Genomic DNA, 103266 nt, shown 5'->3' on the forward strand with positions numbered 1-103266 from the left:
ATCTGCAAATTTCCCCATTGTGGAACAAATAAATATCATCTTATCTTATCTTGAATTTTTTTTGAAATGTAAAAAAATAAAAATAATAATAATAATAATAATAAAAAATAAAAATAAAATAAAAATAAAAAATATGTATATATTAAAAAAATGTTTTAAAATAACATGTGCTTTCCGTGTACAGATTCCCACACTAGCAGACTGAAGCATTTGACACATGAACGACGCTAACAGCTGCACACCTGATCCCTCAATCCTCCACACGAGAAGAAAAAAATAGTGGCAGTGATAAAAAACTCAGCAGTGATATTTGCAGCCTTTTGTGGAGCTGGCTAACGCTGTTTCCTTCTTCTTCTTTCATTTTTTTTTTGTGGGGGGGGGGGGGGGGGTGGGGGCAATAAGAGCCTCTGAACCCTGCGCAGTCATGTCAGTGACTGATGTCCAACTTCCAAGTGTGTCTGTGGGCCACAGGGCGCCCGGGTGATTTACAGCAGCTCTGCTTTAGTCATCACGGGGTGCGAAGGAGCCCCTCGAGAGCGGGAATTTGTCCAAAAGGAGTGGTTATGAAATGGGATATATTTATGATTTAGTGCTCCTGGAGGGGGCACCAGTTGTTCAGTTCACATCGTGATGGCTGTCAGGACAAATACTGAAGAAGATAAACCCTTAGACTAATAGCATAATAGCGTTAGTCTTTTTTTTTTTTCAAATCTCAAGCATAACTGTTTTTATTTGTTAATTATGTTATTACTGTATGTTTTTATATTATAGAGTGTTATTTATTTTCTATGATATAAACACATTGCAAAAAATTTGGTTGGGTTTTTGAGGGACACCAGAACTGATTAATGGCATTTCCATTTCATTCAATGGGGATACATGTCAGATACAAATATATATATATATATATATATATATATATATATATATATATATATATATATATATATATATATATATATATATATATATATATATATATATATATATAATATATATATATATATATATATATATAATATATATATATATATATATATACAATATATATATATATATTATATGTATATTATATATTTTATATATATATATAATATATATATATATATATATACAATATATATATATATTATATATATATATATATATATATATATATATATATATATATATATATATATATATATACAAACGATAAACTGCGATAAAGGGGTAACAATGTACATGTAAAATATCCACTCATAAAGTCACAACTTCTTCGACATTTTTTATTATAAATAGTAAATAGTGCTGTATTGTACACAAAAGGTCTTCAAACAAAATCATCTATAAGCCAAACGAGAATGATACAAAAATCATTTGAGGAAAAAAAAATAACACATGAATAATGAACTTTTTTTTTTATAAGACTTAAGCACTTGTGGTTATGTAATGATAGAAGACACCAAGCATGTAAGCAAAACTAAATAAATAAGGAATGGAACAAAAATCCTGATGAAAATGAATTCAATACATGAGGGGAAAAAAAACGTTCGTATGTGTTCACCTGTAGAGACATTTTTTTTTTCTTCCATTTTTGGCTTAGTGACTATTTACGTCAATTTTAACAAGTTCCCCTGATTGGTCATGCACACAACCCAAAATGAATAACGCTTAAAAAAATCCAAGGAGCATTTCTTGCAGGACACCAATCGTGAACATGTGGTCTTGCGCCCATTTATGAGGTATGAAGGTATTGCACTTTCTTTGGGTTGTCTCCTCATCTCGTTTCACACATGACGTGTTTAAATCGTCTTCAACGAGAAACCACATCAGGGTAGATTTATGTCTTTTCCATCGTTGTCAGCCTTCACAAGAACATCTGGCCTGTTTCGCCGCGGGAAAAAAAAAAAATCCATTCGTCCTTGGTCAACTTGGTCCCAGAGAGCCCAAAAAATAAAATATTAATCATTTTTTTTAAAAAAAGGGGAAAAAAACAGTTGTTTAAATGGGATGTTGATTCTGTTGTGTCAGGCAACGCCCTCCGTCATAGTGCACCAAGTGTTATTCTACAAACTTTTGACAATGCACCGCTTGGAGGAAAAGGGCCTAAAGTCCGCCTCACGTTTCAAAAATCAAGTATAGAATCTTGAATTTATTAAGGATCCACCACCGCCCCCACTTCCCAATCCTGCTTTTCCTTATCCTCTCCAAACTCGGTCCTCGGAGGTAACTGGAGAGGCTGCATGCAGCTTTGGTCCTAATTACTGCCCGTCCAGCCCGCCATCGAGTCCACGATGAAAACCCCTCCACCGGCATCGCTCGCCATCACTTTCACACCGTGGAAGTCCTCTGGTCAGCCTTGGGGTGGTTGGCAAAAGCGGCGGTTGGGTGTGGGGTGACGATGGGGGGGGGCTTTAGAGAATAAAAGGCACCTGAGGATGAGAAGGGAAGACAAAATGAGGGTTAAATGGTGAATGATGTTTTGGGGTGGGAAGAGTACAACAGTGGTACATTATGGCTCCTTCGTAGGGTTGTTAAAAAAAAAAAAATAGATTCGGCAATATATCGCGATATTACAGCACGCAATTCTCAAATCGATTCGATATCAATATTTTATGGGAATATTCAACAAAATGTCTTACTTAGGGTTAGGATTCACACGTTAAGCATGGAAACATGTTATATTAACTCTTTGACTGCCAAACATTATCCAAAAAACAACTCTGAGAATGCCAGCCGATTTCGAGTATTTTAACTCATCTTTCAAGCCAAACAGAATATTGTGTGTTTTGACTATATAAACATGGTGGGCACCAAATGGAAAATCGTGTTCCATTCTTTCATTAGAAAAAAAGGTATGATTTTACCTTATTCCGTTCTTTAGTAATCATCATTTGAAAATACCGGTAGGTAATTTGAATGACATTGAGCAAAAATTGAAAAGATAAGGAGAAAATGAGCTTTTTGTGAAAAGATACATTTTCTGCACAACAGTGACTTTGACACTAATATTTTTTGTTTAGTGACCTTCTGTGAATTAGATTGAATGTGACAAAGGCTTTGATCATTCACGTCATCCTTGAAAACGTTCTATTTCGTCAGATTTATCATGTCTTTGTAATTCCACACACCGGGAGCCCATTGAAAAGAGATACAATGCTGCCATCTGCTGGTGATAGTTAGTGGCTGTTTTGGGATTTTACAACCCCCAATGACAAGGCAGTGCTGCACAAGACGTCGCACTACTCATAAAAAAAATAAATAAAACGTAGTTGACGTCAATTGACGTTATTGGCGGCATTCGTTAGGATTTTAGCATACGTCATTAAACGTTTTGGGCGGTCAAAGAGTTAATGGAACATTAAGCCATAATATTTTATTTCAATGCTGTTCAAACATGAAACAGATTGCAACAGATTGTTTGTTAAATAAAGTGGCTCACAGTTATAAGCCTAAAGTTTCAGATAAATAAATACATTTTCATACAAATCTTACAGTGTACATGTACAAGTTTGCGGATTAGTATTTTCTAAATTTGAGTTTGAAAAAAAAATCGCAATAATCAACTTATAGATTTGTATCGGGATTAATCGGTATTGAATCGAATCGTGACCTATGGATCGTGATACGAATCGAATCGCCAGGTACCTGGCAATTCACAGCCCTATTCCGTTGGGCGTGCCGCTTGGCCACCAAATAGTCACGCAGGCAAACGGAGAAGACATTCACTCAACCGCATTTTCACGTGGACACACAAATTCCGTAAAACGATTCCATGTTTAGATTGGCTCAGTTTATGTGGTGGACAATGCCGAATAAAGATAGATGTCTGAACTTTCTTCTCTTTATTTGGTCAGAATAAGGTTGTTAGTGTTTTTTCCAATCTCCATTGGTTGATGTCAAAATGTAATAAATAATTAACTGTGGTTGAGATCTTGATTCAGATTTTTACGACCAGTGAGTTAGCATCAGCTAACTTATGCTATCAGTTAACTGCGTTAGTAAAGCTACAGGAACATGTTTTGATAACATCAGTCGGGCGAGAAGTTAGCCAGATTAAGAAAATCATTAGCTAATTTAGCTTTTTTGGTTATCACATCAGTTAACATTGTTAGCCAAGCTACAACGTCAAAGTTGGGCAAGCTCTTCAACATTTGTTACATATGTTTTTTTTTCGTTCTACGAACATTATGTAATCATTAAAGGGGGGTGGAAGTTGTGTATAGAAAAGTTAGCCAGTTTGGCAAAAAATATTAGCTAATTAGCATTTTTGGTTATCCGTTAACATTGTTGGCCAAGCTACCGTAATATGTTATTTTCATAACATCAAAGTCAGGCAAGCTCTTCAGCAGCATAATGTTAACATGTAATATATATATATATATATATATATATATATATATATATATATATTCATTGTGTTAACATGATTGAATAATAAAAGGGTGGAAATGTGTGTGTGTAGAAGCTAGCAAATTTAGCAAAAAAGATTAGCTAACTAGCTAGCATTTTTTGGTTATCAGTTAACAGTGTTAGTTAGCCAAGCTAACGTAATATGTTATTTTGATAACATCAAAGTCAGGCAAGTTCTTCAGCAGCATTATGTTACATCTAATATATATATATATATTTTCATTCTGTTAGCATAATTGAATAATAAAAGGGTGGAAATGTGTGTGTGGAGAAGCTAGCAAATTTAGCAAAAAGGATTAGCTAACTAGCTAGCATTTTTGGGTTATCAGTTAACATTGTTAGCAAAGCTACAGCAAGCTCTTAAACAGCAATATGTTACATGTAACATTTTAGTTTTTATTCTATGAACATTACTGTATGTAAGGTAATAAAAAAGGAATCATCAAGTTAGCCAAGCTATCAAAAAAGGGTATTGTTGTTAAATAACAGTAAATCATTACTAAGTACAGAACGTGATTGCTTTTGCCACCTCCGTTCTGAGAAGTGTGAAGCTGAGCAAAAAAAAAAAAAGTGTTTAAGAGCAGGTGAGAATGGAAAGCAGGGTCGTGGGTTGAACAATAAAGCTCCTACAAAAACAGGTGAAGAGCTTTGGGGGATCTCTTGAGACCCCCTTTGAACCCAACGTGGTTGGTAGAGCGAAGCCTCCGCCTGGATCTCTCTAGTTCTGCTCCGTTGATCAATAACTAAATCTGACCTCCTGTTGGACACATGGTTTCAATACGGACCTGCCAAGGGTCATAATCGCCCCCCGTTAAAGAGCCCCTTCCTTAACACATGCACACACATACATGCCTCTCCTGCTCCAAAAGCTACATGCGGTTCTCTCCCAGGACGGGCTAAATTAATGAGATCAAGATGTAGCCACTGATGGGCCAGTCAACATGTGCTAGCGAACCCTCGCGAGGAGCCGCCCGCTCTCCTCCCTCCTGTCAAACACACTTTTTGCTAAGTGGCTCCTTTCTTTGAGTCAGGCCAACACGGGGGTCATTACATGGATAGGTGAGCCGCGCTCGAGTCCGATGGGCCAGCTCATCATCACGGGGGTCATGAAAGGACAAGCAAGGGAATCCCCCCACCCCCCACCCACCCACCGAAATGCTTCAGCGTCAAGCTACGTGGCTGGTTTGATGAGCGTAATGTAAACGGAGGTAAGCAGGCCAGCAATGTACGTGGTACATGTAATTGCGGCGCGGGGCCAGCCCATTTGAGACGGTCACTCATCAGAAGGGTCGCCGCAATTAACATGGTTTATGTTAGTCAGAAATCCTAAACCAAATTGCTCAATCCAGCCGGAGATAAACGAATAGACAAGTTTACGTATAGGATAAAAAGAGGATAGATATTTGTAAAAATAGAATGCGGCTTGTTTTAACAGCAGTTCCTTTCCTAAAGTATAACATTTGTATGGATCTCGTTACATGAATCTCAGTGAGTAGGCATTAAAAAAAAATAAAATAAACAAAAGACAACAGTGCCTAAATTGAGTCAGCTAACTTGTTAGCTAGCTGGCTAGCTATTGAGTTAGCTATCTAACTATGGCAGTAGTTAGCTAACTTGTTAGGTAGCGAGCTAGCTAGTTTTTGAGTTAGCTATCTAGCTATGGCTGTATCTGTCTCTGTCTATCTATCCATCCATGTATCCATGTATCTATCTATCTATCTATCTATCTATCTATCTATCTATCTATCTATCTATCTATCTATCTATCTATCTATCTATCTATCTATCTATCTATCTATCTATCTATCTATCTATCTATCTATCCATCCATGTATCCATCTATCTATCTATCCATCCATGTATCCATCTATCTATCTATCTATCTATCTATCTATCTATCTATCTATCTATCTATCTATCTATCTATCTATCTATCTATCTATCTATCTATCCATCCATCCATCTATCTATCTATCTATCTATCCATCTATCTATCTATCTATCTATCTATCCATCCATCCATCTATCTATCTATCTATCACTATATACAGTATGTGTGTGTTAAGTGCGTTTGTCAAATTGACTCATCATCCTGTCGTTCTAAGTGATGTAAAATGTTAATTCATCCATTTCTTTAGTCATTGTCATGTATTTTTTTTTTTAAATTTTGTTTTCTGGATGTAAAATTTTCACCATAACACGTATTGTTTGTTAAATGATCTTTGTGCAGTTTGTCACTTTTGTTTTACTCGTGACTGCCACCTCTGGCCCAAAACGTAACTGCAGCAACTGTGGAAAGTTAGCAACTCATGCGTGCAGTGTCGTATGCTGGCTAACACCACAGGCTAATGCTAGCACAACGCCACATGTCCGCTATTCTGCGGGGACGCACATGACGTCAATCTCCAACACTCCACCCCTCCCCAAAGAAATAGTATAGAGTCCGTACACTCTACTGTAAAGGGAAAATAAAAGCTAATAGGCGTAGTCAGAGTAAAACAGCCAGGGCACTTCGTACTCATGTGAGCATGCATGATGTAGAAAAAGCTTTAATATTATCTTTTTAAACGGCACAATGCACTTTAATAATTTTGGATTTCTGTAACAGATTAATTCGACTTACATGATTTCCTATGGGAAATATTGCTTTGGTTTTCACACAAATTGGTTTTACTCTAATCTTGCCAGCAAGCTGAATTCTCGTGTTAATAATGATAATAATGCATCAGATTTATAAAGCACTTTTCTAGACACTCGAAGAGGCAATGTGTGTGAAGTGCCTTGCCCAAGGACACAACGACACATGACATGGTGAGAGCGGGGATCGAACAGCCGACCTTCTGGTTACTGAACGACCGTCTCTTTACCCTGAGCCGCGGCCGCCATCATTAACAAATACTACGAGAATCCATCTTGTGCTGCTCCTGCTATCCGTTCGCAACACACCTTTTTTTAGGTCGGACCAATCAGGTGTTGTTTAGGGCGGGATATGGACGCTAAAATTAATTCAGAATAATTACTCACCGTTGCACAGCATTTTTATCTGGCAAAGATGTTCGCGCTTTTTAATTTTTTTTCTAAGACGAGATCGAAGACGACATTTTCATCCGTTGCCGTGATTGGTCAAAACAAACATGCATGAGATGCCGCATCGTCCAATCAGCTCAAAGTATAGTACAGAATGTCTCGAGTTTCTCTTTTGATGGATTTCAAGCCTACCTTGCTCTGACTGTATTGTCCATATTGGTACGACGGATGGTGGTCGACAGCATAGGCCGGCGAGGCGTAGGAGGGCGGGCAGTACGACTGAGTGCTGGGCAGGGCGGGCATGCCGGTCAGACCCGGTAAAGCCTCCAGCCGTTGGGAGCCGTGACAGCTGGCGGCCATGCCGGCGTTTGGCTCCAAGCCTCCGGTCAGAGGGGAGAGAGCGAAGTCGCTCTGGGGCTGATGAGGCACTCCGCCTGGGTTCAAAAGGCCCATCACCTGTGGGGAGACACAGAAGGAAGCTAAGGGGATTAGAATCAGGAAGAAAAGACATTCAATCAAGTCTACTCAGGTGGGCTCGGAGAAGCGGAGGCGCCGTCATTGTTCATTGTCAGACCTCATACATGTGGTTTCTTTTTATTTGGCTTCATATAAGGAGGAATTTATTCAACGTCAGACTTGTGGACAGAGCAAACCTCATTTCTTCGTCGCTGGTCACAATTATAGAAGATTTGATTAGATTCAACTTTATTCACATATCACAAAGAAAAAGGAATGCGGTTTGCTTCAAGCAGTAATTAATTCGATCATACTGTAGATCAGTGTGTAAAACGTGCGCCGTTATATGAATACTGTACACAGTATGTCAACACGAGTGTCTGTTTCTACGATTTCTACGATATCGTTGGGTTACGGAAGACGAGTCATCGGTCCCCAAAGACTGAGCTAGCCGTCCTTTTATTAACTCTTTGACTGCCAGACGTTTTCAGAAAAGGGATGCCGTGGGTGCCAGCCGATTTTAAGCATTTTGACTGATCTTTCAAGGTCCATAGAAAATTATGTGTTTAGACTATGGAAACACACATACTGCCAAAACAAGATTGGACTCTCATCTTCCATCAGAAAAAAAAGAGTTTGTTTCTACCTTATTCCGTTTTTGAAAATGGTTAGTTTCACCTGTTTTGAAAAAAAAAAAAAACGTCTTTTAACGTCTTTGGCACTCGTCCATAGGATTTTGCGAAACGTTATTTAACGTTTTTGGCAGTCAAAGAGTTAAAGCTACTGAACGTAGAATATGCCATTTCAAATCGCTACTGCCACCTGCTGATGAAAAATGAAACTGCACATACCGTTCTTCACATACACACCACGCACATGACGGCAACATCCGCAGACAGGGCGCGGGAAATTCGAACCCGAATCCAGTCTGAAAACTATTGGCCAGAGGCTTGCAGGAGTACCCATTGTGAACAGCTAAGGTGTTAATCTACTAATTAGAAGGCATTTCACTCATTATTGGTCAAATAAAAAGCTTATTGTAAAGTTATTTTTACTATTTTACTTTAACTGTACTTCAAAAATAATTTCAGAATTTGGTCAAACAAGTGCAAAAATACATTCCCAAATGTTAACTCGTTCACTGCCATTGACGGCTATAGACGTCAAAAATTTATTTTAACTATTTCTATCAGTTTAACACTTTGTCCACTTTTGTTAATAAGAGTATGAAAATACATTTAGAACAGATATAAAATTATTGAATAATCGTGAGTTAATTATTGAAGTCCTGTGATTAATTCCATTTTTTTTATTATCGCCTGACGCAATTAAAAAAAAAAAGATTAATAAAAAATTAGGGGCATCAGGCAAAAGTGGAATTTTTTATTTTTTTTTAATAGAAATAGTTCAAATAAATTTTTGACGTCTATAGCCGTCAATGGCAGTGAATGAGTTAATAATAATATGTAGAAAATATAAAGATTGTTTTGTTTGTTTTGTTTTTGGACCAATATATCAACGACAACAGAATGCCTCATAAAAATTTAATTTAAAAGCTACTGAGACATTTTCTTGATAATAACCAAAATCACTTCACAAGTTCTTACATAAATTGCTAAAAATTTTGCTTTTAGGCATTTCTGGTGTCACTTCTTTTGTTTGTTTGTTTGTTTGTTTATTTACACAGGCTTAAAAAAATACAAATATGGCAGTTAAAAAATTTAAATAAATACAAGGTAGAAACCCATTACGGGCTTTTCAAGGACCTCGCCTAAGAATAATAAAATAACATTTTAATAACAAAAATATACCAATGCTGTATATATATTATATCTTCAACATAACTAAAATAATTCCATAGCAGCACACATATTAAACTCATTCACTGCCATTGACGGTTATAGACGTCAAAAATTCATTTTAACTATTTCTATCAGCTTAACTTCTTTTTTTTCTTCGTTTTTGCTAACAAGAGTAGAACAGATATAAAATTTGTGATTATTCGTGAGTTAACTAGAGAAGTCATGCAATTAATTACAATTAAAACAATTAATCACCTGACGCCCTTAATTTTTAATAATCTTTTCTTTTTATCGGTGATTAAATTTTTTGAATTGTAATTAATCGCATGACTTCAATAGTTAAGTCATGATTAATTACAAATTTTATATCTGTTTAAAATGTACAATACATTTTTTTCTAGGCTTTTATATTCTTGTTAACAAAAGTGGGAAAAATTTTAAACTAATAGAAATTGTTAAAATGAATTTTTGACGTCTATAGCCGTCAATGGCAGTGAATGAGTTAATTACTGTATATACAGTACAATCAGGCAGCTTCTGCAGCGCCAAATCTCTTTGACATTAAAGTTTCCTTAAGTTTCACATTATATTTTATAGATAAAGACATAGAATCGGTTAACAATTGTGAATTTGTATGACATCATTTGGCCCCACGGTATGTCAATGAAAACTGACAAACAGTACAAATTGTTGACTTGTCTAGTTGAATAAAAATTAACTTGAAAATTACAAATAAGAATTGTTTGAAAACTTTGAGGCAAGTCTGAACCCACGTACGTCAATTTGAAAATAAATATACACATTTGAAGAATATTTACATCAAATATTGTCAATACATTACTTTTTTTTTTTTTTTTTTTTTTTAAGTAGAGCGATTGGGGCAAATGACTTAAAAAAAAGTAGCCAATCTGACAAAAGACTTTTGCAGCCGTAAAATTTTATGAAGATACGTAGGAAAAGTACTGACCCACCCAATATTACAATAAGTAAGATATGGATAAACTAAACTATAATATAACGTTAAAAAACAAGATGAATATACAAACGTACCCATTTTCCTATTAAATCCCCAGAGATTTAGTTACTTTATTTCAAACAAAGCTAATATGCTGTTACTTCTTTAGTCACTTGATACACTTTTAGTGGCAAAAATAAACAAGAAATTGAAGAAAACATGGCCCTCTCTTCTCTTTTTCCCATAGCTGTATATATAATAATAATAATTTAAAAAATGAAACATATAAATATAAAGATATATAGATAGAGAGAGAAATAGAAATAGGAAACAAGCTGGAGATGAGAGTGATAAGAATGATAGAGAAAGCAAGTGAGAGAGAGAGAGAGAGAGAGAGAGAGAGAGAAACAGACAGAAAGACAGAAGGATGGAGAGTTAAAGAGAAATAGAGAATGATAGAAAGATAAACATAGAGAGAAAGACAGAAGAGTGCTACAGAGAGAGAGAGAGCAAAAAAGAAAGAGAAAATAAGAGATAAAGCATTAGAGAGGGAGGGAGAGAGAGAGAGAGAAAATAAGAGATAAAGCATTAGAGAGGGAGGGAGAGAGAGAGAGAGAGAGAGAGAGAAAATAAGAGATAAAGCATTAGAGAGGGAGGGAGAGAGAGAGAGAGAAAATAAGAGATAAAGCATTAGAGAGGGAGGGAGAGAGAGAGAGAGAGAGAGAGAGAAAATAAGAGATAAAGCATTAGAGAGGGAGGGAGAGAGAGAGAGAGAGAGAGAGAGAGAGAAAATAAGAGATAAAGCATTAGAGAGGGAGGGAGAGAGAGAGAGAAAGCTATAGAGAGATTGAAAGAGTTAAAACAAAGAAGAGAGAGAGTTAGAGTGAGAGAAAGAGAGAGATAGCAAAAGAGAGCTTGAAAGCAATAGAGAGAGCGATAACGAGATATAGCAGGAGAGAGAGAGAGAGAGAGAGAGAGAAAGTGAGAAACAGAAAGGTACGACACAAAGACAGAAGGATGGAGAGTAAAAGAGAAATAGAGAGTGACAGAGAGATCAATGGAGAAAGATAAACGCAGAAAGAAAGACAGAAAAGTGCTGGAGAGAGGGAGCAATAAAGAAAGAGAAAATAAGAGGGATAAAGCATTAGAGAGGGGGGGAGAGAGAGAAAGAAAGCTGGAGAGAGATTGAAAGAGTTAAAACAAAGAAGAGAGAGAGTTAGAGTGAGAGAAAGAGAGAGATAGCAATAGAGAGCTTGAAAATGATAGAGAGAGCGATAATGAGATATAGCAGGAGAGAGAAAGAGAGAGAGAGAGAGAGAGAGAGAGAGAGAGAGAGCTGGCAAAGTAGAGAGAAAAAAATAGCAAGATACTTTATTCATACTCAGGAGAAATTCCCTAATTTTTAGGACTGTTAAATACGCCACGTCTGCAACTTTGAAGTGTCCGAAATGTATGTTTATGTCTGCGCTCAGACTGGTGCGTCTGTTCAAAGACACGCCCTCTTTCACAATCTCTTGATGCCCGAAAATCACCGTGTCCTCGTGAGGCCTAGAGGCCAAAAGGGTACGTGGGAACGAGGGGCAAGGGTTTGTGTGTGTGTGTGTGTGTGTGTGAGACATCGCCAATGTGTCGAACCCGTAGTTGTGCGTGTTTTTTCTTTGCACTTTTTGCTCTGATGTCAACCGGCGGTGATACATCACGAACAGCTGCGCGCAGGTTTGCGTGAGAAACAAAGTCATGAAATTGTCTTATAAAAAAAAGGCGGCGGTGGGGGGGGGGGGGGGGGGTGCATCGAACAAGACTTACAAGGGAAAGAGTTACAGTTTGTGTAATGTAAAGAAGAGGTGAGAGAGGCAATCAAAAAAGATTTCAGGTTGTAAGATGCAGAAAACACGAAGCTTCCAAAACTGGCGGCCAGCTGGCGACGTCGGCTGTCAATGATCGGACATATTGTCGCCTCGCGTTCACCTCCATTTCACTCATAAAGATCGCTGCAATTCAATAAAAGAGGCAACATTACCAGCTCACAATAAGGTATGATCACAATATTTCACCAACGATAACGCAGGCGTCAATCATACAAAACTGCTTTTGTCCAATTTGACTCATTCACTGCCATTGACGACTATAGACGTTTTATTCATCTCATTTTTTTAAATGAAAACCTAGATTTTTTTATTGTACATTTATAACAGATATAAAATTATCATGCAATTAATTACGATTAAACGCCCCTTATTTATTTTTATTTTTTTAAGGTCAGGCGGTTATTTTTTTTTATTGTAATTAATCACATGACTTCACTTGTTAACTAACGATTAATCACAAATTTTATATCTGTTCTAAATTTACAATAATTTTTTTCTAGGTTTTCATACTCTTGTTAGCAAAAGTGGAAAAAATGTTAAACTAATAGAAATAGTTCAAATGAATTTTGAAAAGGAAAACAAACATATGACACTACATCTTGTATTAGTTTAAGTTTTGTTTTAATATATGTTTTAATATATGGAGTATTGTGCAATAAAGAAACTGCCATTGACGACTATAGACGTCATAAATTCATTTGAACTATTTCTATTGGTTTAACATTTTTTCCCACTTTCGTTAACAAGAGTATGAAAATCTAGATTTTTTTTTTTGTACATTTAGAGCAGATAGAAAATGTGTGATTAATTGTGAGTTAATTAGTGGAGTCATGCGATTAATTACGATTTAAAAAAATAATAATTGCCTGACGCCCCTAATTTTTTAAATATTTTCCTCTTTTTTTTAATAAATAAAAAAAAAAATTCAAATTTTATTTTTTTTTAAAGAAAAGATTATTAATTCCAAAAAATTTAAAATTTAAAACATTTTTTTAAAGAATAAAAAAAATAAAATAAAAAAATAAAAAAAGAGCAATGATGATGACATGTCAAATCGGTAATATTACCGAATGAACAATACTGAGCTTTCCAGAAAAAAAAAAGATATGTGCTTTTTCTAATCAACTGATTGTGCACAAATGTAAGTCTGTTTGGCCAAATGAGCTTACAGTTTTGAAAATGTCAACTCAGTTTCAAAAAATGTGCCAAACCTACGGAGAAAAATCTTTTTTGTTTATGGATACGATTGATGACTACATAGATAAGTGCCGGTAGATGTCTAAATAGATAGATAGATAGAGAGATAGAGAGAGAGAGAGAGAGAGAGAGAGAGAGAGAGAGGTTTTTCTTGGTCTGTAGATCCTTGCCACATTTCATTTCATTTTTATTTTTGTTTCAGGCAATAACAAAGCACACAGCCGGTGTCAGGTTCCACAAGGAGAAAAAAAACGAGAGAGAGAGAGAGAGAGAGAGAGAGAGAAAACCAACAACAAAAAGATAAAGTCCAATTCTGCCTGAAAGGGAGTGGGAAGAAGAAAACTTAGCATTGACATATTAAACTATTAAACTCGATATTAGAAGTATAAACCTGATTCCATGTAAATAAAAATAATAATAATAATTACCACCAAATTGATCAAATTTAAATTAAAAGTAAGGGATTTTAATTCATTATAAATAGCATGGAAACATTTTGGAGGCAGTAATACGCCTTGTTTGAGTGTACGACTTCCTCTCCTCAAGTGGCCATGTAGAGTTAAGAAATACCAACGCGGCGGCCTTCCGACATTTCTCGGCCAGCAGTTGGCAATGGCGTGTCTGTTTTGAGGTTGTTCCGGGGATTAGGTCTCAGCGGGGTGCAAATCCCAACCGCCCGCTTCCTTGATGAGAACGGATGGCTTCGGTATGCACCAGATCAGCAGAAGGATGCCGGAGACCTCGCGCCCAAAGACGGGGGCCGCGACCGGTCCGATCGCTGCCGCTCTAATTTCTCCGACAACAATCTCCCTCATCTAAAGTCGACCTTATCCATATCAGCCACTTGGTCCTGATATGACCATATCTGGAGTTAAGTGAACATGCGAATCTCCTCACGGGTGGAAAGAAACGACAAGTCCGGCTCACTCGCAAAATTGGAGGTCAGATGAGCAAATAATTTACCCCTAGGCGTTATTGTGACCATTTTTTGGCTTTTTGTTGGTTCTGACCAAGCCATTTCAAAATAAAATACTGCCCACGGGTAGAGATTTAAATTTATTATTATTATTATTATTATTTAATCATGTTTTGTCATATTTATAAAATGAACCATGAAAAATGGACATTTATCATACCGCTATCAAGTCGTGATGACAGAAAACGAGCCAAACTGTGAACTTCTTCAAGTCTTCATTAACTCTCAATGTCATCGACCGTAATCGCTCCTGCTCTCTTATTTAGCCCAAATCGGAAAATTAATGATTTCCTAATCGGAAATGAAGCGAATGGCGTTATGCGGTATGCATTCAAACAGCTGCAATGAATATACGAATTAAAAGATATTAGCCAACAAAGTAGCTCATTTGCATAAATTACACAGCGCGTTACAAGAGGATAGATGACTTGATTCCCTTCAATTAAGACAGCGGGCGAATACGTGATTGCAATTCCAGACTGACATTCCTGGCACGTCGTATCCACGCAAGACCTCGTGTGCGGAGCCGCCTGCTAAAGGTTAATGCTGAAAACAGCCAATAGGCCGCATGACCTTTGGCCTTTTTTTACGGGCATGCCGGTCGCTTGGTGACCCTGTGAGTGTATGAGTTCATCCTAAAGGACAGCCCACAAGTTTGAATCCGCCAAAATCCGTCTAATGCAGACAAACAATTTGCAGCATAAAGGTTTATCACACATCATCATCTTTTATCTTACGCTATCGCTAACGAATTAAGCAAAAACTCATTTTGCGGTCCCACCTGCTACATTGCAAACTCTTTGGAGTAACAAACCAGCTTGAGGCACTTGTGTTTATCTGCGCCTGACAGGACGCTGAGATTCCCTCTCATGGGAATTAGTACCCAGCATGCATTGCATCTGGGCCCGGCCACCCTTTGTGGAGGCTAAAAGCTCGTTTTCCGCCTGTTAGGCCATCTTCGGGCCTGGTAGGGAGCCACTGATGGAGCCTGATGACTGTGTAATCGCTCATAATTGTCTTTTCACTTTTGATTTGTGTCATCACGCCGCAGCCGTACTCAAAGCGCACGTCTATCTGCCGCCGTCTTGGAAACACTGACATTTGCCGCATTGCAAATTCATCGAGAAATGAGACGCACCCTTATTTCAATGCCAACAAGAATCTGGTCAATGTCAAGGCGACAACATGTCAGACCGACCTGAGGTGAGAGGCTGTTTCCGATGGCGGCGGGGTTGACGGCGTTGGCGTGACCGGTCGAGGCCACAAAGCCGTCCGAGTATCCTGAGAAGCCGTGACGGCCGGAGGACAGGCAGTACGGCGAGCCGCCGTCCTGAACGCCGGACGACGAGCTGAGCCCGCTCTGGTGCACGGATGTGGGCGGCAGAGGCTGCGGTCGATGGACCGTGCTGGCTTGCTCGGAGGCTGTTGACGGTAAAGGAAACTGCTCACAACCGTATTCAAGTTCAAGGAGAGCGGATTATGAAAAACAATGACTTTTTGCTGGGGAGAGGTAGATCTTTTTTTTTTAGTTACTACACGCCGGGAGTTGAATACACAAAAATGAATCTGCCTTTCCTTCACTTTATGACTGATTATCTTCTGCACCAAAGTATGACTATTATTTTTAGCCAAACAGGTTTACTCAAATGTAACCTAACTATTTTAGGGCTGTCACTATCGATTATTTTTAGAATTCATTATTCTATCGATTATTCAAATGATGGGATACAATTTTTTTTTCACATTACAGTGGTACCTTGGAGTTTGAACATAATTTGTTCCTGCGAAGTGTTCAAAGTCTGAATTGTTCAACCTCCGAAACATGTTTTCCCATAGGAAATAATGTAAATGCAATTAATCCGTTCCTAAGCTCCAAAAACAGAAAATTCCTATTATAATTTCTATTCATGTTTTTTTACATTTACACCATGTACAGTATTTAAACAATGAAAAAATACCTTTTTTGTTGTGGTGTGATGGCATCAGTGGATGATAAATGCTATTTTAATGCTAGCTTTAGCTCAGTGCTGAGTTTGTGTATTTTACATTGGGCATATTGTTAGATTACTAAGCGGTCCTTGCGTGCGTTGTTTAACATCAGGCACGTTGTTGAACAGCTAAGAGGGGTCCTCATGCGTATTCACGGTCTGACTGGATTATTATTATTATTATTATTATGGAATATGAATTAAGCAGCAAAATCCACCTATTTTTTAAATCCATCTCAGTGGGGCGGACATTTTGTCACTTGTCGACGACATCGCACTTGCTCGGGGTTCAGTTAACGACCAATCACAGCTCAGCTTGCAAACATCACATTCGCAAACTCAGAAAACAGATGAGCTGTGATTGGTCGCTACTTGAGCCCTGAGCAACTGTGATGTCATTTTCAGTCGACAGTAAGTGACAACATGGCCGCCGCCCCCTTAGATGGTAAAAAGTGGGTTTATTTTTTCTGCTTAATTCATATCATGAAAATCTTGTTCTTGCTATGTACGCTGTGTGTATGAATGAACTTGTGCTTGTTGCATTTGCAAAGGACTGTTTTTACCAGATCGCATACTAAATCTGATGTGCAGGTGTACCTAATTACAATTAATTTCTGGAAAAAAAAAACAGGTACTGACCTTGAGCTATGGAAGTAGCAGGATAAGGACTCTCAGGCAGCTGATAATGCTGCAGGCCCGACATGGCTGATGGCGGGAAGCCGCCCGGGATGAGGTGGTTGAACGCCATCAGCTGATCGGCTCCCGCTTGCTTCCTCCACCGGGCTCTTCTGTTGCTGAACCACACCTGAGAGTAGGAAAAAACTGTGTTGAGTGGCCATGCCACAGTCGAGAGATGAAAGTTTGAAATTTACAATGGAGCAGCATCAGACACTCCCCCACACATCCTCATTGAAAAAAAAACGCAATTGACGAGAATACTCGTCAATGGCAGTGAATGTATTCATTTCTCAAAAATATTGATCATCTTTCTTCAACTATTTTTGTCAGTGACGTATGACAGGAAAAACAATTAAATGCCTTTCGGTAGTCGCTTTTCAGCACTCCGAGATCCTACATAAGAAAGAAGACGCTAGAGATGGGAGGGAAAAAAGGGGAGCATAGTGTGAGCCAGGAAAAAAAATCTTGCACATAAATTTACATTTACAACAGATCTTGGGATGGGGAGGATGGATTGGGGCATGGACGTAACCACCCATTGCCATTCATATAAAAGAATAAATCATGTCTTCCTGCGAGTTTATCCACTTTTTGCTGAATTAAGCTTTCACGGTAATTTGTGATTAAATTGCGACGACATCATCACTAATTCAATCATAATCTTTGTGACATTTTTGTTTGGTCGTGTGCCATGAGGTTTTTCTAAATGGGCGCCTTGGCTCAATAAAGGTTAGAAAAAAGGGATTTATCTGATGACCTAACTAAAGAAAAGTCGATTTTTTTCCCAGCACTTCATAAAAAAAAGCCTTTGTGTCATTACAGGGAGCTGAACTGATAGAGATCTTAACATGTGGAGCGTGCAGTGAAACCACAGACATCTTTGTGTACTGCGGCCAGTCACCAGGTTCGAATAAAGCCAGAGGGCTGTTCCAGCTGTTAAAGCCTCTATCAGCACACCATCTGAACTAGCCGTGATGTATTTTGGGGATCTTTACATTGCCGCTGACAAAAATAGGAAGCTGTCCTCACATATAGTGGTGCAGTGTGTCTGAGGTTTTGGGGAGGGGGGGTCGAGGGTTTGAGGATTTAACACATGTCTAGAGGCTGTATGGAATGCGTGGCCATTTAACACCCGCATGATCCATAACAGAGCCACTCATCGCCTGGCAGAAGAAGTAGTGCAGCGGATCGTTCGGATCCGGCCCCACGGTTCGGATTGTGCACGATCCGCGGATTGGTTGGTGAAAAAAAAAATTTAAAAAAAGTGTTCATTCACAGTCGACACCATTCAGACATGTCAAGGAAGCTGAAACATACACGACGTAACACGCCGCCTACGCTTATGCTAACTTCCAAATAAAGTTTACCAAATAACACATTGACGGCAATGCAAATAGCCTCAGTAGACTTTTACTTTGAAGTTGGCCAGCTTGACTTCCCTTTTAGACCTTTAGGATTTCTTTATCGTAGTTGATTGACATTGTAGTTGTGAGCAACATCAACACAACGCTATCGCAAACTAGCTAACCAAATAGCGCTAATTAATTACGCCGTCGTTGTATGATACGGCAGAAGTCTCCCACGTAAGTGGCTAGCAGCTAGCTGTTAGCATTACCAACGAGTGCCTGGCTGGCAGAGGTGGGTAGTAACGGGGTTACATTTACTCCGTTACATTTACTTGAGTAACTTTTTGAAAGAAATGTACTTCTAAGAGTAGTTTTACCACACAATACATTTTACTTTTACTTTTACTTGAGTAGATGTGTGAAGAAGTAATGCTACTCTTACTCCGCTATATACAATAGATTCGTTACCCGCCGCCCCATTCATACATAGATTTACCGTATTTTCGCGTAAGGTCTTTTCATTATTAAAAAAAAAAAAACGATAAATAGAACTTTGACTTCTTTTATTTTATAAAACACTTTGCCCATTAACTCATTCACTGCCGTTGACGGTTATAGACGTAAAAAAAAAATCATTTTAACTATTTCTATTAGTTTAACTTTTTTTTTTTACGTATGAAAACCTAGACTTTTTTTTTTTACTGTACATTTAGAACAAATATAAAATTAGTGATTAATCGTGAGTTAACTATTGAAGTTGTGCGATTAATTACGATTAAAAATTTGAATCGCCTGACGCCCGTAATTTTTAGTAATCATCTCGTCAGGCGATTACATTTTTTAATTGTAATTAATCGCATGACTTTACTAGTTAACTCACGATTAATCACAAAATTTTATATCTGTTCTAAATGTACATTTTCATACTCTTGTTAACAAAAGTGGGGGATTTTTTTTTTAATTAATATAAATTATTCAAATGAATTTTTGACGTTTATAGCCGTCAATGGCAGTGAATGAGTTAAAAGAAAACATTCAACTCAAAATGTTTAGATTTTAGGAACACAACTTTAAGCTATTAATACCTTATTTTACACATGGACCATGTATAAAATAAGAATGTTTATGCTTCATATTGCACTTAAAGTTATGTTCCTATATCCTAAATGGCTACATTAGACAGTTTGAATAGATTTTTTAAAATTTAATGGGAAAAAGCTTTTTACAAAATAAATGAGATATTATTTCTTTTTTTTCTTTTTTTTTTTGCTGATCCAAAAAACAATCTAATCCGTGACTCAAATCCGCGATCCGAACCGTGATTTTTGTGATCCGTTGCACCACTACAGTCGAGATTGGATCTCCGCGCGCGGGGGTGGGGGGGGGGGGGGTACGACGGGTGAGCGCCAACCTGAACACGAGCCTCGGTCAGTTTGGCCCTCTGGGCCAGTTCCTCCCGCGTGTAGATGTCAGGATAGTGCGTGCGCTCGAAGGCCCGCTCCAGCTCCTCCAGCTGCTCGGCCGTGAAGGTGGTCCGACTGCGCCGCTGCTTCCTCTTGAGGGGCAGGCCCGGCTCGGAGTCCACGTCGGAGCCCTCGTCCGAGTGACTGGCTGGAAAACAAATAAAGTGTTACTCCAAGGAGTCCTGCAGGGGTGCGCTAAGCCGTGATACAAAAGCCAGATCAGAGACAAAAAGGATTGGCTGAATGCAGGGCATGGTACCGAGCCACTTTAAATTGTCTTGGCCTGCTTCTTTTAAACTCCTCGGTGGTTCCTGAAGGGATCAAAAGCCGGAGATTGCTTGAACACGGATTAAAGAGGGCTGGATCTCACCGGGGCTTCCTTTCCCCGGGACACTGTGTCTCTCCCGGTCTTAGCCATGCTGTGCGCTATCCCGATAGGGTCCCGGAGTTGGAGGTGCTCGGCCCTTTGCAGGTGCTTCTTAATCTGTTTGTTCAGTTGAAGGCGAGTGGGCGACGGAGGGACGGCTTTTGGGGTCTAATTCAGCAGAAGACTTGAATCAATGAAGGCCTTCAAGTAGAGGACGGGGACGACTGCATTGTTCGGGGAGGGGAGGTTACCCGTCTATTAAATAATGATTAGGCTTCGCAAACTAGCGTGACAGCCCGCCATTGTCCCCGATTACACGTATGCGGTCGGCCTTCTCTTTCTCAGTCACAAACATGCATCTGCTACGTCTCAGCCTTTGCAGGCTTTCGCTCAAAGACAGTCTGGCACAATGTGTCCGACACAGATGGACTCCAGAGAGAAAGAATCCACTCCCAAATCCACTCCGGAGGGACCTCTTCAAGCTCATGAGGAGGGTTCACTGCACCTTTTTTTGGGACATTGCAAGACAAGAAGTGAGAAGGTTAGCCCAAGCACCGGGACAGAGGCTTGTCTGTTTCGCTCCTCGCTTTGGTTCTGCCCTCCAGATTGAAAGCTTTCATTAAAAAAAAAAAAAACTGCAAAGTCAGACGTAGACGAAGGAGAGGGGGCTCGCGGAGATCTCCCCTTGCCGCTGGAGCCAAGCAGGAAATGTTTGCGCCGGTTGCTAGTGTGCGTCTGACCAGGCATTACACACGGATTTGGGCCCTGGGAAGTCTGCGGTGATGCGAACTGCCGGCGCAGAAGATCCTGATGTTGGGAAGAGGTCTTTGTTACTAGGGCTGTCATTTCGTTTTTAAAAAGAGTGGGTTTGTTACTTTTTATAAAATTGAGTTTTTTTCAAAAACTTAAGTTTTTTTTAGTTTTAGTATTAGTTTTATCATTTTCTTTTTTTTTTTTATTGTGTGTCTTTCTTGTGTGCAAGATTGTTAAAATAAAAATTGCGTAGTAAAAACTTTTTCTTTTTTTTTATTTGTACAATTTGTGTTTCTAAAATTAGACGTGTCCCAACTTTAAAGTATTAAAGCTCGGATGGTTACATTTTTCATCCCTTAGTTGGCCAAGTTTCCTACATCTAAAGTGGATTTGTGCTTGAATTCCTGTTGAGAAGGATTAAACCCGGTCATGCTGTGTACTATATTTTTTATAAATATTATTTTTTTCACATATAAATGAAGAAAAAAAAGAGAGAGCATTTGTTACCTAGTGTCACGTTAAATATTATTTCACAGTGATTTATTTTTTCTTGATAGGATTTGCTTTCATTTCATTGTTGATGGTTCTGACAACATGATGCCGAGGAATTTCTGAGTAGCACGCCGAGATACACCTTATAAAACAGGGGTGTCAAACTCCTTTTTATGGCAGGCCACTTTTTAGTTACGGCTTCGCTCATTGGGCCGTTATTATCATCAAAATACAGAAATGTTTAATCGTCTTATTATATTATTCTATACAGTATGCACAACAAATTGATGACTTAGTAGTTTTTATAATTAGAAGGCAAGTATATAAAATTATTTTTCAAGCAACCGTAAAAAGTAGGGGTGTTTCGATTCGGCAATATATCGCAATATTACAGCACGCAATTCTCGAATCGATTCGATATGCGGCCGAATCGATTTTTAAACATCATTTTTTTATGAGAATATTCAACAAAACGTCTTACTTGGGGTTAGGATTCACACATTAAGCATGGAAGAATGTTATATTAATGGAACATTAAGCCTTTATATTATATTTCAGTGCTGTTCAAACATGAAACAGACTGCAACCTGTTTGTTAAATGCAGTGGCTCAGTTATGAATCAGCCTGAATTTTCAGATAAATAAATACATTTTCATACAAATCTTACAGATTACATGTACAAGTTTACTGATTAGTATTTTCGAAATTTGAGTAAAAAAAAAAAAAAATGCAATAATCAATTTATAGATTTGTATCGGGATTAATCGGTATCTAATCGAATCGTGATCTATGAATCGTGATACGAATCGAATCACCAGGTACTAGGCAATTCACACCCCTAGTAAAAAGGGTAACCAAAAAAACTATTGCAAAATCTTAACATTATTATTTATTACACATGACAATAAAAAAAATTGGTAGAGGTTTTAGCAAGGGTCATTGAAGTTGACGCATGATTTGCTTTTACGGGCCACATAAAAAGATGTGGCGGGCCATATCTGGCCCCCAGGCCACAAAAAGAGAACATTTATAAATCAGATTTTTACTGATGCTATGTGCATGTAGCGCTACTTCCAGATGTATTGGTAAAACTGTACGCCATACAATCATACAATGTAGCATTTTCGGTGTGAAGACAGAAAATAAAGTGAATTTTCCCCGTGGAGAAATCAGTGTTTTTGATTTAGGCGCACTTAACAAATGGCAACACAAGATGGCCGCCAGTGGCTTTAACTCTCACTACAGTGAGTAGGCGGCATTGTGAGTCTATCTTTTACATCCATGTAACAAACATTTAAGTTTGTCTTCAGGAATGCCGAAAACAAAGATTTTTTTTTTGCTATATATTAGTTTATTTAAAAAAAAAATGGCAACACAAGATGGCCGCCAGTGGCTTTAAATCTCACTACAGTGAGTAGGCGGCACTGTGAGTCTATCTTTTTCATCCATGTAACAAACATTTAAGTTTGTCGTCTAGAATGCCGAAAACAAAGATTTTTTTTTTTGCTATATATTAGTTTATTTATTTTTTTAAATGGCAACACAAGATGGCCGCCAGTGGCTTTAAATCTCACTACAGTGAGTAGGCAGCATTGTGAGTCTATCTTTTACATCCATGTAACAAACATTTAAGTTTGTCGTCTAGAATGCCGAAAACAATTTTTTTTTTTTTTTGCTATATATTAGTTGTTTTTTTTTTTTTAAATGGCAACACAAGATGGCCGCCAGTGGCTTTAAATTTCACTACAGTGAGTAGGCAGCACTGTGAGTCTATCTTTTTCATCCATGTAACAAACATTCAAGTTTGTCGTCTAGGAATGCCGAAAACAATTTTTTTTTTGCTATATATTAGTTTATTTAAAAAAAAAAATGGCAACACAAGATGGCCGCCAGTGGCTTTAAATCTCACTACAGTGAGTAGGCGGCATTGTGAGTCTATCTTTTACATCCATGTAACAAACATTTAAGTTTGTCGTCTAGGAATGAGGAAAAATATATATTTTTTTGCTATATATTAGTTTATTTAAAAAAAAAATGGCAACACAAGATGGCCGCAAGTGGCTTTAAATCTCACTACAGTGAGTAGGCGGCATTGTGAGTCTATCTTTTACATCCATGTAACAAACATTTAAGTTTGTCGTCTAGGAATGCTGAAAACAAAGAAATTTTTTTGCTAAAAAAAAAAAAGTTTTATTAATTAAATGTGTTTTTAATTTCAATTATTTTGTTCATTTTTGTTGGGGTTTATTACATAGGTTGAAAAATAGCGCCGCGCGAGCACGAGGCCATCGAGGCTGAATGCCGAAACGCACCCCGACTACGAAGTTGTGGTTTGTTGATGCGGCCTGCAGGAAAACATTACTTGATACTCTTCAAACATTAGCCTTGCTTTGCTGGGGATTTGCAACATTCCTTAATTAGCAGCAAACAAAAAAGTCCGAAAAGTAAGGACGGCGCAGAATGGATTCCTGGAGGAGCTCATAAAGCTCCCCATTGGCACAGTAAGTCATGTAAACTGCAGGGTGGGGGTGGATCCTGCCTCCTTTGCCCCCCCCGCCCTTTTTTTTTTCTCATCCCCTCTTGTTACTTGTTTTTATTATTAGAAACGAGAGAAAACACTCCATCACAGATGGAATCCTAATGGCGGATGACAGTGTTGCTTTTGTCATCTTTTGCTTTGCGCTCTCTTTTGCACTCTTCCTCTCACTCACTCTGTCTTTTTTTTTTTTTTTTTTTTTTGTGGAAGTGATGTGGCCGAGCCTTTTGTATCTTCGCAGGGAAAAGCCCGTGGCAGGCCTCCATTGGACCGATTACCACGCTCCATCTGTAGGAGCCATCAGGGACGCCCGGGCCCGCATTCAGGGGCCTGTCACCTGCCCAGCAGGGGAGTGAGTGGGAGGAGGAGGGGTGGGGGTGTGGGTGGGGGGGGGGGGCTGCAGTGGGGGAATGAAGGGTGGAAGGGAGGGCTGGGCCACAAAGGGGTCCGAGAAGGGCCACTGGGGGATGCAGAGGGGCACAGCAGGGGAGCAGTCCTTCACCCCCCCCCCCCCCCTCCACTGCCTGAGGGGCATCGGCTTTTTTTTTCTCTTTTTTTTTTAAGGGGGTGGGGGTGAACTCGGAGAGGAGGCTGGTGGCACCTGAAGATACGGGCGCCGAGCTCTCACCCCGCTGCGTGGCCACCTTCCCAACGAGACCACTTTGGATGGCGCGCAGTGGCAAATTTGTTCCCACACATTCCCCATAACAAGCAGCAGAAGAGGACACTAAACACACAAAGGGAGGCCTCGCCCTCCTTCCTTAAACACCCAAATCAAATTTTACGCTGCAGCTAAAGCTCTGGGGAGCTGAAAATACTTCATGCCCCGCTCACAGTTTGGCCGACAAGAATCTTAATAGAAAGATAGATTATTACTGCGGGGGCGGAAATTGGGACTGCTGCGGAATTAGCCGTAAAACAGACATTTATAAGATGCGGGTTAATCGGCTCATTACAAGCATGCAACAACTGGATTGATCGTGGAGACTTTGGCTCATGTTTCACATTTGTGAATTCAACAGGTTAGCAAGTTGTTAGGGCCCCGATACATATATTTATATATATTCCTGAAAAAGGGAGGGATTATGTTACTGAGCGACCACTAAAGCTTCGACACTGATCAGACCGGGGGAGATTATCTCCTGAGGGTTAATTAGGATAATTGGGGGGAACATCCACTTCCTTTAGATGCACCTGTAGCATTGACGCACCCCGCAGAGAATAAACAACAGGAAATAAAGGCGTGCAAAGAAATGGGACCTTATGGAATGGTATACTTACATTATGTAAAAATTCTGTATTCAATTTTCTTTTTGTTATTAATGCTGATACTACCAGAGACAAATTCCGTGCGTGTTTTGACATACTTGGCCAATAAAGATGTTTCTGACTCTACAGATGAGGGGAGAGTTCAAATACAGACGGGTGGATGTAAGAAGTGTCCGTCTGTTTCTGCACACATGAACAGGTGTTATCTGGTTCATGCAGCTTGATGCCCCACAACCTAAGTCTACTTTCTTGTCCTCGCGCTAAAGCAAAAGATGATATGAATTTATAATTTAGGCGAGTAGATTTTATAAATGCAAAGGTACAGCAGAAGAGGTCAAATTGTTTTTGTGTATCTTGTTAATGAGGAGATAAGGACATCAACATTTATTCAATACTTTGTAGTATATATATATTTATATATATATATATATATATATTCTGAGTAATTTATATTGGGCCTTTTTTCAAGTTTCTGTTTTTCAAAGGGTTTCTTTTTTCAGAATCATTCTTTTCTAATTTAAGAAAAATTTAAAAAAATTTTTCCTGTTAAATAAAATAATCTTTAGAATTTTTTTCAGATTTTTTTCCTAGTTTTTGGGGGATTTTTTTCCCCTGCTTAATGGAATAATAGTTTCTGTTTTACAGAATACTTTTTCTTTTTCTTTTTTTTTAATACAACATTTTTTGAAATATTTGTTCAATTTTGGGGGGATTTTTTTAAAAGGTTTTTTGAAATAATTGTATTTCCTATTTAATAGAACATTAATTTCTGTTTTTCAAAATATTTTTTTTATATGACAAACAAAAAAGAATCAAAAAAACTGAAAAACAAAATTATTATTTTTTTAAATGGGGGGAATTATAACAGACATAATAATAAAAAAATAAAAAAATATATATATGTATATATATATATATATATATATATATATATATATATAAGCCCCCCAAAGCTTAGAAAAACAGGATATATTTTTTATAAAAGTGACTGCAATATACATCCATACAGCAGAGTATAAGGGTTATATTGAGGATAAAAAGTGAAATAAAGTGAAATTTTAATATTCCTGACTGACTGATTCCTGACAGTTTTTACGAGCATAAATGTGGAGCTTTTCCACAATTCCTTTCGTCAAAGCACCCGATAAACCGACAACACAGTGGAGGCTTTTCTATTCTATATAGTAATATGAAAGCAAGCGTCCCGTACGACTCGGGTACAATAAGGAGAAACAGTGAGAGTGAAAATGAAAAGTGATCGTGACGGAAAGGAAAAGAGAAGTGCAGCATATGGGCCGCTTTACAGCCTTTGCCTTGGTAGGGGCCGGCTTGCCCTTCCTCCAAGGGTTGTTAATAGAGAAGGTAATTGAGCCTGTGACATGTGTTGGCAGTGCAAAACAAAGGGCAGAAGAGACAAATGAACTAGTTATTTGCCTAGGGAAGTAGATCTGGCCCTTTTCACAGCGCGGCTCATGGTGCGAGTCGGCACCCTGAATAAAATATTGGCAGGCCCACATAGAAGCCGAGCGAGCAGATGCATGGGAGGAAAAGAATAGTTAACTGACAGCTTATAGGCTCAGCTGGGGTTAACAGTTAAGGGGGGGGGGGGGGGGGTTAAAAATGGGAGTGAGCGGGCTGCTCACTTGACTTGCTAAAGAGCCCCCATGCAGGAACCTGCAGCTGCCTGCATGGGAAAAGCGCTAGGGGGATGTTGTTGGTGATGATGGACATAAAAAGATGGAGTGAAAAAGCCCAAAGACGGTTAGCGCTTTACAAAAGAGCTAGCGGGTGACGCGACATTGAAAGATGCGTCTCCGTCGCGTACCCGTGACAAACAAAGTCCGCCAATGTCACCGCGTGAGCGTTATACGCTTATTATTTCGTTCCACTTGTGGTGCGGTTAGGTGACACTTTCACGGTGGCGCGTCCACCCTCGGGGCACGGACAAAGCGAGCGGCGGAGGGGCCCGCGCGGGATGTGCAGCAACAGGCGGCATGTTGCGTTCAAATGGACGCTAACTAGCTGGCTTGCGCTAGCGTAAGACAGACGACTTGGAATCATCGCAACAAAGCTTCTAAAGTCGTTACATAATGAGATTTGGAGGGGATGTTTACGTGACAAACTATAGTTAGACTCTTTCTGTCGTCAAAACAAAATTTGTTGTGATCTGAAAAAAATGTTCAATGAAATCATTTAGCGTATTTTTCTAGATTTTCATGAAGAAGCAAAAAATAATAATTCTTAAGTCACACTGACTATAAATTGCATTCTTAGGGGAAATTTATTCCGCAAAAATCAAGACCGAGAACAGTAGAGTTCTAATCTTGTTCTGATTATATTCGATACTTCCGCTTCTAACTAGAGATTTTTGTCTTTTTAGTTTAAAATGGCTTACCTTAATATAATCTAACGTCACATTGTGGCCAAAGTTATAATCCTAGTCAGTTATTGTTGTGCTTTTGGTGCTGTAAATAGTAAATCCTTGTTGTGGTGGAAGCTACATGCTAAACTAGCGAGCTAGCTGTATACGTCGCATTTGTTGCCACTACTACTTCTTCTTCTTTCTTTTGGCGGTTGGCAAATACTTCTGGTGCATTAGCACCACTTTAACCTTAAGGTACGCCATTATAAACTACAAAGAAAAACTTTCCCATAGTTAGAAGTGGAAGTTTTGAATCCAACAACAACTCGTTCACTGCTGTCAATGCGATTGGGTGCTATTCCGATTTTCAGATTTTCATATAAACAAGTTGGACTTGAGGTTAAGTCGCAGGACCAGCCAACAAGTGACAAAAAGAGTGATTTCTAGTCCAAAAAAATATATGGTAATTTCATCTAACAAAAGGCCATTAGCGTAATGCTAACATATCTTGTGACACGCCATAGAGGAGCTAATGTAAATTAGCATAGATTTTGCAGTAATTCTAAAAGTTTCATTATGACGGGAAATTAATTTCTTCAATCTTTTTGCTCTTAGGTACAAACTGCATCTCTTCCAGTAGACCCTCGTGCTGACTAGCATTTTATGACAAAGCGTAATACTACACGGAAGATAAGGAACTCTATAAATTGGGACTTCTGTATACAGTGAACAGTAAAAACCCATTTTTAAAACTAACAATCACGACACACACACTCCTATAAAATATTTTTTTTTACATGTGTTTTTCTCCTTCTCAAATTCTGTCAATCATACTGAAGATTTTTTGCAATGTAACCATGCTAATGCTAATGCTAATGCTAATGCTAATGCTAATGTTAATGCTAATGCTAGTTCAAACACGAAAACACAGCAAAGCTGATGAAAAATAGCATTTGAGTCATCGTCATTGCTTTTAGCTCACATCTGTGGACTGCATTTTGTGCATGTAATGTAAGTCAGTGTAGCCATTTTTGTTTTTTTCAGTCCCTAAAGAAAGAAAGTGACACTGATATACCTGATTTGACTCATACGTGCCCGATGTAAACGGCCTCCGTCATGAGACATGCATCCCGGTCTTCCTTTCCCTAAACATTATTCTAACCTCCTCCATGGGGCCTGATAGTTTTAACAGTCAAGTGACCCTCGCTTAGCCCCTGACCTTTTCACAGCTCTTGCGCACTTTTGCTGCAAAGATCACCTCGCTGCTGACCCTCCAAGTCCACTTCACACAGAAGCAGAAGCAACCTTCACATTCCTGCACTTTTCCCTCCCGGTCACTTTTATTCAACAGTTATAAAGGCTCGTACGTGTTTAAATCATGACACGTTTTATGGATTTTACAGTATCTTCATACGCCCACCACAATTGATTTGAATGAAAACAATTGAGTAGACTTTTCATTTAGGAATCGAATGCATGCTCATTTTGTTTTCGCGTTCAGGTGTTTATAAGAATTTAGTCACAGATGTTTACATATTTGTAATTATAACCATTTTTTTTTAGATATTAGTCAATCTCATACACTTTTTTTTTTTTAGACAATATATTTTGAGTTTCTGCCCTTTTTATTTTTTAACTGTGAAGAGTTACAGAATTAAGAATTACAAAACCCAACTACGCGCATAAGATGATGAACGTTGTAAAAGTGTAAATATTTATACAAAACCATCCAATAGTTTCTTAAAGGGGCAGTTACTCAAAAATGACAGGGTGGACAGAAATTTCAGGGACACATGCAAAATGTTCATTCACTAACATGATTAATATGAAGTTATCAAATAACTTACTAGGGACATTACAACCGCATGAAAAAAAAAAACTTTGTATCATTTAGCCTCTTGTTGCACACTGTAATTAGCAAAGCAGTGTGTGGAATGTACCAAAATAATGTATATTCAATCGTTATGATTACTATTATTTTTTTAAGATTTCAAGCTCATTTTCAGAGTCGTATCATTTTACTGGTATGTGTTGACTTATAATAAGACAGCATTTTTTGTGGTGACTGAGTGAGTCTGCTTAGGACAGAAAAGGCACTTTAAAGGTGAACTAAAATGATGCTAATTGGTTATTGGACTTAAATTAAAGCTGAAATTTATTTGTGAACTTCAATTTCAAATTGATTGTTTTATTTGGTGGTGTATAAAGGTAAATCGTACAATCTTAAAACTGCTGGGTCAAAGCAGTAAAAACTGGGTCAAAATGGACAAACCCTTTACTTGTCATTTTGACCCAACTTGTTGGTGGTTTTGGATAAAAACATTTTTTTTGTTTAAAAAAAAAAACTTAAAAAAATAATCAAACATTAAGAAAATAAAATAAAAAAATAAGTAAAGTTGGGTCGAATTGACATTGCCAATTTTTGTCATAAATTATTTTTTGAACCAACAGTTTTAAGACCACAAACAACAACAACAAAAACAATTTGGGTCAAAAAGGGACCGACCTGCTACTTGGGTAAATTTGACCCATTTTTCTGGGTTGTTTTGTACAAAACGAGCCAATTTATTGGGGTTGTTATGACCCATTTGAGAGGGTTGTTTTGTACCAAAAAACTGCGTTCTTTTGTATAAAAACCCAATAGCGGGTCAAGTCCAATTTCGATCCATATTGATTTTTTTATTTTTTTTATTTTATCCAGCAGTTTTAAGAGTTTTAAAAACAATCAGGTCAAAAATAACCTGATTTGGGTCATAAATGGACTGACCTTCTACTTGGGTCAATTTGACCCAACTTTCTGGGTTGTTTTTACAAAATGACCCAATTTTTGGGGGTTGTTATGTTACCCATTTCTGGGGTGTTGTTTTGTACAAAAAAAATGAGGTTGGTTTTGTTTAAGTGTACAAGTGTGTGAGTGGGTCGGTCCATTTTTTAAAAACTCATTGTTGTTGTTATTTGTATGTTTTTTTTTTCAAGACTAAAACAAATGGAGGGGGGAAAAAAATCACCCAACCTGCTACTTGGGTCAGTTCGACCCAACTTCCTGGGATGTTTTGTACAGATCGACCCAATTGTTGTTTTAGGCAATACTACCCAAAAAGTTGCATCAAATTGACCCAAGTAGTTAATCTGACTTTTTTTTTTTTATAACCCAAATTGGGTTATTTTTTTACCGAACTATTTTTATAGTGCAAAAAACTTGGCCACTGTCCAAATACTTCTCATTGTATGAGCCTGCAAACTTCCACCATCCATTTATTCCTCAGTATTTTTGAAACGTTAAGGACTGAATCAAAAAGGCATAACTCAAAACATGAGCCCAGCGGTGCTGGCATGTCCATAATGTGCAATGTGCCCAGTAATAAAAAGGGCAAAAAGGGAGAGAGAGAAAAAGACGGGAGGCTAAACAAAGTTAAGTGATTGACAACGCTGTCTGGCTTTAGTCAATTAACTATCCCATTGTGCTCCTCTTTGCAGAGTCTCCTCGCCCCCCGACCCCCTTTTTTCTCTTCCCACTCCTTTATCCTCCCCATCACAGAGTTTTGCTTGGCTAATACTTGCAAGGAAATAGAGAGCTCCTTTTCTACTGGGGCTCCTCTCCTTGACCTTCCATTGCTCATGGCTTCTCTTTCAGCCACTTCACGGTGTCTCTGGGGTTAGTGGGGAGAATGCGGAGGAGAGTACATCAGTGTTCAGGGGGCCGGCACAGGGCAAGACCCCGGCCCATTACTTCAAAGTTGGCCTGAATTCATTAATTGTCCTTTGAATTAATATTGGGAGGATCACAATGCCGGTGCCAACAGAGAAAGAGGCTTTAATGAAGCATAGAGTGGCATTCAGTTGCAGATCAGCTCGAGTGGATTTGCTTCTTCTTTTTTTTCTCTCTCTTTCTTTTTTGGGGGGCGGGAGAGTCTTGAGAATCATTCCAATGAAAGTGTTAAGTGTGTTTAGATAGGAGGAGAGAGACAGTGAGAAGGCATTCCATCACTCTGTATACATACAGTGATGTGCAAAAGTCAGAGTTGTTGTTTTTGCAATGGTATGCAGTAATTCAGCAATTAATTCCTTTTGGGTTAATATAATAAGCATTCAATGTTGAGCACAAAAGCATTTTACTGGTAAAGGTTTGAAGGTTTTTATAATAATAATAATAATAATAATAATAAGAATGATAACAATGCAAAGAAATATTTATTTAACTTTTAAAAATCATTATTATTATTTTCTTTTTTATGAAAATAACATTTAAAATATATTTCAAAATAATAATAATAATAATGATATTAACAATAATAATAATAATGATAATAATAATAATAATAATAATGCAAAAATATATTTATTTGATTTTTTAAAATCATTATTATTATTATCTTTTTTTTTACATTTCTAAAATTATTAATATCATCAATTGGACTATACGCCAAAGGTCCTGCCAATGATCGAGTTTCTTAAACTTTTTTACATTGAGTACAGTACCACATTAAAAAAAAAATACTTACAACTCAGTATTCATCATAAATGAGACTCAAGTTTTATTCCTAAAAAGTATTTTATATTGTAAGCCACTGTAACATAATGTAGAGTTTGAAGCTGAACATCAACAATGTGCTTAAGTATAGGCACACATTTACAAATAGACTCAAATAACGATTCGGTTAAAATAAGATCAATCAAAATTGTAACTATATGTTTAAACAAATAGTTCTTAAAAATTAAGTGCAAATCAATTAAACATAAAAGTTAAATACAACTGAACTGTACTGAGGCAGTGGAGTATTGTAAATGTCTGGACTGAGAGATGTATGGGGTATAAACATTTTTGTTAAAATCGTTTTCTAAATTTAAAAAAAAAAAGGGATTTGGCAAAAATATTGCACAGCGTAAATATCACAACCATTCTTGTATTTGCAAATAACGATAACTACCGGTAAAAATCAAATTGCTGGAATTTGCCTTTACTGTTTTACTATGTCAACATGAAAGCTGTTGTGAAAAAATGACACGAAAACAACAAAGCTTAATAGCGGCCTGTGCTAGTAGCGGCCTAACTTTTGCCCAATCCCTGCAAACTATTTTCAACTCGGCTTCTTATTTCCCATCAGCCCGCCGCCATCATAAGCCCCATAAACGCAGCGAGTGAGGCCCGCATCTGAATTTCTTCATTACTTTTGCCCCGAGAGGAAAAACGGAAACTGCAGCCGTAGTGCAGACATTCCACCGGCCGACCGTCTTGCTAAACATCCCATATTAAAACACATTGACCGTGGAAACGCCATCACCCCTTAACAAGGTTGCGGCCCTGCTAGAAAAACGCTGCTGTTTATATTCTCGGATGTTAAGAAAGCTTTGGAAACGGATTACGATTCGGCCTGGCTTGCTCCGAGTTTACCTCACGCCGAAGCGACGGGGGAGCCGGCGTATTTACACAAATAAAGCCCCCGCTCGGCTCCTTAGCCACAAAAGCGTTGCGATCTTTCATGTTTTTTGTCAAAGCTTGATTTCTCCCGGCCCCCGGGCCCACTGGCCTGGCCCGCCGCACAATTGAGGCAGCAGAATGGCGGCAGATTGCTGCCGGAATGCGCCTGAATGAGGGCAATTATTACATGTTGACTGCGTTCACCATGGCACGTTCGAAAGAAGCGGGCGCTCATTCAACGTGGCACGGCAGGACTCCCTTGAAAAGAAAAAGTTATCCCTTTGACTGTTTGCATTTCTGAGCTTTTCTTTTTTGCTCCCCCGCTGCCATAAATGGATATTTGCAAGAGTTGCGACTCCTCTTGAGTGGTTGGCCTGCTTGAATTAGTTCAATGAGGCTAAAGTGCAAACAGAAGTAAACAGAAGCCAGGATGCTATCACTTAAAGTGTCTATAAAGTGAAAATAAATGTCTTCTGTCAGGCCATTCCATTTTTTTAATTTGTGATTAATCACGAGTTAACTATTGAAGTCATGCCATTAATTACAATTAATCTTTTCTTTTTTTGAAAAAAGTACTTTTTCTTTTCTTTTCTTTTCTTTTTTCTTTTTGAAAAAAGCTTATTTGAAAAAATAAAAGAAAAGATTATTAAAAATTAGGTTGTCAGGCGATTACAATTTTTAATTGTAATTAATCGCATGACTTCAAAAGTTAACTCACGATTAATCGCTAATTTCATATCGGTTCTAAATGTACAATAAAATGAACAATATTTTTTTTTAAAGTTTGTATACTCTTGTTAACATAAAAGTGGAAACAAATCAACTAATAGAAATATGGCTGCATCTTTTAGTAATTTCATAATTCATAAAATTGATAGGGCTGGGTTTAAAAAGTCGAATAATCAATATCAAAAAGGTTTTGCTTTTCAAGCCCGATATCGATTCATAAAACCATGAATTAATTATTCTCTTTTTCCCATAAATTCTTAAGAAAATAGAATTTTAAAGGCTAAAATTATTTTTGTATCTTACTGTTTTTTTTTTATTTACTGCTCACGTGAATTAAAAGTATTTTCTTACATCAATTAAAGAGCTGACTTATTGCACATAAAGACAATTCCGAATCTTTTTAATTTATATTTACATTTATTAAATTATATTACAAAAATATTTTCATCTCATCCTTGCTGATGTCAATGTTGGTCTAACACGTGATTATAACAAGTGATTACTTTCATTAATAAACCAGTTACTGCCTCTGCAAAATTTACTTTGATTGATTCGCTATAATTAATTGATATCAGATTGAATTGAATTGAAGTGAATTGAATCGGGGGGAAATCTAAATCGAATCGAACTGAATCGAAATCGAATTGATTGAAGAAATTTTAATCGATACCCAGCCCTAAAAATTGAGTTAAAATTAAAAAGATGTACTGTACTGTAAAAAAACGAGTATGATTTTGATTTGCGTTAAGGTCATTTTTCTGCCACTAGATGGCATAATTGCATTTGTAAGACACTGGTGACAGCTCAGTGCATTTTTCTTTTCATATTAAGAGCTATCTAATCTTTAACATGAAGTACCTTGTGAAATTGTGCAATTTTTTTTTAATTGTCAAATACAACTTGACCCAGTCTCCAAGACTAGATGCATTATTATTAAATTTATGACTGCTAAATTTTGCTGTGGACAATCTGCTCTGTTGCGACTGGAATTCCCCCACTACAGGCTTTCCAAGTAAGGAGTGGTCATCAATTGTGCGTTAAAAAAAATTTGTGGCATCAAAGGAACTTTAAATTAACTCAAAATTAACGCACACAACAGAGAAAAGTGTTAACAACACTAGTCAAAAAAAATGGGAACTATGAATGCTACATCATCTAGCGTGCTAGCACAACGTCGTAAACACCAGCTAGCACGCAAGCTAACATGACAGGCCATCATAATTCAAACTCAAAATTGTACTGGATAACCACTAATGCATATGATGGTGCCCAAAAAATCAGGAACACTGAAATGGTGAAAAACAGTTTAACACGATATCGCCATAATTTAGTGCTACGTAGCAACAATTAGCAACACATCTCTTCACTGTGAATTGCAACGCTTCATGCGATAAACAGACCCAAAGAACTAACTCCAGCGCTGCTGTTGAAATTCTACACACGCTTAACGTCCAAAACACAAACAACAGCTCCACAGCCCCACTTGCTAATGCCATGCAGACCCCAGGGCAAATCGAACCGGCACTTTGGACGCATCTCCCAAACTTTTTTTTGCCGTCCTTTTCCCAGACAAATAAATCTAAATGAGTCCGCTTTGATGTGAGCACTTAAGGAAAGGCAACAATGGCGCTGGAGGAGAAAAGGGGCAGAGAGCAACAGGCCTCTCCGCGCCGCAACAATGGCCTCTGCAAACACCTACTTAATCAATATTTGGCCAGAAGACACTCTCCTCGAGTCCCTCTAACCCGAACTCACCCCTCCCCGACCAAAAGCTGCCTTTTCACATTCTAATGAGGCGCCATAAAAGGGAAAAACAACAACTACTTCCACAAAGAGACGCAAGAAAGATATACTGCTGTTCTGTATATGAATGGGAGGAAAAGCTTGTGAGCTGTTTGTAGGATGTCATCTATTTGATGTAAATACTTCATATGAGGAGTTCATCATTACATTACAGGCTCTAAAAAGTTCGACATTTTATCAGCATAGATTAACTTGATTGATGTATATTTTTTTAAACCATGCACCTTTGAGCCTTTAAGTTGTTTTTTTTTAGTTGTTTTTTTTATTTTTATCATTGAACTTTATTTAGTGTGCGTGCACGTGCGTGCGCGTGCGTGCGTGCGCGCCTGTGAATGTATCTACATATCGTAGCTGGCTTCTTAGCTAGTTAGCTTGCTAGTTAGCTTCTTGTTAGCCAACTATAATGATCTAGCTAGATAAGGCTTTACTTATCTATCTATTAATACATATATTTTATATATTTTTAATGTTTGTATTTTCTCGACATTTTATTAAACACAAGTGCTTGCTTCATTTTTATTTGTCATATTTTTGTTTATGTATCTAGCTTGCTCCTTAGCTAGGGAAATAGCAAGTTAGCTAACTCGTTACCTAGCTAGCTAGCTACTGCTTTACCGATCTATCAATTTTTGTACAGATATTTAATGTATTTTTATTACTGTATAGGCCTATGTTTATATTTATATACCAAGTTAGCGAGCTCTATCTATCTATCTATCCAAATATTGTATGTGATTTAATAAGAATATTCTGCATATGTTTATATTTTTTCATAATTTTAGTAAACACAAATGCTGGCGTTGTTCTTATTTATCATGTTTCATTTTAATTTGCATATTGACGTTTTGCACTTTGCCATACACTTTTGATTTTATCTTTTTTTTAAATATAGGAAATAAAGAACTAATGAGGGGGAAAAAATAGTCTGAATCTTAAATTAAGGTGAATATGATAACAACAAATCGTATATACGACCATTTATTTTTATATATGAAATGTGCTTTAAAAATAACTTACAACGTTGTTATTTGGGATAAATAGGTTGCATGCACGTATGTTATTTCAACTGTTTATTTGCAATGTAGTCAAACTCATTTGTGAAGTTGAGGGATGCGGCGTGCCCCCCAGATCATGCGTGACTGAGGACGCCCGAGGCAGAGAGGAAAAAGGGGTTGGGGGTGGGGGGGGGCAATTGTGAGAGATGAAAGTGAAGAAAAGAAAAGGTATAGGGATTGTAATCTAGTGGCGAGAAGCGCGTTTCCTTGCGCACGCAACCGTGACAAAAGCGCTAAACGCGCAATTTGAACGCGCAAAGTTGAGCGCAAATTGACATTTTAGTAAATATCTCAAACATTGAAAAGGGAAATTAACTCGCGTGAACGTGCGTGATTTGACATGCAAGCGCAGGCAGTTACAGTCGTCATCAATCATTAACTCCATCGAGTCTCCCCGAGCCAAAAAGACAATCCAACAGGTCTTAAATCAACAGGTGTCAACTGGCTGCGCTCCATCTCCGTCAACCCGACCGCGCTTTTTTTGCGTCCAAAACCCGAATAATTCATCACTACTCTTTTTCAAGGAACGTCCATTAATTTTATTTCATTTTTGCCCATCATTGAGCTTTGTTTAAAAAAATAATAATAATTCCTTTATCGGCCTCAAACGGAAGTGTGAGTTTCAACCGACGTCATCCTCAATTGTTTCCAAAAGGTTTTGCTCATGATTTGAAATTATAGGAAAAAAGTATATAAAAAAAAATAATAACGAAAGAAGCTTTAAAAAATGGTGCAACATGATGCAAACAAAAAATAATGAAATCGACTTACATCTATCACCCAGGATGCCATCGATGCTGTGTTTAGTCCTGGGTTCGTTCTCCTCCATCTCCCTCTTCACCACCTCATCACTATCTTCCTCATCGTCACCCAAACCGCCGAATTTGGACCTCATGACGCGACTGATGGCGCTCACTTGAATTTGGAATTGGAGGAAGAAAAAATAAACATGGAAGGGCAAAATTTAAAACGTTACAAAAGCAGAAAGAATCTTTATCAGTGACCAAAACATCGAGCGCGGAGGTATAGTCTCATTTATTATTATTATTATTTTTGTACCTGAAGGAACGCTGTTTCTGTCACAAATGCCATCTTTCAATAACTTGTCCCTGATTTCCCAGCTGAACATTCCCGGGTTTTCCCTCTTGTATTCTTCAATCTTCTTGTCCAATTCTGGAGAAGCGCTTTGCTTTATGAGGAAAGAATGATTTGAAAATAAATAAATAAATAAAACATGATCACGTTTTTATAACAATTCTGTTTGTGCTCACATTTCTGCCCCCCAAAAAATGTAAATTATAGACTATCATTCTTTTTTTCTTAGCTTATCAAAAGTATAAACACTTACTGATAAAAATATGATCACTTTTTTATATTTTGCGTTTTTTTTTAGTTGAGGTTCACATTTCGGCAAAAAAAAAAAAATCTTATTTGTATCTTATTTCTACAAGCATGCAACTGATACTGTAAAAGAAACAATAAAATAAAATTAAAACAAGATGACTTTTTAAACAGCATTTTTTAGCTCACATTTCTGTAAAAAGCATGCTTATTTTCAATGTGTTATAACAAATAAAAACAGAGGAAATAAATAAAAAACGATCACTTTTTTTTTAATTTAGATTCTTTAATCTTAAAAACAAAAATGCTGTTGGTTTTCCCATTTCGGGGGAAAACGCTTTCTTATTCCTACAGGCATGCATGCAATAATGATTCAAAAGAAAACAATTTTTTTTTAAACTTTTTTCGTTTTTTTAATGCAGCATTTTTTAAATGCTGCAAAATCCCCCCCCCCCCAAAAAAAATGCATTATTATAAGATATAGGCATGTAATAATAAGAATAAAAATGTGACACTTTTTATACGCAGCATTTTTTAAATGCTATTTATGCTCACATTTCCGCAGAAAAACGCCGATTTCGATATGCATTAAATAAAAATAAAAATAAAAGATTATTATCCAGCACATAGCTCACATTTAAATAAAGCTTCTCAACTTTGACACATTTGATCGAAAAACAACTCCAATCAATTCCCTGCTTACTTTGGGCTTGCTCCCTCCGATGGCTCCGGGCCGAATGGAGCCGGTCTCCTGGTAGCGGCACAAGATCTTGGACACGCAGCCGTGGGAGACCCGCAGCTGGCGGGAGATGACGCAGGGCCGAACCCCGTGATGGGCCATCTCCACGATCTTGTGGCGGATGTGGTTGGGCAGAGGCCGGCCGTTGATGAACACGCCGCCGAGCTGGTTGACGCGACCCTGGCCCAGGGGAGTGGACACTGCGTGTACGTGCGCGCGCGGGGACACAGAAAGCTCAAGAGTGTGGCGAAATATGTGCGTTTTGTTATGTTTTTTTAGTTTCAATGGCCTTACCCTCCAGCGAGTAGCCTCCCCGTGCGAAATTCTGGTGCGGACCGGGTCTCATCATTCTCGTTAAACCTCCTGCCAGTGCTGTCATGCCTGTCGACCGTCTGTCAGGCAAGAAAAAACACCCCCAAAAAAAAGTTCGCCCCCAAACTGCTTGTCCTCTCGTTTTTAATACCACCCAGCACAAGAAAAAAAAAAGTGCTTGTTTCGCTCAACACGTTGCTGTTCGGGTTTTGAGTCCAACTTCGCAAGCCGTCCTGTGAGGATTGAGAGGATGTTTTTGGGAGGATGGAGGATAGTCAAACATTTTTATCAGTGGTGGCTGTCCCCCTCCGAGTCGCAGGCGAGCCCGCTGATTGGTTCCGGCTCCGGACGTCCAGAGGCTCCGAGGTGTTCTGATTGGACGCTGAGTTTGCGCCTCTGGAGGGTGCATTGACCTCGAGAAGGGTCATCTGGCTGCGATGTCACAAGCGTGCAACTTTTTCACAGGTTTTAAAAAGCCATTGAGCGGGTGATTTTACCTGATTGCTGTCTTGTAGGCTCAGAACATTACTACTCATTGTTTTGTGATGATCGTAATTTCCCTCGAGGGATTTCAGAGTAATGGATTCTCTAAATGAGTGGTTAGCGACCTCGGAAAAGACTTTGCTCTCATGACAAGCATACAATAAATACAGTAGTGTAGTAGGTCTATGTGTTTAAAAAAAAAAGGTATTATTTTGCTGCGCATATATATATAGGTTAAAAAAAGGTATCAAAAACTTGAATAATTATTAAAAACTCATTCACTGCTATTGACGGCTATAGACGTCAAAAATTCATTTGAACTATTTCTATTAGTTTAACTTTTTTTTCACTTTTGTTAACAAGAGTATGAAAACCTAGGAAAAAATGTATTGTACATATAGAACAGATATAACATTTTTGATTAATCTTGAGTTAAAATAATTAAGTAATCAAACAAAAAAGAAAAATATTTCATACTCTTGTTAACAAAAGTGGGAAAAATGTGAAACTATTAGAAATAGTTTAAATGGATTTTTACCTCTATAGCTGTCAATGGCAGTGAATGAGTTAAATTATTATTATATATATAACAATTACTAAATTAAATCCAAATGTTTTATCGGGTACTAAGAAGTTAAATACAACACAAGTGTACTGCAGTGATTCTTTTGTTTGCCAGTAGAGGGAGCCTGGACCAAACTTGAAGAATTTTAATGCATAGATTTAAAAAGTAGTACTGTAAAATACAAACTGAACACTTTTTTTTTTTTAGCACCACTACTGTCCAAAAGTTTTGGGTCAGACAGACACATTTGACTAAAAATGTGGGGTCACTTAGTGGCCTTATTTTTTAAAGTTTTTTTCTTTTTTGGGGGGGGGGGGGGGCATGTTAACGATGTTGAAACAGCATATATCATTTAATTGAATGCTTTTCTTCTAAAAAAACATGATGAAAAAAGCATGAATATAGGTTTTACATTAAAGAAAATAAACGGACAAATGTACTTTTACAAAGTTCGAATAAATGTACAAAATTGTAAACATATTCATAAAATGTGAAATATGAACTAAACAACAACGAATCATACCAAAAAAAAGTATGTTACAGATAGTGGTGATCCTAACCAATAAAAACAAATTTTATAGAGACAAGTTGATAACTAGCATTTCTGTTGACCAAAAGATGTAGCCTTGAAATGAACACATTTGCATTAGGCCACACCTCCAATTATAAGCAGCATTGGATTATGAATGATATTTTTTGATCTTAGAATAAAAAGTATAGTTACACTCAACCATGGGGGTGCCTGATGAATGTATGAAGTAACATTTTTTTTTTTTAAATAACTAAAATAATGGTGTTTGCACAAGTCTGCACACCCTCTAATAACTGGGATGGGGTTGTGTTCATGAATGAATGAATCAATCAATTCAATTCAATTTCAACTCACCTGCTGCCATTTTAAGTGCCTCTGCTGAACCCAAAATGCATTTCAGATGTTCTAGCAGGCTTTTCCTGACTTTTTTTTTTTTTTTTGCTTTTTAGCAGAAGACTGAACTAACTACTTAATTATTATTATTTTGACTGTTGTGATGTGGCTTTGGTCAGAATGAAGCAATCACATTCAAACGCATGTTAAATGAGAGTCAGTGGTACAGCTGCCACCATTTAACCTCCACCAAATGAATTTCAGATGTTCTAGTAGGCTTTTTCCTGATTTTTATTTTTTGTTTTGCTTTCTAGCACGTACCCTTAAGGCAGTGGCTGCCATTTTCAAATGTCAATAATTCCCTCTGCGTTGTCTTAAGCCCCAGTTCCAGCAGAAGAAAAACGATTACTGATGAAATGATTCATCTTGTTGTCATTATTATTTGCATCACAATAAAAAAATGGCATTTAGCAGGGGTGTGCAGACTTTTTTTTTTCTATCCACCATAAATGCATTGGTTTGATGACATGATGAGCTCTGTGCATCATGTTTTCCTTTTGTTTCCTTCCAAGCTGAGAAGAACTTCAAGAGTAAAAAACAGCAGAGCCATTTCTATGTTTTGATGTAAAAGCATAATTGCTCAAATCATTTTTGAACATTGTGTGAAAACAAGAAAAAAAAAATCAATGTGAGTCCAGTTGCGTCAGTTCAATCTGACCTGGATGACTGAGAATCTGCACAGACATTAACTCATTCACTGCCGTTGACGGCTATAGACGTCAAAAATTCATTCTATCTATTTCTATTAGTTCAACATTTTTTTCTACTTTTGTTAACAAGAGTATGAAAACCTAGAAAAAAAAACATTGTACATTTAGACCAGATATAAAATTTGTGATAAATCATGAGTTAACTATTGAAGTCATGCAATTAATTACAATTAAAAAATTGAATCGCCTGACAAGCTTATTTTTAATAATCTTTTCTTTTCTATTTTAAATAATCTTTTTTCAAAAAGAAAAAAAGAAAAGAAAAGAAAAGAAAAAAATATTTTTTCAAAAAAAGAAAAGATTAATGTAATTAATCGCATGACTTCAATAGTTAACTCATGATTAATCACAAATTTTATATATGGTCTAAATGTACAATCATTTTTGCTAGGTTTTCATATTCTTGTTAACAAAAGTGGGAAAAAAATGGTAAACTAATAGAAATAGTCAAAATTAAGTTTTGACGTCTATAGCCGTCAATGGCAGTGAATGAGTTAAGGAAAAAAAACAACTTTTTTTTGTAAGCACATTGTACATTATCCTTTTTTTTAATTTTTAAATGCCACTCAACAGATAGCTATATGTTCTTATGCTAAATGTGTCTAATAAACATTGTTTGGGGTAGCTATACTGTAAAACAACTTGGGCGTAGGAATGTGACACGGTATGCAAATATCAGTCATATCCTCTTAATCGTATCTGTGCAACATGATCTGAAAAAACAAAACACTCTACAGGCTAAAGTAGGGATAAAAACAATCAGCCCGACAAAGCCATTTCTCCCTCTGAAGGTCATAACATTATGAGCTTAAACTCATAAAAATCAAGGATCTGCTTACCCCCATATTGTGTTACATTTTTGTTTTTTTTTGGTCAATTTTAGCAGTAGGCTATAATGCAGATTATCTACACTAGTTGCTTTTCCTCTTAATTCAGAACGAATATGTTACATGCTCCGTGTTACGACGAGGCAGTAAACACCTTACAAAGTGCTGCCATGTTGTTCACATGAAATGCCCCAAAAGGCACATACAATAACTGCAATAAGATGTAGTCTTTTTTTTTCTTCTAAAACCCCCCACCCCACCCTTGAAAAAAAAACCAAAAAAAACAATCTCCATCAAATAGTTTTAGCAACAATAGGAGCTGCGTGGGCATGTGGTGGAGACACACGGCGGTGTAACACAGCCGTGCAAATGCTCCATTAGGGACACATAGAAGCACATGAGGGATTATTTGACTTACTGAAGCCTTGTCAAGTCGTGATAATTATCATAATTAGGCGTGTTTAACAGACCGATACCATTTTTGGCCCCTTCTCCCCCAGGAATAAGACAATAGGCCCGCATCCCGAACATAGAACTGGTCATGACCCCCGCAGGACAAAACACAGCATTGTTATAACTACACATAGTAAATTCTGTAAAGTCAATTTTACTCTAAATAGAGTCTATTTGGTCCCACTCTAAAATTGGAAGAGAGTAAAATATTAACTCATTCACTCCCAGTCATTTTCACTGAAGCAATTCCCTTCGCTCCCGGCTGTTTTACTGGATTTTGACAGATTTTGCAAAACCCGCAGAATATTGTGTTCTATTGCTATAAAAACATGGAACCTACCAAAAGAAAGATTCGAGTCTCTTCTTTCATCAGGGAAAAAAAAAGCATATTTGTATCTGTTTCCGTTTTGCAGCAATTAGTATTAGAATATAGCTAAGTTTCATCATTATTCACAAACCTGTTGAAAACACTGGCAAAAGGAGCTTTTTGCAACATGGCCCTGGTTGATCTCTTATACTCTGCTGCCACCTGCTGGCCGTTTTTGTAATAACTACAATTTTTCAAGTGTCCCTCGTCAGTTCAGAGGCTGCATCAAAGCCTTCTGTATGCTCTAGCATAATTATTTTTTTTTTTTAAACGTAAAAATACGTCTGCCTTTGGGACACTTGAAACATTTAAAATACAACGTATTTATACGTTTTTGGGAGCAAATGAGTTAAGAGTAACATTTTCTCAATGTATTTTTAGTGTGTACAAGATAATTTGCCTATCCCATGTAAAAAAAAAAAAACTATTATTTTCCACTGAGAAATTTAAAGTACATTTTGCAAGGAGCGACTTTGACTAATTTTACTCGTTTATTTGCTTGCATCCTAAAGGAGAGTTTTGCTCCTCAACCAAATAATCTTGTTTAGAGGAAAATTTATTCGACAGAATTTACTGTGTAACATTCTCTAATGTGACTAGTAATAGAGATTAAATCACTTTGAAGGGAATAGATGAATAAAAAAAGAATTTTTGCATTCCTTTTCTCTGTTACATTCAATATTAGTATAGCATTTTGCTTTGGGCAGGCCAAAAAAGAAAAAAGACAGAGGACATGTGGAAACATTATATGTCCATAAAAGTCATAGTAAAGTTTGACTATCATGAAAAGGACATTGGATCCAGCGTGTCAAATCAATTAGCAGAGCAAGCTGAGTCAGAAATGTTCTGTGGCGGCCGACGAAACGCATTCAAAATCGAGTACAAAATGTCCCTGAAAAGAAACAGTGTGTTGCCTTCACTGAACACAAGAAGACGACGAAGCCATTCGGGCCTTCAAAGCGCACACTTTGCAAGAAGTGGTCATTTAAAAGTTAAAGTTAGTCGGTGGCTCTCGGACAGACGATGTGGATTTTGGCGTGGAAAGCGATAAGCGCGACGAGAACGCCTCATTTATTGTATCGCTCAGCGTGTACAAATTTGGATTGTCGTTGTGGTTGTCCGCCTCACACCAAAGGAATTTGCGTCGGAAACTAAAATGGACATTGTGCATATGAGGGAAGGCGGAAAAGTGATTATATTCAAATGTGGGTAAATATTTGGCTTTAGAAGTGCATGTCGTTATACAGTTAAAAAATCCAGTGAATAATACGCCTCCTCCAAAATCACCGGAAAAAGCGTTTTTTTTTTTTTTCACTATTTCTCTTATTCTCTATACTTGTGCACGATACGGTCCCCATAAGTGAAGATTCAAAACATACCAGTAAAGTATTTTATGAATCTGGGTTAAAAAACGATGCTCTTTCCCCATGATTAAGGTCTTTCAAATGATTTTTAAAATCATGTTTTCAAAAATCATTTTCTTGCACTGTACGCAATTTTTGATGTATTTATTTTCTTTGCTTTTAGATCTCTAACTCTGTTAGCAACGGCTTTTAAAACTCATTCACTGCCATTTAATTCATTAAAAAAAAAAAAAATTAAAATTAGGGGCGACAGGCGATTCCAATTTTAATCGTGATTAATCGCATGACTTCACTAGTTAACTACTTAACTAGATTTTGTGTTCTAAATGTACAATAAAAACAAGTCTAGGTTTTCATACTCTTGTTAACAAAAGTGGGAAAAAAACAAAAAAAAACTAATAGAAATAGTTCAAATGGATTTTTTACGTTTATAGCCATTAATGGCAGTGAATGAATTAAAAAAATATATATTAAAAAATGGAGGCGTCAGGCAATTCAAATTTCAATCGTAATTAATGCATGACTTCAATAGTTAACTCACGATTAATCACAAATTTTATATTTGTTAACTCTTTCACTGCCAGACGTTTTCAGAAACGTGATGTCGCCAGTGCCAGCCGATTTAAGCATTTTGACTGATCTTTCAAGGTCGACAGAAAATATTGTGTTTGGACTATGGAAACACACATACTACCAAATGAAAGATTGGACTTCTACCTTATTCCGTTCTTCAGTAATCAACAATAGAAAATGGTTAGTTTCACCAAAATGCTCTGTTTTGAAACAAAAAGCGGAGAAAAAGAGCTTTTTGTGAAACGATGTTATTTCATGCACTCTAGTGAATTGTACACTTCTTTTTGTCCATGAATGATGCCACAAACACCTAAACAGTGCTTTACTTCTGTAAAACGCTATCACCGACAATGAAAAAGTGTTTTTAGATTGCAAAATACGTTTATTTCCATTCAACAGTGTAACAATTTGACAAAACAATTTCGCAAACTATTTACAAATGTGTGCAACTGTGGTACTACTTACAATTATGTGGATGTTTCAAATACAGTTTTTCTTTTTGTAACGCTCTCCTGCGTGCAAGGAGACGCAGCAGGATTCGCACAACAGATACGTTTCACTTTCGATTGTCCGTTTCGCGTGCAGACGTTACACTTTTTTGACGGCCTTTTTTTCCGGCGAATAAATAGCAAGTAGCAGACTGTACCCACTTCTCCGATGAATATGCATTGGACTCGGGGCACTCTTCGTCCTCCGATTGAACGTCCGCCTGAGCGTGCTCGGTTGTGCTCCGCGTTTTCCGGTGTTAGCATCGCTAGCCCGTGAACCTTTATGACGTCGTCATAGCCGCCGCGTCAGCGCTTCCAACTTCGGCGTCAACCTCGGAGTCACCATCATCATCATCGATGATGATCATCGTCGTCATCAATGTGCTCTTTAGCGTTGGTCGATGCCTTTCGTCTTTGAAAAAAATTCCCAAGTGTGAGCTGCTTGCAACCGCCATTGTTCGCTTTAGCGCCGCCTCACGTCTTCTACTGCCGCGTCAACGCTTCCAACGTCGGAGTCACCATTATCATCATCGATGATGATCATCGTCGTCATAAATGTGCTCTTTAGCGTTGGTCGATGCTTTTCGTCTTTGAAAAAAAATGCTCGAGCGTGAGCTGCTTGCAAACCGGTCGCCATGTTCTCTTCCCTTCCCCAGCCATTGTCCCCTCTAGCTCCGCCTCACGTCTTCTACTGACGCCTACCCAATCCTGTTAAAAGAGAGTCATCGCTGCCCTCTAGGGGCCAAAAATAGTCATTAGGCTCACTAGACCTGCTTGAAACTTTCACCACAGCTGGGCAAGGCTTTACTCCACCCGTTTCAAAAAAAAAAAAAATAAAATAAAATGGGTGGACGTCTTTTAACGTCTTTGGCGCTCCTCCGTAGGTTTTTGCAGAACGTCATTTAACGTCTTTGGCAGTAAAAGAGTTAATATCTGTAAATAATGTAAAAAAAAAAATCAATTTATTACTAAGCCCCCTGTATAATACCACTCTCTTGATTTGGGATTATTTATAAAAAAAAAATGTAAAAAAATTAATTAATGAAATTAAAAAAGTAAACAAAAAATTATTATTATTGACGGATTTGACAGTACGGTACATGTTTTTTAATTGTCTTTTTAAAATTATTTTTATGTATATTACTTATGCCCCCTTTATTTTATTATATAATTCCCTCGTTTATCGCTGGGTTTACGTTAAAAAAATTACCCATGATGGGTGAAATTGGCGAAGCTGTCATCTTGATTTTTTTTTTACATTTATTATACGTTTAAAGGCTGCAAAACCCCCTACCAGACATTTATACACTTTTCTGACAGGCATTAACATTTTCTCACATTTGTCTCTTGTTTAAACACTCAATGTGCAAACCTTCATAGATTTAAATAAATAATAATAATATAATAATAATAATAATAATAATAATAAATAAATAAATAAATAAATAAATAAATAAATAAATAAATAAATAAATAAATAAATAAATAAATAAATAAGGTACACCACCCAAAAAAAGAAAAGCACTAATCGACAATATATCGTCGTCGTCATGTCACGATATTAAAAGCAGCACACCTTTTCAAAAAAAGTCAAGTTGATTTCCATTTGTGCAGTTCTAGCACCCTCTGGTGGCTAGTTTTTTTTGGGGGTGAAGTTTAATTTTCATTAGGGATGTTTTGGCCCTTCTATGTTTAAAATCCACGCTAATGGTCAATATGTGTGCGTACATTAGAAAGTAAGTGCTTCAATTATGAAGTGTTGTTAGGATTGTAGGTTGTTTATATGCATTGCTGTAACGTACAAAAGCACAATATTGTGTTTTTTTTTTTGCATGAGCTCTTTTTTTTTAATCTTGTGACCTTTTTTTGTATCGCCAACCTCCCCACAAAATCGTAATAATTATCGCATCGTGACCTTCATATCGTGATAATATGTATCGTGATGTTTGGATATCGTTACTAATAGTGAGGGAACACTGTTTACATATTTTTTTTCTTTAACATTTGTATCAAGTGGAGTGTAGCTCGAATTTCATTGCTCAGTGTTATCGTTGTGTTTTTACTGTTCACGTGACTGATAAGGATCTTGATTCTTTCGAATAATATCACTGCTTCGAGGAAATTGGAAAGAGTAACAGAAATATTTAGTATGCAGTCAAACAGCGCAGTTATTATTGGCATGCAAGTAATAACAAAATGTTAGCCTAATTGCATTTTTGAAAGTTTTTTTTGGGAAGAGTCAACAAACAAGACGAGTCTAGTTGCCTGGATTGGACTTATGCGTGTTACTATGACCTGGATGACTGACAATCTACACAGACGTAAGGGGAAAAAAACAATATTTAGCATATTTGTATTTTATATTGATAAAAATGCAATAATGCTAAGAAATGCTATTAATAATAAAAATGTGGCTTTCTATGTCTGTATCTGAATTTGTGTTGACAGTCTGACTTCCGCAGAAAGAAACATTCAATTCAATTCCATTGAATTGAATTCTATTCAAGTATATTTCATGTCAACATAAAATAAAATAAAAATAAATGATTGATAAAATGAATGTTGAATATTTGAATGTTTTGATTGCCATCCAATCTGAATCTACATGATGCTTTAGGGCTGTTTGTCTCATCCGAAACGGAATTATGAACAGTTCAAAATTAGGGGTGCACCGATTCACGATCTTTTAAAAAGTCTGACCTGCCGATCCCGATTTTTTCCATAACAAGCAGCATACACATTTTGTTTCAGTGGAAAACATTGAACAATAGCCGTGAAATAATACAAACGGGTTGTTTTAACTGCACATGAAATAGTTCTCCCAAATAAAAATGAAAAGCCAATTTGTCATCTCAGCAGAAGAGGACAGTGGCAGAGATGAGATCGGTGAAAAAGATCGTTTTATTTTTAAGGGATCTGCCGATCACCGATCCCCCAAAATTAAGGAAATCGGGGGCCGATAAATCGGCTGGCCGATCAATCGGTACGCCCCTATTCAAAATAGCACAAAACTTTTGGAAAACAAAATAAAATGTCAGAAAAAGCCTACTAGAACATCTTGAACTCTGGGATTAATCAGAGGCACTTTAAATGGTGGCAGGTGTGTGCTAGCTTCCATTTAACATGCAACATGAACGTGATTGGTTAATTCTGAACGCAGCCGCATCCCGTTATGAGGGTGTGCACACTTTTGCAACCACATCATTCCGGTGGATTTTTCTCTATCAAAAATATTTCGTTTTTAATTCAATGGAGTTGCACAGGTCACATTAATGGTGGAAAAAAGTTTTGAAGTCATTTATTTATTTATTTACCTAGCATTTGAACAGGGGTGTGTAGACTTTCAGGAGATGACGCTCCATTACTGTAAATTTGCATTTGACATACTGTACGTTGGATGATCTCTGTCAACATCTCCAGTGGGGTTTTCCACCATAAAGCGGACATTGTTGGAAAGGGGGACGACATTCAGGAAGAAAACCACTTTGGCCTGGAGGGTGTGTGTGTGGGGGGGGGTCATCGTTACGACAGCCGGGCCGAGAAGAGGGCCCGTTTTTTCAGATGCGTTTGATGAGATCAAATACGCACCACCCACAACGGCCGCGGGCTTGAGCTCAAACCGAGCGGCGTTATCATGACAAAAGGCGTCCACGAGGTGAAGCCAGGTGAGCTGCGTGGAAGAAGCAGAATTTGTTAACGGTCGTGCCTGTGGTCATGCGGGGACGTTTAATAGTTGAGCAAATGACGAGTGGAAGCGGTCGGCTAATAGTTTACGATCCCATGATGAAAACAGGTGAGGGCAGATTCTTATCTACAGTAGTTGAGGTGGCATAAGCTTCCCACAGAGCATGCGGTGTGCGTGCGTGCGTGCACGTGTGACACCTTAAATGCTCTTTTCAACACTCCCAAGGGCGCTCGACGCAATCAATACAAATTCAGTGCAAAGCAAAACATACTGCATTACGGAGTCACAATTAACTCATTCACTGCCATCGACGGCTATAGAGGTCAAAAATTAATTTGAACTGTTTCAATTAGGTAAAGAAAAATTCCACTTTTGTTAACAAGAGTATGAAAACCTAGGAAAAAATGTTATCGTACATTTAGAAGATTCTTTGTGAGTTAACTATTGAAGTCATGCGATTAATTACAATCGCAATACGCCTGACGTGATTTTTAAAAAAAGATTACTAAAAATTAGGGGTGTCAGTTGATTAAATTTTTTAATCTTAATTAATCACATTGATTCACTAGTTAACTCACGATTAATCACAAATTTTATATCTGTTCTAAATGTACAATAAAAAAATTATAGGTTATCATACTCTTGTTAACAAAAGTGGAAAAAAATGTTAAACTAATAGAAATAGTTCAAATGAAATTTTGACGTCTATAGCCGTCAATGGCATTGAACGAGTTAACATGGGCCAGACTGAATTTTTGTCATTTGCGTGCCAAGAAAATCTTATTTTGAGTTTGCAGTCCTGCCATAGCGCAGATTATTATTTTTTGGAATAGTTACTCTACTTTGCTCTGCCTCCCGTTTAACTATAAATGTCAAAAATTAATTTGAACTATTTCTATTAGTTCAAAATTGTTTCCACTTTTCTTAAGAGTACAAAAACTTATTTTTTTTATTTTATTTTACAATTAGAACAGATGTAAAATTTATGATTAATCGTGAGTTAACTATTGAAGTTGTGCGATTCATTACAATTAAACATTTTAATCGCCTGACGTGATTAAAGAAAAGAAAAGATTATTAAAAAATTAGGAGCGTCCGGCGATTACAATTTTTAATAGTAATTAGTTGCATGACTTCACGAGTTAACTCACGATTAATCACAAATTTTATATTTGTTCTGAATGTACAATAAAAAATCATAGGTTTCCATACTCTTGTTAACAAAAATGGGAAAAAAATAAACTAATAGAAATAGTTAAAATGAATATTTGACGTCTAAAACCGTCAAAGGCAGCGAATGAGTTAATTTGGGTGCAATTCCACAGTTGACCACTAGGTGGTGGCACGCTATTCTGTCTGACAATAAATTTGACTAAAGAAGAATGAAAACAGGAAGTATTTGCTGGAGATTTTGTCTTTTTTCCTTTTATTTTCTATGTTCAACTATATTGTTAGGATGCTAATGCTCAATCTATGTCAAGTGATGATACACGAGTGGCTTGTTTGTTTGCGTATAATTGTTTAATTAACTCTTTCACTGCCATTGATGGCTATAGACGTCAAAAATTCATTTGAACTATTTCTATTAGTTTAACATTTTTTCCACTTTTGTTAACAAGAGTATGAAAACCTAGAGAAAAAAAATTGTACATTTAGAACAGATATAAAATGATGTGATTAATTAGTTAACTAGTGAAGTCATGCAGTTAATTAACATCAAAAATTTAAATCGGCTGACACCATTTAAAAAAAAAGAAAAAGGAAAACATTATTAAAAATGATGGACGTCAGGCGATTAATTTTTTTATCGTAATTAATTGCATGATTTCACCAGTTAACTCACTATTAATCACAAATTTTATATCACTATATCACACAAAAATGTTTCACTTTTGTTAACAAGAGCATGAAAACCAAGAATTTTTTTTATTGTACATTTAGAACAGATATAAAATCTCATTATATTATGAGTGTTAAAATTTTTGTTTTTGTATTTTTTTTTTACAATACATACATCCTATAAAAACATGCCTAAGGTGTATTTAATTAAATATTTCTATATTGCAGATTTTACTTATTGTTGGGGTGGTCTGGATTGCTGCAAATGCATGATCAAATTAACTGTAAAATGTGTTTTATTATCAAAAAGAGAGACCTGCACATTGATGTGATTGCTTTTATCACAACTGAGTACAGAGTGTGAGTACTTTTGCCACATGTGATGAAAGAATTTTATGAAATTCACTGCCCTCAAATAATGACCACTTCCAATACAATAGAACTGTATAAAACATTTGCTCTTTCCAAACGGTAATAATGCTTGAGAGGTATTTAATATTGTGGTTGTTGGCTGGAACTGGATTGCATCATAACAGTGTTGTTTCACCTTATTTTTATTTTATTTTTTTTATTAATAATTGCATAGAAGAGTTAACAGCTCTCAATACTGTGGCTGCTTGTCAAACTGTGCCCAACAAAACTCTGACAATATTTATTATCTCTCAATAGCTGTGACTCATTGCAGTTTCCACACTTTATTTCATGGAATGAAGTGCCATCACGAGTTGTGCACTTCTGCAAGACAGCTGCAGTGATGAATTCAGCCACAAGAGGGCACAAGTTCACTCAATGCACTAAATATCATTCAGTGCTTTCCAGCCTCATGTTAACTCAAATGTACTCACTCTGAGGCCTGGTTAGTTGAACACAATGCTATTATTTAGTTGTATGAAAGCTAACAGGTGTATTCTACGAACCTAGTGGAAGAACATTTAATTGTTGTCCTGTCATTATATGTTACTAGCGCCAACAGTCAGACAAAGAAATAAACTACTAAAAACCACTACAGCACAGTGAGTGATGGTTTATTTTGAATATGTATGAGTAAGCTACAGACAAATGAGGTCACATAATCATGGGGGAAAAAATCAAAATAATCAGATAGTAAATTTTAGTCTGATTAAGGCGAGCCCCTTAAACTAGGGATAGACCGAAATAATAATAATCGGCGCTGATATTTAGGATTTTATGAATATCGGCATCAGCCTCTTTTTTTGTTTTGATGGCCGATAGATTAAAAACTGTTATTTTTGCTCCGATGGGCGCTTTTCTCCTCTGTCTGCTCTGAGTCAGCGGCTGTTGACTCCATGCAGCATTGGCCCAGCCACAGCACCATCTGATTGGTTGCTCGTGCAGTGCTAACAGCCAATAAACAGCAATTAGCGGCTGTTAGACCGCGAGCTAACGGCTAGCTCGCGGGATTAACGGCTATTAGGTTAGCCTGCGTTTTTAGCGGCTATTTGGGAGTTATGCCGGGGTTAGCGTGAGGGTGAAGGGTTAGCCCGCAAACTAACAGTTAGCTCGCGAATTAGCGGCTATTAGCCCGCGAGCGAACCGGCTAGCGCGCGAATTAACGACTATTAGGTTAGCCTGCGTTTTTCAGCGGCTATTTGAGAGTTATCCCAGGGTTAGCGTGTGGGTGAACAGTTAGCCCATGAGCTAACAGGTAGCTCACGAATTGGCGGCTATTAGCCCGCGAGCTAACGGCTAGCTCACGGATTAACGGCTATTAGGTTAGCCTGCGTTTTTTAGCGGCTATTTGGGAGTTATCCCAGGGTTAGCGTGTGGGTGAACAGTTAGCCCACAAGCTAACAGTTAGCTCGCGAATTAGCGGCTATTAACCCGCGAGCGAACCGCAAATTAATGGCTGTTAGGTTAGCCTTTGAGCTAACCTAATAACCGTTTTTAGCGGCTATTTGGGAGTTATACCGGGGTTAGCGTGTGGGTGAAGGGTTAGCCCGCGAGCTAACAGTTAGCCCACAAATTAGTGGCTATTTGGGAGTTAGCATTATAGTTGGTGCAAAAGTTTGGGGGTCCAATAATTTGCATTAATTTATTGTAGTATCAATTAATACAGAGTATACCTGCATGTGGGAATTGGCATGTCAATAAATTTAGCATAATAAACCAACTCTTACTCCCGTCCCTACCTTTGGGCCATTTAAAAACACTAATATGATTGTGATGTATCATCACATAAATCTTTTACAATTAACGTAAGTGTGACTGGGTAAATTGCAATATTAGTCAATTTCCGCAGAGTATAAAGAATATATGCTTGTGAGTATTGTTTTTTTTGTCTGTCTACATGTGTTGTTGCACTGTTTGATGCTATTTGGTTACCCTGACTATGGCATTTGCATTGTATGTATGTTAGCATCAAGCTAACAGAAGTCATCTTTGTGGTTGTTTTAAATACACAAGTGCAATTCTCTCTCTTTTGTCTTTAGTTTGGCAGTAAACGTCAACTGGAGCAAACAGTTTAAAGCCTCATTTTAGTCAGATCACTTCTACCTCAATGCACCACTGTATGACTTTCCTTCAATAGCATTACAATTTTTCTTGCACAAAAAAATACATTTCTTATCTTAACAAGTTTCTTTTTGAAAATAGGACTTTTAGGACTAAACGTAGTAGTTAAGTTTGATGAGTATAAGATAACTAATTAGCCTTATAATTCTGAGGCAGGAAAATTTCCCTGGACCCAAAAAGTTGTGTTGGTGTCATTAACGGAAACACTTAATGGCGCTGTCCATTGTTGTGGTGCTGAATTGCAGAAGAGGGGGGAAAAAATGGCTGCGGGCATTCGGCATTCTTCCATTGGTTCCATCTACTGTAAGCACATGACGCCAACTTGTGACAAATTGGGGAAGAGATTTGGAAATCAATTTCATGGCATCCATCAACAGGATTAGGACGGCGGTTAGTTCTGGTGTGAATTCCGAGTCCACAGTTTGCGCCTTGAGCTGCTTCAGCGAGTACGTCGCGCTAATAAATGCTGGCATCCAAAAAGCAGAAGCCTCTTTTGTATTTCGAGGTGTAAACGGTACAATGGTGCGAGTGACTGGGACGGGTTTGGAACTGGCTCACGTATCTGTGACCATGGCAGCTTAAAGAAGTTTTGTTGTCATTTTTAAAGGGGGAGTCAACCCAAAGTTTTTCTTTACAATAATATTTTCTATGCATATTTTGTTTGGGGAATATGAGATAAGCAGCAAAATCCACCCATTTCTATCCATTCCAGGCAGTGGCCATTTTGTCACTTGCTGTCGACTGAAGATGACATCACAGTTGCCCAGAGAGAGAGAGAGAGAAATAGGTAGGGAGAAAGAGAGAGAGTGGCGTTAGGGAGGGATGGGGAGAGAGGGAAACAGCGGGGGGATAGTATGAGGAAGAGAGGCAGAGAGAGCAAGAGAGAATTAGAGAGAGATAAAGAGAGAGGGAGAGAGAGGCAGAGCGAGAGAAAGAGAAAGAGAGAGAGAGTGCGAGAGGGAGAGATGAAGAGAGAAACCGAAAGAAAGGGGGAGAGGGAGAGAGTGAAAGAGAGAGAGACAGACACAGAGAAGAGAAAGAAAGAGAGAGAGGGTGAGAGAGAAGAGGGAGAGAGAGAGAGAGAAAGACAGAGAGAGAGAGAGGCAGAGACAGAGAGAGAGAAAGGGAGTGTGAGAGGGAGAGATGAAGGGAGAAACAGAAAAAGAGGGGGAGAGGGAGAGAGAGAAAGAGAGAGAGAGACAGAGAAGAGAAAGGGAAAGAGGGTGAGAGAGAAGAGGGAGAGAGCGTGAGAGAGAAGAGGGACCGAGAGAGAGAGGGTGGGAGAGAGATAGAAAAGAAAGCAAGAGAATGATCAGAGGAGAGTGAGAGAGAGAGAGAGGGAGCGAGACAGAAGGGGAGCGAATGAGTGGAAGAGAAAGAGAGGGAAAAGAAAGGAGAAGAGAAAGAGAAAGGGAGATAGCGAGACAGAGAGACAATAAGAGAAAGAGAGAAAGGTAGAGAGGAGAGAGTAGAGAGAGGGGAGAGAGAAAGGGAGAAAAGGAGTGGAAGGGAGAAGAGAGGGGGAAGCGAGGGGCGAGAAGAGGGGGAGAGAGAAAGGGAGGAAGAGGGAAAGAGTTGCATTTGAGTGAAAATGCCATCTTCGCTAGAAGTTGGAATGTTGTGTTTGTAACGATATTTGATCAAGACGTGATCACATTTGCAAGATATAATCCCATCATCATGTATCGGTATTTGGTATGGGACTTCCGATTTATACACATTAGCGCCGTTTCCGGCCACTGCTGGCCGCGTTCCAACACTCGCACTCCCACCCCTGCTTCCCCCAACCGCGCGCTCCCGCTCATCGGCGGGAGGGCGTCTCGGTTATCTGAAATGCTTCGGCCACGGAGACAGACACTACACATTCGCAGCCTCGCACCCGTCGACCGGAACGCGCAACCGAGGGGCACAAAGGCGGAAGCGCAAGTACTGGGACGCGGCCCACACGTCGCAAACCGGAAACGGAAACAAAGTTGATGGGTGAAAACCCCCAAGTCCCGCCTCCTCCGTGGCCTATAGTCCATAGGTGAGCGCTCAAATGTAAGTACTTGACAACCCGCCAACTCTGTTTTAAAGGCGGGTACACATACACGCATGGCCGCCTGTCTACCGATGTGCGGAAAACGCCTCTTTCAGCGTGTGCGCGTGAGGACGCAGGAAGATGGCTTCACACGCTCGCTGGCCGTGCACTCCTCGTTGAGAAATATGACGCGCGAAGTGTCATATGGAACTTTTTTTTTTTTACCTGTCCGACAGCCACTACAAGCCAACCGACATGACGTTTTGTAACAAGTGCAAATGTTTTTCGCGGTGAAAACAGCAGAAAAAGCAACAATCACTCCTGGCCCTGCAGTGGACTCAAGGTGCGTTCAATGAACAGGCACACAGTAGGAAATCACATGCATGCATAGAAAAAGCCCAGATGGCTGACAGAGCGACAGGTTGTGACGCATTTTTGAAACGTCCCTTGAAAAATAAGTCGAGTGTGAATTATTTTGTTCCCAGTTTGTAGAATTTGATGACGCATTCGACTAATTGGGAGCGAAATGGAGAAGAACAGAGACATGCACGCACACTCTAGCAACGCTACATTGACTCATGGGAGTGCCACGGTATTACCAATATTTAAAACGGATGACATCAAATGCAGTCAAATACAATACTTCAAGAATATGGCATGCAATGTGAAAGCGCATACAGTATATACATAAATACATACAGTATTTACATAAATTAACATGTATACATCCTAATATTTTGAATTACCGGTAATAAAAAATAACAATAATTTTGCCACTTTTGCTGATGTTTTAAAATTTTGTCGAGGTACTGGTATTGAGGTATTTTATGCAGGTATAGGACCATGCAGGTATAGGACCAAAGTCAAAATTTTGTGACAACATTAGTACTTTTCTTGTACAGTTGCATGGGAATATCCACGCTGTGATCCAATTATTGATCAAAAAGTGACCAACTCGTGTCAAAGTATGATTGACGTACGTGCCACCACTTTTTCTTCCAACAAGATCTATTGTACCGATGGCTCGCTCCCCATGGTGGAATGACCCGGCGGGGGGTTCCGAGCCAATGACCCTGAGGGGACGTGCGCCTTCACAAGATGAGAGAAATAACTTTGGGGCAGGGGGCCAAAATAAGTCGTGTTGTAAAGTAAGCAGGACAAAGAAGGTGCAGATGACCTCCCGGGGCTTTGAAATCATCTCACGGCCTTAAGTTTGTTTTCCAAGTCATATAACCGGCAAGAATATAACAACTCCACTAACGATCTGCTTCATGCCCACATGGCAGGATCAGCTCACACTGTCTTAACTCTTTCACTGCCAGACGTTTTCAGAATCGGGATGTCCCCAGTGCCAGCCGATTTAAGCATTTTGACTGATCTTTCAAGGTCCACAGAAAATGTTGTGTTTGGACTATGGAAACACACATACTACCAAATGAAAGATTGGACTCTCATCTTTCAACAGAAAAAAAAGTTTGTTTCTACCTTATTCCGTTCTTCAGTAATCAACAATAGAAAATGGTTACTTTCACCGAATTCATGCACTCTAGTGAATTCTACAAACACCTGAATAGTGCTTTACTTCTGTAAAACGCTTTCACCAACAATGAAAAAGTGTTTTTTGATTGCAAAATACGTTTATTTCCATTCAACAGTGTAACAATTTGACAAAACAATTTCGCAAACTATTTACAAATGTGTGCAACTGTGGTACTACTTACAATTATGTGGATGTTTCAAATACAGTTTTTCTTTTTATAACGCTCCCCTGCGTGCAAGGAGAGGGAGCAGAATTCGCACAACAGATTACTTTCACTTTCATTGTCCGTTTCGCGTGCAGACGTTACACTTTCTTGATGGCCTTTTTTTCCGGGGAATAAATAGCAAGTAGCAGACTGTACACACTTCCTCCGATGAATATGCATTGGACTCGGGGCACTCTTCGTCGTCCGATCGAACGTCCGCCTGTGCGTGCTCGGCTGTGCTCCGCGTTATGACGCCGTCATAGCCGCCGCGTCAGCGGTTCCAATTTCGCCGTCAAGCTCGGATTCACCTTCATCATCATCGATGATGATCATCGTCGTCATCAATGTGCTCTTTTAGCATTGGTCGATGCCTTTCGTCTTGTAAGTGTAGAGCTGCTTGCAACCGCTCGCTGCTTGCAACTGCTCGCTGCTTGCAACCGCTCGCCTCCTCAGCCATCTAGCTCCGCCCACCTAACGTATTCTACTGCCGCGTCAATGCTTTCCATCCACGGAGTCACCATCACCATCATCATCATCATCATCGATGATGATCATCGTCGTCATCAATGTGCTCTTTTAGCGTTGGTCGATGCTTTTGGACTTTGAAAAAAACAGCTCGGGCGTGAGCTCCTCGCAACCGGTCGCCATTTTTCCTTTTTTTTTCCATTCTGATCTCCTGCTCGACGCTCTAGCTCCGCCTCTACTGACGCCCACCCGATCTTGTCAAAAGAGAGTCATCGCTGCCCTCTAGGGGCCAAAAATAGTCCTTAGGCACAACAGACCTAATTGAAACTTTCACCACAGATGCGGAAGGGTTCCCTCTACCCGTTACAAAAAACAAAAAAAAAAATTGGATGACGTCTTTTGACGTCATTGGCAGCCCTCCGTAGGTTTTTACTTGACGTCTTTAAGTGGCAGTGGCAGTGAAAGAGTTAACTAATTATAAATGTAAAAAAATAAAAATAAAATTGGAGACATTGTTGTGCGGCAGGTGAGATGAGGGCCACACTGATGTGATTGATGTGCTCAACAAGGATTGAGAAGATGTTAAGAATGGAAATGAAATGAAAAGATTGAGTACAGAGCAAGAAAATTCATCTAACACTTTCAACCCATCCAAAAGACATAAAAAAATAATGGCCAGCAGAGGGAGACAGAACGGGAAGCCTGACAGCTCGCCAGATGGCGTCACCAATTTCTTAGATGAAAAAGAAAAACATAAGGGGGGGATGACCGAAACTATGCGCCTATAAGGAAGGGGCACAATATGAGTTATGGGGGGGAAACATGACGACAGAAAAAAAGCCCAAAATAAAAGATCTAAAAAATGTACACATGTGGGTGGGAGAGTGGGGATGAACTTTCGAAGGTTCAACCTAAGTACCAGTTCTACCTGGATCCAACATTCTTTCATCATCTCCTTTGTATCTGCCAGGACTCCATGGTGACTTGGAGGAAATCTTTCTTACCATCTGCAAATTTAGAAATGAGCAGAGGTGTACACAAACAAGAGACTGTTACATTGAAAGAATACAACTTCCATCCATCCATCCATTTTCTTGGCCGCTTTTTCCTCACAAGGGTCGCGGGGGTGCTGGAGCCTATCCCAGCTGGCTTCGGGCAGTAGGCGGGGTACACCCTGAACTGGTTGCCAGCCAATCGCAGAGAATACAACTTAAGAAAACAAATCAAATGAACTGCTACAAATAAATAATTGAGTAAGTATTCATTCAAAAATGTGAGTACAAAGTGGTAATTTGATGCTCCAATGTGTTCAAATATTGATAGCTTAAAGCATTGTGATACTGCAACACCAATGCTATTCATTAGCATTTTGCGCTGTTAGCTAGCATTAAGCTAAATGAACTTTCTTCTTAAGGCAAAGTTAGAGGGTTGGTTTAAATACACAAAGTGTGATTCTGTTTTTCATATGGTTGGACAGCAAACGTTAACTGGGAGTGTCTTTTTGGCTGGGGGGTAAAATTTTAAGTTGACTATCTGCCAAATTGCTGCTTGTTGTAAAGCGTTTGTATCTAAAAAAAAAATATATATATATATATATTTAATTGCTTGCATGTCAAAACAAACAAACAATGACTGAACAATGGATCGTGTCTTGAAAAACAGAATTCTAAGTCGGGTCACTCCATGTCCACGAAGAACACTAAAAATGTCTCTCACTCATTATTGCTGATGTGTATGAAACAGTAAAGCAACGAGTTTCGTGTTATCACAAGTCACAAAGATGTCTCCTTTTGGATTAAGAGTCGGTGGAATCCAACTAACACAGTGGGCATTCATCTGGGCTTAGTGTTGTTTTAAGAGGCGACACTGGTCTCGGGAGCCCAAAAAAAAAAAAAAATAAAATCCACCTCTTTCAGGTTTTCATAGACACCCCTTCATTTGGTCATCCAGTCAGTGAGTAATACCACTTAAATGCCACCGTGACTAAAGCTGCAGAGAAAAGGAGGGGTGGCAGCCTACCACTGGGAGCCACAGGCAACACAGTGTCTGGGCCCGCCAGCTTCATTTCATAGGGGACCGCAGGGCTTAAAGTTAAAGATTACTTTGAAAGCTGCATCCCCGCCATCAAACTCCTCCGCTGCAGCCCTCCCTCCCGCCTTCCCTCCAGCCGTCACTCCCCTCTCCCGAAAGAAAAAAAAAAAGCTGTCGCCACGGAGCAGGGGATGAGTTGGGAGCCGATCCTCTTTGATGACAGAGAAGGATCCTTTTGTTCCCTAATCCCCACACAAGCCCCCCCCCCCTTTCTCTCTCTTTCTGGAAGTCCAACTGGACGTCAAGGGGCTTCATTATTAGGCGGCAAGTTATGAGTTTACCTGTTAGGCTTTGATTGGAGTCTACGTAACAAGGTTGCCTTGTTGCCAAGGTTAACAAGTCGTCTTTCCTCTTCTCTAACAATCTGCTGCTTTCACATCATTGAGAGAAAGCCCCAAAAGTCACATGGCACGGGTCACTTCAGTCAAAGGTGTTTCCCCAAGTAACAGCTATTAGCCCTTCAGGAAGAAGAGGTCAGCCAGACACAGACGCTGACGGGGTTGCATTTCCTGTCTGCCCGTGTCGCTCTTAAGATGTGGCCCGAGCGTGCACATCTTAGTGTCATTATCAGATTGGACACACATTTCACATGGGGGATGAAAGTGTTCTTCTCGATATAAACATCTGCCCCCGTCAAAGACCATCTCAGAGGCATAGCCCCAAGGAGCGCCATTATCTATTACGCACCCGCTTTGACTCGTCATGTGATCGCAAGTTCTATCCCTGTGTGTTCGTTGGAGTTCTTGTCCGCATGCATCTGAGGGAAGACGGACCCACAAGCGGACATACGGCCGAACAAGGAGCAGCGAGGAAGGGATCAATGTCCATGATCAAAGGGTCAAACATGGCTAACCTGGCGCTTTCAATGTGCCCGATGACAGATGTGGAAGAAATCCTACGCACATCTACCGTCTAGGTGTAGTGGTTCTTTTGGTACGTGGGTTCAGACAGTTTGTTTGTTTGTAGCTTGCCTTTCACCTGACGTCAGTTCCCCGCGACCAGGAAACAGAACAAGCAGTTGCAAAAAATGGATGAAGTCAATCAAATCAAATAGTTCTGAGATGAGAGACCAGACAAAGCACGGCTCAAATGATGTTTCCCTTGCCCGGATGTGGGTCACCAGGGTCCGAGGTGGGGATCAAAGGTGAGCGTCTGGTGCCACCCATGGGGCCTGGCCGGGCTCAACCTGAAGGAACGAGATGGGTCTCCCTTGCCATGGGCTCACACCCTGTGAGAGGGCCCAAAGGGGTCAGGTGCAAGGTGGGTAATGGCCAAAGGCCTTGGCAGTCCGATCCCCAGCTACAGAAAGTGGCGTTAGGAATGTGGAATGTCACCTCTCTGGAAGGAACCCAAGCTGTTGTGCGAGGTTGAGAAGTTCCAACTAGACATATTCAGGTTCGCCTCAACACACAGCTTGAGCTCTATACTACTAGTCCTCTTGAGAGGGGTGGGACTCTCTTCCACTCTGGGGCTGCCCACGGAGAGAGGCACCAAGCAGGTGTGGGCATACAGTACTTATTTTCCCCTAGCTCGGTACCTGTACATTGGGGGTTCACGCCGGTGGATGAGAGGGTAGCCTCCTTCCTGTTCCGGGTGTGGCGATGGGTCCTGACTGTTGTTTGTCCTTATGCACCAAACAACAGTTCAGAGTACCCATCTTTTTTGGAGTCTTAGGAGGGGGTCCCAAAGATTGTTCATGCTGGGAACTTCATCATTTTTCTGGGGGACTTCAACACTCACGTGGGCCATGACAGTGAGACCTGGAGGGGCGTGATTGGGAGGAACGGCACCCAGATCAGAACCCAACTGGTGTTCTGTTATTGGACTTCTGTGCTCGTCACTGATTGTCTATAATGAACATAAACAGGATAAGGGCGTCCATGCGTGCTTGGCTCAAGGACAGTCTAGGCCGCAGTTCGATGATTGACTTTTGGACTCTTGGACATTCGGGTGAAAAGTGGGGGGCGGAGATGTCAATTGACACCTGTGTGTGTTTGTTCAGACAAACGTGTTGTGAGGGTCTGCTGGGAACGCCTAGCAGAGTTCCCTATCAGAGGGAGTTTCAACTCCCACGTCTGGCAGAACTTCACTCACATCCCGTGTGAGGTGTGGGAGATTGAGTCTGAGAGATTCCCCAACCCGTTGGTGGACAAGGAGTCAGCGATACTGTCAAGTTAAAGTAGGAGTTCAATCAGGACTTTTAGGCCTGCGGGATTCTAAAAGTAGCTGATGGGTACCGGTTGGCCAAGCAGAAACGCAGCTTCATGGTCCTCATTTGGAAAAGGGTGGGGTGCCCTCTCCAGGTCGGGGTTGAGATCCTGAACCAAGTGGAAGAGTTCAGATATCTTGGGGATGAAGTGGGATATCCAGAGGAGTGATGCGGACTCTGTGTCAGTCCGCCGTGGTGAAGAAGCGGCGGAGCTGAAAGGTGCTGCGATCTATGTCCCCTACGTTGACTTTTAGTCACAAGCTCTGCATTGTGACTGAAAGAACAAGATCCCAGATACGAGCAGCAAAAATGAGTTTCCTCGACAATATGTTTGGGCTCTCCCTTAGTGTGAGAAGCTCGGTCAACTGGGAAGGACTCAGAGTCGCGCTGCTCTTCCTCCGCATCGAGAGGAGCACGGACATCTGCTTCCTGGACGCCTCTGGTGAGGTGTTCCAAGCACATACTACCGGGAGGAGGCCCCAGCTGGCCTGGGAACGCCTTGGGATTCCACTGTAAGAGCTGGACGAAGCGGCTGGGGAGAGGGAAGGAAGTCTGGGCTTCCTTGCTTTAAAGGTGCATTGTGCCGTTTAAAAAGGTAATATTAAAGCTTTTTCTGCATCATGCAAGCTCCACCAATGCCAAGATGAGTACAAAAAGCCCTGACTGTTTTACTCTGACTGCACCTATTAGATTTTATCTTCCGTTTATAGTAGAGTATGCGGACCCTGCACACGGCACAGTTTCTTTGGGGAGGGGAGGGGAGGGGCGGAGTTTCTCTTACCTCATTTGAAGTCATGCCTTCGTTTGTCAACTGTGGCTGTCACTTTAAGATCGCGCACGTACTTGCACGTGCACCATGAACGAGCCTGACACAGATGCTGCAGTTATGCTTTGGGCCAGAGGTGGCAGTCATGAGTAAACAAGTGACAAAACTGCACAAAGATCCTTTAAGCTACTGCCCTCATGACTCAAACCCGGGCAGAAAATGGAAGAAATGGTTGGATGGACATCTGCTGAATTTTTACGGCATACAGCTGTCTAATGACATCCATGCAACTTTGCAAGTTGTATAAACTATTCTACCTTCATAAAATTAATCTTTCAACATTAAAGCGATACTTGACTCATTGAGCAATTTTCAGCAGTAAAAAGTTCCTATTTTGTCCAGAATGAATGAGATAACTTCATAATTTTTAAAAACTAATTTTCCCACTTGTTGTCAACTGAAAATGACATCACCTGTGCTGAGGAAGTAGGTAACGGCCAATCATGGCTCAGTTTGCTGACCAAAATCCAGAAAACAGGTGAGCCATGATTGGTCGTTACTTACTTCCTCAGCACAGGTAATGTCATTTTCAGTCGACAGCAAGTGGGAAAATTAGTTTTTAAAGTTATTAATTGAACAAGAAAAATAATGACGTTATCAAATTAATTCTGGATAAAATAAGAACATTTTACTGCTAAAAATGGCTCAATGGTTCAAGTATTCCTTTAAACTTGTCCAGTAATCGGTTGTGTATTGTTTTAGCATATATTTCTGAATGTGAATGCATATATTTATGTAATTGTACTATCTATTCTTTTCACTTTAAGTGTTGTTCTTAATAGAGGTAGAAGAAATATTACATACGTTTCCAGCAATGGTGTAGTGGTTCACTAGCCTGTCTTCTGCGCAGACAGGTTCAGTCGCTTTGTTTACAATCCACACAAAGTCAGCTGAAATAGGCTTCACGACCCTGTAGGATGAGTGGTAACAGAAAATGGTTGGATCATGGATAACCATTGACTGCAAAACCAAAACAATTTGCTCACTGCCCCCTAGTGTGCAAAAGAGAGAATGCACAGCATCAACAGCAATGGCATAAGAAGCATTCACTGGCCATTTCATTAGGTACACAATTCAGTGACATCCTCGCAAGGTTGTGTAGTAAAAGTATGATATATTTTTTTATTATAACGTTAGTCTCTCAACAATCTGCTTAACATAATATACTTCATTTCCAAATATTGTAATGTAGCATGCATTTATGAGTGGGTATGATTGTATTGTATTTACAAACTGTATATATCTGTTTCTGAAAATTCACGAGAGCCACTGCACACCTACATTGCACATGATCCTTCTCTTATTTTTCACAACACTGCACAATTTATCCTCTCATACTCACACATTTCCCTATTCAATGAACTATTTTTCTGATTTAATTTTTTTTCTTTTTCATTATTACTTCAGCTTCAACTTATGTCTTGAATATTCTGCATTTGTATAACTGACTGGCTGCTTCAATAAGGCAATTACCTGAAAAAGATAAATAAACACTAATTATTTTTAAAAGTCTATTCATTGCATTATATTATCCGACATTAGATTATTGAAAGTTTTTTATTTTATTATTTTTATTTAAGTCTACGCATCATGCTCAAACGGCATAAGGTCGCTCATATCAAGAGATAAAATGCATAAAACAAGTTTGGGTTTAATACATATTAATGAATGCGAAATAAATGAGGTTAATAAACAGCGTCTCATCATTTTTGCTTTTGTCTCTGACAAATTGACCGATAGTAACCCGACTGACGTCCCCACTCCCCCGAGCACGCGCCACCTACAGTCCTCCAATCACAGGCCGCCAAAGGCTACGACGTCACCCAGTCGCTTCCGGGCTGGGATGCAACCCTGACTGATGCTAAAATGTACCGTTTTTTATACAATTTCATACGGCTTTAATAAAATACTTGAAATATTGACTTGAAGCCGGATAGACAGTGCTTTTCAACAGCTTCATCATAATGTGGCAACTTTGCACTGAAGGATAACGGTACCTGAATCAATCCGGCAGAAGCTCAGACGTAGCGGATGAGGTGAGAATGTATTGAACGCTCTGCAATTACTGCCGATTGTTAGCAACCGGGATGCTAAGGCGCGCGGCATTCCGCGAATACACCACTTGCAATTCCAAAATACAACTCACGCCCACATTGATTTATTCGTATGCATTTCGCCGTTTTTTTTAATCACATGAACAGCTGCCGTGAGTGTGAATGAAAATCGATTAAAAAAAAAATTGCTTCCTCTTTTGCTAGCGCATGTCCAAGCTAGTTGCGTGCTTCTAAGCTGTAGGCTTTTTTTTTCTTAATGTAAACCGTATGTAGCTTTAGACGCCATATGTTGTATTTTTACTAAAATCATTTTTTCATATCGTTCTATTTTGGGGGTGAAAATGCAATCAAAGTTATCAATCTGTAGTCGTGTGCCTTGATCTCGTCAAGTGGTATCTGTGGGTAAGGCCAAAGTAATCGATACTTGATCACAATCTCTCCACTTGAAGCCAAATGTATTTACGTAGTAGCTCTTAATCGTAAAAAGGGCTTCACGTGCCAACAGTTCAAGGAGATTGATGACGTCCTCTTGTTTACACCCCATAACCAGGCATCAGCCATGGGGGGGAAAAAGAAACTTTGAGAAGAGACCACAAATGGAGCAATCCCCTTTCTTGTCCCGATCAATCGATGCAGAATACAGGACAGCAACGGCAACGAAGATGTGGTCTACCTCAGATCTTGTCCCGGTCGGTTTTTGCAGACTCATTACTACAGCCAAAGCCTCTCACATCGATCATCGGCAACTCGTCACTTCTCAGGAGAGGAAAGGGGAGGCAAAAGGAGAAGTGGCAGTAAAACAGGCCAAAATCTAGATGTCAGGGTGTGAAGAGGCGTTTTTGCTTACTCGCTGCCGTTTAACTAATGTGAGAATGTAAAAATAAGTCATAAGTCTAGATTTCTCAAAACGTAGCTGTTCTATTTTCGCTAGTAAGTACTGGAGCCTAAATGCTCTCGATCCTGCAGATTTCTTTGGAGCTCTTGTAGTCACCAAATGGACATGCAGGTTGCGAGCATAGGTCTCGGGATGGGACTTGCGGTATTTGTTTTCATTAACAGAACATTTCATTACACCATTACAGAGAGATAGTTTGCATTGCATCATGTTGACACAAACATTCTCATTGTCCAGTGTTACATTCTGCTCGACCCTGTCACATTAACTCGCTGAAAGAATGCATTTAAGAGGTTAAACCCGTTTTTAGCTGCATTGCAGCATAAAAAATAGGGTCAAACTTCTCTTTTGTGATTTTTCCATTCATTCTTTTATTTATTTATTTTTGCTTACTAGTATGGCCTGACTAATAAGGAATTTATGAGGCTGATCGTGATTCCGATATTTGTGAGAGAAAAAAAACAAATAACCGATTAATCAACAGATTATATATATATATATATATATGTATATATATATATGTATATATATGTATATGCATATATATATTTATTTATATGTTTATATTTATATATTTATATTTATATATATATATATATATATATATATATGGGGTGTGCCAAAAAATCGATTCTCATTTAGTACGATTACATTTAAATTATTTTATACTGTCTTCCCTTTGCTTGTGTGTGCCTTTATTGGGAGCGCTGTTCATGTTGTACCCGATTTGGCCACTTGGCAGTGTGGTTCCACGCGGTCTGGCACACTGTTAAGTTGTGGCCACATTAGAGAGTAGAAGGAAAAAGTCACGATCAAGTTATTCCTATAAAAGTAGTTTTTTTTTGCAGCGTGGAGTCGTTCTTTTGAGTGCTAAAAGTGCCGCGGGTAGAACACTAATTAGCATTAGCGAGTCAGACTGGAGTAGATCATTACAATTCCTTGAACATCTATAAATTGAAGCAAAAATCAGTCAATTAAATCATTTTGAATCAAAATCGATTCTGAATCCAATCGCACACCCAAAAATCAGAATCGAATCGTGAGACATTGAAAGATTCCCATCTCTAATATATATATATATATATATATATATATATATGGTTCCTTAATGCATTCAACAATATATACAGAATGTGAATTACTCTTTAACTTTACAACGGAGAGGAAATGAACGTTTGAACAGCCATGCACGTCCATTACTTTCTGCCCATACATACTGAACAGTACTGTTTTGAAGTTTTCTTTAGGAAAGTAGGATGATAATGGCGTTTAATCTGCAAAACTGCAGACGATTATTATTGTTTTGAAAAGGCCTAGTATTGGCTGATAAATCGGCAACTTTGAGGTGTGCTATGATAAATGTTGCTGACTGAGAGAATGTGCTAAAAATAGACCGAGGTGGGCTTCAGGCACGAAAGGATTCATTTCCCGTTGTCTGCAGGATTGTATAGATTTTCTGCTTTTCCATTTTGCTGATGCAGGCTGCGTTTTCTAAGGTTCATGTTCCCTGTGTTGCAGGTCGGATTGACTGGCTCACAGAAATCAAGCACACCCACCAATCTTTCGCCGTTTCTGTCAGACCAGTTTTTGTAGACGTCTCCTGGTCCGCTTCTTCTCCTAAAGTGACTTTTTTCAAGATGAAGTTGAAGGAGGACATCAACCCCCTCCTCCTGCAGGTCTTCCGATCTGTCGTGTGGGTCTACTCTGTCATCACCTTCATACCCTGGTACTTCCTCTCCGGGGCCGGCACCAACTTGGAACGGGCACGCCGCATCAAAGCGCGCTCAATTAGCCGACACCCCGCCGGCCCGTACAGGGCCATCAACAGCCAACGGGAGCTGGTGGCGTGGCTGCACCCCGGGGTGGACACGCTGGATAAAGTCTTTGAATATGCGGCCAAGAGGTTTCCCCGGAGGGACTGTCTGGGCACCAGGGAAGTGCTGAGCGAGGAGGATGAGCTCCAACCCAACGGGAAAGTCTTTAAAAAGGTGAGAGGGACTTGCTAGTTTGTTTTAATACTCGGATATGTTCATGGTTATGTGCTATTCATTTGTTCCAGCACCATGTTGTTCTCTTTATAGTATATAGTGTGCCTTGGCCACCAGGGGGCAGTATTCACAAGTAAGATATGATATAAGTTGGACATATGGTGTATGAAAACTAGGGGTGTCGAAATTAGTGAGTTCATTTTGCGTTAATATGAACTTCCTTTAACAGCTCTAAAAAAAAAAAAATTAACGTGCGAATAATGACCGCCCCTTACTTGGAAATCCTGTACCGGGGGAATTGCAGTCGCAACGCAGCAGACACGACCACGTCAAAATTTAGCAGTAATACATTTAATACTAATGCATATATTTGTGGAGACTGGGGTCAAGTTGTATTTTACAATTTTTAAAATGTGCAGAATTTCACCAGTGTCAAAGATTAGATAGCTCTTAATATGAAAAGAAAAATACACTGAGCCATCACCAACATTTTACAAATGCAATTATGCCATCTAGTGGCAGAAAAATGACCAACACAAATCAATATCACACTCGTTTTTTTACAGTATAGTACATCTTTTTGATTTTAACTCAATGTTATGAATTATTGTGAAAGTATTGTATCAATGACTAAAATATGCAGACATATTTATATTAATTTAACATTTTTCCCACTTTTATGTTAACAAGAGTATGAAAACCTAGAAGAAAAAAATTCTACATTTAGAACAGACCTAAAATTTGCGATTAATCATGAGTTAACTATAGAAGTCATGCGATTAATTACGATTAAAAAAAAATGTGATCGTCTGACTCCCCTACTGAAAACATTCGACTTCATGCATCACACTTTTAACCGTCATTGCAAAGTAAAATGTTTTCCGCCATTAATTTAGCAGGCCTATGCAAACAAAAAGAACACTGGGATCCTTTTCAACAAGTGACAACAAAAGACGTTTTGTGCACTGAGCGAGTCCGTGCCATAGCAGCGAGGACTCTGCATGTGGCACTATTTCATGAGATATGAATGAAGTGAGACCATCTCAGTAGCCTTAAAGGGCAAGTCAGCCCCCCCCCAAAAAAAATTATTGACAACAATATGTTCTATGCAGCCCCACTATTCTAAATACGGTATTCTGGTTAATATTGCATGAGTGGAATACAAGTTCAGCAGCAAAATCCAGCCGTTTTTATCTCAAGGGGCGGCCATTTTGTCACTTGCTGTCGAGTGAAAATGACATCACAATTGCTCAGGTCTCAGGTAACAACCACAGCGCACCTGTTTTCTGAAACTGAGCTGTGATTGGTTGTTACCTGAGCAACTGTGATGTCATCTTCAGTCGACAGCAAGTGGCAAAATGGCCGCCCCTTGAGTTGGATAAAAGCGGCTGGATTTTGCTTCATAACTCGTATTTCCCAAATGTATTATTGATCAGAATGTCAGGTTTAGACAAGTGAGGTCATATATAACATGTTGTTGTCAAGAAATGTTTACAGTTGACTTCCTCTTTAACTCATTCACTGCCATTGACAGCAATAGACGTCAAAAATTTATTTGAACTATTTCTATTAGTTTAACATTTTTTCCACATTCTACAACATTTTTTTGATTTTTTTTTTGTACATTTAGAACAGATATAAAATTTGTGATTAATTGTGAGTTAACTAGTAAAGTCATGCGATTAATTATGATTACAAATTTTAATCGCCTGACGCCCCTAATTTCTAATAATCTTTTCTTTTCTTTTTTTTTTTTAAAAAAAGAAAAGAAAAGATTATTAGAAATTAGGGGCGTCAGGCGATTACATTTTTTTATTGTAATTAATCGCATGACTTCACTAGTTGTTTTTTTAATAAAAGAAAAGATTAAAAAAAGAAAACATTGTTAATAATTAGGGGCATCAGGCGATTACAATTTTTAATCAATTTTTAATCTTCAACTAGTTGACTTCACTAGTTAACTCACGATTAATCACAAATTTTAAATCTGTTCTAATGCAATAAAAAAAATCTAGGTTTTCATAATCTTGATAACAAAAGTGGAAAAAAAAAGTTAAATTAATAGAAATAGTTCAAATGAATTTTTGACGTCTATAGCCGTGAATGAGTTGTTAAGAAAGATTGCATCTAATGTAGAACATACAAGCACAGTTGTTTCTTTATTGACTAAAAGAGACGTGAGCAAACAGCGTCGTCATTTACGCGGCGTGCGCAGGTCATTCTCGGGAACTACAACTGGCTGTCGTACGACGAGACCTACCAGGCGGCCAGGATGTTCGGCAGCGGTCTGGCGGCTCTGGGCCAGAAACCTCAGCGCAACATCGCCATCTTCTGCGAGACCAGAGCCGAGTGGATCGTGGCGGCGCAAGCTTGCTTCATGTACAATTTCCCACGTGAGTCCCATTTACGCCATTGACGACGACAGAATGTAAACATCCGACAGTGAATGAGTTAAAGTAGTCCGTCTGATTTGTGATTTTTCTCAATGATTTGACAGTCGTCACTCTGTACGCCACCCTCGGACCCATGGCCATCGCCCACGGTCTGAACGAGACTGAGGTCACGCACATCATCACCAGTAATGACCTGCTGCAGAGTCGCCTCAAGGTACCTGATGGCAGCCTGTCATATTACTAGCGTCACACCTGGTAATTAGCCGATGCCTAATCAAAGCCAATTAAAAAAAAATACTAAATACGGTATTCTGGTTAATATTGTCTTAAAGGAATATGAGTTAAGCAGCAAAATACAGCAGTTGTTTTTTTTTTTTTTTAACCAATCTCAGAAGGCGGCCATTTTGTCACTTGCTGTCGAGTGAAAATGACATCACAGTTGCTCAGGCAACGACCAATCACAGCTCACCTGTTTTCTAAATCGGAGCTTTGATTGGTTGTTCCCTGAGACCTGAGCAACTGTGATGTCATCTTTACTTGACAGCAAGTGGCAAAATGGCCGCCCCCCCTGACATGGATAAAAACGGCTGGATTTTGCTTCATAACTCATATTCCACAAATGTAATTAACTCTTTCACTGCCACTGACGTTAAAAGACGTCAAGTAAAAACCTACGGAGGGCCGCCAATGACGTTAAAAGACGTCATCCAATTTTTTTTAAATTTTTTTTTTTTGAAACGGGTGCAGGGAACCCTTCCCCAGCTGTGTTGAAAGTTTCAAGCAGGTCTAGTGAGCCTAATGACTATTTTTGGCCCCTAGATGGCAGCAATGACTCTCTTTTGACAAGATTGGGTGGGCGTCAGCAGAAGACGTGAGGCGGGGCTAGAGTGTTGAGGGGACAATGGCTGAAGAAGCCATAATGGCGACCGGTTTGCAAGCAGCTCACGCTCGAGCAGTTTATTTCAAAGACGAAAAGCATCGACCAACGCTAAAGAGCACATTGATGACGACGATGATCATCATCGATGATGATGATGGTGACTCCGAGGTTGACGCCGAAGTTGGAAGCGTTGACGCGGCGGCTATGACGACGTCATAAAAGGTTCACGGGCTAGCGATGCCAACACTGGAAGACGCGGAGCACAACCGAGCACGCTCAGGCGGACGTTCAATCGGACGACGAAGAGTGCCCCGAGTCCAATGCATATTCATCGGAGGAGTGGGTACAGTCTGCTACTTGCTATATATATATATAAAAAGGCCGTCTGCACGCGAAACGGACAATGGAAAGTGAAAGTAATCTGTTGTGCAAACCCCGCTCCCTCTCCTTGCACGCAGGAGAGCGTTACAAAAAGAAAAACTGTATTTGATACATCCACATAATTGTAAATAGTAACACAGTTGCACACATTTGTAAATAGTTTGCGAAATTGTTTTGTCAAATTGTTACACTGTTGAATGAAAATAAACGTATTTTGCAATCTAAAAACACTTTTTCATTGTTGGTGAAAGCGTTTTACAGAAGTAAAGCACTATTTAGGTGTTTGTGGCATCATTCATGGACAAAAGGAAGTGTACAATTCACTAGAGTGCATGAAATAACATCGTTTCACAAAAAGCTCTTTTTCTCCGCTTTTTGTTTCAAAACAGAGCATTTCGGTGAAAGTAACCATTTTCTATTGTTGATTACTGAAGAACGGAATAAGGTAGAAACAAACTTTTTTTTCTGATGAAAGCTGAGAGTCCAATCTTTCATTTGGTAGTATGTGTGTTTCCATAGTCCAAACACAACATTTTCTGTGGACCTTGAAAGATCACTCAAAATGCTTAAATCGGCTGGCACTGGCGACATCTCGTTTCTGAAAACGTCTGGCAGTCAAAGAGTTAATATTAATCAGAATGTCATGTTTACAATAGTGAGTTCACATATAATTTTGTCAAGAAATGTTTAAGGTTGATTTCCCTTTTAAAAATCTGTTCATTCTGATATTTGGAAGTACTACTTTAAGTGAAATTTTTGTATTTGTCTCAAAGGGGACGTGACAATAATATTTTTTATTTAGCCCCACTCGTCTAAATATGGTATTCTGGTTAATATTGTGCTAGTAGAATATGAGTTAAGCAGCAAAATCCAGCCGTTTTTATCCATCTCAGGGGGCGGCCATTTTGCCACTTGCTTTCGACTCAAGGTGACATCAATGTTGCTCAGGTAACATCCAATCACAGCGCTGCTTCAGAAAACAGGTGAGCTGTGATTGGTTGTTGCCTGAGCAACATTGATGTCATCTTCAGTCGACAAACGGTGGCAAAATGGCCGCCCCCTGAAATGGATAAAAACATAATTCATATTCCACAAATGTAATATTCATCAGAATGTCACAGTTAAACTAGTGAGGTCACATATAACATGTTATTGTCAAGAACGGTTGACTAAGTTCCACTTTTAATACCTTGCTCCTCCCACCAGGCGATATTATGCGACATTCCCAGGCTGCAATACGTCATCGTTGTTGACAAGAAGCTGTCGAGCTGGCAGGACATCCCCAGAGGCATCAGCATCCACAACATGGACGCCGTCAAAGAGATGGGAGCCAGGCCTGAAAACTGTGAGCGTTCGTGAAAAAGTTTTTTCATTTGGCCGCCGGGGAAGTGCGCAACCCACATCCGCCATCTTGTCTGCGTACGCACAGTAGCGAGCGACCGCAGGCAGCCGCAGCCGTCAGACATCGCCGTCATCATGTACACCAGCGGCTCCACCGGCATCCCCAAGGGGGTGATGATCTCCCATGGCAACATCATCGCCGGCATCACCGGGATGGCGCAGCGAATCCCCAACCTCAAGTATGCAAATTGACCGCCGGATCTCCGAGACTTCCGCCGTGTAATTAGTGCCGGCTAATGCACTGCGCCGCAGAGCTAAATGGCCTCACGTAATGGCTGACAATCACGTGTGGCCATTTGATGTGCACACTAAATGACTTGTACTGGAAGTGAAACTGGATACCAGTTTTGTAGCTCCTTCAACAAATTAATTAATGTGAAGGCCACGATTTGCAAAAAAAAAAAAAAAAAATGCTGAGTCAGATTAACTAAGCAGTTGTTGTTTTTGTGCTGGCAGTGAAACGGACACCTACATTGGCTACCTGCCGTTGGCCCATGTTTTAGAGCTCAGCGCCGAGCTGGTGTGCATCTCTAACGGCTGTCGCATCGGTTACTCCTCCCCGCAGACTCTCGCCGACCAGGTCAGTGTATACACGCACACCCGTGATCATTCCATTACGCAGATTTAACCGTCAAGTCACATTATATTAGGGGTGTGCCCCAAAAAAATCGATTCTCATTTAGTACAATTCAGAATCGATTTTAAATGTCCCAAAATCGATTTGATTTCAATTATTTTATACTGTCTTGCCTTTGTTTGTGTGTGCCTTTATTGGGAGCGCTGTTCATGCTGTACCTGATTTGGCCACTGAGGGGCAGTGTGGTTCCACACGGTCTAATACACTGTTAAGTTGTAGCCACATTAGAGAGAAGGAAAAAGTCACGATCAAGTTATTCCAATGAAAGTGGGGTTTTTTTGCAGCGTGGAGCCGTTCTTTTGAGTGATAAAAGTGCCGCGAGTAGCGCGCTAATTAGCATTAGCGAGTCAGACTGGAGTAGATCATTACAATTCCTTGAACATCTATAAATTGGAGCAAAAATCATTGTCAATCAAATCATTTTGAATCAAAAAGCGCTCTTGATCGAAAATCGATTCTGAATCGAACCGTGAGACATTCAAAGATTCCCCACCCCCTACATTATATGTTCTATTGTGACGTGTTGTTTAATTGTTACAGTCCACCAAAATCAAAAAAGGCAGCAAAGGGGACACCAGCATGTTGAGACCAACGCTGATGGCAGCCGTACCAGTGAGTGTTCAAACGCTGCTTTTTAAACATGCTGAATGTGGACTAATGTACTTTCTGCACCGCACACAGGAAATAATGGACCGTATTTATAAGAACGTGATGACAAAAGTGGAAGGCATGAGCAAATTCCAGAAGACGCTGTTTGTGCTGGCGTACAACTACAAGATGGAGCAGATCTCCAAAGGCTACAGCACGCCTCTTTGCGACAGGTGACGCACGCGCCGCACGATAAACAACGCACGAAAACGGCATCTTAACGCCAAATGTCTTTTAGTTTGGTGTTCAAGCGGGTCCGCACGCTGCTGGGCGGCAACACGCGGGTGCTGCTCTCGGGCGGAGCCCCGCTGTCGGCCGCCACGCAGCGCTTCATGAACATCTGTCTGTGCTGCCCCGTGGGCCAAGGCTACGGCCTGACGGAGACCTGCGGAGCCGGCACCATCAGTGAGGGTAACGACACAAACGTTCTTTGCTTCCATCGACAGTAAACGCACCTTTTTGCTGGTGGGTTTTCAAATCCACCTATTTTTTGTTTCTTTTCTCTTTTTGTATTTGTATTTTTTAGTTATTATTTATTTTTTTTGCTTTGACGTGAGCACATATTTGAGATACGAGCACTTTATGGTAGAAGATTTTAGTTTAACTCATTCACTGCCATTGACGGCTAAAGACGTCAAAAATTCATTTGAACTATTTCTATAAGTTTCACATTTCTTTCCACTTTTGATAACAAGAGTATGAAAACCTAGGGGAAAAAATATTGTACATTTAGAACAGATATAAAATTCATGATTAATTTTGAGTTAACTAGTGAAGTCATGTGATTAATTACAATTAAAAAAAAATGAATCGCCTGATGCCCATAAGAAAAAAGAAAAGGAAAGATTATTAAAAATTAGGGGCGTCAGACTATTATATTTTTTAATTGTAATTAAGCGCATGACTTCAATTATTCAGTATTTAAAAAAAAAAAATACTGGCGGAAATTGGCTTCTTACTGTTTAAAACAAAAACTAAAAAAAGAAAAATACAGTTTTTCTGTGTGTGTTTTTTTTACTGACGGAAATAGGCTTCTGATAAATAAAAAATAATAAGAATTAAATAAATAAAAGCCACTGGTGGAAACTGGCTTCTCACTGTTAATTTTGTTTCTTTTTTTCCCCTTTTTGGAAATGGGCTTCTGACATTAAAAAATAATAAATAAAATCCACTGGTGAAAACGGGCTTCTGACGTTCAAAAAAAAAAAAAAGTGCAATGTTTGATACCATTTTTCTGGGGCAGATTCTAGTACTCGTACTAAACTCTTGAGTAGTCACCGATACTGATACCAGGTACCAATTCTACTATTACTTTTGATACATAAAATTTCTCTCCAATAAACCAATGAAACATAATTATTAAAAAAAAAAGGAAGACCTACTGTATATATCCCAATATGGCAATTTTCCTTAAAGCTGCATGAAATGTCATTTTCTATTCTTCTCATTTCTAATTTCTGATCGTAAAACAGCCGCGGTATCGACTAACATCGCGAGAACCGATACCTTAGAATCACTCGCCCATCCCTACCATTTATCTCGTGAATTTTCCTACAACCCATACTTCAGGGATGTGATTTTTCCGCTAATTCGCGGAATTCCGCTTTTTTTTATCTCCCCCCCCCCCCCCAAATTTTTTTTTTTTTTTTTTTTTTTTTGTAGTTCATTGTGTATGCACATGACTCCGACAGATAACATCTTCTGCTATAACAAAGACATTTGTGGTATGCTCTAATATGAGTTACTTTTCATTTGGTCATGATACAATTATTTGTTCATGAAATTTGAACTCTTCAACATTATTTATGTGTTAACTTAGTAATCACATTAGTTAGATATGATGATATTCTCAGTGATAGTTTTTAAAAGCAAAGGCAGTCCAATGTTTTTGAATGTGACTGATTTTGAGTTGACTAAATGTTAAAAATAAAAACTAAACTAAAAAATGTTGCCATTTTATATGGGATAGTTCAATATACATTGAAAATTTATGCTGTTGTTTTGTCTATTTCTTTGTCATGTGAGTGCATTGAAAGTACTTAAAAACACGGAAAACCCATGAGCTCCGGGGGGCTTTGCCCTCCGTGTCCCCCCACCAGGGCACTGCCCTGGACCTAGCTGGGTGCCAGCGGCAATTTTCAGATAATTTCACTTTGGTCAAATCACATCCCTGATACTTGTGCTTTAATGTATTCATCTTTGGCAGGAAATGCCGTCATTCACCATTCTTTGATGTTTTGCAGTTTGGGACTACAGCACCGGACGTGTGGGCGCACCGCTTGTCTGCTCAGAAATCATGCTCAAGGACTGGGAAGAGGGTAAGTCCAGCAAAGCAACTTTCGAGTCAAAGTATGCCGGTTTGGCCGGTCTTGAAGATGTGGCTTCTTTGTGTGTCCGTCGTTAGGAGGCTATTACAGCACGGACAAGCCCAACCCGCGTGGCGAGATCTTGATTGGCGGACCCAATGTGACGATGGGCTATTACAAAAACGAAGCCAAGAACCGCGAGGACTTTTTCGTGGACGCCAAAGGCCAGCGCTGGTTCTGCACCGGAGACATCGGAGAGTTTCACCCTGACGGATGCCTCAAGATCATCGGTGAGAGACGGTCTAACAATTAGGAAAAAAAAAAAAATGGGTGTTTGAATAGAAATGTAAGATGACATTTTATGTTGAATTGGATGTGTGAATCTTCAAAAAACGCATACAACGTAATGGAATTGAATGTAAATAGTTTGCGCGTAATGCGTATTTCATTGCGACTCCTTCTGCTGTGCACCACTTGGCCACCTGGGGGCAGTGTAATACAGGCATGCAGAGACACCACTGCTCAAGTAACATCTCAAATGACTTTTTTTTTTTTTTTTAAGGGACACCACTACATAGATGCTGTTCATTAGACAATATATTTGTTCGTATTAAGTTAAGCGGAAATTTTGTGGTCGTTTCAAATACACATACATGTAATTCTCTTTGTTTGTTTAGTTTGACAGTAAACGCCAACTGGGAGTGGCAATAAACCTTTAAAAAAAAAATGTTTTTTTAAATAATTGTTATAGCTGAAGTGCTGCTTGGTTAAAGTGAGTTGAGTTCACTGCCAGCACAATTTGTATTTCCTGTCCAGTGTCGAAATGGTGCTTTGCCACCATTTTGTGACATCTGGACATTACAAATGTTTTTAGGGGATTTCTGCTATTTAACCACACAATAAAGGATATTGAGGGAGGGGCCTTTTGGGATAGTGACATGTTATCTTTCCACAGACCGCAAAAAGGACTTGGTAAAGTTACAGGCTGGCGAGTACGTCTCTTTGGGAAAAGTGGAGGCCGTTCTGAAGAACTGCCCGCTAATAGACAACATCTGTGCCTATGCCAACAGGTAAGTGCTTTGACAAAAGGCTGATTATAATTATTTTATACATATTTTTAACTGTCTTTGTGTTGGCTTGCAGTGACCAGTCGTACGTGATCAGCTTTGTGGTGCCCAACCAGAAACTGCTGATGGCACTGGCGGAGCGGTTGCAGGTGCGGGGCACGTGGGAAGAGCTCTGCAACAATCCCCAGATGGAGAAGGAAGTGCTCCGCATTCTCACAGAGGCTGCTATCTCATGTAGGGAGTTTTCGACCGTCGAACCGCAACAAATAATCTAAGAGCTTGATTAAAAAGAAGAATTTAATTTTTTTATTTTTTTAAACATAACAGGGATGTGATTTTTCCGCTAATTCGCGGAATTCCGCTTTTTTTATCCCCCCCCAAAAAAAAAAAAATCGATTTTTTTTTTTTTTTTTTTTTTTTTTTTTAGTAGTTCATTGTGTATGCACATGACTCCGACAGATAACATCTTCTGCTATAACAAAGACATTTGTGGTATGCTCTAATATGAGTTACTTTTCATTTGGTCATGATACAATTATTTGTTCATGCTCCCCCCCCCCCCCCCCACTGGGCACTGCCCTGGACCCCCGGCTAAATTTTCAGATAATTTCACTTTGGTCAAATCACATCCCTGACATAAGATTCAGTTTTTTTTTTTTTTTTTATATATTCCTGAGGTTATTTAGTTAGTTTTTAACTTGTGTTCAAAACTAGCCATTGAAAAGCATAACTAAATGCCAAATGGGTAATTACTAATTGCATGATATGAATTTGAATTTGATTTATTTAAAAGGGGACAGTGCAATTTAATAAAATGCATAGAAATTCATGAGTTAAAAAAAGCCAGAATTAGCCAGAAGGCTATTTTCCATCTGTAGTCCCCTGGCCATGTTGTTAAAAAAAAGCAATAAAATACAAAAATAGAAGTACAGAGTAGACACACAATTGGTAAAAACACATAATTGGACTAAACAGGTCCTGACACAAGACTACAGAACTTTGCTGTTAAGAATAGAAACAATACAGTACATTTTCAGAACAGATTCAGACAAGCAATACAAAATGTAATATTACTCTTCATAGCAAAATAATTCACTCTGTTCAAACCGAACAACAAAAAAAAGATGATCATGAAGTATCGAGCTTCTAGCTAGCATGTACACAAACATGAACCCATGTTACATAGTGCTACGTAATAAAAAAGAAAAAGGAAAAAAAAAGTTGAATTACTCACTGCAAACAAACCACCTGCACATGAGGCTCATCAGTAATATTAGCTAGCATGCTAGCCTAAGTAATACTAAATAATCACAAGCTGACGTTGCATCAGACATGGGCAAACAAATATAAACAAATGTTATAGACTCACCTTGGCATTTACGCACAATAATAAACGTTGGGACACTCTGACACATTCTAAATACAGGCGATTAAGAATTTCATTAACATCCCACCAGATGGCGCCAAATCAGAACGTCAATTGCCTGAGAGCAAAAAATAGCAAATAGCCAAGATTTTCAGTAAATAACGATCGTTTCCAGGAAGAAGAAAAAATGCGTAACAATCCTTGTATGATCACACCCCTTCGACCATCAAGTTCACAAACCCTCTCGCTCTCTCTCACACAGCAAAGCTGGAACGGTTCGAGATCCCCAAAAAAGTGCGTCTGAGCGCCGAACCCTGGACGCCAGAGACTGGCCTGGTCACGGACGCATTCAAACTGAAACGCAAAGAGCTCAAAACGCACTACCAAGAAGACATAGAGAGGATGTACGGAGGGAAATGACACATGCACGCGCACGAGCGCGCGTACTAACACGAGCAGTTCCGAGCCCCCCACCCCCCCGAAAGGACAACTTGGGGGTTACACTTTAGATCAAAACACAAGACAGACAACCACCCCCCCCCCCTCCCCCTATTGATCATCACGCGAAGAATCCATCTTCACTGGCAATTCTGACTGCCATCCAACCAGCGACTCGCACTCCCGACCAGCTCTCTCGGAGTTGCCGCGGCAACCAGGCCAATGCGCGGACTTCTTCACGAAGGGTGACAAATATCAGGTTTGGACGTACGCACGCAGTTAAGCGTCAGACAGCCGCCCGACCACATAGCCTTGGACAAAATAAACTCGAGGGAGAAATGTGGTCGTATGAGTGGCACCTTTTTAACTAAAGGTCAATATGGGGGTTTTAAATCCACCTGCTCCGTCTTTATTAGTCGTTAATGAGAATCAACAATAAGAAGAGAGAACACTAAGCGTCACAGATTCCTGACTTGAATTGAGCCAAGGCACACATTTTATGTTTGGGAAATCTCACAGCACACCACCAAACAAAAATTGGTAGTGATTTTTTATTTTATTTTTTTTCACAACAAAAACAAAATAATATTACAATATTAAAAAATAAAGTGAAAGATTGTAGGCCAGGGGTGTCCAAACCTTTTCCTTTGAGGTTCACATACAAGAAATCAAAGGACCAAAGGGTCACTTTGACATTGTCCAACTTTATTAAACGTGCTAAAAACCAAGTCAAGCAACTGTATTATAGATATTGAAGATGTTTTTTTTAACTCCTGTTTTTTTTTTTAACAGCAGTTTGTACTTTTCTATGATTTGGGCTGGCCCACAGCCCAAATCCCACATAGATCCGCCCCTGCCCTGAGCAGATCTCCACATCCAGAATCAAAGTAAGAGTAATCGGTAATAAGATGACAACTTTTCAAGCAGTTTAAGATCTTATTTCATCTCTAATGTGATATGTTCACAAATCAGACCTTGACACGGACTTAAGTGGCGGAAAATATTTTTACTCCTGAAAACTGAAATATTTGAATTAATGAGACATTGTAAGAAGAAATATTGTTACTTTTTTCCTTCTCAATAGTTTCTGTGCATATCTAGAAAAGCTTTATAATCCTACACACTTTTTCAACACAGGTTGTTGTATTTTGGATATGGTGAGGGCCGCTATAAAATAGATGATGGGCCGCAAATGGCCCCCAGGCAGTAGTTTGGACACCACTGGTGGTGTAAGCTGAATCGAGACATTTTTAACATTTAACAGGATAGTAAAATTAGGTACATTTTGTACCTGCTGCTGTCAAGGAGCATTTAATTGTTTTGCTTGTTATTATATGTTGCCGGCATAGACATAGTTAATATTTTTCTGTCCAATTTAGTGAATTTCAAATTTCACTTAATCGATAAAAAAACAAAAAAAACACCGACAGTTACGTATGTAACTACGGTTCTATGAGTCCCGATCCGGTGCTGAAACAGCACGGAAATCCCCCCCCCCCACGCGCATGCGTCACTCGAGGAAGAATTCATAAAAGGACAATTCCAGGGTTACGCCTGACGCGATCCTCAAGTATAAAAGCGGATCGGAACCGGAACCAAGTTTCTCAAAACCTCAAAAACACGAGGGCTGCAAGTGACAAGCAATGCTGGCGGTCGTTCGGGACTCATAGAACTGTCGTTCTATTTCGTCCCTCCCGACCACCAGGTGGCGCTGCTGGACCGGCATGGAACGCCGAATACTAGCGATGTCACATAGACCCGGGAAATTGTACCGCCAACCACATTCAGTGGATGAGGAGATGTGACATCCAAACTGTAGAATCTCGAGAACGTGCAAGGCGAGGACCAGGAAGCAGCCGCACAGACGTCCTCCAAGGACACCCCTTTCAGAACCGCCCATGACGTAGACAGACTCCTGGTGGAGTGACTGCGCACCCCAGGAGGACGGAAGGACCAGAGACCCGATATGACTGCCGAATCGCCTCCCCGATCCAATGGAAGAGGCGTTGCTTGGAAACAGCAGCTCCTTTTATTCGGGCCGTCGTAAGGCACAAAAAGCTGCAAGGATGGACGGTCCTCACAGGACAACAAAGACTTGGGGCGTAGGAAGTAGGGGGAGTAGAATCCCCCTGCTTGGATGAGCCAAGGGATCCACTGCTTTGATAGCGGACTTGGCGAGGAGGGTCGCTACCTCTTGACCTAAAGCATAGGTGTCAAACAGTCCTGCAGGTTTTGGAGGTTTCCCTCTTCCAACACAAGCTGATTCCAATCAGCAGGATTCGTTATCAGGCTTATGCAGAGCTTGCTGATGAGCTGATCATATATCAGGACCTGAGTTTGACACCTAGCGCCTTTTCCGGGTCACTGATGACAGTCTCTCTGACCCGGTCGGTGAGAGAGGGGGCCGGCGTCGGAACTGAATCCTGTACCCATGAGACAAGGTTGAAAGCACCCATGGGTCCGAAGCCAGGGTAGCCCAGTAGTTGAGCTGGCGACAGGAAAACTAACCTATTGCCAGACCCTCGGGCTCAATCCCTGGCCCTCCCGGAATTAGGGGTCCGGGAGGGACGAGGCGTCGTGTGTGGGGACATACCTCACTGGCATCCCTGACATGTCCCCATGAGGGACGACGAGGTCCGTATCCCCCCGTAGGCCGAAGGGACTACATAGTGCGCGACAGAGGGGAGGCCGGGAGAGCAGCTCCCCCAGAGTTTGACGCAGCATAGGGCCTGGTAAGGCTAGCAAATTTACGCCTAGCGTCATTAGCACGCATTTTGCGTTCCAGCGTTCCTGTTGCTGCCGAACCGAAAACTTGACCCGGAACCACAGGGAGGTGACGCAGTTCCTTCCGGGAGGGCGACTTAGTGACCAGTTCGTCCATCAAGCGACACTGAGGGCTCGGGCATCTCACAGCCTCTCTAAGGGCTTCCTCCGTCGGAACTGAATCCTGTACCCATGAGACAAGGTCGAAAGCACCCATGGGTCCGAAGCCAGGGCAGCCCAGTAGTTGAGCTGGTGACAGGAAAACTAAACGACTGCCAGACCCTCGGGCTCAATCCCTGGCCCTCCCGGAATTAGGGGTCCGGGAGGGACGAGGCGTCGTGTGTGAAGCTCGGGGCTGACCATGGGGCCCTTGACCAGAGGGACGAACCTCACTGGTGTCCGTGACATGTCCCCATGAGGGACGACGAGGTCCGTATCCCCCTCGTAGGCCGAAAGGACTGCATAGTGTGCGACAGAGAGGCGGCCGGGAGAGCAGCCCCCCCACCCCCCCCCCCAGAGTTTGACGCAGCATAGGGCCTGGTAAGGCTAGCAAACTTACGCCTAGCGTCATTAGCACGCATTTTGCGTTCCAGCGTTCCTGTTGCTGCCGAACCGAAAACTTGACCCGGAACCACAGGGAGGTGACACAGTTCCTTCCGGGAGGACGACTTGGTGACCAGTTCGTCCATCAAGCGACACTGAGGGCTCGGGCATCTCACAGCCTCTCTAAGGGCTTCCTCCGGCGGAACTGAATACTCTACCCATGAGACGAGGTCGAAAGCACCCATGGGTCCGAAGCCAGGGCAGCCCAGTAGTTGAGCTGGCAACAGTAAAACTAACCGACTGCCAGACCCTCGGGTTCAATCCCTGGCCCTCCCGGAATTAGGGGTCCGGGAGGGACTGACCATGGGGCCCTCGGCCAGAGGGACGAACGTCACGGGGCGTCCGCGACATGTCCCCGTGACGACGAGGTCCGTATCCCCCCCGTAGGCCGAAAGGAGGGGCGGCCGGGAGAGCAACTCCACCAGAGTTTGACGCCGCATAGGGCCTGGTAAGGCTAGCAAACTTACACCTTGCCTCATTAGCACGAACCGAAAACTTGACCCGGAACCACAGGGAGGTGACACAGTTCCTTCCGAGAGGGCGACTTAGTGACCAGTTTGTCCATCAAGCGACACTGAGGGCTCGGCCTTTCTAAGGGCTTCCTCGGGGGAGACGATGAGTGAAGCCACAGAAAACCGGGAGGGTCGAAATAGAAACACTTTTTTACTATCAGTAATGCAGTTTTGGTCACCTATCTATGCTAATGACATATAATGACCGACAAAACAATTACAGGTAAAATCTTCATCAAAATGGCAACTGACCTTTGCATTCACTTTTCGTGATGTTATTGTTTGGTGAGTTTTTTTCTAGTGTAAAATATCTGGCGTAAACATTTTAGGGGGAAAAACTGTTTAGTTTTTAGTTAGTGAGAAGCATTTGCAAATTTCAGAATTCTCGCTCAGTTCTGATCATTTTTCATTCCAAATAGTCGAGATTTGTATCCTTTTGTTGCTTCTTGTCTTTTTTTTAGTTGTGGAGAAAGAGTTGCAAAGCCATGAGAGATCAGTCAATTGTTTGTGTTTATTTGAGGGTTTTATTCTTATTTCATATTTTTTTCTACGTTGGCGCATTTGTGTTTTGTATGTTTCCTTCCTCTGAAGACTCAAAGAAGATTGCAATTTTTTTTTTAGGTCGATGTCGCAAAAGTTTGTTTACTTGATTGAGTATGTGTTTACCTATTTGACAACTGCCTTCTGTATATGCAGTGTCCATTTTGCTCTTCGGCCTTTTTTGTGTCATTTTTCCACCTGCGTGCTGCCAGTTTGATTCATGCTTAGAAAACTACAAGGTTCTTCTTGTCATGATACGCCTTGTCGGGTTGCGGCTAACGTAAAATTGAGGCACCTTGTCATGATAAACTTACTATGTTACATTCTCATCATGATGCAGCCTGTCGGGTTACGAGTAACTCGTTCTAATTTTCTAGTCGGAATGCGCCTTGTCGGGTTGGGGCTAGCTTACTATGTTATCTTGACAACATGATGCACCTTCTCAGAATGTGGCAAACTTACTACGTTACGTTCTTCTCATCATGATTCCGCCATTTCAGGTTGAGGCAAACCTGCCAAATATAGTTTCTCGTCATGATTCACCTTGTCGGGTTGTGGGTAACTTATTTTCTATTCTTCTAAACATGGTGTGCCCTGTCGGGTTGCGGCTAGCTCAGTATATGTGTTTCTCGTCCTGCGCCGCCGCCGCCTTGTCGGGTTGCCACTAACTACGTTATGTTACTCATATCTAGATGCGCCAGGTCGGTCGGGGTGTGGATAGCTTATGACGTTCTGTTATTCTAGTCATGATACACCTTGTCGGGTTGTGTGTAACTTCTTGTTATATTCTAGTCATGATGCGCTTTGTTGGGATGCAACTAACTGAGTGTGTTATGTTCACGGGAGAAAGCGACTTATCGGGTTGCGGGTAACCTGTAGTCATGATGCGCCTTATCGGGTTGGGGCAAATTTACCATGTTCTCTTCTCATTGTGGTCCGCCCAGTCGGGTTGCGGCTATCTTACTACGCTGCGTTCCTCTCTTCATGCTGCACCTTGGCGAGTTTTAGGCGCCTCGTCGGGTTGTAGATAACGTACGTTATTTTCTGTCGGGTTGTGGATAACTTACTGTTATCTATTATGATGCTCAATGTCGGGTCGCAACTAACTTACTACATTATGTTTTCATCTTGATGCGCCGGTTGCGGGTTACGGCTAGCTTACTATGTTATCTTCCTCTTTTAATGATGCGCTTTGCCAGGTTGCGGGTAACTTACTGTGTTATAATTTAATCATGAGGCGCCTTGTTGGGTTGTGGATAGCGTACGTTATATTCTGTCGGGTGGTGGATAATTTACTGTAATCTGTGTTATGATGCTCCTTGTCGAGTAGCAACTAATTTACTACATTATGTTCATCATCACGATGCGCCATGTCGGGTTGCGGCTAACTTAGTACGTTATCTTCTTCTTCATGCTTTCTTAGGCAACAGCATAATTAGCTTACTGTTGACGTCACGTCACGATAGGCCTTTTCGGGTTTTGGGTGCGTTTTTTTGGTTATATTCTTCTTGTCGGGTTGGGCATGGACATTTCGCTTCCCACCACCAAAATTTCACGTTCAAGTTACCAATGAAGCATTTCACTTAACTATCACGTTGGAATGGATGTCTTCAAGGGAATGTACTGTTATTACGTTGCCTTTCCTCCTACTATCTTTTATTTTAATTGTACAAGGACGTTTATATTCCCTCCTCAGGCTTTTTTTTTTTTTTATTACCTGTGAATATAAATAATACTAATGATTGTGCAATATTTATACTCCAGTTTTAGTATAAATGATATAGGAACATTTCAAAAGAAGAGAAAAGACTGCATCCCCTTAATGGAACTTTTGTTTTTAAAAGGCAGTTCTCAAACGGTGTAGTAGGAGTCCAGTAGAACGACATAGGAGCACGTAGGCGTAAAGTGTAGGATGGTAGAGAGACACTGAAAAGCACGTGTTGCTGCGTTACTATGCTTTGCTTGTATTGGAAGACTTGAAGGGATGAATTAATCCGGAAAGAATTCTGTCGATGATGTGAAATAACCCCTGGGACATTATTTTTGCTCAAATAACACATAAAAACAGAATTTTATTGAAAATGTGTTTAGTAAAAATGAAGTTTAATCGATGCCCATCCGTAGTAGACGGTGAATATTGGTGATTTGGCGTTGTAGCGTGTGCACAGCTGTATCAAATGAGCGGTATGAGGAAATGAACACACTCCGATGGAAAGCCGTTTTGTGTACTCGTACATGGACTTCAAGCTGGAAATCCAATGAATGGCCAAACGAGCTTTCTAGACACTCCTTTGTGTTATTGAATGAATCTCACGTGTGGTGTGATTTTATTATTTTTTTCATGTTTCATGTAAGATTTTTTGAAAATTCATGTGTGATGCTGTAAGTGCATTGTGTATAAATATATATATTAAAAAAAAAAAAAAGGTTCTGCAAAACGCATATTTAAATTCATGTACATTAATTACTGTAGCTTTTATGGTGATGATATTTTTCTGTGTTGCATCACGCCAGGGACATTTTGGTTGTCTCTCGTCCCCCAAAAACCAAATTGATTGGGTTCCTTCATGGACTGAACTTGAGACGTTTTAGAATGCAAATTCTGCTTGTTTACTTTTGCTTGTATGTTTTTGTTGCCTTCTGACACGCGAGCTTGTCTTCGGGGCTCCTACGAATGTGACATCACAAGTCCAGTCTGCCCCGCCCCCTTCCTCGTCTCCCATTTAGTCATGTTGTAGTAAAGAAGAAGAGGAGGAAGTGGGGGAGGTTATTGTCTTTTCAAACGTACTTTTCTGCCATGCATTCCGTACCGGGCCCTGACAAAAATAAATAAAGAAAAAATGGAAGTGATCAACGACACCGTCCCCAAAATTAAAAACTCATTAACTGCCATTGACGGCTATAGACGTCAAAAATTCATTTGAACTATTTCTATTACTTGCACATTTTTTTCCACTTTTGTTTTCTTTTAGTTTAGTTTTTTTTATACATTTAGAACAGATATAAAATTTGTAATAAATCGTGAGTTAACTATTGAAGTCATGCGATTAATTACAATAAAAAAAATATATCGACGCCCCTAATTTTTAATATATATTTTTTTAAATCAGTGGCATCAGGTGATTATTTTTTTTAATTTGTTATTAATCACGTGACTTCACTAGTTAATTTAAGATTTTATAAAAAATTCCTAGGTTTTCATACTCTTGTTAACAAAAGTGGAAAACAATATGAAACTCAAATGAATTTTTGACGTCACTAGCCGCCAATGGCAGTGAATGAGTTAACGTTGCTTTTCCAACTCATTCATGACTTTATTTTGAACGTCCTTGAGACCAGTTAGTTGCTCTTTAGACAGGTTTTTTTCGCGACACCTTGTGGCATCTTGGAGTGTTACAGAAAGAGCGACAAAAACACAAATTGCTAAATTTTCAGGGAATAATAGTGGACAAGTAAAATAATAATAATATGAATATGAATAGTGAATAAGCAGATGTTTGCTGTACAGTATTGAACTCTTCCTTAATGTCGGGGGGGGGGGGGGGAGAGGGGCCTTTCAAGCAAGCGTCCGCTTCCTCAGCTCTGTAATTTGGCCTTGAATATTATGTAATAAAAATGTTTTGTTTTAAAGTTTGTGCTGTAGAGTTGCGTGCTCTTTGTGTGGCACCTCGTGAGGCGCGGCATGCGACGATCATCCTCAAACTGGTGTTCCTATGGCAACAAAGGCCATCGAACGTGTGTGTGTGTGTGTGTGTATATGTGGTATATCGACGGCAACGGAACGCGCCGTTCCAAGGTGCGACCTTCAATCAGAGCTTAATAGAATCTCTATTAAATAGACGAGTTTTTCATTGACGCGTTTACACACACAAAAAAAAAAAGCAGATGAAGAAAATCAATTATATTATTAATGAATACTAGTGAGTTGCAACTGTTAATTTTCACATAATATGATTAATAACGGTAAAGATGGTGGCAATATTTGTATGTATTTTTTGTAAGACACTATTATTGGTCTAATATGAATTAAGCACAAAAATTAAAAATCCACCCGTTTTTATCCATCTGCCATATGCTGTCGATTGAAAATTTTCAGTCGGCAGCGAGTGGCAAAAGTGTTGTATACTTTTTTTTCTCCAAAGGTCTTAGAGCCATGAAAAAGGCATAAATGAATCAATACGTCAACTTACCTTCGTGGTAGCGTTACAGTGATCCAATTTGACAAAATGTTCCCAACTCTCAAACTTGATGTGGCAAAATGCTGCACGGCTCCCGCAGAGTCCGGGAACAAGCCACTTCTCAGGCAATTCTAGGGTTCAAGAGTTCATAAATGTATTCTTAAAAGTGTTTTCCACACTTCTAAAAAGCTTAAAGGGACATTCAGTGACACATAGCGCCATCTAGTGGTGAACTAATAATTCATTTTAAAAACTAACTGTTTATGTCAATAGTGTGCAAAAAAATGTATCGCATAAATATATATTTTTTTATATATATACAGTAATCGTAGGTCTAGTAATCACTATTTATATTACATGGCTGTTGACTGCCATACATTTTTGGCCGCCATCTTCCTGCTACGGATGCCCAAAGGACAATTTCGTGAATGTAGTTAGCCAGGCATCGCGTGTCGAACCAAATGGGTCGACCGCAGCTCACCTTCCACAGCTCGGGCCTGCAGGTGGTCGTCACTAACTCCCGTGATTCGGGCCCATCGCTTCTCACCTTCAGCTTTGCTCTCGCGAGCTTTTACTATTTATTTTTTTACTAGCTCCTATCGCTAGCCGCTCATGTTAGCCACTCCATTTTATGGCTCCGACTAATTTGTGTTAGCCGCTCTTGTTAGCTGCTCTGGCTAATTCCTAATGCGTAAAAATAACAGTCGACGTGGGGACAGAGCAAGAGTATCGCTTTGTAAAAAAAAATATATATATATATATATATAATATATATATATATTTTATTGACCATATTTTCACAGCAGCGTTCTGCCTGACAGTGACAATATATTCAAACTAATATTATTACTTACTATCAGGGTTGGGAGGGTTACTTTTAAAAAGTAATCCGTTACTGTTACAAATAACCCGCTAAAAAATGTAGTTAGTAACGTAATCCAAGTACCATAATATTAAAGTAATGTAACTGGATTACTTTTGGATTACTGGATTACTCTAATATTGAGTATGCTCAAGATAGATAGATAGTCATCCAATGAGGATGACATTTTATGACACCAACTGCAAAATGAACTTTTATCCCAGTCACAAGTTTAGCCGTGTATATGTTGTGTATGATGTTTAAATAGTGAATTGGTGGGAGGAAGATTTGTTTGGAAGGTGTAACTCACATTATGGTTGTAGGCTAGCGGGCTAGCTAGCAAGAAGCTAGTAAGAAGCTACAGCACGTAGCATGCCGCTGGACTGTCAGATCAAACTTTCGCTCCAAAGTTCCAGTGAATACCGGTCGCCATTTCCTCCTCCCGTCCTTGAAGCTTTTTCAAACTGCCCGCGTGTGGAGGACACGACTCATCAGTTTGTTCGTCCCCACCTCCCCGACATGTAGCAACGGTCCCGCTCTGTCTCTCTCTCTCACCCTCGCTCTCTTTTGCACTCTCTCTCATCGTAGAAATTGTAATCCCTTGAAGTAGTCTCCATTTTTAATAAATGTACCTGTAATCTGATTACATGTTTTTTCCTGTAACCGGAACGGAATACAGTTAATTTTTTGGGGTAATCTGATTACGTAACGGCGGTACATGTATTCTGTTACTCCCCAAGTCTGCTTACTATGGATTTTCAATTATGTTCATAAAAGCAGACATAGCCCCTTAAAGTCTCGCATTTAATTACGTGATATCATTATTCATTCGACTGAAGCATCCTCTTGTTCTTCTTTGGCTCCCTTCATTCGAAACAAGGCGAGGCAGAGCGAGTGCACCACGAAGACCGCAGGGAACCGGAAGGACATCTTTCAGATTGAATAAATGCGCTCGCTCCGTTTTGCTGCCCCCGCTACTAATGTAACGAGTCCGACTCCTCGCCCCGCCCTCTCGCTTACTCTGACTCAGAGCAGAGGTGCTCGCAAGTATAGCTCCACTAGAGCGGGTCGGTGCGGCGTCGGCCGGGGGAGACGATAATTAAATCCCGGGGCCCGAATGATGGCGGAGCTGCCAGAGTGAGATGCGTCGGAGCAAAGGGATCAACTGGCATTAGCGGGTAACAAGTGCCAATAAAGTGGAGAGTAGAGGTGAGTCAGGTGACCTTTCCACTCACTAGCCAAGGGCTAAAGTGCAAGCCCTAAAATATTCTTGTTGTGTAGATGGCGGAATATTTGAGTATATTTGGCATTATAAACACACAGGAAGGAAACTATAGGCAGTATAAGACATATTGATATACCTTACATGAAGGAGATCGTCACAATTGCTCAGAAAACGGCAGTTATAATAATCGTTCTTCACAGAGGATAAAGAATATATGCTATTCTATCCACATGCTTACAGGGATGCAACACCGCAACAAGACCATTCGTTGGCCTGATAGTCTTTGGCAATTTGCATTGTTTGTTAGCGTTGAGCTTAACAGATCTTCATCAATGCCATATCTGAATTCTTTTTCAAGTTGGTCAGTTTTTTTGTTTTGTCTTGCGAGTCGAAATTTGAGATACAGGCAAGCTTCAGATTCGCTGTGTCAACGATGACAAAAATGATTTTGTTGATGTCTATTTTTTTTTTAATGACGAAATGGTGACGGACTAAATTTGAGTTTTTGATGACGAAATCATGACGAAACGAAGTGCGAGTTTTTTTTTGTTTAGTTTTTGATGGGATGAGACTGGATCAAAAACATTCAAAATGGACCCTCGCCAAAAAGGTGACCATATACTTACCAAGATTATTATACTTAACAAAAACAAACATCTTTTTTTTTTTTTTCAAAAAAAGAAAAAATTGAAAATGCTCTTAAAAAATGAAAACTGAAACTGCATTTGACGTTTATTAAACGGTCTGTCAATATCATACATAAGATTTCGGAGTATTTCGGTACGCCGTACATCCGCACAAAATAATGAAGGTCAAACGGTCGTTTGAGAATTGTAGTTTACTACGAATTAATACACAAAGCTTATTGACAATTTTTTAAAACCTTGCACTCAACACTCCATATATTAAAAAACTAAAACTAATACTAACATTAAAAAAACTCAACAAAAATGAAGCATTTTCAAAAAAATACAAACTATCACTATCACACGACATGACTAAAATGTGACAAAGAATAATACGTATGGTCGTCCAAAAGAGTCAGGCTAAAACTAAAATGGCTGCCAAAAGCAACACTGCTTTGAGTGAAGTGATTATTTTATTTTTTTAATTAAGCATGAGGTAATGTCTCCCCTTGTGGGCAAGAAGAGCCACCGCGGTCGAGGCACTTTCAGTTTTTATACAATACAGTGCTAAAACATCTAACAAAAAAATATTAGATTAGATTAACTCATTCACTGCCAGTGACGACTATAGACGTCCAAAATTTATTTTTCGTTTTATGAAAACCTAGAAAAAAATGATTGTACATTAATAACAGAGTAAACTATTTGAAGTCGTGAGATTAATTACGATTAAAAAATTGAATCGGCCCTAATTTTTTTTTATAAAAAATGTTTTTTAATTAGGGGCGTCTGGCGATTAAAATTTTTATTGTAATTAATCACGACTTCACTAGTTAACTAACAATTAATCAAAAAATTATATCTGTTCTAAATGTACAATAAAAATATTCTAGGTTTCCATACTCTTGTTAACAAAATTGGAAAAAAATGTTAAACTAATAGAAATAGTTCAAATGAATTTTTGACGTCTATAGCCGTCAATGGCAGTGAAGGGTTACCCTGACCCATTTCAATTCATTTCAATGGGTGTACATTTTGGGCATGACAATAAAAATGCCCATGCTTGTTAGAACTCTATTTTTCTTTCAGCTTGTGACAAAAGTGACCTTTGGCCGTGCCCTGCGGCACCGTGCCGGGCACTGGCGTTCGCCCGGGCCAAAGCGGGGGTGCGAAAACGTGTGAGGTCTATCAAACGCTTGAGCCAACACGTGAAGAGAAGCAGCGAGGATGAAGAGACAGCTCGAGAGAACGAGGAGGAGAGGAGTAGGGAGGGGTGTGGGGACCGATACGTCTGGGCGATGACTCACCGATGTCGGGTATTTATAGCATCAATGAAGGGGGGGGGGGGGGGCACTTGGAAGGTGGAGGACGGCATCATCGCGCGGCCAACGGGGAGTGGCGAGCGCTGAGAGGAATTGTTGGAAGGAGGTCGAAGAGCAGGCCGTGGGCGTGGATGAATGAAGTTCTATTGCGGCTTAAGAGGATGAACTGCGCGCAAAGGCAAGGACCGACTCTAATCAAAATTCACGCGGAAACCAAGCCGCTCTGAACTAAGAAAAAAAGAAAGAAAAAAATAACTAGAGATAAATCATTTCAAAACATTTTTTTATTATTTCCACCACTAATGTGTAACCTGTACAACAAAAAAAAATTAAATCATTTCAAGAGAGGAAGTAAAAATAACTGAGATAATGTGGTTGCGTAAGTGTGCACACCCTCTTATAACTCAGTATAAAAAAGCCCCTCAGTAACTACAACTAAAGTTCAGGGCCCGGTTGTTCAATTCAGTTTTTTTTTTTAACCACTCTTAAATTCTTAACCCGCCGTTAACTAACTGGCCGTTAAATATGGTTAGTCAAAGTTAACTGTGCTGGTTAGCACCGATATATCCCACAATTTTTGTTGTTGTTTACTTCCGGGTCGGCGAAAAAAATAGACACTATCCAAAAGACCCTTGGCATTAAAAAGAAAAGAAAATGTTATTCAATCAATGGTTGAAGCATTGTTGAAGCGAGTTTTTGTGAAATAATTTATTATTATTTTTTTCTATTAATTAAAAAAAATTCTACTGTGTATATTCAGTGGATATTTTGTGTAACATTTTTGTATTTTCGCCAATATTTTGTAGCATATAATATTGCATGTTTTTGTCACTTTTTGTTTCTCATATTTTTGTCTAATGTTTTTTTGGTCTACCATGTTAGTATTTATTTTTGTATTTTTCTTACAATATTTCGATAGAATAGTTTTTAATTATTTGTCTTGTTTTTGTATTTACATACTTCTAATATGTGCGTATTTTTTTTATCTGTAAATATTACTAATATTTGTAATTACTGTTTTAAAATTAAATACATTTAAAAAATCATTATTATATTTAATTTAAATTCAAATGAATTTAACTGAAATAATTAGTCACTGTTTACAGTGTTGTTGTTGCAAGAAACATCACAGGTAACCCCTCTTTAGAATCACCTCTTACTAAGTGTTGGGCAAGCCCCCTTCTGTCCATTTTTAGAACTTGTCTTAAGAAACACATTTTTATTCTTTATCTTTTGACTCAGCATGAGACTTGGCATTGCATTACTGCTAAGTGCTAGCATGTGCGTAACTCTTCATCAGAAGTCAAGCCCTCGATAGACTCTTTTTTTCTCCCGCTCAACAGGCATCATGAAGGCAGCATTAGCTACGAACGCAGAGTCAACCACACTGTTAAAAAGTTAGCGGCGGTCCTTAGGTGTGAAACTTAACAGCCGGTTAAAGTTAACAGAGTTTTGAACAAGAAGATAACAGTGCCGTTAACGGTCGGTTAAATCTACTTAACCAGTGGTTAAAGATATAACCGAGTTTTGAACAACCGGGCCCTGATGTTCTGGTAGGCTTTTCATGATAACCACATTATCTAAAAAAAAAAAATTCTACTCATTCTCTCAAAAAGATTAAAACAAAAATACAATTGAGTTTGTACATAACTTAAATCCCATTTGATGGTGGAAAAATATTTGAAAAAATTACCTTGGTCTCATTCTACATCACAAAAACCTGGCATTTGAACAGGGGTGTGTAGACTTTTTATAGTCGCTGTACATGACCCAGATTAGGAAAACCTCTCGACCACTTAAAAATACATCCACAATTATCAAAAGAAAAAAATGAATACCTCTCTGAGACTGGCTATCAAATGAGCATTAATAGCTATCTAGGGGCAGAGTATTTAATATTGTGCAAGTGGTCATAAATTATGACTCATAATGTTGTTGTATAAATGCAAAACCACACTGCGGTACATTCACTAGCGGTTATAAATAGAATGTATTTTATTGAATGACAGCATACGATTTTAATGATGCTCCCTTGGCGTGACATTGTTTCTTCATCCCAAATGCATCGTGCCTGTGCTGCTCCAATGACGTCAGTGCGTGTGCGTCACTCGCCCACCTCGCTCCCCTCCCCTGCCCTCCCCTCCCCTGCCCTCCCCTCCCCTGCCCTCCCCTCGCCCTTCATAGACACTAACATAATCTGTTTGCTCGTATGCAACAGCGTTACCGTTGAAAGGGATGAGCCGGAGCGCCGAGAAGCGCGCCCGCCCGCCAACGCGTATCCATGAAAAAGGAAGAAAAGAGACATTGAAAGTGACTAGATGCAATCAAGAACTCATTCAGATCCTTAATAAATCCCCATTCCTGATCATGTAACGTGACATAAACCAATAGTAGGACGGGCAGGGCAGAAGCAAGGGTTCCACAGAAGCCAAAATAGCAACAAAAGGAAATAAAAATGCTCAAATAGCGTATTAGGTATCCGAGAAGGAGACTATTTAAGATAGTAGACGACAAGTAAACTAGATTAGCTAGTAGACTAGTTCGGCTAGAAGTAAACTGGATTAGTCGACTAGTTAAGAAAGTAGATTAGCAAGTAGACTAGTTTAGCTGGTAGACTAGAAGTAAACTAGTAAGTGGAGTAAAGTATAAGTAATTCAGCTAGTATACCAGAAGTAAACTGGATTAGTAGACTAGTTTAGTTAGTAGACTATAGGTAAAGTAGATTAGCAAGTAGACTAGTTTAGCTGGTAGACTAGATGTAAACTAGTAAGTGGAGTAAAGTATAAGTAATTCAGCTAGTAGACCAGAAGTAAACTAGATTAGTAGACTAGTTTAGCTAGTAAACTAGTTCGGCTAGTAGACTAGAAGTAAACTGGATTAGTCGACTAGTTAAGATAGTAGACTATAGGTAAACTAGATAAGCAAGTAGACTAGTTTAGCTGGTAGACTAGAAGTAAACTAGTATGTGGAGTAAAGTATAACTAATTCAGCTAGTAGACCAGAAGTAAACTGGATTAGTAGACTAGTTTAGCTGGTAGACTATAGGTAAACTAGATTAGCAAGTAGACTAGTTTAGCTGGTAGACTACAAGTAGACTAGTTTTGAGGTAGATTATAAGTAAACTAGTTTAGCTTGTGGACTACAGGAGGACTAGTTCAGCGAGAAGGCTAGAAGTATACTAGTGTAGCTAGTAGACTATAAATAAATTACATTAGATAGTAGACTAGTGTAGCAAGTAAACTAGAAGTGGACTAGTTAAGGTAATACACACTAGAAGTAGACTAGTTTAGCTAGTAGACTATAAATAACTGGATTAGCTAGTCATTTCATTCCTTTATTTAACCAGGTAAGAAACTCATTGAGATTAAACATCTCTTTTCCAAGAGTGATTTGGCCACGGGGGCAACACAAACACACAATAGTTACAGCAATTGAAGACAAAGAACAATATCAGGGATGTGATTTTTCCGCTAATTCGCGGAATTCCGCTTTTTTTTTATCCCCCCCCCAAAAAAAAAAAATTCCGATTTTTTTTTATTTATTTTTTTAGTAGTTCATTGTGTATGCACATGACTCCGACAGATAACATCTTCTGCTATAACAAAGACATTTGTGGTATGCTCTAATATGAGTTACTTTTCATTTGGTCATGATACAATTATTTGTTCATGAAATTTGAACTCTTCAACATTATTTATGTGTTAACTTAGTTAGATATGATGATATTCTCAGTGATAGTTTTTAAAAGCAAAGGCAGTCCAATGTTTTTGAATGTGACTGATTTTGAGTTGACTAAAACTGCCATTTTATATGGGATAGTTCAATATACATTGAAAATTTATGCTGTTGTTTTGTCTATTTCTTTGTCATGTGAGTGCATTGAAAGTACTTAAAAACACGGAAAACCCATCAGCTCCCCCCTTGTCCCCCCACCAGGGCACTGCCCTGGACCTAGCTGGGTGCCAGCGGCCCCCAGACCCCCGGCTAAATTTTCAGATAATTTCACTTTGGTCAAATCACATCCCTGCAATATATATGTATACACAAAACCCTCAACATACTATCAATAAATTCAACGAATTTGCTAAAACTTTAAAAACAGTCACATTGCCCAATAGCATTTTATTTCACGTTCCTTTACGATAGCCTTGCTCCAAGCGTATAACGTTCAGGCAGGTTCAAATCCTTTTGTAAGGAATTCCATGAAAAGGGAGCAGCATATTTGAAAGCTGTTTTTCCCTACTCGGTCCTGACCCCAAGAACTGTCATTTGTAGAACTACTTGTTGATGTAAACTTACACAAAGTTAAGAAGGGAGGATCCCAATCATACATATATAAATAAAAACAAACCAGTGTGAGAGTCTACGGATATACAGAGATGGATACTAGACTAGTTTAGCTAGTAGACTATAAGTAAACTACATTAATTTGGAACGCATGCTAATTATTTGAGGTCTTCAACTAATATTATGACTCAGTATCGTGTTTGTTTACCCTCTCAATTTCAACATTATCAATTTAAATTTGAGTGTCCTCTTTGAATTTATCAAAAAAACATGACTTTTGTTCTAAATATATTTAATGAAAGTTTATTTTTATCAAACCATTCTTTTGAGTTTGTTGAGTTTTACCGTTATCTCTGTTCCAAGTCGTTGGAAGATTTTTGCCTGAAGCAAGTATTGTAGTATCATCAGCAAATAGAGTATATTTTAGTCTTGATGTTACATCAAAAAGATCATTTATATATAACAAAAATAATAAAGGTCCTAGCACAGACCCCTGGTGGTCTCCACAGATTATGCTCCCCCCTTCTTGAACGGCACTCCCCCTACTCATTGGTTTGTGATTATCAACTGAATATATTTTTAACTCTGACTCTTGAATGTCACTCACATCCTCATTGACAGATGAGGATAAGTCAGCAATAGGAATGTTTGTCATAGCCATCAGGGGTGTTCCCAAAAAATCGATTCTCATTTAGTACAATTCAGAATGGATTTTAAATGTCCCAAAATCGATTTTGTTTGAATTATTTTATACAGTCTTGCCTTTGTCTGTGTGTGCCTTTATTTGGAGCGCTGTTCATGTTGTACCCAATTTGGCCACTGAGGGGCAGTGTGGTTCCACGCGGTCTAATACACTGTTAAGTTGTAGACACATTAGAGAGTAGAAGGAAAAAGTCATGATCAAGTTATTCCAATAAAAGTTTTTTTTTTTTTTTGCAGTTTGGAGCCGTTCTTTTGAGTGATAAAAGTGCCGCGAGTAGCGCGCTAATTAGCATTAGCGAGTCAGACTGGAGTAGATCATTCCGATTCCTTGCACATCTATAGATTGGAGCAAATCAATCAAATCATTTAGACCCAAAAATCGGAATCGAATCGAATCGTGAGACATTCAAAGATTCCCACCCCTAATAGCAATTTAGTGTTTTTGTTGCCTGTCACATGTTTAATGATTAATCACAAATTTTATATCTGTTCTAAATTTACAATATTTTTTTTTCTAGGTTTTCATACTCTTGTAGGGCAAAAGTGAAATTTTTTTTAAAAAACTAATAAAAATAGTTAAAATTTATTTTTGACGTCTATAGCCGTCAATGGCAGTGCATGAGTTAAAATATCCAAGTATATAAACCTGAATAGATTTTTTGCATGCATTAAACCTTATTCCATCATCGTATTTTCAGAACTAGTCTTTTTTTTTTTTGTTGCATAAATATAGCCATCATTATCATAACGCTCATAATTGTATCGGCGCCAACTTCTTCAAAAACAATTTTTTTTTTTTAAAGATGACCATTATTGGTGAAAGGAATAGTGGCCAGGTTGATCTCATTAATGCCGGAATACGTCCTCTCCCACTGTTTTTGTGACAGGACACGGACATGTGGCCTTTTCAACCAGGATACGCCTGCAGAGCCACACTTTTGCACCTTCATCCCACCCGTCTGCTCAAATCTCTCCGCCGCCCTAATTTGCTCCAAACTCACACTCAATTAATGCTCCATTCTCCCCCCCACCCCCCCCCCGACAGCCCAGGCAACACAATGTCTCCGGCACAATAATTGGTGCATCAGCAAAGAAAGCGACTCTATCGGGAGAGGAGGTGAACGCAAACCCGTGCGACGAAACAAACAAAAGGTGGAAGCAATTGAAAGGCCGTGAGGCGGCGTCGCCATGGAGACGTGGGATGAAAAGATGTGCCATGACAACGGGTGTGCCATTCTCTCCCCCCTTCTCCATGGTGCCTTGGGTTTGGGGGGGGGGGGATGAGGGGGAGGCGATGACGACAAGGATGAAAACAAACAAATGTGCATGAGTCCATCTTCTGTTCACAGTGACTCATATTTGAATGACTTATTATTCCAAAATCAAACTAAATTTAGATTCTGTTAAACGTGTGAATTGATTCTTCCGTTGAGTCCTTCGAGCGCAAACATGAATAAGAAGAATGATATTGAGGAGGGAGTCCATGGTGATGACGAACACATTTTTAATTCTACCCTTGCAAACTTATTTTTGCGAATCCGTTCACAACCAAAACAACGTTTCCCATTGAAATGAATTGACGAAGAACGATCTCTTTCGGCCCCAGAACAAAAGTTGTCTTTCTGTTTTTATCTGACGAAAATAAAACAACATTTTATGTGTAGTTGAAAATAAAGACGGTACAAAATGGAAATAAGTAAAAGCACACATAGTTATGAAGAAATAGCACAAATCACTGCCGCTATTAGCAGTTAGCTTCCATCTCGTAATTGAGGTATTTGCTTCGCAGCAGTCACTACTTGCGCTTCACCGGCTGCCTTTATTGCCTCTTTGATCGTAACAATTTAGCACACTTGATAGATTTTGTCAACCCAAACTGCACAGCAAGCTCACAAACACTAATAGCTTTTTCATGGTTAGCTAATATGTCCTTTTTTTTTCAACAGGAATACGATTAAGACAATCGCTAGCGGCTTTCTTTAGAGGCATACTGCTGGCTTATTTAACGCAAAAAAAATAAAAAAAATAAAATAAACATACAGTACAAAATGTAAATTTCAATCTGAGAAGGAAATATTACAAAAATATTCCAGTTCCAACCCAAAAAAGCCAATAACTAGCTAGCTATGGAGGACCAAAACTGCCAAAATTCTAAATAAATAAATGACTAAAAGTAAAAATACAAACAGATATAAAATTAAATTTAAAAAATCTATAAACATAAATAAATACATTTGTATTTAATTTTTTAATGATATATATTTTTAAATCAATTTTTATTTTCACTTTTAGTCATTTATTTATTTTGTCATTTAATTATTTATATACTCATTTATTTATTTTGAATTTCATGGAGGACCAAAACTGTCAAAATTAAAAATAAATAAATGACAAAATAAATAAATAAATGACTAAAAGTGAAAATAAAAATGGATATTAAAAAAATAATAATTGAAAATTAAATCCACAAAATAAATATAAATGGAAATAAAAGCAACAAATATATATATATATTTGTATAACATTTTTGAATTATATTTTTTACATTCATTTTAATTTCACTATTAGCCATTTATTTATATACTCATTTATTTATTTTGAATTTTGGCAGTTTTGGTCTAGACTGCCAGGACGAAATGTCATTCAAACGAGGGGGCGGTCCTAAGCATATCTTGGGTTGGACTTTTCATTTGTCGAGTGAATTGTCGGGTCTGCGAACAAGGAAGTCTCGCCAACTTGAATGGAGAGCTCCAGCAATGGACGACTCTCTGGTCCTCTGTCACTACAACTTGCGACTTGAGTTGCTCGACAACAAGTGGAGGTGACAGCGGACTTCCTTGTTCGCTCACTCGACCAGTGAAAGGCAGTTTGCAACGGCGGGGCCCAACTCAACACACGCTTAGGACCGCCCCCTGATTTGAATAACATTTTGTGCTGGCAGTATGGACCAAAACTGCCAAAATTAAAAATAAATAAATGACTAAATAAATAAATGGCTAAAAGTGAAATAAAAATTTATGGAAAAAATATAATTCAAAAATGTTTTAAAAATATATATATATATATATATATATATATATATATTTGTTGCTTTTATTTCCATTTATATTTATTTTGTGGATTTAATTTTCAATTATTATTTATTTAATATCCATTTTTATTTTCACTTTTAGTCATTTATTTATTTATTTAGTCTTTTTTTATTTTATTTTTTTATTTTGGCAGTTTTGGTCCTCCATAGCTAGCTCATGATTGATTGAAAGGCACTCTTAAAACAGGTAGGGGAGGGGCCATCAGGGCAGTTATTGTCGTCAAGGCACCTGGTGGAGATGTAAAGTATTTCTATAATTATGACTTCTCATACATACGGCTCGTCTCGTTCAAGGTCAGGCACAGAGCGATGTAGCCAATTAATGGGTACGTATAGAGGGAGGCAACCATTCACACTCACAATGTCACTGAGTGGGAACTGAACTCAAGCTGCTTGCACTTAAATCAGACAATTATAACACTACACAATCAGTAACCCAGTTATTCTTTAACTAGAGATTGCATTAGTCCCTCAAAATGTTGTGCACGGTTTGACCACTCCGTCGCCCTCACACTCTTCCGAGCTGTGTGATTTCGCTCGTCCTCCCGGCTGTCACATTTTCCCACATAAAGAATACAATCTGGATGTGGCTGGCCGCAATGGGCTGCTTAAGCAAAATCCACGACGGCTCGGTAATTTTCCTTTTTGAAAAATGACGTTATTCTACACACGGTGTTTACAGGATTTACCCAAACTAACCATTACATCATCTTTGTTAGTCGTCCCTCCAGAGCAGCAAATTAGAGAAAGGCTTTAATGCTTGTCTCTTCTTACATCCCCAATATGAAGATATTAAATCAAGTTGGTGTTATGTTGCATATGCGGTAGGCGCCAAATATGCTAATAAACAATCGCAGTTCAAGATCTGCATGTGGTAATGTTAGTTAGTATGAGCATTTCCAGTTATTTAAGCAGAAGACATCTAGCATTATGCTCGAGCTCTATTTATGTTTATTTACTATTTACTTGTGTTGACATTGTTTGAATCAAATAAACAGACGGACAGAAGAACACGGGAAACGGCTATTCTGTTTCAGATCCACAAAGAAGCATAGAAAAAAAAAACCTTAGTGTAAATGTAGGGCTGCTTAACTCATTCACTGCCATTGATGGCTTTTGACGTCAAAAATTCATTTTAACATTAGTTTAACATTTTTTCCCACTTTTGTTAACAAGAGCATGAAAACATAGAATTGTTTTTATTGTATTAGAACAGATATAAAATTTGTGATTAATTGTGAGTCGTGAAGTCATGCGATTAATTACGATTAAAAATGGTAATCGCCTTACCCACTAATTTTTAATAATCTTCTCTTAAAAAAAAAGAAAAAGAAATAAAGATAAAAAATTTGAAAAAAATAATTATAATTTTTTTATTTGTATTTTTTTTTTAAAGAAAAGATTATTAAAAATTAGGGGTGTCAGGTGATTCCAATTTTTAATCGTAATTAATCACATGACTTTACTAGTTAACTCACGATTAATCACAAATTTTATATCTGTTCTATATGTACAAAAACAATGTTTTCTAGGTTTTCATACTCTTGTTAAAAAAAAGTGGATTTTTTTTTTAAACTAATAGAAATATTTCAAATGAATTTATGACGTCTATAGCCGTCAATGGCAGTGAATGAGTTAATGTTATGGCGTAGTTTTCCCACGTTAGCTTGAATAGAATCAATGTAGTCATCGGACGCTGTGATTCTTTGTTATCCAAATGTAGAGTTCATTTTTACTTCCCCTGTCTCTTTAACGTGTCTCTTTCCCCTTTTAATGTAATGTTCTATTTCCTCCCTCCCGACCGCCAGGTGGAGGTGCTGAAAAAGCACGACAATCCCCTCATATGTCTGTTTCGTGGATTAGTGGTGAGGGACCACTACTACAAACATCAACTGACAGAAGTAAATTTTTCGGGGCGTTATTTTTTTTTTTAAAGTAGTTTTTACTTTTGCACTTACATATATTTAGTTACAATATTGCAATCTGTACTTTTTTTTTTTTTTTTTACTTTATTGAAGTAAATGAGTTGAATCGGTGCTTTTACTTACATTCAGAGTATTCAGAGTTTTGTCCCCTTTGCTGAACTCTTGCTACATTCTAAGCGATCCAAATTTCCTATCGACAAGAGATGCTGCCAATATAACTGTCAACAATTATAATATTACGGACTCCCAAGTACACATGGAAAATGATATTTTACACTAACCTTTGAAAGCTGCATGGAATGACAGCTCATTAGACACCCCTCAAAGGACCAGTTCCTCTTCCACTACCAGCGCTTTGGGGGATTTCATTTTTTTTCCCCATTTCAAACCCCTCAACGAAGAGTCTTGTCCTCGGAGGGGGGGACTGATACCGCACTATAAATTGACACATTAGAGAAGAGAAAGTTCCACATTATGCAAATGAAGTACCACTCATTCATCCATTCATTTTCCATAATGCTTAATATCCACCTCATTGCAAGGCATGGAATACCCGGGAAGATGTTTGGTACAGCTAACTCTTTGACTGCCAGACGTTTTCAGAAAAGGGATGCCGTGGGTGCCAGCCGATTTTAAGCATTTTGACTGATCTTTCAAGGTCCATAGAAAATTATGTGTTTG

The 103266-nt window shown here is 39.1% G+C and overlaps 2 protein-coding genes and 1 long non-coding RNA gene across 4 annotated transcripts; 1 reads left to right on the top strand and 2 right to left on the bottom strand.

Moving 5' to 3' along the window:
* Positions 1 to 1417: 1417 nt before the first annotated feature.
* Positions 1418 to 40009, bottom strand: pax3a (paired box 3a). The gene is made up of 9 exons (XM_077556966.1): positions 39311 to 40009; positions 38981 to 39216; positions 37996 to 38125; positions 37708 to 37851; positions 20100 to 20299; positions 17304 to 17469; positions 15875 to 16098; positions 7615 to 7878; positions 1418 to 2414 (listed from the first exon to the last, which is right to left on the bottom strand). The coding sequence occupies exons 1-9, from the start codon at positions 39393 to 39395 to the stop codon at positions 2397 to 2399; spliced, it is 1467 nt and encodes a 488-aa protein (XP_077413092.1). The 5' UTR covers positions 39396 to 40009; the 3' UTR covers positions 1418 to 2396.
* Positions 40010 to 58247: 18238 nt separating this feature from the next.
* LOC144044617 (uncharacterized) lies at positions 58248 to 65615 on the bottom strand. Its single transcript, XR_013291309.1, has 3 exons — positions 65493 to 65615; positions 64300 to 64405; positions 58248 to 59376 (listed from the first exon to the last, which is right to left on the bottom strand). It is a non-coding gene; the product is annotated as an uncharacterized LOC144044617 (long non-coding RNA).
* On the top strand, positions 65321 to 87997 carry acsl3b (acyl-CoA synthetase long chain family member 3b). Of its 2 annotated transcripts, none has more exons than XM_077559136.1 (15): positions 65321 to 65531; positions 67963 to 68432; positions 70648 to 70825; positions 70930 to 71039; positions 73293 to 73431; positions 73516 to 73666; positions 73944 to 74067; positions 74665 to 74736; positions 74806 to 74945; positions 75011 to 75183; positions 77016 to 77090; positions 77177 to 77368; positions 78034 to 78148; positions 78222 to 78379; positions 79774 to 87997. In XM_077559136.1, exons 2-15 carry the CDS (start codon positions 68082 to 68084, stop codon positions 79929 to 79931), a joined length of 2136 nt encoding a protein of 711 aa, XP_077415262.1. In that variant the 5' UTR covers positions 65321 to 65531; positions 67963 to 68081; the 3' UTR covers positions 79932 to 87997. The 2 variants fall into 2 exon arrangements, with proteins under 2 accessions (XP_077415262.1, XP_077415263.1); XM_077559137.1 differs by having other exon boundaries at positions 73519 to 73666.
* Positions 87998 to 103266: the final 15269 nt, after the last annotated feature.

This window comes from Vanacampus margaritifer, chromosome 2 (assembly GCF_051991255.1).
Source record: "Vanacampus margaritifer isolate UIUO_Vmar chromosome 2, RoL_Vmar_1.0, whole genome shotgun sequence".
Taxonomy (NCBI): Eukaryota; Metazoa; Chordata; class Actinopteri; order Syngnathiformes; family Syngnathidae; genus Vanacampus; species Vanacampus margaritifer.

What these genes read in the sequence shown, in the direction of transcription:
- pax3a (XM_077556966.1), bottom strand. Translation starts at nt 39,395, where the DNA reads ATGACAGCACTGGCAGGAGGTTTAACGAGAATGATGAGACCCGGTCCG. An exon ending in TGGCATCCTGGGTGATAGAT is followed by an intron (nt 20,300 to 37,707) that starts GTAAGTCGATTT and finishes TTTGTTTTCCAG; the next exon opens with CCAGTCACTCGGACGAGGGC. An exon ending in TGACCGAGGCTCGTGTTCAG is followed by an intron (nt 17,470 to 20,099) that starts GTTGGCGCTCAC and finishes TCCTACTCTCAG; the next exon opens with GTGTGGTTCAGCAACAGAAG.
- acsl3b (XM_077559136.1), top strand. Translation starts at nt 68,082, where the DNA reads ATGAAGTTGAAGGAGGACATCAACCCCCTCCTCCTGCAGGTCTTCCGA. An exon ending in GCTCAAGGACTGGGAAGAGG is followed by an intron (nt 77,091 to 77,176) that starts GTAAGTCCAGCA and finishes GTCCGTCGTTAG; the next exon opens with GAGGCTATTACAGCACGGAC. An exon ending in CGGATGCCTCAAGATCATCG is followed by an intron (nt 77,369 to 78,033) that starts GTGAGAGACGGT and finishes ATCTTTCCACAG; the next exon opens with ACCGCAAAAAGGACTTGGTA.